Below are 144,179 nucleotides of genomic sequence, written 5' to 3'. Positions count from 1 at the left end.
CTGTCTACCACACCCAGGGTGCACCTTTTACCCCGGGAACTCGCCCGAAGCCAGTTCATATGGCAGCTGCCAATAGAGATTGGAAGCTGTACAGAAAGATGGTGCTGGCCCAAGCAGCAGCAGAAGGTTCTGGAACTTACTTCCCAACCATTGTCTCTTGTTACCTCGCCTGAATTTCCCAGTGCAATCTGGTGTGTGTCCCCAAAGGAAGTTTAACAGCGAAGATTATGGTGGAGGTTTACGGAAGCCTCCTAGCCCACTCGCTCCCTCGGGGGCTATCTTGCCTTATCTGCTCTGTCTTCTGAAGTAACAAGGGATAATTCTCATCTGCACATCACCTTCACCTTCGGGAATCTTTGCAAAATCTCCCTGATTGGCATAGGCTACATCCATAGGAGGATGGACCCTGCCTCCCCAACCTTAATCAATACAGACTTACTTCTATTCTTGAGCTGATGCTGAGGAACACATGAAGAGGAGGGACCACCATCACCTCTATTATCATGACACCTGTCCCAGTAAGTCCTGTTAAACTAGTCCAAACCCTATTCAAACTACCCAAGCCCAGCCTTGCGGTTCCTCAATCCTTCTCATCCGTCCGCCACAATTTGGAGACATCTTGCTACACCCCCTGAAGCACCTCTTGCTTCAAACTGGAAGCTTATAACACCCAAAATAGACCACGCTGCTATTTTTCTTTGTAGTCTGTTAAATATAGTTTTGGATGCAGGGACTGGCATTCCCGTCAGAGAACACAGTCAGGCCAGGTTTCCCGGCCTCCTCAGTGGAGAAAAAGACTGCTGAGCAAGCACAAGAGCTTTTCATGCTCCCTGTCCTCTGAAAGCATGACTCTCCTCGCCACTGAGCAAATATCCTTCCTTAGGATTCAGCCTGTGTGAACCTATTCCTAGCCTCTGTCTGTGATGTGGCTTATAGGCTCTCAGCATATCTTAATGAACTTACAAAGGCCTCTTTTGCTTGTGTCTCTTCTTACAAAGACATAAGCACTTTGGGAGCAGGAATCACACTGTTTCTTTTCTGCATCCTTGTGGTGGGATAAAGCAGACAATCTCAGAGCTCTGTGGATCCCCTTCAATATAGGGATTAATTATGATATACCTACTCTTCCTACTCTCTTGGAAACCCCCAAGATATCTATGGCAACTGCCTCCTGATCTCTTTGCTTGGAGTCTTGGTCTCCATCCTTTGTTCTACCTACACCATAATTCTAATCATATACCAGCAGTTCCTTATACTTAGAGGAAATTTCCAAGTCTCTAGCACAGCCCACAGAGCCCCAAGAACCTAGAGACCTCCATCCTCATGCTTGCTGTACCCCTTCATGGATCTGACCTTTTCTACCTCACCACTGTTCCTGCTATCTCCTCTGCCCAAGAATGTTGTTTCCCCAATCCTGAGGCCTCATCTCTCCCCTTGCTCATCTCTCTGCAAGCTTTCCTGACTGTCTCAGACATCTTCCATCACTCTACACCAACTACCCGGGCTTCATTGCTATTTCCCCAGCCTATTTATCATTGCTACAGCACTAACATTGTCAGGAATACTCACTGCCTTGCTCCATTCTCTGCCTCAGGGATCTCAGGCTACCCAGGGCTTATATGCAGTGAGAGCCCTCTAAAGAAGATTCTCCAAATGTTCCACTCACCTGCATTCTAGTTCCGTCCAAATTTCAAGCCTCAGTTCAGAACATTATCACTGGGTGGAAACCCAGTGCTCCCTACATCCCATCTTAGCAATCTCTCTCCTTGATATCCTCAAGCCGACCCTATCACAGGATTTGTGGCATTTTGTTTGACCTTCATAAATCTTATTTTTAGCAGAGTGAATGTCAATTACGGAAAAGTGAGGAGGAACTCCCGAGAATGGAAAGGGCTGTAAAGAAGAAATAATCTTCTAAATGTTTCTGGAACTTTCTCTTCCTTTGGGCTACCTACTTCTTAAGAACTGAGCCCTTGCTCCTCAGAATTACCACAGCAGATAGATAGATAGATAGATAGATAGATAGATAGATAGATAGATAGAGACAAGATAAGCTGCACATCATTCATTGTGATGCACATACCCTCATTCAAAGGCTTCCACAGTCTCTTAGATAGCAACATCAAAGGCAAAGCCTTGCCTTGACCCCTGAGACCTTTCAAACTCCTGCCAAACAACTGCTCTTTGCCTCTGCCTCTCAGTACCACTTCCTCAGCAGCCTCTTTGCTGTGAAATAAGCAAACATGGTTCAGTCTCACCTTGGGGCCTCTGCACATATATCCTAGAATGTGCTGTAACCTCAGTTATCTTGACCTTCCCCAGATCCAGGGCTTCTTGAGAATGCTGACACATCCCCCAGGGAGACCATCCCTGCCCCTGCTGTCACCTGCTGTGTCCCTTCTCCACTTCTCTTTTTCTCTGTAGACTTAGCACCACCTAACATGCTATGCCGTTTACGTATTTCCCTCATTGTCTGCTCCTGCAGCCCCAAGAGCAAGGCATTTGCATCCACATTGGTCTTTTTCATCAGTCCCATTGGACTGCACCTCTGGAGCAACATCTGCCCTTTAATTGTATATTTATTGGATGAATAAGCAGAGGGACAACCAAACGGATGGCAAAACAAGAAAAGGAAGGGCGAAAGGGGTTCAAAGGTATGAGAGAGGGGAGGAGAAAAGGAGGAAGGGGGACACAGAAAAGAAAAGAGATGAGCAGAGACGGTGATGTGGCATCCTTCCTTTCCCAATGTCCTCTGTGTGTGCAGTGGAACTCTGGAGCCTAGAATGACCTCTTGGGTGCCCCAGGAAATGTTGGCCTCCATTTTTCTCTTGCCAGCACAGACTTGACTAGAGAAGAAAAAGACAATGTTTAACTGGGGCACTTGGCCATGAGCTTATGACTCAACCTGACATATTCTAGACTCACACTGCCTGCTGGTGATGTCTGCGGCCCATCACAGCTGTGGTGTCTAGCTTTGGGTCTAGGGAGAGCTTTGCTGGTAAAGTTCTTGCTTTGTGAGCATGAGGGCATAAGGTCAGATCCCCTGGACACATATAAAATACCTAGGTGTATTGTCATGTGCTTGTATTTCTAGCCTTGAGGAGGTGAAAATACATGGATCTCTGGAGCTCACTGACCAGCCAATGAGAGACCAGGCTTTCAAAATGGAAAGCGGATGACTCCTGAGGAACTTCTGATTGTCTTTTGGCCATGTACAATCTATAGACCCAAAGCCGGGTGGTGGTGGTGCACACCTTTAATCCCAGCTCTCAGGAGGCGGAGGCGGGTGGATCTCTGTGAGTTTGAGCCCAGCCTGGTCTACAAGTTCCAGGGTATGCTCCAAAAGCTACAGAGAAACCCTGTCTCAAAAAAAAAAAAAAAATACCAATCTGTAGACCCAAAGATGCTAGATAACAAAGAAAGTTCACGAGGGACTCATGAATCTCACTGTGAAGGGGAAATATAATAGACATCACAGATAGACAGGGGAAGGGTCTAGATAGGAGGTGGGCATTGCAAACCTCAGAACCTAGACAACAAAAATAACAACGAAATGCCTTTTCTAGAATGAAGATGCATTTTCTTCATTTTCTGCAGTTCAAATAGGCCTTTCTTTCAAGCCTTGCTCAGGAACGGCTGCTTACTCCTAAAGCGTAAGAGCAGGAACTCAGGGTTAGAGTGGATGCATGGCATCCATGAAACCCTGCGTTACGTTCCCACCCTGATCACAAAAGAAAAACAAATGAAACTCATGTTGGGAAGCTGACGCAGGAGATTTGCTACAGCTGAGGCTAGCTCTGGCTACTTAAGATGGTGTCTAAAACCAAAGCTCTGGAGTTGGTGCACGAGCAAGCTAATCTGCAGCTGCACTACTGTGTTCCACATTGAATGCAACGTTGCAATTCCAAGCACATGGGACAATAAAATTATGGATGGTTTTTTGAACACTTTTTATTATCTTTATGTAGGGAAAACTCGGCAGTGAACATCTAATCCTGTTTGATGATGGGATCTCTGGCCCTTGCATTTACCAGCTTAGCCATCTGAGCCACAGATTTTGGACCTAGAACATTGTCTCTCTATTAGCAGAGAATCTCATTACATCTGGTCGCAATAGCTGGCATGAGCACTGTCAGAGTTCTCCTGCTGAGAACACCTTGGAAAGGTGTCAAGGAAGTATATCCTCCTATGCACCAGTTACCCTAAACCTGGCCTTCACCTTGGTGATGCAGAAGACAACCATATTTCTACATAAGAGAGGCAGGAAAATAACCACCTCTCTACAGGGATCCATGCCATGTTCAGTCACCACCAGCTGATCTTCCTGTTCTCCACCAAGGGAGTAGAAGTGTTGGCCCCCAACTTACATACCTCTTAGTGAATATCCTACTTTTATTTCTGTCACTGTGATAAAAGAGAAAAAACCTAAACTAGAAACCACCCTAAGATAAACAACTTTAAGGGAAGATGGATTATCCTGTTTAAAAGTCTGGGTCATGGTCCATCATTGCCAAAAAACTGAGGCAGGAGTATGGAGCAGTCAGTCACTTCCACAGTCAAGAGCAGAGGGAGAACAAATGTGTGTATGTGTTTCCTTATGTGCAGCCCTATTTATACACTGACACAGTCCAGTACCCCAGTGCAGGAGAAGATGCCGCCTGCATTGGTGGGTCTTCTCGCCTCAGTCAATGTAATCATCACAGTTCCTCCCAGATATGGCCGCAGACCAAACTGATCGAGAGTGTCCCTTGTTAAAACTCTCTTTCCTGGTGATGGATGGAGATAGAGACAGAGACCCACACTGGAGCAATGGACTGAGATCCCAAGGTCCCAATGAGGAGCAGAAGGAGGGAGAACATGAGCAAAGAAGTCGGGACCACGAGGGGTGCACCCACCCACTGAGACAGTGGAGCTGATCTATTGGGAGCTCATTAAGGCCAGCTGGACTGTGACTGAAAAAGCAGGGGATAAAACTGGACTCTCTGAACATGGCGAACAATGAGGGCTGATGAGACGCCAAGGACAATGGCACGGGGTTTTGATCCTACGTAATGTGCTGGCTTTGTGGGAGCTTAGCCAGTTTGGATGTTCACCTTCCTAGATATGGACGGAGGGGGGAGGACCTAGGACTTACCACAGGGCAGAGAACCCTGACTGCTCTTTGGACTGGAGAGGGAGGGGGAGAGGAGTGGGAGGAGGGGGAGAAGGGTGGGAGAAGGGGGAGGGAAATGGGAGGCTGGGAGGGGGTGGAAACTTGTTTTTTTTTCTTCCTTTTCTCAATAAAAAAGGTAAATTAAAAAAAAAAAAACTCTCTTTCCAGGAGACTCAAGATTGTGTCAAACTGGCAGCTAAACCTAACCATGGCAATCAGGGTGTCCCCTCTGCCAGAAGCTTTCTTCCTATCCCAGGCCAAAAGTGTCTGCTGCTACTTTTCCTGTTTCACCTCTGACCTGCACATGTGGGTGGCTAAAGCAGCTGGGGGTTGTTTGATTGTCTGATTCCTGGTAAACTGGCTAACAAAGAAGGCATTTTCTTCTGCTTACAGAAGACAGCCCTTTACCAGTTTAGCCAGAGATGGGGCGGGGCTATTTGGCAAGATCCTTTTGGGGTGGATCTCCTTCCAACGGGGAGATCGTAACGCCTATGCTTCAGAAAATGTCTAAGATCTTCCCATTGGATACACAGGAAATTGTGTGCCTTTGGGCATGACCCCCAAACATCTGTACTTGGGTAACTAGTAAGCCATGAGAAAGAAGGTTCCATATATCGCTCAGCTCTTGGTAGTCTCTTGATATTGCCCGTCCTTAAACCCTGCTCTCAGAATGTGTTTCTAGGGTAGCCATGATGACAACAAATGGTGGCTTTCCCTTTCTAGAGGAGAGGCTGCACTCTGTGTCCTGACCCCCAGGCCTGAAACCCTCTGTCCTCATGTCATCCTCTCTCATGCTCACTTCATGGTGGCTTCATAGCTATTTCTGGAATATTCTAAGCATGCCTGTCCATGACACACCTGTGTACCTGAGATTTTCTCATGCCCTAAAACTTGCTTTTGTCTAGACGTTGGATGATTACTTACTCCTGGCCACCACCTTCAAACCTTACCTTCCTTTTCAAAGCAGAAGAAATATTCAGAGAGCGGAACGACTGCTCTGCCATTCACTACACCACCTACAGGAATATGAACAGCTCTGGATGCGCCGAGAGCACTAGATAAAACTTGTTAAATTATTGAACCAATGACGACATGAGTGAAGCCCCCATAGGCTCAAAAAGAACTTTAAAAATACCTTCCACGCCAGAAGATGCTATTATTAGAGCACATTAGGTGAAACCTCTCCTTCCCCATCCATCATACCATCCCTTCACTTTCCAAAGGACAAAGACCAGAGACATGGGATGTTGCTAATATCAAACAAAACAGCCCCCAAGCTGCCGAGCATGAAGTAAATAAATGTGAGCTCTGGCTGAGTAGTGGGAAGGAGAAAGCTAGGAATGATCTCAGGTGAATCCCTATGAGGCCTGGATTGCCAGAGCCTGAACAACCAGTGCCTATCGCTTCACCTTTCAGAGGAACGGTTTTCTCATCAGTAGGAAGTAAACCTCAACCACTGTCTGAAGGGCACATAGGATGGTCGGGGATGAAGAGTGTGGCGGGTAATAAGCATTCAGCAGGTGCTCGCTGAGTCTGAGGGCTGGCTTGAAGGTGTTGAGCAATAGTGACGGCGCGTGGTTGATATGGCCATGCCCAGGCACTAGGCTAGGATGCTTCACAGGCCCTCATCATCCCCGCTGCTGTGCTTGCTTGTGAGGCTCACACTCCATTCCACGAAAGATGCTGAAGTCAGAGAGGTGTTCTAGAACTGCCATTGCTAAGACCCCCCAGAGCATGTCTTAACCAGTGGTCTGGATCTCTTCAAGAGTAGTGGCCATACATCCTTGGAGATCCAGTTAAAGACGATGAAATACCAAGAATCTGCCTCCTAGGAGAAGAGAACTCTGGACATCCCCAAGGTCTGATATCTGTTCTGCTCCATGAAATCTCGGTAGAAGGAGATGCCTGCAGCTGGAGTTTTCTCAGCCTCATGGTTTTAAAGCCTAGAACCCAGTTCCTTATCCCTGGAGCCCATCTCCATTCTAGGTAGAAAACCTCATTTCAGAAAGTGAAATCAGCACTGTGTTTACTTAGAGGATGCTCTCTACCTCCTTCCCGCTTTCCCTTCCTTCCTCCCCTCCTGCCCTCCTCATCCCTCTCTCTTACACACACATACCACACCATGCCTTACCACGCTCTCCATCACGGATTCCCCCACCCCATCGTGTCTCAGTGTGTTGTGAGGTCCCACACTATTGCACCACCAGCATCCCCTATGAACCCTTCAGAAGTACTCGATCTCAGATCTAGACAAGGTCTCCAAAATCAGATCCCCTGAAAGAGAGTTATACACTCAACTGTTTCCAAAAGCCTTCCAGGGTACCTGAGCTATACTAAAGTCTGGGGGAAATGTTTGTAAAAGCCTCCCTTCTCCTCATCTCTTCCTTCTCCCTTCTCCTCACCCCTTCCTTTAAAGAACTATAAAATATACCCCAGCTTCTGCTGGACTTTTTTAAAATTTGTTTTTTTGAGACAATGTCTCCCATAGTCCAGGCTGGCCTCCAGATCTCTATGTAGTTGAGGCTGGCTTTAAACTCCTAATCCTTCCGCTTCAACTTCTTCGGTGCAGGAATCACAGGTTGGTACCACATCCAGCTCTCTTCTGGGCCTTCAACTGAGCTCCGAGAACAAGGACCTCTGCCCGTGGCCCCATGCTCAGAAGAGGGTGGAAGCTCCGGTGCCCACCAAGCTTTTGCACCACACAGACAACTCGGCTTGAGAAAGGCACCTCCCTTTCCTTTAGAAACACAATAAAATTCACGTTCAAAATGAAAAAATAAAGAGACTGAGAAACAGGCCTAATAGGGAAGCATCAGCCTCCTTATGGGAAGAAGCTGGCTTGGGAGGTGGGGGAGAGCAGGGGCCTCTGTGAAGGGACTCTTGGGGCCTTGCTGCCTCGCCAAAGTTAGGCCATAAACACTCCCAGCGCACAGCGTCCGCGATGGCCTCATTTGGGGCTGCTCGCCCACTTCAGTCATATAAAGAGCGATAAAGGAAGACAAGGGCGAAATACCCTCTAAATAAAAGATGAGGTAATTTTGAAGGCACATTAGGGTTTTATGTGTATTGTGGCTTGTGTTTTTTTATTCAAACCCGGGGAGGGCCAGCAGTGCTCCTGCCAGGGACTGTGATCCTCCATAAAGCGTCCAGCGCAGTGGTGCAAACAGTCCCGGGCTGCGCTCCGCTATTTGGAGGCTTTGAACAAAACACAGGAGAGAAGCAAAGGCCGTTTTCATTGTCCCCTTGGCTTGGCTTTTATCGCATCAGTTGTTGGCATCCCAAGAATAAAAATGAAGCGTCCTGCCTCTGTCCTTCCTTTGCAGCTTATGTCCCCCAGAAAGGGAGGCTTTGCCAAAACCAGCAGTAGAACAAGAGAGACCAGTCCTGAAGCGAATTACTAACGGGGCAGCCTGGAAGCTGCCCTGGAGGATGAGAAGGGTAGCCCGTTACAGTGCAAATGTCAGTGCCTTATAGAATGGGAATGGCTGAATGATACAGGAGCCCAGAGAGCCCAAGAAACCTCATTTCCAAAGGGCAAAGAGGATCCAGGGCAATCTATGCTGAGACCTTAAGAGGAAGGGTAGCCCTCTGAAGACCCAACAGTCCCCCAACTACCACCAAGCCTTGTTGGGTCCCCTGTGTCTCATGCACCAAATGGAGGCTGCACCGTGGCATCGACAGAGCCCCTGGCGTTCCCTAGCACTGACCCCTTGCTTGTCTTAAACACGGAGCTTTTCTAGTACAGCTCTGGAATCCTACAGGCTGAAGAAATCAGCCTGCACTTCACAGTTGGGGAAGTTACAGCAGACACAGACGTAACACTCACCAGAGACTTCATAGAGAAATCAAAATTCAAAGCCAGGCTGCCTGCTTGCAGAACTCCTATGACATGTGCGTTATGTAAAGTGTTTGGAGTAAGCACCGCGAATGGCCTACCTGCTGTAGGCCCTGCCTGATTCTCACATCACTAGCCAGCATTAGCACCCCATTTGACAGATGAGGAAATTGAGGCCCACAGAGACTGACAGCCAAGGTCAAACTAACAGCTAACACCAAAGAAAGCAAGTACTGCAGAGATAAACCTCACAGAGGAATGTAGGAACACTATCACATTCTTATTGATACGCCCGCAGCACATCTCAGGAGTTAGTAGAAGCCGGAAGCCTGCAAAGGCGCTTGCCTGCCTTCAGCACCACCTTCAGCCCTCGAGGAAGATGGGTGCATGGAGGGAGGGGGACTTGATTGGGGGAGGGGGAGGAAATGGGAGGCAGTGGCAGGGAAGAGACAGAAATCTTTAATAAATTAATTAATTAAAAAAATAAATAAATGAATTTTTTAAAAAAAGGAAAGATGAGAGGATCATAGAAGCCTTTAAAATGGGCTCTTCAGTCAAGTGAGCTCTCTGTACACCTGTCTCCCAGGAAGTTCGCTGTGTTTTCCCCGTCCACAGAGACATAATGCACGAACAAAATCCAGGAGTCCTAATGCAGCCAGACTAATTCCTTAAGTCAGCGGAAGCAAATTAGAGCCATCTCCTCAATCCTTTCCAGGGCCGGCGGGCTCCACTGCTTTTCAAACCCAGGAAAGAAGATGCTAGATCTCTGCCCTGACCCGGAATGGACTGAGTTCTTCACGTTTGCCTTCATTATCTGTGAGAAGACCCTCCTACCCCATTGCAGAATAAGTCACCTCACCCTGGCAGAAAAAGGCATGGAAAAATGAAAACAAACACAGAACCAGGAAGCAATCCTTCAGGACTACAAAATGAGAAATAGCCAGCATCCGGGCTCTCTGAGACCCACTGTCTTTCTGCGTGACCTTGAGCAAACAGCTTGCAGTGGGATCAGGATCTATGCCCGGCGCATGAGCTGGCTTGTGGACCACATTCCCTATGGTGGGATGCCTTGCTTAGGCTTGATGCAGTGAGAAGGGGTTTGGTCCTGAAGTACCTGGCTTTGTAGACTGCTCATGGGAGAAGGCCTTACCCTTTCAGAGGAGTGGATGAGGGGAGGAGCAGGAGGAGGGATATGAGGGGGAATTGTGACTGGTACTAATATATATAAATTAAAAAATAAAGTGTAAATAAAAACGAAACTTACATGGTTTTGTTTCCTTCACCCACAAAACGGTACTAGTGAATGTTTGCTGCTATAGTGTAGCTGTGAGAGATACATAGGTTAATACAGCGTTCTTGAGATAGCTCCGAGCATCTGGCAAGCGCTCCACAGACTCTGCACACTGCTGCTCAGTTAAGCATTTATGGAGGAAGGACCAGCTAAGACCAAGATATTGACAAGAAGAGGGTCTATACAAAACATCCCAAAGATTCAGCAGTTTTGGGTTAAGCATCCTAGGATCTCTGTGGGGAAGCTTCTAGCATACCTTCTGCCTTCATGTCTGTTAAAAGTTCACCCCTCAGATGTGTTTCCACCTCCCTCCAGTAATTTATCACTTCTCACTTTACTTAAAAGTTTTTGTGTTCCTGTTTTGTCTACCCCACTGAACTATGAGTGTCTTCAGGGCAGAGACTTGGTCTATTTGTTACAGAATTCTCTGATTTTGTTGGCTGATTGATTTGAAGACAGGTTGACCTCTGTGGTATTTAGAATGAGAAGAACTCCCATAGGCTCATATATTTTAATCCTGCAGTCTCCAGTTGATAGGATCATTGGGGAAGGATTAGGAGGTGTGGACTTGTTGGAGGAGGTGTGTCACTGGGCTGGGCTTTGAGGTCTCAAAGGTGTCCTATGATTCCCAGTGTGATATGATCTCTGTCTGTGTGTCTCTGTGTTTCTCCCTCCCTCCCTCCCTTCCTTCCTCCCTCCCTCCCTCCCTCCCTCCCTCCCTCTCTCCCTCGTGATTGTGAATCAAAACATGAGGTCTCCACTCTCACTTTGCTCTGCCATCATGGGTTCTAATCCTCTGAAACCATAGCCAAATGTTTTGTTTTGTGAGTTGCCTTGGTCATGGTGTTTTAACACAGCAATAGAAAGAAACTAAAGCAGCTTCCGACCTGAAGTCCCCCTGATTCCTTATCACAAGCTCTGGGATTACAGGCTTATGTCACCATTACGCTACTGGCTTGTTTTGCTTTTGTCAAATACTATATTCCAGGAAATGCTATGAGGTTATCTGCCCCTGGGAGGTAGCTGTTATTAGCATTCTCGGGAGACTAGCAAAGCCAGGCAAAGCCATTCGCTGTGGGCACCAGCTGCAGCTTCTACTGTAGGAAGGAGACAGCTTTTCACTACTGTCTGAGCTCAGGTATAGCTCAAACCCGACCTTGGGCTGGGCTTCATACCCAGTCCCTCCTTCCCCATTCATCCCTGCCTCACTGCCAGCCTCAGAGTTCTCACCCCAGGTTTTTCCTTACAGTCTCATCCACACCACTCACAGATCCACTCCCTAAGAATGCCAGCGCTAGCACTCAGCTTCAGAATCAGGGGACAGGTTAGGAAACAGCAGATTTCAGGTTTCCAGATGAGTTGTGACAGCAAGACTACTACCTACACACCTGCTACCAGATGCCCCAGGTGTTTTTCGTTCAGTTATCTGGAATTCTGGAAATGAGGGCTCATTTCAGACTGGGGGGGGGGGTCCTTCTTGTTCAAGCTCCCTGCTCAGTAAACACCCCTGAGAGACAGACCAGACAGCAGAGGCTGGACAATCCTAGAGACCCCATCCCTACTGAAGGGTTCGATAGGATAGTCACAGCAAGTCACATTGTATCCTCTCCACCTTAGCCACACAGTCCACCAGTGTGCCCCACTCTAGTTGGCACTTTCTGTCCTCCCAGCCCCTTCCTGTGCCCGGCTGTTTGCCAGGGAAACTCACTTCTCCAAGGTGCGCATCAGCGGCAGCCTATTTATTTAGGTTTGATGTTAATTTGTCAGCAAGCAAATATTTGCGGAAGACTTCCAAAAGCCAAGGCCCCTGCTAGGCACGGGGGACAGTCCACCTTCTTGTTTGGCAAGTATTAGACCAGTGCTTACAAATAATTAATTCTTAGTGTGACAAGACCCAAGAAAGAAACAGAATAAAGAGAAATCAACATGTGTGTGTGAGGAACCACAGGGAACCGCTGGCTAAGCGATGCTGTACCCTAGAGCAGTCACAGATCCCTAGGGACCATGTGCTAACCAGGGGTGGGCAGAGAGCATGCCTCTTCTGACATCCTGAGCTTCTCCATGACCACATCTTTCAATTATTCATCAGAGGATGAAAACTGAGAGAGGCTACCGGAGTCAGTGCCGTTCAGCAAGCAATCCCTCTGAGACAGAGGATGAACTGAGATTCCTGGTAGCTAACACTATGCCTATTGGCGCTGCTGAAGGAATGTCCAGTCACTGAGAAAACAAGTGACTGGGAGCAAAATGAAGACAGAAAGAAGACTGGGAGCCAGTTGGTGAAATGGACAACTGCTAGGTGGTTTAACCCTATGTCTCCAGCTACCAGACTTGTCTCAGGGTGAGCATGCTGCTCTCATGTAGTTGTGATATCCACCCCATTTCCTGTCAGTGGTACCCCAATCTAGGTGCTGCAGGCAATGCTCATCATATAATGAATGTATTTAGCAAGGAAACCTACCTGTGAATTCCCTCACACAGAGAAGAATGCTGTGTGTTCCAAGTGGGCTTGCAGCTCATGAGGAGGAGCTGGGATAGGAACTTTCAGAAAACACACAGCATGCTGGAGAGTGAGAGAAAACAATACTCAGGATCTTGATCCAAGAAAGGCGTCTTCCAAACATAAAGTTCCTCCAGAGTATCGTTAACAATGGGTATTATAGATCTTAAACTTTTTGTTTTATTTCTCGTTCTCACCCTGGTTATCATTTGTATATAGGAGGGCTACTAATTTTTTTTTTAGTTAATCTTGTATCCCAACACATTAATGAAGGTGTTTATCAGCCGAAGGAGTTCCTTGGTAGAAATTTTGGGGTCACTTATGTGTGTTATCACATCATTTACCAATAGTGAAAGTTTGAATTCTGCCTTCCCAAGTTGTATCCCCTTGATCTGACGTGGAATTCCCCTCTGTGTGCTGTGATTACCATTAATGAGTAAAGAAAACTGTCTTGAGCCCATGATAGGGCAGAATTTAGGTAGGCAGGGAAAACTAAACTGAATGCTGGGAGAAAGAAGGGCAGAGTAAGAGAGAAGCCATGTAACCCCACCAGTCACAGATCCCAGAACTTTACCAAATAAGCCACTGCCATGTGGTGATACACAGATTAATGGAGATGGGTTAAATTAAGATGTAACTGTTAGCCAATAAGAAGCTAGAGCTAATGGGCCAAGCAGTGATTTAATTAATACAGTTTCTGTGTAATTATTTTGGTTCCCAGTGACCAGGAAATGAACAAGCAGCCTCTTCCAACATTGATCTCCTTTTGTTGCCTTATTACTTTAGTTAGAACTTTGAGTACTATAGTGAATAGATATGGAGAGAATGGACAGCCTTGTCTTGTTCTTGATTTTAGTGGAACTACTTTGAGTTTCTCTCCATTTAATTTTATGTTGGCTGCAGGCTTGCTGTATATTGCTTTTATTGTATTCAGGTATGTTCCTTGTATCCCTGATCTTTTCAAGACCTTTATCATGGAGGGATGTTGAATTTTGAGCTTTGATTTCACTGACTTAAAGGCGGGTGAGGGTTACAGATGTGGTTAAGTTGGTCGAGTGCTTGCCTGGCATACACACAGACCTGGCTTCTCTTTCCAGCACTCTGTAGAACAGACATGGAGCTATACACTTGTAATCTCAGTATCTGTGAGATGGAGGCAGGAGGAGCAGAAGTACAAAATCATCCTCAGCTACAAACAACAACAGCACTATTATACTTCCTTGACGGGCTGGTGTGCTATCCAACAAACCAATGTGTGTGCATTCTAGTCTGTTAGGTATATAGGATCCTAATAGTTACTAGCTGATCAGGTATCATAATTAAGTCTTTTTAATTATGATTATTAATGTATATTAATTACTTAAATTATTAGGTTCCGCTCTAGCACTGCATGTGTGCACATAAGTCTTAACCATTCAATTGTGCTAAGTTCTCAGATCCTCTCCGCATGCCCCTCCCCCACTGTGTTCTTGAGAACTAGGTCACATCCATTGTCGTTTCTGATGCCTGTGTCCCCTTTTCCACTGTGACTTCCTTCAGGATAGTGATCCTTTCTTGGTCCATCCTAGGTATGATTTGAATGCTAAATGTCTGCCGCAGATTCATGTGTTTGAACTCTTCATCCCCTAGCTGGTGGTGCAGCTTTAGGAGATGGTGGAACCTTTGGTATATACAGTCTGACTGGCAGATGGAAGTAACCAGGAGCAAGCCTTGGGGATTTTATTATCTCTGGTCCTGATCTGGTTCTCTGTGCTTCCTTATCCTCACCACGTGAAGAAGCACTGCTACCTGCTTCAGGTCACTCCTGGTATGTATTTTATCAGTGACAAGAAAAGTAGCTGATACAGAAATGCCTCCTGCTTGTCTCCTGGTGAGGCTACAATAATGAAAATAAAGGAAAAATCCAGTTTCTGTGTCACCTTGGGGGTCCTGCTGTAGCAACTCAAATAGAGCCATTCACCAGGGTCTGTGGACAAGTCTAGTTTCCTTCTCAGTGATTTAGCATCAATATTGATGTCAGAATCACCCAGTATGGGCTTCGTGTCATCTAGCTGACAGCCCTCCAGCACTTTGTTTTCCTGCTTTCTCTCCTCCCAGGACCGGACAGCCTTTCATTTGTTTTTATTTAATGGTTTTCATGGATGTCTTTCCCTTCCCCCCAATTCTTCCCAGATCCTTCCCACCCAACTTCATTCTCTCTCTCTTTCTCCTCCTCCCTCCCTCAAAACAGACAAACAAATAAAACACCAATAAGACAAAAAATAACAAATCAAAGCAAAAACGTGTGTGTGTGTGTATACACACATGCACAAATGTACAAATGGAGTCTGGTTGGATTGGCCAAGAACTGCTGAGAATGAGGCTTGCTCTGGAATGTGGTGGATATACCCAGAGACACTCCATTGGAGCAACTGATTTTCCCTTTCCCAGCAGGCGTCAATTGCAAACAGCTTCTTGGTTAGGAGAAGGATTTTGTATCCACCTCTCCTTCTCAGTACTAGGATTTTGTTGGGCTCGAACCTGTGTAGGCCCTGTGTATGCTGTCATAGTCTCCATGAGTTCCTATGTATAGCAGTCCTGTTGGGTCTGAATGATATTATTTTCTTGGAGTCAACCAGCATCTCTGGCTCTTGCAATTTTTCTGCCTCCTCTGCCACACAAACCCTGAACCTTGAGGAGAGTCATTTGATAAAGACATCCAATTTAAGATTGAGTACTTCAAAGTCTCTTGCTTTCTGCATATTTTCCAGTTGTGGATCTCTGGGTTAATTGCCATCTATGACAAGAAGAAGCTTCTCTGGTGAAGGGTGGGAGACACATGGATCTATGGATAAAATGCTTTGTCATTAAGAGTCACTCTATTGGGATTGGACAAAAATGTATAGCTCAACAAAAACAATTTTAAAAAAGAGTCACTCTATTGCTGTGCTCCTTTAGCAGAATATTAGTAGATTTTTCTCTAGGCCTATGACCTATGTAGTCTCAGATTATCGGCCAGGGTCAGGCACGGTCCCAGACTGGGCCCTTCCTGAAATCCGACAAAAAAGTGGTAGCCACTCACATAACATTGGTGTCATTGTCATACCAGTATATCCTGCTGGCAGGTCACTGTGATAGGCCATAGAGTTTGTAGCTGAATGATATTTATGATTATTACTCTTGAGGCATGGAAAGTACCTTCCAGCATCATAAATGCTAGTTGGTAGAGGTAAAACTTCTGTTTGGGCACCAGTTTGATTTTTCCATGTTTGATAACGTAAGTGCCATGTTCAGCAATAGCTATCAGGTTATTGAAGGTAAGCAACAGCCTTGGCAAGAGCCTGTTATATTTGGGGGATCTGTGGGAACCTTCTGATAACTCAGCACACTATAACCCATTCCCGGCACTAGATGTTTTACTTGGTAGCATATCTAGTTGGGGCATTCTCTCCCCCATTATACAGTGGATCCTGGGAATCCAGTTCAGGTCATCAGGCTTGCCTACAACTTGAGTGCTGGACTCAAACTTGGGTCCTCTGCAAGACATGCTCTTTACTGAACCATCACTTCAGCCCTTACTTATATTTTTCAATTAGCTAATAAAATAGTGGATTTTCATATGAGTCTTCACGTATCCTTAGTTTTGCTTTATCCACTTTGGCTTTTTATATCCTCCTTTTCCCACCCTACTCCCAACTCCAGCCCAACTTAAACTTCTAATGCCCCGGTATCCTCCCTTCCTCCCTATCACACATGTTTCTCCCCATGTCCACCCATTAGGACCTTTCCTTCTCCATTTGAATGAATCTTTCTACCTCTCTTTAGCTTGGGCTATTCCTGCCCTGATGCCCCATTTGTTGTTTATCTTCCATTCCTCTCTACCCACTCACTTTCTCTCACCCTCCCCATCCCAGCTAGAGTATCCCAAGGGAACCTTACCAACCTAGGGAAATCTCTTCTTTGGTGCATCTCAAGCATCACAGAACTGCTGTTTCTAGTGCTCACCTTAGCAGGAATGTTAGATGGCATTTTGGTGTGATTGTGTGATTTTTTTTTTATTATTTGATACTGGAGTCTTTATTTTTTATTGATTTTTATTGAGCTCTACAATTTTCTCTGCTCCCCTCCCTGCCTCTTCCCTTCAACCCTCTCCCATGGTCCCCATGCTCCCAATTTACTCAAGAGATCTTGTCTTTTTCTACTTCCCATGTAGATTAGATCCATGTATGTCTCTCTTGGGGTCCTCATTGTTGTCTAGGTTCTCTGGGATTGTGATTTGTAGGCTGGTTTTCTCTGCTTTATGTCTAAAAGCCACTTATAATGATTTTCAATATCATACTAACTTTTGGTTTCTTGTATATATGAGCAAAGAATCTAAGCTTTCTTTCTGCTTCCTCCTAAGACTGGCAATTCTGGGATAGGTTGGAAATTGGCACCCACCTGGGCACTGCCTTAGAAAACCATCTGATGTGTCTGGCTTTGCTCATCTGGAAAAGACAGATAGATGATATTTGTCTCAGTAGGAGTGAACAGGGTTAATTAACACTTGCCATGCTTTGAGATCTGAGGCTAAAGGAACTGATAAAAGGGTGTCAGCCCCCAGCAAGCCACTGGGCTCTGAGAAATCAGGACAAGGAAGTTACTGTGGCCCCCTGGACCTTCTCATCCTCCTGTCCTCTCTGTTGGTCTTTCCTTGTCCCCTGAGCCTGGAATCCTTGTCAGCATGTTGCTGTCTGTCCTCCTTTCCTCCTTTAAACATATTAAATCCTGCAGACACACGTGGGGAACCACATGCTCTGCAAAATCATTCTGCAATAGTTCCTCATTCATTTATGCACACAACAAGGCTTTACTGAGCATCTACCATGTCCCAGACTCTGCCCAGAGCACTAGTAACACTAAGTTTAGTATTTCTAAACTGAGATTGGTACCCAGACAGGCTATATAAAGCATCCATGGACATGAAGGTGAGATTGGTACCCTGGGCTATATAAGGCATCCATGGACATTTTTCAGGGACTAGGTCGGGATTGAAAACCACATTTTCCAGGCTCCAACACAAATAATTTCTCCTCTACTTTATGCTATTTCCCACCACACACCAAGGCACATGATCCAGTGGAAATAATTAATTGTTGGATAAGACATCACCTGAGTTGAAGTCAGCACATTTGATACACGGGTGGTCCATGAAATTCAGTTCAAATCTAAGTCGCTCTCAATAGTGTCAGAGGTATCTTTCCCAGAAGTGAGGAAGAAAACATTTTGTTCTGAAGAAAAAAACAGCACCCAAAGCTGTGCTTGCTCTCTAGACATTTCTTCCAAAACAGCTGTCACCTGCCCACCTGCCTGGATTGCCGGTGCTGGGGTTCTCCCCGAAACAAAACTCTGAGACCCCACTGCTTCCTCTCATTCACTTCTGCGACAGAATTCACCAGAAACGGGTAATAATATATGTTCTCAGCCAACCTGGGAAAGGTTTCTGCCCTGCCCCTTCCTGGCTGCAAGGCATTTGGCAAGGCAGTAAACTTCCCTAGAACTCAGAACCACAATAATCCCAAATGCTTAGAGTTGCTGTGGGGGCTTAAATGCACCACTGCCTGCAGCCTCCAGGCCCAATACATAGAAAAAGCCCCAGGAGGCCACTGGCATCTCTCTCCATGGCATGGTCGCTTCCACAGATATATATAGAGATACATATACGTGTATATATGTATGTGTGTGTATATATGTATATATATGTATGTATGTATGTATGTATATGTATATATACATACACACATACACCAGGTTCTTTTTTTTTTCTTTTTTTTAAATTGTGTTGGTGTTTCTGCCTGTATGTGTGACTATGTGAGGTTGGTGGATCCTGGAGTTACAAACAGATATGAGCTACCATGTGGGCCCTGAGGATTGAACCCAGGTCCTCTGGACAAGCCGTTGCGGTATTCTTAATCGCTGAGCCATCTCTCCAACCCCCTAAGCCATATTCTTAAAACAGGGCACGTAAGCACAAGCACCATGGCTTCGTGACTTCAAAAGGGCACGTGGGACTCGCTGTCCACACTGTCAGGTCCCTTACCTTCTGGCCCTCTGCTCTGACTCCTTTTCTGTGACAACCGTCAGCTGCAGGTGGCTTGGCTGAGTTCCTGTGGCATTCCTCATATGTCCTCAAAGTGAGTGTGGTTGAATGGGTGTACACCACCATTTGGAAAGCCTTTGGGTTAGTTAATCATTGTACCAATCCCACGGCGTCCAGGCTAACCAGATAGCAGGTTGGAGCAAAGGTCAGCGTGAACCAAGATGGAGAGTCAAAGCCTCTGCCAGCTGACTCATGGGGGAGGAAGGGGGGGCTTCAGAAGAGGCTGAGGAGCAGCGAAGGTTCTTACCAAGCAGTTTGGATTAGCCACCTTTTGAACACTGGCTTTTCTAATTAAGACAATTTCTGAATGCTCTCAACAAACTGAAAGATCAGGCGAACTGAGCCTTTACCTAGGCGTGGAACTCACGCAGTCAGAACTGAGGGGTGACAGACAGCCTGCTTCACAGGAACCTCCACTTCTCACTGACTGCTCTGTCGCCATGAACTGTGCCAAAGTCCTGGTGGAAGAAGAAACATTCCAAAGGAAGATGCTCTCTTCACCTGGTCAATGGGCCCCTTTCTTCACTTGCAGAGATCATGTGTGTAACAGATGTGTGGGAGCCATAGCAGAAGCTGATCTCCAAAGAGAGGGTCCCTGAGGCTTCGACCTCATGGGCCTAGGAACGAAGAACTCTATCTGGCCTGGGCTGCATAAGGAACTCATAACCACAAGAAGTTCAAGACTCCTCTCTTTCAGGAATGGGGAACTCTTGGGGCTGGAGAGATAGCTCTATGGTTAAAATGCTTCGTGCTCTTACAGGGGATCAGTGTTCACTTTCCAGCACCCGTGTCAGGTGGTTCACAACTGCCTCCAGAGCTGCTGACACCCTCTTCTGATATCAGTGGGTATCCTATACATGTGTGCACGTGCGCACACGCGCACACACACACACACACACACCAAAATAAATGATCATTAAGATATAGGGAATCTTTAATACTCTATTTCCTTCCTCTGGTCTTGAATGAAAAACTGCCTCTGCCACACGGAGTGGGGTTATCCTGGGCCTGGGTCTGCTTCACCCAAAGGAAAGGACCAATTAACTTGTCTCACAGTTAAATTCACACATGACATATGCCCTAGCCTTTGTAAGACGGCCACAGGCATGGGAGGGGACAAATTAGACTCCAACCCTTGCTTTCATTTGACTGAACTATAAATCAAACCATTTTCCTTCTCCAGTTTCTGTTTGCTCATTTCCAGGGTAGGAAAGGGAGTTTTCTTCTGGGCCCACATGTGTGGTCACAGCAGCGCTGACGTACAGCAGCCTCATTGTGAACCATCCGCCTCACTTACTTCATTGCTTCTCTGGCCCAGCAGGCCCTGAGTTTTCTATGCTAAGCTGAGTCTTCAAACCTTTGTACATATTGTTCCTTTAGCCTAAGAACTTCTACCACACAAACCTCTTTCTCTCATTCTCTGATATAGATCAGTCATCACCTCCTCCAGGAAGCCTTTCCTGATTGCCCTCTCCATCATCCCCATCCAGAATTCCAGCCTAAAGAGTCTCAGTTATATTTATCACTGCTTAAATAGATTAACTCAAAAGTGACCAAAAACATCAATGAGCACGAATCAACTCGGTGTCACAGAACCAGAAATTTGTGTACAGCCCTCCCGGGAAATTGTGGCTTGGGCAGTCCTGTGGCACAGAAACCTAGCACCAAAGACTTGGATGAGGCAATAGGATTCACTTCAACTGCTCAGTATACTTGTCTCTGCCTCAACTTTTTCCTCTATAAAATGGGAGTTGACTATATATCTTCCCATTTGTATAGAATAAAGACTGAATAAGAATAAATGCATTTCAGTACAGTGCCTATCCCAATCATAATAAGCATCTAACACATCCCAAATATTTTTATTATTCCCCTGAACAATGCCAGGCTACAGTGGAATATATTAAAAAATATCAAAAAGATGAATTTAGAAAAAAAACAGACAACTGTGTTTTTAATACCCCCATTAGTATAGATTAGAGGATTAATTCCATTCTAACTCTTGATGTCTGAATAACAACCAGCCAGGAATCCATAAATATAAAATCGCTCCATCTACCTTTCATTTGAGAAGAAAAAAAAAATCAATGCATTTTTGTTCTCCGCTCTTAGCCTTTGCTTATTCAGATGCCCAAATAAGGTTGCTGTACAAAACACAATTGTGCAGTCTATAAATAATGAGCAGTTCCTCCCCAGCACCAGAGTCTGCATGGGGAAGTTCTAAATGGATTTCTTTTGCCTGAGTCTTTTTCTGTCCCAGATCTGACCCTAGACATAAGTACGGGCAGCCTGGTTGGCATATAAAAGGCCCAATTGACCTGCTGACCCAGTTTGCAGAGGAGGCTCCAAGCAGAACCGTTTTAGCAGCCGCCTTAGAAAAACCATTCAGCCACAGGAGGCAGAAGCCCTCCGTTTGTCCCCTGAGATCCTGGAGCCATGCCTCATACCAGGTTCTGGACTTAGAGACCAAGGAGGGCTCTTCCACTTAGAAGCCATGTAGAGCCAACACCCACCCTGTTTAGTGCTGGCTTGACTCTTGGATCTGTTCTGAAAAAAAAGAAAAGAAAAGAAAAGAAAAGAAAAGAAAAGAAAAGAAAAGAAAGAGAAAAGAAAAAGTAGCGGGCTTTTCTGTCATTCCTAAAATGAGTCCCTGACAGCAAAACAAGCGTTAGTGAGAAAATTCACCTTACTCCCACCCAGGATCCGGCTCTTTCTAATTATATGAAACATCTTCTCTACCATAGCAAGCATCCATCTCCTTATTTTGTTCATTCCGTTGCCCTCAGTGGCCGCATTGTTCCTGATCTGTGTCACACAGAACAGAAAACCTAAGTGGTCCTGCCAGGTGTCCCATGACTCGTGGGTCCTGACCGCCCCCTCCAAAGCACGGCTCACACTGTCGGGAAACTGCATCTTTCCCTCCATCACCACTGAATCTAGAATGTAGTGACAGAAAGAAATTGCTACGGGTGTTATTTCTCCTGGTTTCTGGTTGATGTCGCGAGGGATGGATCACCTTTCCAGACAGAAGAGAAAGGTTCACAGTCTGGCTGAGAGTACTTAAGCAAAGTTCCTCAACTCTTTCAGGCCTTCAGCTGCGTGGCTTGCAAATCAGGAGGGCTCCTCAGAGGTTGGAGAAGAACCAGAAAGCCCTCAAGGCCACAGGCGTTGACAGTATCAACACTGTAGTTCTCCTGGCCTGTCTTAAGCCTAAAGCCCTCCACACAGAGCACCAGATAGGTACCTGTGGAAATGGTTATCAGGTTTGAAGGAGAAAGGAAGAGAAAGAATGGGGAGAAGAACTAAGGTCAGCCACGGTCCCAATTGATAAAGTCCTAGGCCGAAAAGTCACCTGAAAAGCTGTCAACCGTGAGACGAAGCACTGATGACTGGGTGTTAGCTGCGCATCCAAGGGGACACAGCCACCTAAGAGGACAGTATTTTGCATCTGTTTCCCCTGGGTTGAAATGCAGAAGCTTGAAGAGCAGGGCACCCACAAAGCTCACCAGGAACTTAGAAGACTCCGGATTTCTCTCTGCAAGATTATATAAGCAATAGACAGCTTCATGAGCTTCCTCCAAGTTGGGTGTGGAGCTCCAGAAATGCATCTGCCATGAGCCATCACCCCTTGCTAGGATGGGCTTTTCAATGACTCTGCTGTACAGGTCATACTCGCGTCTATGAGTGACCCCCAACTCACTGTTTCACTGAGACAGACCTGAATGGAATCGTGTTTTGTGGTCTATTATTAGTGTCCTGTCTGAGGTTCCTAGTGTTTGTTCACTTGCCCTCAGAAAGTCGTGTAGCAGATACTATCTCCAGGCATCTGGAGGAGAGGAACGTGCATTGGCACAGGTCGCATCTCTAGAAAAGAGATACCTGCTGGAGTATGAGTCTAACCACTGGGGCCAAGTGCCAGGAATTAGGCAAGCCACCAAAAGCACAGCTGCAGGAATGCAAGCCATCAAAGGCCTCCTCCTCACATCCGTGCACCCTCCCAGCTACAGTCTATCTCCAAATTGCGACAATATTTGGTCTGTATTACATCATTTTCCTTACCTTCTTAGGTCTATAACCTAAAGATGATAAACCTTGAAGATTCTCCAGTCGCAACAGCAACCCTTCAAGACCTCTAAGAAAGCCAAGATGGGGCTGAGATAAATGTGTCCATAGTACGTGTCTCTGTGTCTCCAGCACCTAGCTCAGTGCATGGGTGCTTGGCGTGTGACAGACAGAAGCTTTGCACACCAGGAGCAATGAATAACAATACTGTGGTCTTGGAGAGTCAAGGCTCTAGACAATGCCATGCCAGTTCCTGGAAATAGTGTGAGCGAAAAGTATTGCTATTCAAAGTTGAAGCCCAGTGGCCAATAAAAACCATCTTAGGCAATGTATGTAGACGGAGTGTCAAATGGCTTCAGTAACTGGGTGTCTAACAAGGTTGTAGATGAGTGTCTCTTCAGATTCTACACCCTAAGCACACCACCCAGCTCTCCCTGGTCTTCACATTGACGCACAAGATCTTTAAACTGGCAGCCAGTCTATTTACCTGTGGCGATATAAGTTTGTTAAATCACCACCTGCTTACCCCTGGCAGAAGAAACCCACCATGACTATGGAGATCCCAGATGGGTTTTCAAGAGGCCACATGTGTGTACACAATTTCAGATGAAATGCAAAGACAGAAAGGGTTGTGAGAAACCATCTCTTTCCTTAGATTTTTTTTTCCTTATGATACTCAGAAAAATGAGCCCATGTATGCTGAAAAACATATGCATACATCATACAGAAACTCTCTTTCTCCCGCATGCACATTCACATACACGTACAAAGAGGGGGAGGAGAGATAACATCTGTACTAGCCTATGCTAAACATCTGCAAGGGCAGGAAAAATACTGAAAATTGTATAGACCCTGCCTGGCTGAGTACCAATACCTGTGGATAAGAGTCACCTCACTGCTCTAGGGCCCTACTGTTTCAGCATCACCAGGGAGCCTGCTGAAAAACTCATCTCAGCACCCCATCCCCTGCCAAGAGCTGCTGACCTAGAGACTCTGGGGTCAAGGGGCTTTCCCTAGGTGATTCTGATACTGCTACGGTTTGAATCATTGTCTTAGATGTGAGACAAAGATGAGAATTCCCCTTCTACAGGAGTTTGAATTCAAGTAGATAAACTTCAGGTATAGGACGGTGGGCCAACTATTTAACGTCTCAGAGCCTTCATTTTATTATCCATTTTTGAAGATGAGTGGCATTTCTTTCAAAAAGAAAAAAGCAGCTAGGAGTTTCCCGCTATAACCTGGGTATGCCGCCACAGGAGCGACACTGTCAACCAGTTGGACAGCCAGGAGCGCACCCATCATCTCTCCCTCTGTCCGCTCTTCCTCTGCGGAAGATGATCTTCCTCTGCAGGCAACTGCTCATCAGGATCCGACACACAGAAGTTGCAGTGTTCTGGGATTTCAGGTGGATGCCAGTTAGCCCATGAGACTTGAAACAGTTCCTGGGAGGGCTCCTCAGATAACGTAGGATGCCCTCTGAGAGAAGGATGGGAGGTGAGAGCGAGAGAAATTTTGAGATCCACTGGGTCTGCCCACAGGCGAGAAAAGCTGGCTGCCGTCCCTGACCTCCTTCAGCTATCTCCAAAAGCTGTACATGGCCGTAATTCTTTGGATACATCTATTGTTTGTTGTTTTGCATGGTAGCAAATGCCTACAATGTTAGTGCTTCGAAGGCTGCAGTAGGAGGATCAAAGCAAAGACAACCTGGACCTGAGAGGAGGGTCAAGTCCAGGCTGAGCTATATAGGGCAAAAGCCTATCTCAAAACCAAATAAATAGATAACCAGTAATAAATAAACAGACCATGTCGGAATCTCTAGAATCCACGCCGTAGCTGGTAGTCTCCCAGTAGACCGTGATTTTGCGAATCTACTCCCCTCCTTTATTCAGAGAATCTGCCTCCCACAACAAAAAGAAAGATTCTAATTCCTCCAAGTCTGATTGGAGGCCCTGGTACCCAAGCCTCTCCCTTCAGAACCCAGTGTACCCACTGTCAGGTTTCTTACTCACCTATGACCCATTGGGGTTCTAAATGACTACTCGAAGACACTCGGCACTTCTCAGTGTGATTTTTGCTTTGCTGTGAGCCACCTGCCCCCATGGAAACCAATCATCATTTTTTATGCAAATCAATGGGGAAAATGATTCAATTAACAGAAAACTACTTAACAGTCATCGTGCATTGGCTTGTTTTTTATTTGAATTTTAATGTTTCTATAATGTCATATAAGCCGTTTTTCTCCTCTCTTCTAGAAAATGACTAAATAGAGAAACGAAGATAATAATGAAACCTCAGACAGGCAAAGCATTTACTGTGCTTCAAAGTCCTCTGATATTTTATCTCAGGTCAACAGATCTCAGACTCATTCCGAGTAGAGGGAGGCAGAGCAAGCTCACACACGTACAGGGTCACACAAACCATTAGAGAAAAGCAGTAACTGGTGCTAGATGCCTCCAAATGCACCCACCAATTTTTTTTTTCTTTTTTAGATAGAAGTCTGTGATTAAATATTTAATAAATTATCTAATCCTCACAAGTAAATTCATTATTAGCAGAATTAGATCACTGTTAAAAATGTGGGTCCTCCCCCTTTTCTGTTTCCATGTCTTCCTCTCCCCACCCTCTCTCTTTTTCCGTCTGAATTAGAGAAACTGGTTTTGGAATTTTACCTACTCAGTTCTGAACAGGGACTTGAATTATTTGGTGAGAACATTTTCTAAGAGCACGGGCAGCTTTCCAGACTTCTGTTTTATGATGAATATTCCTACTATTTTTGATTTCTCTTTTTGTTTTTTTCCCAAGACCATAACTACCCAATCTGGCTTGGATATCATTTCACTAAGTCAACTGAGCTTTGCAATGCTGCTTTCTCAGAAGCAATGCATGGAGATAGTCCCATTGACTTCCAGGTTGGGTAAAGAAAATACATCACATAAGGAGTGATGGCCAGCACTCATTCTAATGAAGTCTTAGAATACAGCACAAAAATTAAAAATTGAAAAAGGTGGCAAAGATCTGTATCACCTTTTTAAGTCTTTCATGCCAATTTTTGTTTTTTCTTTTTTCATTTTTGAGACAAAGTCTCAAATAGCTCAGGGTGGCCTTTAACTTGCTATGTAGCCTAGAACTCCTGTCCTCCTGAATTCTTTCATGCTTGGCTCATGGTGTGTGTGTGTGTCTGTCTGTCTGTCAGTCTGTCTGTGTGACCCTGGTGAACACAGATGTATGTAGGGGTGTAGGAATGTTAGATAATCGTCTCCTCTCCGATTAAAGTATTCCATTTTGCACAGACATTCCTTAAGCAGGGAGATAAACAATAAAGTAACAACAACAAAAAAAAAAAAGCTTCGAGAACTCCCTAAAACTGACCAGATTCACTAGGCCCTTCCCTGTCAGAGTAAGCAGAGGCCAGAGGCAAAGAAGACTCAGAGTAGGCCAGCTACCTGGAAGAACAGAAACCAGCTGAGCTGCCTACCAATTTAGGCTACCTGGGGCACCTAAAGGAAAGGCCGATCTCCAACCTGTTGAGCTGTCTGAAGGCTGTGTACTCCAGGCTTTCGAGCTTCTGTGAGCTGTCAGCCATGCTGGGGTGGCCTTGGTGATGTAGCTGTGTTTGAGTCATCTCTGCTGCTGTAAATAATCCCTTTCCCACATTCTTATAAGGAACCCCATCACCCATACTCCTGTAAGTAACCCCAATAAAACTTATTAGTTCACTAAGTTGGATTTGGGTGGTAGCCATAGGTTGGCCTGTCATGGGCTCCTTATTTGGTGTTTCATTTACCGAGGAAAAGTTTTGTCACATAATAACAGGGTGCACTTTCATTCAGAAACCAGAGGAGCATTTCAGGTGTCACGCCGCAGAAGACAACTACCTTGTATTTTGGAAATAAAGGTTTCTCATTGGATTAGCACACACTGACTTGTCTAGGCCCTGTGGCCAATGAGTCCCAAAGATTCTCCTGATCTCAACCCTTCTGACGCTAGGATGACAAATGGAAACCATCATACTGGGCCTATGTAGCTCCTGGGGATGGCAGGTCCTTTTGTTTGCAGGGCAAGCACCTTATCACCAGAGCTATCTCCCCAGCTCCCTCATACTGATTTCCTCTGTGGAGCAGTTAGAGCAGAGTGCAGACTTTAAAAAGATATTAAGACTTGCTCTGGACACCCATGTTGACTATTTATTGTGCCTGGTCACATCATTGTGAGCTTGGGTAATGAACTGCTTTCAAAATAAAAATCCCATTAGTGCCCATATTAAGGTAGCAGCCAAGGAAAGAGCCACTTTCTTGAGGTTGGCATCGTCTTTAGGTTGTGTAGTCATGCCCAACACAAATTAAGGAGGGATGATGTGGCCGCAGCAGTGTCTGATCTCATCCTGCAATAGTCGTTAACCCAAGCCCGGTGTGCTGGAAACAGAAGGCAAAACAGCAAATAAGATATACGCCTTCTCTCCAAAAAGCTGCCGTCTAATTGAAATTGCTTTTGCTGAGCTTGGGTTTATTTGAATTCTAGTTATTTCTCTTATTTAAAAAAAAAAAAAGTGGCTCAGCAGGTAAAAGCCAGACACCCAACCCTGACACCCCAAGTCTGATCCTGGAAATCCCATAAAAAGCCTGATATGACAGCATGCTTCTGAAATTTGCTTTTGAAATCCCAGTCCTCCTGATGTGAGGAGCAAGGCAGGATGGGAGAATCAGCTAGAGGCATACAGGACAAGCTAACCTAGGGTACACAGCCTAGCATCAGAAATGAGAAGACAGACTCTACCTCATAATACGATAGGTGAGAACCAACTCCCAAAAGTTATCCTCTTACTTACACACACATGCACATACACACATATACACACATAGAGATACACAAGTGCACACACATGTACACACAGGCATGCACACGCAAACACACACATACACACGTGCATGCACATACATACACACTGCAATACATATACATATGTACACGCATACACGTGCACACATATGAACACACACACACTTAGCTGGTATATACCCAAGTCAAAGTTAACATCGAGATCTATCACACTGTGCCCTTTGCCAAGGAGATGTGTTTAAGGGGAAACTAATGGTGGCATGAATTCCCAGGAGAAAGAGGCGAGGCTTCCTAAAGCTGTATTCACTGCAGTCGGCATAGGAAGCTCTGCCCGAGGTCTTCAATAGCTTTATCACACAAGTGTTTAGTTCTTCTCTGGGAGGATTGTATTCAGGGGGATTCCTGAGATAAAGAATGGAAAAAAATGGATGGCAAGTTACAACAGATTCCCCACACTTGACTTTAAAGAAAGTCACACAAATCTCTTGCCCTGCTCACTCAACCAGGACAAGCCTTTCCATGGTGTGGCTATGTTTTCTCTCTCCCTGCCGTGAGTTTTAAAGCTGACGTGCATGTTTCCAAAGACTAAGCTGGCAATGCGCCCATCTCAATATAAATATGTTTTATTAAGTATAAACTATACAGGCTCCCAAATACATCTAAATGTGCTCCTACAGATACTAGACCAGTTTTCAGAAATCACCAAAGCAAAGCAGCTTCCCGTTTCTGGAAAGCCAGGGAGAGGACGATCAGACAAGCGTTCTGTTCCCCAGCCAGTCTCTGAACAGGGCATCTTAGTGTGTGCGCTGGCATAAGCCAAGGAGAGTAGTGGTCTTCTGATTTTTATTTCTGCTTCGTTCAAAAGGAAAACATTCCTTTCAGCCTTAAATTTCTCTGCCCTGGTCTCTAGTCTGAAGACCACATCCTCTTTGGGAACTTGGACAGTTTCTGTGGAGCCATGTTTAAATTGAGTGAAAAGTTAACTGCCCTTCATAAAAGTGGCATTGTTTTTGCAGTCAGGTAGTTCCAAGCCGGTTCAGCTTTTACTTTCCATGGGAATAGTCAGAAAGGGGAAAAAGCACCTTTGTTGAATTTTGTTTTGTTTTGAGACTAGTCAATTGGTTCTTTCTACCATTCATTTTGGGGGCACCAATCCTTCTAAAAACAACCACAAAATTCAGACAGAAGTACTGAAGAAGGGAAGAAGGAAGGAACCTCTACACAAATCCAATTTGTCATTATCTGGAACTAAGTTGTGTTCCCTGTCCCAAAACCTAGTACCTAGTGGGATCCTGCCCAAGACTGCTTATTTTATACATTCTCAGTGTCTAAGTTCAGAGGGGCACTGGGAGAGCCCTGGTGCCAAAGTCCTCTTTCCCAGGGGACCCAGGGAACTCAGGTCCCTGGATTTCCTCTCAGGTGACTTCTTACCTACAGACTTTCTGTGCCGATACTTGTTTGGTTTCAGATAAGCTGCTGAGATGGCGATTACTCTCAATTGGTCTGTTTATCAGCACAACTGCTGCAGCTTTCTTTCAGGACACAGGGTAGGTTCTCCGTTTATCTGTATATTAGAGTGTGTTCTTCAGGTGTGGACTTAACTTTGCCCTCCACTTCCGGCAGCAGTTCACCTTCCTTAACTAGGGTGCACATTGTTTGAGCATGCACACACACTCACACATACACACACACACACACACACACATACAGAGAGAGAGGGGAGGGAGAGGTGCTCAGAGCTCAGCTTCAAAGTTTCTTCTTTACCAGCTCACAAGCTCAAGCACAGAAAGAGTCTAGGTTCCCCTAAAAGGAAAGGCATCCTAGACCAAGTACAGTCCGGGAAAAGAAAAGGAAAGGAATAAAGCAGAGAGAGACAGTGAGAAAAGAATTCTTGGTGAATTCGAGAGACAAACAAGAAACAGCGTGAATGACTACAGTGGTCCAGCCTAAGGCTCTGCTCTTTTCTTTGCCATTTACCTTCAGAGGTAAATGACACTTGAGATCAATGGTTGCTGGTATATCTGCCTTAAAAGAAAATCTCTAGTTTTCCTTCATCCTGCAGTGCAAGGATTGTGGAAGGCAGCTTGGTACCACATGACTAAAATACCACGCACTGTAAATAAATAGCATTGCTATTAGTGAATGAAAAGCTACCATTACAAAGTGAACAACATAGACAACAATGAGGACCCAAAGAGAGACATACATGGATCTAATCTACGTGGGAAGTAGAAGAAGACAAGATCTCCTGAGTAAACTGGGGGCGTGGGGACCATGGGAGAAGATTGAAGGGGAGGGGAGAGAAAGGGAGGGGAGCAGAAATAAATGGATAGCTTGATAAAATCAATTAAAGAAAAACCCAAAGTGAACAAATATTGATACAGAATCTTTACAGGGATCTCAAGATATTTAGGATAAAGACATGAGATCTGGACATGAATTGTCAGAGGGGTAGTTTCTATGTTTAGGAATCGACTTTCATTATCCTAAGAGACTCTTAATTAAAGCAAAAGACAGAAATACAAAAAGGGAAAAATGAAATATTAACAAAGGAAATGTATAAATAAAGAAGGAGTATATGTTGCAAAATAAATTCTATTTGCCCAACTGTGAGACCCAAGGAACATTATTTTCTGTCCCTAACCACAAAGGAGATTGGAGTTGGGACAACAAAGAGTTTGCTTGGAGTTATGACTAGTAGTACACTTTCTTGTGACACCCACTCGCTTTTCAATGTAAAAAAAAAAAACTGTTTATTGTTGCCATGGTGAGCATTGAAGGGCAGCTTTGTAGAATCAGTTCTTTCCGTCTACCTTTACACCGCTTCCCAGAACCAAACTCAGACTGTCTTTCTCACCCAGCAAGCATCTTTTCCCACTGAGCCATCTTCCTGGCCCCATTTGCCAGTTTTTACAAATGACTGGGAATTCGGCACCGCAAAGCAATTCCCTCAAGGTTAGTGAGAGAACTAGGGGCCAAGCTCTCTGACTCAAGCCGTGTCCACTGTGTCAAGTGATTTCAAGGCAACACTGAAAATTCAGATGTCAAAAGTAAATAAACACATAGAACAAGATGCTCATGGCTTCATTTAAACACATCTAGGCCAACAGCCACGCAAGTACTCTAGTGCAAAGGGAAGACACGTTATTTCTATTAGACAAGGTAAGCTAAGCTTGGCAGCAGCTGTAAAGAAACTGAGGTCTCGGTGATACTTGGTTCTTATTGACAAAACATGAATTGGAGGCCAAGCGACCCTAAACAATAGTTTTCTTTAGTAACTAAAGAGCACTATGCTCTTCATTACCTGGACTTGGAAATGGCTCACTGGCCAAAGCTAATCACTGGCCCCTGCCTTTCTGTGAGGGAAACTGGTGGACATGCAAAGCCCCGAATACTAGCTGAGAAGTAATATTCTATGTGTTGCACTCTGACTTCCTTTGCATCACTGTTATACTTTTAATATCCATGGCAATGGTACACTGTGGAATTCCCTTGCAGCCATTGGGAGAGGCCACCATGAAGCCAGTTGCAAAACACTTTCCACCACTCAGCACCAGCAAGGTGAGTCACGTAGGAATCTTCAGAGGCTGCTAGGTCACCACTACAAGTCGATAAGGACATGCAGGGCTGCCCGTTCCAGTTTGGTTTGGTTTTCAAGACAAGGCTTCTCTCCCTACTGTTCTGGAATTCACTTTGTATCCCTAGCTGTGTTCAAACTCACAGAGCTCTACCTGCCTCTGCCTCCTTAGTGCTGGGATTACAGGCATGGGTCACCATGCCCCAGCTTCCCTTTCTACTCAGAAAAACTGTTCACGTCTGCCTTTTCAAACCATTGTACCTGATGATCCCAAGACAGAAAAATTCTTATTTAAATTGTTTTAAAACTGTTTACTACTAGTATTTTCAATTTTCAGTCGCCTTCCTTTGTCAAGTCAGACGTGCCCAGGAAGGGTCTTTAAGAACGTTTTTTATAACTGGGCAGTGAGGGCACACCCCTTTAATCCCAGCACTTGGAAGGCAGAGACAGGAGGATCTCTGTGAATTCAAGGCCAGCCTGGTCTTCAAGAGCTAGTTCCAGGACAGGCTCCAAAGCTACAGAAAAACCTGTCTTGAAAAACTCAAAAAAAAAAAAAACAACAACAACAACAACAACCATGTTTTATGTTTTCGTTGATAATTTGATATGTGTGTGCAACGTATCTCAATAATATCTGAGACAAGGTACCCACTCTTATTCTTCCATTTTCTTCAATTCCTCCTCCTTCCAGAGAGGGAATCTCAGTAAGGCTTTGGGAAGGTGTACATCCAGTTTCAAAGGTCAAGCCGCTGTAGAGGGTAGGGCTTCTCTGCCTTTCGAACTTGATGCTCCGGAGACTCACAAGGGACTGTGAAGATACACCTCTGGAAACCATGGCAGATGAGCACAGGTTGCTACCACAGATAACACATCCACCTCATCTGCGTGTCATGAAAAGGTGTGAAGAAGAGGTCTTAGAAAAAAAATGATTTCAGGAGTAACCACTTGAAGTTGTTCAATCAAGCATTAAAAAAGATTAACCCCAAGACTGGAGATGTACCTCTGTGTTTAAAGTACTTGTTGTATATGAGTGCAGCAGAGTTCAGATTCCCAGAATCCATGTAAAATATGCCTGAGAGGTATGGTAACCCACCTGTCCTTCTAGCCCAGATGACAGAGACAGAGGTTCACAGAACAAGCTGACTAGGGGGACGAGCCCTACAGGTGAGCTCTGGGTTAAATTAAGAGACATGTCTCAATGAATAAGATGGAACCAACCGAGGATGATTCCAAACATCAACCTCTGGTCTCCCCAAGCACACTCCCAAGCCTGCCTGTGGACCTATGTATGCATGTGTCTATGTTCCTGCAAACATACACAGAGAGAGGGGGGAGGGGGAATGAATAATAAGGCACCCCTCCCAAACAAAACATAAAACAAACAGAAAGAAGGAAGAATACTTAAGTGTACGTAGGAATGGATTCATGGACTACCTAAGACAGAATTCACAGATGGCTCCCCTTGGGAAGATGATAGCAACAGACAGTCAGGAAATAAGGAAAAGAAACTGTATTTGCTTTAGAGAATGTCGGTTCAGAGCTGGAGAGATGGATTAGTGGTTAAGAGCACTGGTGGCTCTTCCAGAGGTCCTGAGTTCAATTCCCAGCAACCACAAGGTGGTTCACAACCATCTCTAAAAAAGTCAGTTGGAAGGAGATGATTAAATATGAAGTCAAAAAGAAAACTGCAATGGTAGGTTTCCATTGCCGAAACCTGGCAATGGAATTGATGATTAACCAGCTGCTCTTGAAAATCAGGATACAGCACTGGAGAGTGTCATCTACCAGTCTGGGTCCACTGAGCAAGAGACAACCAAGTACAGAGGTAAGGAAGACCCAGCTCTTGGAAGATTTCCTTTTATAAAATGCTTTGTTTGTGGGAGATGGGGCATGATTCCACATTCTATCTTGATAACCCCGAAAGAGTCTATGCTGGTGGTGGTGGCTCTGTGGAACATTATAAGATGGATTACCCTGGAGATAGAATTTAGATCCAGTGGTCACAGCTGGCCACTTGCCAAAGGAGAAGTGATAAGAATATGAAAAAATTCTGGATTTTTTGCAGAATCCCAATGCAAAAGATCCCCAAAGATGCTCACTGTTTATAATGGGAATTCTGTTGCTAACTACAAACTCATTGTTCCTTTCCAAAGTAGACCATCTCTACAAGCTGGAGCTGAGCTCTTTGGAGAGAAGACTATGGGTTATATTCTGTTCTGATGGTGGCAGAAAAAAAAATCAGTACCTTGAATTCTATCAAGAATTTCTACCATTGTTTGCAGAAAAGTATGGGATGGTTCAACTCCATTCTCTAAAACACATTTTGTTTTATGGCATTCTCTATACACAGCTCAGCCTGATTTCTAACTAGCAGTCCTTCTGCCTCGAGCTCCTGGATGCTGAGATTATAGACAGGTATTTCTGTTCTCATTTCCTTTCTGATATTGTAGTACACTGGTCTGACCAAAACCTCCTTGGGAAGAAAAAAGTTTATTTTGGTTCTCAATTCCAAGTCATTGAGGGAAATCATGGCAGGAACCTGGAAGAAAAACCCACAAAGAAATTCTGATTGCTGGATCACTCTTTGGCTCCGTTACAGGCTCATGTTTAGCTAGAGTTCTAATACAGCTAGGATTTCCCTACCTAGGGATGGTGCTGCCCACAGTGGGCTGAGCCCTCCTGGTATATTAATAAGCAGCACAATCCTACACAGACAAGCCCATACCTCAAACTGATCTAGGCAGTTTCTTCATCAAATGCTTCCCACCAAATGACTCCAGGCTATTTTAGTCTTTCAAAACTAACCAGGACAACCTCCATGCTTGTCTAAATACATAATTTAGGAGTGGCAAGCTATCTCATGAATAAAAGACCCTTACCTTCAAGCCTGACAGCTTAATTTCGATTCCTTGAACCCACACTGTGGAAAGTGAGAACCAGCTCTTCAAGCGGAGAACCACCTCCACTTGTACACTATGACGCATGCCCACAAACACACGTGCGCGCGCGCGCACACACACATGCACACACCAAATAAATAAGTGTGATCCTTTTGAAAACCATTTTTTTTTCAAGGCAGGGTTTCTCTGTAGCTTTGAAGCCTGTCCTGAAACTAGCTCCTGTAGACTAGGCTGACCTCGAACTCACTGATACGCCTGCCTCTGCCTCCACAGTGGTGGGATTAAAGGCGTACGCCACCACTGCCCAGCGAAAACCAATTATGTGTTGAAATGTACCATCCCAAACAAAGCATGCAGTCTTTCATTTACAGGTATAAATTTGCATTTATAATTTTATTATTAAAGTGTATTTTGTTATAGTGCTTTCTTAATCAGAGTATCAATTTAGTAAAATAGAAATATATTTACAAGTTGCCACATAATCTGCAATTTTTAAATTATGTTTGCTATTTTTTTATTTTTCCAGAAAAGATGAAGTCCTTAGACTTGGGCTTCAGGTTCCAGTGGTCAGTGATCACGACCAAGTAGAAAAAGAAGAATTCTGTTCCTCCTCCTGAAGCTTCGCCATTTTCATTCATCCACACAGCCAGGCTCTGATTAAGAGAGAGACTTCTGGTACTTTTGAAAGTTTTGCAGAAAACAAAAAGCTCAAACTGGCTTCAAATGTTTTGGCTCAAGTAACCAGAAACAACCACATAAGAAGAGTCTGTGTAGGGAGGAGGCCAACTCACAGGTCTGGGAGGAGGGGCGGAGTTCTGATGAGCTGACCACACACCTTGATCCATCTGCGCCTGAAGGAAATATATGATTGTGTAAGCAATAAATCAGAAGGCTTTTTAGTGCACTGTATAATGTGCTGTTTGCTTAGACAAACTGGATGTTAGTTTTTATTGTTTACAGCTAAAAAGAACCCTGGCCAGCAACAGGCTGAAGTGTTCCTGCTTGCCTTACAGACCAGGAGAAGACATGAGAAAAAGACTTTGAACCAAAGAAGAACAAAATCAAATTTTCCCATTAAAAGCATCAGTGGTCTTGGTTTCTTGGTCCTTCTGAAATGGCATTCATTCATTTACTCCACTAATACCTGCCATCCACTGCATCGGTGGGGTCAGGTGTAGACACTTGAGGAGCAATGATGATGGAAGGTCTCTGTTGTGAGGCTTATGTTCTAGGAGAGGAAAAAGACAATAGGGTTGGGGAGGGGGCTCAGTGGGTAAGAGTGCTTGCTGCTGCGTAAGCACAAAGACCCCTAAAATCTACATAAAATAAAAGGTCAGGCAGAATCGTGCGCGTGCTTGCAACTTCAGTGCCGTGGGAGACAGAGACAAGAGGATCTCTGGGACTTGGTTGACCATTAGACCAACTTCGAATTCAATGAGAGACCCTGCCTCAAGGGAATAAGGGAGACGGTGACAGAACAGCACACCTGATATCCTCCTCTGGCCTCGACGTCCGTATGCAGACATGAGCATCCACATATATGCATGCTCATACAGCACACATACACAATACCCTACATACATACACACACACGTACATAGACAGCAGTCAAACTATCAGAAGTCTGGTCGTTGACCAGATGAGAAAGTTTAGTGAGTAATGTCCAACTTTCCAGATCAAACCAGTGAGCTTCATAGTCATCAACCCTGAAAGAGAATCAGGGTCTTCCCGGAAGCCACGTGTTCTACTCTCACCAGGTCTGCTGTAGAGAATTTCCACTTGGTATTGAGGTGGGTGAGCCATTGGTTTTCATTGGCTAAGACAGGAGTAGATGAAAAGAGATGAAGGAGGGAGTATAACCCCTCCAGTGCTTATAGGTCATAATACTTCAACAACCTGATGGGTTAGACGAGCAACAGTTGTTTTCAGTGTCTCCAAGAGCAACCAGGAGCATCATCCATCACCCAAGTCTCCACTGTAGACACTGACCACAACAGCTGACTCAAAGCACATGGTGGATGTGTCTGTGCATGCGTGGGCGTGTGTGTGTGTGTGTGTGTGTGTGTTGAATTTGTTCTTAACTAATTTCATAGCTAAAGTTCATGGCACGATTACTAGTTCTATCACTAGTATTCACTAGTTCTATCACATGAATGTACTCATCAAAGAAGAAAGTATTTCTTTTTTACTGTTGGGTTATTCATTTCCCCAGGGCTAGATTCTGGAGAACCGGTACACCTCCTGGCCCAGGGTCCGGAAAATATTCAGGCTCTTAGATAGTGCTCAGTAAAATGAGGGATGAGTAAAGGGATTTCCAACGTGTGTAGAGGGTAATCAAGGCACACTTAATGAAAACAGAGACATCCAACCGGAACTCAGGAAGGTTCTAAGAATTTCAAAAGTGGCATTAAAACACCACAGTCTGGAAGGAGTGACGATGGATTATCACGGTAAGAGACTACAGTTGGAAGAAAAACCAAGGATAGTCTGAGAGCTGGATTTAGGTTGGCACACACAGGATTTGGGAACACAATAGACTAACCACCAGCAGGATGGCTCAGTGGGAAAAGATGCTTGCCGCCAAGCCTGAAGATGGAATCTCAATCCTTAGAACCCACACAGTGGAAGGAAAGAGCTGACTCTTGCAAGTTGTCCTCTGACAAGCAGCCAAGCAACCAGTCTAAAAAAAATAGTAATTAAAATCATCTACTGTACACAGCATCCCACCCCCAAACCCATGCTGGAGAGTAGTACAACGCTGGACAAACTAGACAAACTCCTCTCTAAGCAAGGGTTCAAACTCAGCATGATCGGATACAAGTGCAATCAGGTGTATGAGAGCAGAACTTCGTATCTGCAGTATATTTCCACAACCTCAGTAGAATGGCGGGAAAAAATGAGACATAAAAGTGGAGGGAAAGTCTACAAAGTACTCCTTGAAACTAAAGTTCATATAAACATGGAAGACTGTCACAGATTCAAAGAAAGATGGAGACATGGCAACCGAAGGCATTGTAGTATTTTGACCTCAACCCTGGAAAAGCAAGTATACCAACGGAAGGTCATTAGCTCCTAAACCTCACGTGTAGTTTAGTTTTTAAGTGAGGTGCTAAGGCTGTTCTCTTAGATTTGGCAAATAGACTACAACGGGATAGCAGCCTCCCAGAGAATTAAAACAGTGTGGGAAGTATGTTGCTTTCCTACTTTTCCATAAATTTTAATTATTCCAAAAACTTTGAAATTTGTTTTAATTAATTTCCTTAGAAAGCCAGGTGTAATTGTACACATCTGTCACCCCAGCTCCAGCAGCCCCCCCCCCCCGAGGCAAGGTGGAGGGGCCTACACTCCCTTGTACTACAACCAGTGAGGGGCAGAACCAGTTCTCCTATTCTCAAGATCCTGGGACCAGCAGGTCTCAAGGGGAGGGGGCAGGGCATCTTTCTCTTATTCATACCACCTCAAGGCCGATGAAAGGGAACACGATCAGCTCTCCTGCCCTCTACCCTCCTGGCTGGCTCACCTGCACCCCTGCCAAGAGAATCAGCTCTGCGCGTGCTGCTTGGGTGAAGTGCAATGCCAATTCTGCCACTCTCATGACCTCAAGGCCAGGTCTCCCATCCACCGTAGGCTACGAGGGGCAGGGAACTGGAGAGGTCTTCTCTTCCTAGCCCACTCCACAGCGTGGCAAATGAGAATGGGGCCAGATCTCCGATACTTTCGTGGGTACAGATCACCTGTGCCCTGTCAATAAGGTCAGCTCTACTCTGCTGCCAGGGCAAGGTACAGGGACCTCTCTTCAGAGTGGTGCAGCCAGTGAGGGGCAGAGTCGCCTTTCCTGCTTTTGTGACCCCCATGACCAACTTCAGCAAGGGACGAGGAACAAGGGTGTAGCATCTCTCCCTTGCTCACGCCACTGAAGGACAGACGACAGTGGGGTTCACTCTCCCACTCTCACACCTTCAGGGCCGGCTCCCCTGTACCCAGGCAACAGGGCGCAGGCCTACTGTCCTGAAGGAGCAATTCTTACGCGGCAAGTTTCGGGCTCTCGCCAGCATCGCAAACCTGCTGGCAAGGTCAGCCAAGAGAGCTTCAGTCCCAGTGGGGCGAAAGGCAAAGTCATTTGTTCCCTGAACAGTCTGAATGGGACCATATTTCTAGTGTCATCCTTTCTCTTCTTAAAATGCTCATTAGAAGTCTGTTGTCTTGCAGACTTCACAAAGAACTAGGCTAGAGAGCCACGGACCACAAGGTACCCAGGTGAGCAGACAGTACTGAGAACCTGACCGCTGGATCTTGATACGATCTTTTTAAGTTGAAAAATAAAAAATATGTGTGAGTAAATCACTTCGTTGGAGATCAGCTTTCTCATCTATACAATGGGGGGACCAGCAATACACCATCCTGTCTTTTACGATGCCATCTCTGTCACCCAGGTCCCCACTTAATAACAGTCTCAGCTCTGAAATATTGCATCCTTGACATGGACCTGGTGCCCCAGGGACAAATTCTGCTGCTTTGGTCACTAAGGTTCTGAATTTAAAACCCCAGGTAGCTCTCACTCTCCCCAGTGGAACTATTCTGGCACTGTTGTTCACACCACCCGCCTCCCTCAAGAACTATAGTTGTTTAGAACCAAATCACTAGGGAGCGAGATAATGAGGCTTTGAAATTACCAACATTACTCAAGCCCAAAGCTCAGATGGCTGCATTCAGAGCTTCCCACTATGGAATGAGAATGGCGTGAAGATGCCAAACGCTACGTTTCCAAAACTGGAAGGAGGAGGGAAGGGAAGCTGGACCATTGCTGTCACTGCTCAAATAGAAGCAAAGACAGCAGGGAAAGGGGGCGTGTCTACAGGGCCATCCAGAAAAAGAAGAAACCCCCACCCTGCTTGTCTTCCTCACTTACCTGCACCCTAATGAGGGCTCTGTGAGGCCATAGAACACAGGTTATTATTTCAGAGAAAGACGCTGAGGCCATAGATTGTGGGCACCCAGAGTGTGGATAGATACCAAAGAGCCTGGTGTAGCACCCAAAAGGAAAAGTCCTGTGTCACCCAGCTCTCGACTGGATGTCTAGAGACAAATTAGAACCTTTCTCCACTTCAGTTTTCTCCTCTACAAAATGGCTGTAAGGGGCTGGAGAGATGGCTCAGTGGTTAAGAGCATTGCCTGCTCTTCCAAAGGTCCTAAGTTCAATTCCCAGCATCCACATGGTGGCTCACAACCATCTGTAATGAGGTCTGGTGCCCTCTTCAGGCATGCAAGCAGACAGAATACTGTATACATAATAAATAAATATTAAAAACTCACTTTAAAAATGGCTGTAAGGCAATATAGAAAAACGATGTTCACAAAGGAATAACAAATGCAATGATAGTGATACTAAGTACCCTACTTTGAGAGTGTATGTATGTGTACATGTTTGAGAGTGCAAGTGTATGTTCATGTATCTGTGTATATGTGTGTTTGTATATATATATGTGTGTGTGTGTATGTATAGTTTGTTGGGGTTTTTTTTTCTCTGTGTTATAGCTCGGGCTGTCCTGAAACTAACTCTGCAGACTAAACTGACAGACATCTACCTGCCTCTGCCTCCCAAGTACTGGGATTAAATGTATGCGCCACCACCGTGCAGCTCCCATTTTATTATCCTAAGAAAAAATCTCTCACTAGAACAGAAGCTCACCATTTTTGGCTAAGCTAGTTGGCCACAGTTCACCTATCTCTACCCCTAGATGCTTTGGGCGATTTGGAATGCTGGAGATTTGAACTCAGGTCCTCACACTTGCAGAACAAGTCCTTCTTCCTCACTGTGCCACTTCCCCTGCCCATAACTACCTGCAATTTGACTAATATACAGTGTATACTTGTAGATGGGCATGGTGGTCCATGCCTTTAATTCCAGCACTGGGGAGGCAGAGTCAGGTGGATCTCTGAGTTCCAGGCCAGCCTGGTCTACAGACAGAGAGTTGCAGGACAGCCATAGCTACACAGAGGCATCCGTTCTCAAAAAGAAACAAAAAACAAAAATAAAAATAAAAAGTATACTTGTATCATCAAAACATCAGACTGAGCCGGGCGATGGTGGCGCACGCCTTTAATCCCAGCACTCGGGAGGCAGAGGCAGGCGGATCTCTGTGAGTTCGAGACCAGCCTGGTCTACAGAGCTAGTTCCGGGACAGGCTCCAAAGCCACAGAGAAACCCTGTCTCGAAAAACCAAAAAAAAAAAAAAAATCAGACTGGATCTCCAAAACCTATACACAGCAAAGCATCAAGCAAGTAAATAAGAACAGTGGTATAGACATGGTGGCTGGATCATGACACAGAGCAGCCTACAAGTAAAATGAAAGAAGGCATCAGGCTCTTGACCATCCCATTGAGCACATGTACACCGGAAGCTGTGTCAGGGACTGACGCACCACCACTGTCCAGCTCTTATTTTATTATCCTAAGACAGGATCCCTCTCTAGACCAGAAGCTCATTCCACTCCAGTATTTGACTTAAAGATGTCTCACTAGCAACCATGGAGCACTAAGAGCTCTTTTTTTAATTTTTTTTTTATTTTTATTTTTTATTGAGAAAAGGAGAAAAAAAAACAAGTTTCCACCTCCTCCCAGCCTCCCATTTCCCTCCCCCTCCTCCCACCCTTCTCCCCCTCCTCCCACCCTTCTCCCCCTCCTCCCACCCTTCTCCCCCTTCCCCCACTCCTTTCCCCCTCCCTCTCCAGTCCAAAGAGCACTCAGGGTTTTCTGCCCTGTGGTAAGTCCTAGGTCCTCCCCCCTCCGTCCATATCTAGGAAGGTGAACATCCAAACTGGCTAAGCTCCCACAAAGCCAGCACATTACGTAGGATCAAAACCCCGTGCCATTGTCCTTGGCGTCTCATCAGCCCTCATTGTTCGCCATGTTCAGAGAGTCCAGTTTTATCCCCTGCTTTTTCAGTCACAGTCCAGCTGGCCTTGGTGAGCTCCCAATAGATCAGCTCCACTGTCTCAGTGGGTGGGTGCACCCCTCGTGGTCCCGACTTCTTTGCTCATGTTCTCCCTCCTTCTGCTCCTCATTGGGACCTTGGGAGCTCAGTCCAGTGCTTCAGTGTGGGTCTCTGTCTCTATCTCCATCCATCACCAGATGAAGGTTCTATGATGATATGCAAGATATTTGTCAGTATTGCTCTAGGATAGGGTCATTTCCGGTTCCCTATCCTCAGCTGCCCAAGGTGGGCTCCCTGGTTTCCGGGCAACTCCCTTTCTTTCATTTTCTCCTTTCTTTCCTTCCTTCTTTTTTCATCCCAGGAAAAAGTGTCAGGGTGTCACTTCAGACACACAACACTTCTGTGTGAGCAGCAAAGAAATCCACGGATGATTTGCTCACAGAAGGTGACCTGCTAACTCAGGCACCTTGCTTTATGGCCCATTCTTTACAGCCCCTTCAGCTCAGCTTTACCCAGTCCCCTGAGACAAGACCCAAATGCTGAGGGCGGGTGCGGCTGTTGTTTCCTTTAAGACAGAGACCCTCCTGCTGATCTGAAACAGTAACGTCTTGGTATGAGATAGCAGGACCACAGCAGAGCTCTGGTTCTCCTGGGCTTTCCTTATGATGGACAAGACTAAAGAACATGATTCATTTTCCCAGCCAGAAAGACGTCATTCTGTTTTTCAAATTTTTATTACATTTATTGATTGTGTGTGTGTGTGTGTGTGTGTGTGTGTGTGTGTGTGTGTGTGTCCATTTACACACATGAATGTATGCCCCGGTGTCAAGGTCAAAGGGCAGTGTGTGGAGTTGGTTCCCTCCTTCCACAATAGGGTCTTGGGGACCAATGCAACACTATTTCGGATACTTTCATTTTGTCTTCCTGGTGAATGCCTTTCCCCTAAGCTAAGTCCAATAAGCCACATAGTCACACTCTTCCGTCTCTCAAAAGACTTTTGTTTTTGAGGGCATGGGTGGTTTCACTGTATACATCGAGCTGCATCCAGCTCACAGATCTCTGCCTCTTTGCCCCACCAGACCTGGCTTCTCTAGCATTCTTATCCATAGATGTATTTGATGGCAAAAAGGCTTTCTACCTACCAACTCTGGCTCCGCATTTCATTTTATCCCTTTGCTGGGTCATTCAAAGATATGTCTACAGAACTATTAAAGTACAGATGGGATTAAGGAGACAGCTGTTGAAAGAAACATGGCAGCATGCAAGGAGTAAGAAGAAATGGCATTTACTGAGCACTTACTAAGGAGCAAAGCTTAAAGAATATTATGAGAGTTATTCTCTCGGTCAGTTCTCTCAAGAGTTCTACAAGCTGGTGATGGTGCACACCTTTAATCTCAGCACCCAAAAGGCAGAGGCAGGTGACTAGCTATTCAGACCAGGCTGGCCTTGAACTCACAGAGATCCACCTGCCTCTCCTTCCCAAGTCCTGGGATTAAAGGTATGTGCCACCATACCTGGCCACTAGGTGAGTTCTTAAACATGCCCAAACTGTGCTTAACTCCTTGGAAACACATAAAGAAGAATGAGAGCTTTCTGCTTTAACACATGTGAGTGTGTGGACAGAGAGAAAATACTGGGAATCTCTCTGTCCTCACAGCATGTTCTTGGGTTTGAATCTACGATGCCACTTGAACACCACGATCAGTATCTTAAGCCCCTTTGCACATGAAAGAGTAGATCAGGCTGGGCAGTGGTAGTACAGTGGGGGTCTTTAATCCCAGCACTCAGGAAGCAGAGGCAGGCAAATCTCTATGAGTTCAAGGCCAGCCTAGTCTACAGAGCTAGTTCCAGGACAGGCTCCAAAGCTACAGAGAAGCCCTACCTTGAAAAACCCAGATAGATAGATAGATAGATAGATAGATAGATAGATAGATAGATAGATAGATAGATAGATAGACAGACAGACAGACCAAGCACTCTCCTGCTCCTCCTGATAGTCCCCACAGCAGGTTCTAACTTAAGGTTTTCACAGGGAAGAAATTCTGCCTGTAAACTTAGCTGAAATAAACATCTGGAACAACCCTCCCCCACTCCAGCACACCCCAAGGCTTCTCCAATGGTAGCTTTCATTAGCTTAGGTCTTATGTTACATGGACCAGGAAGGAGCTGTCTCCAGCAGCCCTTTTGATTATATTGCTAGCTCTCACCATCATTTACAGGAGGGTGGGTCCCTAGTCTAAGAATGCAGGGGGCCGGGGAGCAGGGGGGCTAAGAATTGATAGTCTTAGCATATGTCCTTCTCTCCTATCTGCAAATCCCATTGTCAACAGTTTTATTGAGGACATTGCAACTGCACCGGTTTTTTTTTTTAATCCTCACCAGTAAATGCTTTTATTCTGCCTTTTTTGAGATCCTTTAGAAAAATACACTCATGCTGCAACATCTATTTTTAACGGGTGAATCTATTAGGTTTCTGCTGTTTCTGTAATTATTATTGTTGTACTCACCACCAGTCAAAGAAATACCTTAGTAAAGCAAAGTGTATATTTTGGAATGAGAGCAAGCCCAGTGTGGAGAGGAGTCTGGCTAACTTAGCACTCTTCCGTGTGCCAGAGACAAAGCATACACGGTCATCTTCCTTGCTTCCAACTTAACACTGTGCATCAGAGCCTTAGTGATCTTTTTGACGTGGTGATTCAACTTTGACTCTACTCTATGATTCAAACAGAATCCCCGCATACTGAAAAAAAATTGTTCTTAAAGGTATTCACGTCGGTATTATTTACCAAAGCAAATCTGTGAAGCAATTACACACTACTTTTTTGATCAACTTGAGCGTACGTGCTTCTGAAATGAGCACCAAATGATACTTTTTAAAATAAAGTGGTTACGTGAGCTATTTTACAATTACCATTAAACGATTTCATAATCATTTAAAATTTTGCCTTCAATTATACCAGCAAATTTTATAATGTAGTATTATTAAATAGAGGGAGGAAAGGATATAAATGTGTATTGTGGGGTGATTATCACTACATTAGAATGACAACGTAAGAGAAAATTTAAAAATCACTAATTAATGCTACTTTGGAAGGTATGGAGTTGTTCTGAGATAAATAGGCAGGTCTGGGAAGCCTCTCACAAAATCCAGAAAATGAAAAAAAGTGTGTCACTGTGGGGTTGGCTTTGAGGTCTTCTATGCTCAAGCTACACCCAGTGTCACAGTTCATTTCCTGTTGCCTGTGAATCAAGATGTATAACTCTCAGATTCTTCCCCAGAACTATACCTGCCTACATCCCACCATGTTTCCCACCATAAAGGACTAACCTCTGACACTGTAAGCTACCCCCAAGTAAATAAAATTGGCAGGTAAATTGGATAGAACTAGAAAAAAAATGAGGTAACTCAGACCCAGAAAGACAAATAAGGTATGTATTTGCTCATATGTAGAGATAAAAATTTAAGTCATTGATAACCAAGCTACAATCTGTAGAGCCTATAAAGGATGCATATAGAGTAAGGGATGGGGTAGGGGCAGATAAATATCCATAGGAAAGGGAAATAGGATAGGTATAGGTGGATGGTTGGGAAACTAGAATAAGAGGATCAAATGAGAAGGTGGAGGCGGAGGGACAAAAGGGGAAATACAGAGAAACAGTTAAAATTAAGGGTCATTTGAAGGGCAGTATGGGAAACTAATACATACAAGCTTCCTAAATCAAACAGATAAACATGAAAGCGATCTAATGAAATTGCCAAATAATTCAGGAGACAGAACCCCAGCTGGTCATCTCTTGTCACCAAATAAATCTTCCATTACTGAGACTGGATTACATCTAAATGAGATGTCAGCCAAAGCTGGTTCCAAACAACTGAGGTTATTGCTAAGACTATAGATTGCTCCCCACAGTCTATGAGTAATGTTCAATTGCTGAAGAAAACACCTACACAACTCATTGAGTGTGGAGAAGTCACACAGGTGTCTACATAGAGACCTTACCCCTATGTGCTAGCATCTTTGGTACAGGAACTCTGCATGGTACCAAAGGAGAAACACAAACACCAACCTAGCCACAAACCCTTTGATCTACAATGGTGTCCTGCCTGCAAGATAAACTACAACAAAATCACCCCATGTCTGGTTTGATTTCAAGCCCACTCTACAAGACAGAACCCATATGCAACAGTGCTTGGGTGACCAAAAACATAAAACTAGACAGCCCAGGGACCTAGGGACGAACCAAATATTACTGTTCGAGAGCAAATAAACAAACAGAGCAATAAAATGACTCCTAATGACTTTCTACTATATTTACATATGAGTGCTTTGTTCAGCCATCATCAGAAAAACATCCCCCTGCAGCAAATGGGAACAAATACCTATAGCCAGACATTATGCAGGGAGTGAGACGGGGATAATAGGTAATTTAGTGTGAACTTATTCACACCAATAATAATAATAATAATAATGGTGAGTAATAGAGTGAATACTTGTGAGCTATTACTTATGGACAATTTACACTGGTATAATTTCTTGTATATTGATACAAGTTCAAATTGTATTGGTTATTGTTATTTCTGTTTACAATATTTGTATACCTATGCAAAGTTATTTTGTAATATTGTCTGCATGCATGTTTAAGACATTTTAAATACTGAAACAATTTTAAGATATATTTATCTTGCCGGCCGGTGGTGGCGCACGCCTTTAATCCCAGCACTCAGGAGGCAGAGGCAGGCAGATCTCTGGGAGTTCGAGACCAAGCCTGGTCTACAGAGCTAGTTCCAGGACAGGCTCCAAAGCCACAGAGAAACCCTGTCTCGAAAATAAAATAAAAAAAAAGATATATTTATCTTATTGAATTATATATTTCTACCTCTGTTTAAGATATTTATACATTGTTTATATTTTGATGTCATTGTCCTCCTTTATTGCACAGTTGTTTAAAGATTGTTTAATTTTCTGATATGAAGTCTTAATCTTTAAGTTATATAGGTATTAAGTATTATAGGTCAGTAGTCATTCATGTTTGTTATACTTTTAGTCAGACTAATTAGGTTCTTTAGATACATAGAGATTGTATGCTGCATAGATAGGTAACCTTCAACCACTTCAAAGATCTGTAGAACATGGCATTTAAATAACTTAGGATTCTGTTGATGAGAGACACGATTGCTCCTGGCAGCACCAATCTATTCCTGAGGGAGTGTTGAGCACTAAAGACACTCTACTTGGAGTCTGTCTTCTTCTTGGTACAATGGCCTTTGGGCAAGAAACTGCCCATGCCTTAACCCCTGACAAAGTGCATGATATCCAGACTGGACAAGCAGGATACAAGAAAAAAAAGCTGTCAAATCTTGCCAAGACAGGGTAAGGTGGTTTTGAAAAATTCCCTGCCTCTGAAAATGGTCTGTAAGTTACTCTACGCCTTAGCCAAATTGGTTGCTCCAACACTGTAAATGAGACTTTTGGTGATTGCTCAAGTAGCCAGTTGTCTCTGTCATCTACTGCACATTTTGGAAGCTGCTTGATTGCACTTCCTGCCTACTCAAGTAATATTATCTCCCTTCTCAGGCCTTCAATGGGGTTGAAGATTAGATAATTATAGTTACCATCCTCTTATGATATAGCCAAGCCATTTCAAATACAAGACTTAGACTCCTTAGGATAGAATGTTTATCAAAACATTTAGCATACGTTCCTTGCTAATATTGTTTATACTGGTTGTAATTCCAATCTTATACTTGATATCTGTTCCTAGTGTATATAGGGTTTGGAACTCTCTTATTTAAACAAAAGGGGGGGGGGTGTTGTGGGAGCTCCTTCTGCTCCTTCAGCCAATAGCCTTTAACATACCAGCCCACTTGAGCATCTTTTTTATACTATAAATTCAGCTGTAATGCCTATGTTGGCTCTCTTGCTTCCAGCTCTCACTTCCAGCTGCTAGACTCTGTTCCTGTTCCCCATTAGTACAGAGGGCTGTGATCTAGAACAGTGATCTATAAGTCTCCCCTAAATAAATAACACTTTATCATACATAATTCTGAACTAGTTTGGGATTATTTTATATCTTCCGCCATCACTTTTCCTTTTCTCTTTTTACGCTGCAAGTCTTTTGCATATGTACTATGAATTCCAGATTAGTGTTTTTGTGGGATTCCTGAGTTTTTGAACAATTGGGTTTTTTTTTTCTTGTGCCTTTTCTTGGGCTTTTTTTCCTTCTGTTTGCTTGTTTTGTCCAATCCCAATGTGTTAGTGTTTATCATATTATATTATATGATAATTATCCCTTAAAAGCCTATTGTTGTTGTTGGTTTTTCGAGATGGGTTTCATTGCATCTTTAGAGCCTGTCCTGGAATTCACTCTGTAGACCAGGCAGTCCTCAAACTCACAGAAATCCTCCTACCTCTGCCTCCTGAGTGCTGGGATTAAGGTGTGTGCCACCGTTGCTTGGCTGTGTGTTGTTTTTTTAAAGAGACAGAAAGGGGTATATCTGATTGGAAGGGGAGCTGGAGAGAACCTAGGAAGAGCAGACAGAGAAGAAACTATAATCAGGATATATTGTGTGAGGGAAAAAACTCTACTTTCAATAAAAAGAAAAAAATATTCAAAAAAACAGATTTTTTTTCTTTAAAAACAAATTTAATTTACAGTTTTATATCTCTAGTGAAGTTAGTTTTTCATCATTTCCAGCACAACATGTGGATCTACTGGCCAGAACTCCAATATGTTCTTATTTAGTGTTTAATCCTCTAACAGAGTCCAATTAATTACTTCAGCTTTATGGCAAACTGTCTTCGGCCAGCATCCAAGCCTGGACACTCTATCCCCCTCCTCTGCCCAGTCAGCTCCTGAGCTCGGGTGGTGTCAATGTAATTACTGAAGGAACTGGAGGGGTGAGAGCCAAGGAGGGGGAGGGAAATGGCCTCGGCAATTATGTGCTGTGCTTCACCAGAGAGGCTGATGCCATTCTTTGCATAAATTATTATTTATCCTGGAATGGAATTCCCCTATGCTTATTACTAAATCAACCCCTTTTAAAAAATTCTTTGTTGGGCCTGTAAAGTCCCCTGGCCACTTTCTAACCTCTACTGCCTCAGCCCAGAGCCCAGCCAGCAGAACATCAGTGAGAATTCCACTTCTTGTGCTGACTGGAGGCTGAATGCAATGACACAGGTAACTAGGTACACAGGTACCTAGTCACACTGGTAACTAGCATCCTAGTCTTATATGTACCCTCAAATATAGGACCCTACAGGCTGGCAAAATTCAGTCAAGTCATGTGATCTGGGTTTGGTGGTGAAGGCCTTTAATCCCAGCACTTGGCTGAATGTATTTTGTTTTTGTTTTTGTTTGTTTGTTTTTGTTTTTTTGAGAAAGGGTTTCTCTGTGTTGCTTTGGAACCAGTCCTGTAACTAGCTCTTGTAGACCAGGCTGGCCTCGAACTCACAGAGATCCACCTGCCTCTGCCTCCCAAATGCTGGCATTAAAGACACGCGCCACCACCTGCTATAATCCCAGCACTTGGGAGGCAGAGGCAGGTGAATCAGTGTGAGTTCAAGGCCAGCCAGGACAAGTTCCAAAGCTACAGAGAAACCCTATCTTAAAAAAAAGAAAGGAAGGGAGGGAGGGAGGGAAGGAGAAAGGAAGGAAGGAAGGAAGGAAGGAAGGAAGGAAGGAAGGAAGGAAGGAAGGAAGGAAGGAAGGAGAGAAAAGTAATTAAAAATAGGTAACCTACTTTCCTATTTTTCATGTCAGTCCATCTATGAAGATGCTGACTGCAGGCTATAACATTGATTTCATGACCTTCTCCAGGGAAACTGACAGTGTGAATTGAAGTTCAGCCTAGCTTTTCCTACTGCATTCCCAAAGCCCTTTCCCTCTTTGACTCCACTAGAATTTTCTTCTGGAGACGTGCAGTGGGCCGTGTTCTCAGATATCACTGAATGTGGAGTGGTATCTCCTTTGTTTCATTTGCTTTCAGGTGAACGAGTCCAACTCCATCCATCTAGCGCAATGGTTATCAACCTTCGGGGCTGCATGTCAAGCATCATGAACATCAGATATCTACATTATGAGTCGTAACAGTAGCAAAATTACAGTTATGAAGTAGCAACAAAATAATTTTATCGTTGGGGGTCACCACACTATGAGGAACTGTATTAAAGGGTCGAAGCATTAGGAAGGCTGAGAACCACTGATCCAGAGACTGGCTCTCACCTGCATCCCTTTTACATCAAGTGTTTTGGTACCCTGCTTTGTTATCCGACACTTATGAATAAGGTCGGGCAGCAACAGCAGATGTGTATTTTAGCACATTCCTTGACAAAAGCAAGGAGTCTTTCTGAGAACTTCCTTTTCTCTCGACAGAAACTGAGCTGGCATTTGTATTCCTGAGGTGGGGGAGTCCCCACCTCGTGTCACCCACTCTGAGATGACAGTAGGTTGAATATTCTACAAGGATCCAGACCAGGCACTCTGCAAATCACACCCTGGGGTTATCTGACAGAGGGACTCTCCTTGCAGGTAAAAACAGAAATTATATCAGAAGCTGCTGAAGGCATTGGAGCTAAAATCCACAAAGGCAACACGCTATTAACACTGAAAGGATGCTCAATCTTTTCAAGAGCAATGAAGCAGCCGGGAAGACTACAGGAACACACATCGCCTGAGCTGCGGATGGAGGCTTGGAAGTGGGGCTCTCAAGCTACATCTGCTGCTGACTCCCTTGACTTCCCCAAGGGAATTATTTTTATTAGTCAGCAACATTTAAAAACTATATTTCCCTGAAAAACCCAAACATGCTGTTAATAATGGGCCTATATTGCAGGGCCACCAACAACCCAGTCATGAGCCACAGGTACCACCTATGGCCAAGCAAATGGTCCCCTGTACTATAGCCCCCTGTACTTCGAAGAGAGTCCCTCAGCTGCATTCCTTTCCAAACGTCTGTGTGTATCTGAGTATGCAATCATCGATCTATAATGGTAATGGAACTGTGGGTTAGAAGCTAGAGACAGTTCCTGAACATGGGTGTTTATCTAGACTAGAGTGGAAGAGATTTCCCAATGTATATATCATTTTATCCTTCCCAGGGTGAAAAAAACAGAGACTGGCAAGTACTAGGGAAAACTGGTGAAACCTGTGGCCAAGAGACTAGTTAGACATCTGCTATGTGTCAGATTTGATTTCTGGCCTTGTGGCATTGATTTTGTTCATTCAGAAAAAGGACGCCCTTCTCCGGCAGCTTGCAAAGGCCAGGAAGTTCATATGTCAGCTACTAGCCTCATCACTGTGACCAATTAGATGGCCAGAAAAGGGTGGCAACATTTCTTTTGCTCGTGGATTCAGAGGATTCAGGCTGTTGTCAGTTAACTCCTTCCTTCTAGGTCTGTGGTGGGGCAGAGTACCATGGCAGCAGGAGCATGTGGACCAGGCTGTTTACATCATGGTAGATCAGCGGAGAGAAGAAAATACAGGGCGAGGCCAGAGGAAGAGATGTCTCTAAAAATGCCATCAGTAACTGACTACTTCCCTTAACTAGACCCCCATCTCCTCCTCCCAAAATGATACCATCAGCAGCTGAGGACCAAGTTTATGATACGTGAGCCTGTCTGGGACATTTCATCATAAAGTCTACTTTAGTCAAACATTCTCTGGGTCCTGCACTGATAACATCCATTTTTATTTCAGAATGCTTTAGTCAGGAATTTCTTCAAACTTCCTCAGCCTCCACACTTTTATATTATCTTAAAAAAAAAAAAGCCTCCCCAGATCCCCAGAGAAAAGGAAGGCTTAGGTTTGGTCTCGCAGAGAAGCAAGGCTGAGATTAATCAGAGAGAGGTGGAGAGCTGGGAAGCTGAACTGAAATGCTAAGACGGGAACCGGCAGGGCCCTCAGAGTCACTGAAAATAGACCTGAGTCCCTAAGTGTAGAGTTGCTGTAGGGAAAGATAAGGTGGGAACCAGATGCACTGGGGCTGGAGCCACTGGGAGCAAGAGAGCAACTTTAAAGGAAGGGGCAAGTATATCTGTAGCCAAAGGAGCCTGACAAACAGCTAGCCAAGAGTTCATAACACAGCAGCCAACAAGGTGGACAGAGAGAAGCAACTCCTGAATACCGTCATCTGCTGTCCACATCTGCACACTGGCACATGTGCGCGCGCACACACACACACACACACACACACACACACAAAACTAAATAAAAAAATATTCTAAAGAAATAAATACGACATGATGATTGCAGCAACTAAAGGTCATGGGAAAAAAGGAAAGAAACAATAGAGCAGAGAGGAAAATAAGCTGCACACACAGGAGGAACATCCGGAAAAATGTGTTGTCACTCAAGCGTTCTCAGCCTCTACCTGTTGGCATCCAGGGCCCAACTCCCTCAGGGTATTGGCAGCATCCCTGACCTCAACTCACTAGGTGCCAGAAGTAAGCCCCACCACTTACAACAACCCCAAATGTCTCCTCCGCACCTTGCCAACTATCACGTGGAAGCGAAATTACCTCTGGTCGAGAGTTACTAGATAACTAGAATGCAAAAGCTTGATCGTTCCCAGGAACATGACAGCAAGCAGCAAAGGCAAAAGAGGAATGGTCCCAGAGCCGTCGGTTATGATGAAATCAGTCTCTGAGTATCTCAGGAAAGCTCATTCAATAATCAAGTCCAGGTCACAGGAGTCATGAAGGGAACAGGCAATGTCAAAATAAGAGCAAGTAAGGAAGAGCTGCGCTCAAAAGTCTGACTGCAGAAGTACAGTCCTGTGCCATGACTTGGAGTCTGTGTTGGCCAAGAAAAGGCAAAGGCTTCTAAATGGAAATGAGAGTTTAAGAAGCAAAACTGTCCCTTCCTGTGTCTCCTCTTCAGTCACCTTTACCCCCTACTCAGCAAGGGTCCATGGTGGAGACAGATGCTGCCCAAAAGGACCATAACAAAGACAGGGCCAGTGAAGGAAAGTGTGAGATCGACTTGGGTTTGGCATTTACAGAACAATGAATGGAGCCTTTGAAGCTCCGTTAAACAAAAGCGCCATTTGTCTACACTGGTAGCTACAAAGAAAAACAGGATTGCAGCAGAGGACTAAAAAAAGAGAGAGAGAGAAATACCAAACTGAAGTGTGCGTGGGTTTTCCAGGGTCCTCCCTGAGACCTTATGCCAAAATCTAAGGTCTAAAAGTCCTTAAGACTTAAGAAACAATCAAAATGTATTTAATGCAACACAGGAAATGTAGGCTCTTGGGTATTATGTTTAAAATAATTACTAACTTTTTTTTCCTTGTCAGCTCTTTTAATTTATGCAGTATGGGAAGGAACACGTTAACAACGACAACAAAAGTTTGCGCATTTTTGAACACACAAAGATTTCATTTGCCGCCTTCTCTGTCTCTGTGCCTATGAATTAGCGATGCTAAATTTTATTTCTCTTACTTCTTTCTTGTTTGTGGGGGAGAAGGACTAATACTCCTCTCTGCAGTGGCCCGCCTGCCATTAACATGCTTGTGAGATCTCCGATTCCTTTCGCATTCCGTGGCCAGCTTGGTTTTTAATCTAACAGCCCTTCTTTCAAAATGATCTCTCTGCTACAGACAGGTATTTATCATTCCCCTTGCTCTCCTGGCTCCCTGACAGCACTCACGTCAACTGAAGCCATTTTGAAGTTCCCTGCCCATCCTTAGGGCCTTCTGCTTCTCTGCCAGATTGGAGCCAGATTTGGGATCACATAGATCCCTTTCTTTGGATTTTAGTGACTGTTCTTGGACGGGGAGGGTTAGCTCAGAAGGGGGCTTTTAGAAGGGTGAAGGAGGAGAGATTCCAGAAAGTTAAGAGGTGTAGTTGGTGTTTTTCTCCTTGCTGTAACAAGAGCAACTTGAGGGAAAAGGTTTATTTCTGCTCACAATTTGAAGGGAGAGGCTGTCCTGGTAGAAGTGACTGTGGGAGCAGCTGGAGGCTTTGGTGTCTGGAGCCTGCAGGGCTTGGTCACACTGTAGCCACCGTTAGGATGCAGAGGGAGAGAATACTGACATTTAGCTCAAAATTAATAATCACACCAAGGCCCACACTTTAATCCCAGCATTCAGGTGGCAGAAGCAGTGGTTCTCTGAGTTCAAGGCCAGCCTGGTCTAAGAGAGAGTTAAAGGATGGCCAGGAGCCTGGCGATAGTGGTATACACTTTAATCCCAGCACTCATACACGTAAAATATGTATATCAAGAGCCAGGCGGTGGCGGTGCACGCCTTTAATCCCAGCACTCGAGGGGCAGAGGCAGGCGGTGGTGGCGCACGCCTTTAATCCCAGCACTCGAGAGGCAGAGGCAGGCGGATCTCTGGGAGTTTGAAGCCAGCCTGGTCTACAAGAGCTAGTTCCAGGACAGGCTCCAAAAATACAGAGAAACCCTGTCCAAAAAAAAAAAAAAAAAAGATGGCCAGGGCTACACAGAGAAACCTATCTCAAAAACAACAACAACAACAACAAAAAGAAAAAACAAAATTAACCATCACAAGGAGACAGCTCTTGGTATTTCATTCAAGTCTTTTATTTGGAACTCCTTCCTGCACCTTTGCACAGAAAGGGAGAAGTTGAGTCAACTTATTCTTTCTAATTGGGGGTGTACAGCTCAGTGGTGTTAACCATGAGTGAGGCACCTTCCTTCCCTCCCAAGAACTGCCCATTCTCTCTGAAGGTCCTTCTTCCTTTTCAAGTGTGAGGCCGTGTACTGATGGGAACTATAGCTCTTAGTGTGTTGGAGTCTCACCTCCAATAATCAGGTCTTCTGGAGACCTGCCTGTTTTTGACATCCAGCTCACACCCAGCAACATCTCTCATAAGAGAACTTTAAAGTCACAATGGTCCAGAGAGCCAAACCAGTGCACCATTTTCCAATATGTTCCAGAAGGATACTTCAGAACAGGACCAGCCGTCATTTCACTAGCCACGAAGACTGATGCAAATGTGTCATCCCAGCACTTGGGAGGTGGAGGCAAGAGGATGGCAAGTTCAAAATTAACTCAAGCTGCTCAGCGAGGCACTACATCAAAACACCAGGGGCTAAGGATGCAACTCACTGATAAAAAAAAGCAGTTAGCTAGCCTCTGAAAGGCCCTGGGTTTGAGTCCCAAGAATAATGACAACAATAACCCACCACACACACACACACACACACACACAACTCCTTAAAAGCTAAAGTTCCATCTAAGTAGCGTGGTACATGAAACTCTAAATCCCAGCACTCGGGAGCCTGAAGCAGGAGGATCTTTTAGTTAGAAGCCATCCTAAGTTACCTTTCAATAAGACTTTCCAACGACTTACGCTTCATTGACAAGACTAGACACTTGTGGTTTTCTAGTCCCTTTTTTATTTTTAAAATTTTATTTTACAATGAACATGGCACCTATTTATTTCCTAATATGTAAAATGGGGGGTGGCCCCTACCTTCCTGTTACTTGAAAGTGACACCAGAAGTGATGTCACCAGGCTCGGATTCGGTGTGGGTAAGTCCCCAAACCACACAGGCTATTCCGCTACCTGGGTTCCCACACCTACACTACACTAGTATGATTTGGGAGTAAAATCTTAAAATATGCCCTAATTGTTCATTTTCAAAAAGCAGCTTCTGAGCTATATCCACTCTCGTATTTGTTGGCACCATCTTGTGTTTTGAGAGAAGAGGGTCCTTAGTTCTTTTAAGTTCTTTACTCTTTAGATAGTAGCTATTGACCAGATGTGCGGTTGTTAAAAGTCTTTTCCCATTCTGTAGCCTGCCACTTTGTTTGAATGATGCTGCCCTTTGCCGTTCAGAAGCTTTTGTGTTTCTGAATGTCCCATTTATTAACCTGCTTGCCTCTTCCTCTTTAGCACTGGGATTAAAGGCATGGGCCACCACACCTCACCTGGCCTGGAACTTCCATACAAGAGACTAACCTAGACTTCAGAGATTCTCTTGCCTCTGCCTCCCAGGGCTGGGATTAAAAGCACTCATCACTACAACTGGCTAAAATTTCAAATTTTTAATAAATGGACCCTCTAAAACATTTTGGCAGTCACTGGGCAGGGTGGTGCACACCTTTAATCCTAGCACTTGGATCTCTGTGAGTTCAAGGCCAGCCTGGTGTATAAAAGGAGTTCCAGTTCAGTTGCTAGAGAGTTTACCTGACATGCCCGGGCTTGGATTCTGTCCTTATTCTTCAAGCCATACAAACCAGGTGTGAAGGAATATATCCTGGGATACTGAAGACTGTGAAGAAGGAGGAAGAAGAGGAAGGAGAAACGGAGAAAAACTGGGTAAGTTTCAGGCTAGCAAAGATAGTGAGACCCTGTCTCAAAAACAAACAAAATGATAATGAAACAATTACTGCCCCTCACCTTGTACTCTGCCTTCCCTTTCAAATAGAATCCAGGGTCCTGCTTTCACACTTCCAATTTAGGACATGACAAAGTTGTGAGACGGGGGGGGGGGGGGGGGGGGGGCTAAAGCTTGTTCTGTTTGTTTGTTTTTTTTTCAAGTGTTTACCTGTGAATTTTTCACTTTTCTCATCCACAACTAGGGCCCTCCCTCAGGTGACTGTCAGAAAGTCGTGATGGGTTAATTGCATAGCTACCTCTGAACCACTTTATTCTTCGTAATTTCTCTTCCTTTGGCTCTTTTTGCAGTCTGAAAGAGTCATAAAAAGGTGGCTGGAGATTTAGGCAGCGGGGCTTTGAGCCTGGAAACCCTGTAGGCAAAAGCCCTGCCCCCACTCGACCTCCGCCCTTGTTGGCTCCGCCACGCTGCGATCTCTGTGGCCAGTAGAGGGCACACTTACTTTACTTTCGCAGACCAGAAAGCCCGTGCAGCCCGGGGGAGGGGGCGGGGAAAGAGTCTCTGCAGCAAAACGCAGCCTAGGGATTGGCAGCTCTTGGAGTTTGAGGCAAAATCCTAGAGGCTGTAGTCATTTTGCTATCCTTAAAGCTGAATTGTGCAATGAGCTTGATCTGGAGGAAGATACAATCGTTTAGCAGCTGAACCCTGAGTTGCAAACTCAATACATAATAACTACCTTGAAAAATATTCGCTCTATGCACTCTATACCCTACTTTTTCTTTTATTTTTTTAAGGGAGTAGCAGTGGGGGTGGGGGTTCTTTTTGTTTGTCTGTTTTGAGACTATTTCTCTGCGTAGCTTTGGAGCCTGTCCTGGAACTCGCTCTGTAGACCAGGCTGGCCTCGAACTCAGATTCACCTGCCTCTGTTTTTGGAATGTTGGTATTAAAGGTGTGTGGCCATCACCGCCCGGTGGGAGGCTTAAAATGCCCTGGAGTGCGGTGTCATGAATGAGATTACTTTGGGGTTTGATGCTGTGGGATAAGCAAATCCCACGGGAACATGCATTATATAATAAACCTAGAGCAGAGGAAAAGACTGCTGTTGAATTGGTTAATAAACTAGGTTATCATATATTTACATATGTGTGTGTGTGTGTGTGTGTAGTTAGGTTTGAGGACTGTACATAATTCACAACAAGGTATTCAGGAAAATAAGCTGGGAAATTAATGTATAAATTAAGTCAGCTTTTAATTAGCTAAAGTCAAACACAGACACAAATAAAAAGCCAAAAAATGCAACATTTCCTAGATCAGATAGGACCTAGCTTTTTGTTTTTAAGTACATAATTACAACTCCAGGAATAAAGAGAAAAAACGACTTGGGTTTTTCCGGTAAGGAAGGGGTTAACGGTTTCCTTTCTACTAGGGTCTTCGCAGGCTCCCCAGACCCAAGTTGGCAAGTTCTACTCCTCCCCCTTTTGGGGAAGTCCGGGTGTCGTGCCCTCCCACTCCCAGCCACCCACACTGCGTATTCTCGAGTCTAGCGCCTTGATTCTCCCTCAACCCCTAAGCCAAGTCTGGTGCAAACTGGCTCCACGGGGGCAAAGAGGATTTACCTCTTGTGAAAGCTGGTTATGGAATAGGAACTCTGAGTGAGCGGGGGTTGGATAGGGTGCAGTCTGTCTGGCAGAGATTCGACCGGGAGGATCCGGGTGGAGCGCACCCACCAGAACTCCCCTACTGTACTCCAGCTCTGGAGGGGGCCGGGAGACCTACAGGGTTAGATTGTGGGGGTGGGGAGGACAGTCGTCTCCCATCCCCACTGCCTGATGGATGTCTGAGCCGCAGGAGCTGGAGTGTGTGTGCGTGTGCGCGCGCGAGCGAGCGTGTGTGTGTGTGTGTGTGTGTGTGTGTGTGTGTGTGTGTGTGTGTGTGTTTGCTTTTTAACAGCAAATTGGGGGATCCATTCTGGAAAGAATGTACCCAGTAAGCATAGCTGTACATCCAAAATGCATAATGCCCTCCGCAAGAGATGCAGTGGGTGCTTATTTATAAGTGGCTCTCCAAGCATACGTGGCAGTGCGTTGCTGAGCAATTTTAATAATTCCAGGCGTCGTTTTCCTCTGTAGACCTCGTCTGTCATTGACCCCCAACTAACACCCCACACACTGGACGCGGGCTCATAGATAACCCATTCTTTTCGTCCTTCCCCTTCTAAATTCTGCCTTCCCAACCTTAGAGAGACGCCTGGCCGCCCGGGACGTGCGTGACGCGGCCCAGGGTACATGGCGTATTGTGCGAACTAGGCAGCTGTTCCACCTGCCATGACTGAAACACGCAAGACAAGAACACAGTTTGCCCGATCGCTGCGCCCAAAGAACAGTACGGAAAGGGAAAGGACGTGCACGCCAGCAAGAGAAAATGATCGGGCTCGCAGTTAATTCATGAAGCGCTCTGACTGTTTACACCCCAGGAACTGGAGTACTGAGCTGCGGGGCTAAGGCTCCTCCTCTCTCCCTGGCTCCCCACTAGCGCCCCTCCCGGGTTCCCAAAGCGGGGGAGGGGGATACAGAGAGGGAGGGAGAGGGGGCGGGAGAAAGATTCTTTGGCGAATCTCCGCCCACCAGCCCTTTATAACCCCAGGGTCTTAGGGGCCGAGGACCCCAGGGCTGCTCTGCTCACGGCCACCGCCACCTCCACTCGGTTCCCCTCCTGCCGCCAGAAGGGCAGGGCTTCGCCGAGCCTTGGCGGGAAAAAGAACCGAGGGGTGGGATCCCAGTGCAGTATAAAAGAAGCTTTTCGGGGCGTTCTTTCTGACTCGTTGTAGTAATTCCAGCGAGAGACAGAGGGAGTGAGCGGGCGGGTTGGAAGAGCACAGTGTGCGGAGCCGCGCTCCGGGCGTCCTGGGAAGGCAGCTTAGGAGTGAGAGGGGCTTTACCTTCGGGCCTGCCGCCCCCCGCCCCAGATCTCCGGCTGACCTTGCACCAGCGGTCGCAACCCTCGCCCCCTCTGGGAAACTTTGCCCATTGCAGCGGGCGGACACTTTTGCACTGGAACTTACAATCTCCGAGTGAGGACAGGACTCCCCAAGCGCCGGGGAGAAAATTTTTGTCTATTTGGGGACAGTTTTCTCTGCCTCTGCCCGCGATCCGCTTCCCTGAAAGGAGCTCCTAGCGCTCTTTGAAGGCTGGATATCCTTTGGGCGGTGGAAAATCCGGTAAGCACAGAACTGCTGGTCTTGTAATGCTTTTTCTCTGCGTCTTGAATGCAGCGGCCGGTCAGGGTAGTCTTTTCTTCCATTCCTGTGCCTTTGACACTTTTCGCAGAGCAGTTGGGGGTAGGCTGGGGTGGAGCTGGGGTGAATCGGAGTCGGGGTAGAGACTTGTCAAGATGACAGAGGAGAAGGGAAAGGAAAAACCGGGGTGCATTTTGAAATTGGGTTCCAGAGATTACTCTGGGTTGACGCTGATCCCGTCCTGTTGGACATTCTTGCTTTACTACATTAATTGCTATTTGTGTCCTTTGGGGGACTGGATCCTGAGGTCGCTTCTTTTTGGTCAGAAATCCTTCGTATTCTGAGGTCTTTGGAGAAAGGATTACCTTTTGCGTGTGGGATCAAGGTTTCGGAGCCTCTGACTTTTCTAGTCTCCGGGAGGGCATTTAAATTTCGGCTTAGTGCATTGCTGACAGCCGGAGACCTACTCAGAGGTGCGTCCCGTCCGCCAATCCCCGGCGGCGATTCCAACTTGCCCCTGGTTCTTTTAAGAAGTTGCCATTTGGCTTTAAAAATAGTGGCAATAGTAAAATTTAAACCTGACCTCCTCGGTATTAGGACTTAGTGCTGAGCTAGGCGCAGTGACAGAAGGCAAAATTGGGACAGTGATGTGACCGATTCGTTGGGGGAAACCAGGGGGGAATCCTCACATTCCGGCTTGGGATCCGCGGGTATCCCCGCACCCCTGAATTGCTAGGAAGACTGCGGTCAATTGCGATCTGAGCTGTTCGGTAACAGCTGCTACTCTCGGCGGGAGAGGGAAGACGCCCGCTCAGGGTGGTGAATCGCGGCGGGGTCTTTGGTGCAGTGGTGTCTTGAAATAGAGTGTGGAAGGGAGGTGTCCCTGTTATTGAGACCCCCCCTCCCCTTTTATTTAACGAGGCTTGTTAAAGCCGGAGGCTGAGCTCGCCCCTCCAAGCCAGCAATCGGAAAGAAAAGCCGGCAGAGGAAGGAAGGGGGGCGCGCTGGGGGTGGAGAAAGGGGAGGGCGGAGAGGGGCGGCGGCGCCGGCTGGGTAGGAGCGCGGCGACGGCGAGAGGGGACCCGGACCGGGTTGGCGGCGCAGAGAGCTGGAGCGGGAGGGGGGCCTAGCACCGCGGCGCCTCTCGCCTTTCTCCTTCAGGTGGCGCAAAACTTTGCGCCTTGGCTTTTGGCAGACTGTATTCCCTATAGTCGCCTCCCTCAGCCTCTGAAGGAGGCCAAGGCCGATGGCAATTCCTGGGCGTCTGCAGGGCTAAGTCCCTGCTCCAAGGAGGTGGGGACTCCGGAGCAGCTGCTGGTCCGAATGTGCGTGGCGATAGTAGGGAGTGAAAGAGTGCATTCCCCCTCCCCAATACACTTACACCCGAGCGAGCGAGCACCAGCGCGCGCGCGCGCGCGCACACACACACACACACACACACACACACACACTTGGAAGGACAGCAGCACACAGAAAGGGGAGTGGTTCAGGATTGGGGTACGCGCTGCCCCAGGTTTCCGCATCAACCAGAGCTGAGTAACTCTAGCCTTGCTTCCCTTGCTGTGCCCCCTCTAGCAGACAACCACAACGATGCCCCTCAACGTGAGCTTCGCCAACAGGAACTATGACCTCGACTACGACTCGGTGCAGCCCTATTTCATCTGCGACGAGGAAGAGAATTTCTACCACCAGCAACAGCAGAGCGAGCTGCAGCCGCCCGCGCCCAGTGAGGATATCTGGAAGAAATTCGAGCTGCTGCCCACCCCGCCCCTGTCGCCCAGCCGCCGCTCGGGGCTCTGCTCTCCCTCCTATGTTGCGGTCGCTGCGTCCTTCTCCCCAAGGGAGGACGATGACGGTGGCGGCGGCAACTTCTCCACCGCCGATCAGCTGGAGATGGTGACCGAGCTACTTGGAGGAGACATGGTGAACCAGAGCTTCATCTGCGATCCTGACGACGAGACCTTCATCAAGAACATCATCATCCAGGACTGTATGTGGAGCGGCTTTTCGGCCGCCGCCAAGCTGGTCTCGGAGAAGCTGGCTTCCTACCAGGCTGCGCGCAAAGACAGCGCCAGCCCGAGTCCCGCCCGCGGGCACAGCGGCTGCTCCACCTCTAGCCTGTACCTGCAGGATCTCACCGCCGCCGCGTCCGAGTGCATTGACCCCTCGGTGGTCTTCCCGTACCCGCTCAACGACAGCAGCTCGCCTAAGTCCTGTACCTCGTCCGATTCCACAGCCTTCTCTCCTTCCTCTGACTCGCTGCTGTCCTCCGAGCCCTCCCCACGGGCCAGCCCCGAGCCCCTAGTGCTGCATGAGGAGACACCGCCCACCACCAGCAGCGACTCTGGTAAGCCGCCCCGATTCCCAGCAGGATGGGATGGAGGTTGGATGAATCTTCTCTGTTCATTGGCATTAATTCTATTGACCTCTGGTCTCACCCCTTCTTTCCCTTCTCTGCGGAAGGGCTCTTCATCCAGTGCTTCAGAGATCCCTCCCTCCCCTTCTCCCAGACCGCCCTGGTTGTCAGCCCACCTCGCCCTTCCCAACCCTCAGGAATTTCATTTGGGTTTTTAAATCTTCTGGCTTATCTTTCAACTCAATCCACTCCCTTTTACCTCTCCTAGGCAGTTTAATTACCCTGGAAAGGGTGTGAATGAGGGTGAGAGAGCTGAAATCAGGGAGAGTGAATGAATTACCTGCTTCTTTTGACTTCAGGAAAGAGATTTGAATTTTAATGGCTAAGTTTGTACGAGACCCAAGAGAAGCCTTGAAGCAGGGCACCCTTTAGCCTCAGTTCCAGGCAGTAGTGAAAGTTTTTTAAAGAGTTGAGGGGCTGGGTTGGGTTTTTTTTGTTGTTGTTGTTGTTGTTGTTTTTTTTTTTTGGTTTGTTTTTTCATCCTGTTTTGAACACTTCAAAGTTAGTCCTGTCCAATCTGGATTTCTTCAACCCCCCTCCACCCCCCACCCAACCAGGACGTTTGGCAAAGCTGCAAGATGTTTTTATTATTGCACTCCCCGTAAAATAGGGAGTTGCTAAGGTCAGAGCCAGAGGTTTGCAGCTATCACTCACAGCACCTGAAGGGTTCTCGGTAAAGTCCCTTAAAAATAGGAGGGGCTTGGGAATATGCTTTGCTTTGGGTGTGTCTGAAGCCTCATTAAGTCTTAGGTAAGAATTGGCATGCATGCCATATCCAGGTACATGGTAATTTTCTCACCTGTGCCCTAACCCTGTTCTTCTGCCTTTCTGGGGAGAAGGGAAGATGGTGTCTAGATCTGGTTCTTTTATTTCCTTCAGAATCCTTGGTGACATCCATCCTTGGTATTTGCATAGCATTGGTCAAATCCTATGTAAGGAGGCATTCATTACTAACAGTGAACTTTCAATTCTTTCCTTTAGAAGAAGAACAAGAAGATGAGGAAATTGATGTGGTGTCTGTGGAAAAGAGGCAACCCTCTGCCAAAAGGTCCGAATCAGGGTCCTCCCCCTCAGGGGGCCACGGCAAACCTCCACACAGCCCACTGGTCCTCAAGAGGTGCCACGTCTCCACTCATCAGCACAATTATGCAGCGCCCCCCTCCACGAGGAAGGACTATCCAGCCGCCAAGAGGGCCAAGTTGGACAGTGGCAGGGTCCTGAAACAGATCAGCAACAACCGCAAATGTGTCAGCCCCAGGTCCTCAGACACAGAGGAGAACGACAAGAGGAGGACGCACAACGTCTTGGAACGTCAGAGGAGAAACGAGCTGAAGCGCAGCTTTTTTGCCCTGCGTGACCAGATCCCAGAGTTGGAAAACAACGAAAAGGCCCCCAAGGTAGTTATCCTCAAAAAAGCCACCGCCTACATCCTGTCCATCCAAGCAGAAGAACACAAGCTGATCTCAGAAAAGGACTTACTGAGGAAGCGGAGAGAACAGTTGAAACACAAACTCGAACAGCTTCGGAACTCTGGTGCATGAATTGACTTCTCAGCGAAAAGGAGCCTGAATCGCTCGTGACTTCTCACTCCTTATTCAGGGAGAGTAGGGAGAATGGTTCCTTCTTAGAACTGATATCGGCGCTGGACTTCAAATGCATGCTCAAAGCCTAACCTCACAACCTTGGCTGGGGCTTTGGGACTGTAAGCTTCAGCCATAAATGTTAACTGCCTCAAACTTTAGGCATAAAAAGAACTTTTTTTTATGCTTCCCATCTTTTTTTCTTTTCCTTTAACAGATTTGTATTTAAATTGTTTTTAAAAAAAATCTTAAAAGTTTACCCACTTTACCCATGTAAATAGGACCTTAAATGTAAATAACTTTAATAAAACGTTTATAACAGTTATACAAGATTTTAAGACATGTATTATAAACCATAATTTTTTTTTATTTAAATACATTTTCATTTTTAAAGTTGATTTTTTTCTATTGTTTTTAGAAAAAAATAAAATAATTGGAAAAAATACAATTGAGTCAACCCTTGTGCTTTCTTTCCTCTCTCGATTTTCTCTTCCTCAATTACAGATGAACAGAATTCAACCATTTTCCCAAGGTGTACTTAAAAAGCTGGGAAGAGCTAGTGAAGGAAAGGCAAGGGGGTTTCTTTGTTAAAATGGGGCTGGGGGCCTCAAGGCCTTTAAGTTCCTGGGGTTAGAGACACTTCCTGCAAATGGTGATAAGAACCAGAGTTGATAGTTAGGAAAGGGCAAAAGGCGGGTGAGAAGGTTAGAGGCAGGAGGAGAAGCAAGAGAGGTTAAAGATAACAGTTAAATATACTGAGAGGGAAGGGATGGCAAAATCCCCTGCAGTTAACCAACGACGCCAGTCCTCTGTTCACTTCAAGCCAGGGAGAGACTCTGCCCTGCAGAGGAGCTGATTGGGGGAAGGGAGGGAGCCACCTTTTGTTCTTAGCCTGCTGCTCCCAGGTGGCTGGCTGTCCCTGACCCCACAGTTATCTCCTAAGCCTCAGAAGAACCCGAGGAAGGACTGCTACCACTGCCAGGTCTAACCTGGTTTCCAAAATGAGCTGTAAAAGTTCAGAGAGGACTGCAGCACTCAGTGCGTGAAGACATCTTGAAAACAAGTCATGCTGCCATGCCTTTGCTCATTGGTGTGTCCTCAGCTGGGGAAAGCTGCTGGGGAGAAGCCTGAGAATGAACTTGTTCCCGGCACCCTTTTGAGCTTTGACTTCTAGAAGTCTACGGTAGGTAGGTAGAGCCCTCGTAAAAGAGGGACTGTGGATTTCCTCCTACTACACAGATAGAAACAGGCATAAAATGACACATCTGTGCACCCAAGGGATTCAGCATCAATTTAACACTTAGTTCATCCAGTAAGAATAACCCTGCTACCTATGAGAACAAGAGTCATTTAAGTTTCAGTCTTCAGACCTGCTTGGGCATCAGTTCCCCTCTTTTTGTTGGTGGGTTTTCTGGGGTTTTGGGGGAGTTTTTGGGGGGTGGGGTCGGGAGTTAGGCCGTTGACTGCTGCTTAGCCTTTTACTCTGAGAAGCACATAGCTCATTTACCTCTGCCTTACCCATTACTTATTTATTTTACATCAGATCCCTGCTTGCCCCTGGGAAGGAACCAGTTTGGAAATGCTACTGTTCAGATCATAAAATAAAACATACTTAGGCTTTGTCATGTGAGTCATGAAACTCTCCTTCCACCGAAGCACTTTCACACACTCATGACACACGCTCATCATTAGTCCATGGGAAGGCATTTTGGAATGGGTGTCTTTATTAATTATACGTCTCTGAAAACCCGCAGACAAAGCCAGAAACTGGGACGTGTCCGTAGAGGCCAAGGAAGGGACCCTAAATGTTCTAAATGACTCAGTTGTCTCAGAGAAGGTCTCTGGCATCCTGGAGTGGCTTTGGGACTTCAACTTCCATCACTCAGAAGCCAATAACTGTGCCTTTGACCTCCTAAGAGATTCTATTCAAGCATCTAACATTTGGTTTTTCATCTTTCTTTTGGGCTCTTTGAAACCCATCCTGCGCTTCAAACTGTCACACCCCCTCTCCTGAATACAAAGGAAAACACAAAACCCAGACGTTGAGTAGTTAGTTCAAAGGGTAACAAAAGCGGGGTGCTCTTAAACTGTTCTGTCTATGCCCCTTTGTGGCCCTAGGCTGGAGTGCAGCCCTGGAATGACTCACTGGAGAACTGGGAAGAGGTTAGGCTGAATCACTAAGTCCGGGCAAGCCCAGGGAGTAGGGAAGCAGTCCTCGTTAGGAAAACAACTCCTGCTTCCAAATGATCAGGAAACAGGTTTAAAGATCCAGAGTTTGGCTGCAGGGGATGTAAGGGAAGTATCCCAGGTGCCATCAGGGCACCTTTCAAGCTTTACCAAGTCAGGGAATGATGATCTGAGAACAGGACATCAGCCAACTTCCTTCCAGAAAGTCAGGAAGGCTCTTGTAGCCAGTCTGGACTCCAAGGGGTCTGGGACATTGTGCAATCAAATTTGTATGTAACAATCAAGATGGGGGTGGGGCTTTCAGCTCTGTCTGGACTATACAAAATTTAGCTAATCTCTGTCGTTTAGCCATAACATTGGAATTGAGGTCTCCCCCAGAGGATTCTGGGGTGGTGATGCTCAGGGATAGAATGAGGAAGGAAGTGTTATTTCACAATGCTATTTGGGAGCAACAATGGTGACCAACATTATAGAGCAATCAATCAAACTTTAAGATAAATGAAATTTTCATAATCCTAGCATAGTACTTGGATCATTCATTCCAAGCTTGGACGCGTAAGTAGAGTCGTCTGCTGGTCTTTAAGACAATCTTTGGCCGGGCGGTGGTGGCGCACGCCTTTAATCCCAGCACTCGGGAGGCAGAGGCAGGCGGATCTCTGTGAGTTCGAGGCCAGCCTGCTCTACAAGAGCTAGCTCCAGGACAGGCTCCAAAGCTACAGAGACACCCTGTCTCGGAAAAAAAAAAAAAAAAGACAAACTTTGGAACTAAACTTGGGAAAGAGGACAGAAAAAAAAGTGGGGGATTTTCTGTGGTTTATTTACAATAACTGATGATTCATTCAATTAATAATTTAATTTTTTGATATGACTGTTAAAGGACCAACCAAAACTCATCCTTAGGTTATAACACGCTGGAAGATGGTCCTCAAGCCTGTCTGTAAATACACAACTAGGCACCTTCTGGGAACAAACATTTCATTTAAGGTTAGAGAGTAGTTGAGGTCTCTTCCAAAGGATGTAGAGTGTAGAAACAAAATCAACAGTACAAGGACAGGGGCTTCTTTTAAACAAAGAAGCCTGGACTGCGGTTGTATTTCAGTGGCAGGACACTTGCCTGGCAGGTAGAAGGACCCGTGCTTGATTGCCAACACTACACAAATAAGTGAAAAAACTAGACCAAAAGGGTGCCCCTACTCACTATCAAAGCTTTAACAAGTTTCTGTTGTTGCTGTTGTTCAATCTCTTTCCGGAGAAGTCCAACGAACCGACAATTTAGGGAAAATAACCTGGTAATAGTGGCTTTGCCAAACTGGTGTGAGCTGACTAAATGACTGCGTGGACTTCCCTTTTGAGTTTGGTTTCACTCAGTATTAGGCTACTCTAAGCTCTTTAGGAAGACAGGGCTGAGGGGAACAAGTGTTAATGGGATGTAGATCTTCTGAGGCTGAAAAGAATGTCCTTTGTCTCGAAACAATGCCTAGGGGCTCCACCACAATCCACAAGACTCTGCCAGTTGTCACCCCATCTCCTCCTGAATGAACTCGCTAGTGCAGCCAAAGCTCTGTAGGGTTTGGGGACCGGGATCTTTGGGGAAAGCTGTGTTAGAATACACCTGTCACCTGTTTTCTACGCAACCTCCACAACCAACCACCTCAGCTGAAGGACAATGGTTAAATGTGACGATACTGAAGCTTTTATACGGACATGTTTAATTGCTGGCCCAAAGACACATAACACTAACAATAATAGCAGTTAATGTTTACTGTGTGCTGAAAAATTGACATACATTATCTCATTTTATTCTCAAAGCAAGTCCTTTTTTGTTTGTTTGTTTGTTTTGTGTATCCATCGCTGTCCTGGAACTCGCTCTAAAGACCAGGCTGGCCTCCAACTCGAATTTAAACACAGCGAATTTCTGCCTCCCAAGTGCTGGGGTAAGAGGCAAGCGCAACCATCCCCAGTTTGTCCCAAAGCAACACTTAGGAAGTAAATTCTATTTCTTTTTTTTTCTTTTATGGGGGGCGGTAATCTCACTATGTAGCCCTGACTAGTCTAGAACTCAGAGAGCTGCCTGCCCCTCCCTGCTGAGTACTGAGTTTAAAGACATGTTCTACTTTTAAAGTCCGTTTTGTATGCAAGACTGAGACTGGGAGCTGTTGATTTGTTTGCGTTCACGAAAGTGAAACATAGTGAAAGCAGAAATTTAGATTATTTATTCAGTCACACATAGTTGAGTCCCTACTATGCACTAAGCATGTATGTGTGTTGAGGGGTGGGGGGATAATAATAAATAAGACGTAGCAGCAGATCCTGCCCCAGGCACTTGTAGTCTGGCAGAGAACAAAGAAAGCACCAAACGCTGAGGTTCTTTTTAAAGGTGCTATTCTTAATTTATTGCAATGGGAATAGACTCTAGGGCCTCATGCATGCTAGGGAAGTGTTCTATGATGAGCAACAACCCACACAGACTGTGGGTTCTTTTATTAAAAATTTCAGAACTGGAGAGATGGCTCAGTGGTTAAAAAGCACTGGCTGTTCTTCTAGGAGACCCGGGTTCAATTCCCAGCACCCACATGGCAGCTCCCAGCTGTCTGTAACTCCAGTTTCAGGAGATCTGATACCTTCACACCAATGCACATAAAATAAAGTTAAGTAAATTTTAAAACAAGTTTCAAGGCACTTCCAACACAGTAGGTGGGAGTTCAATTCCTGGGAATGAGGAATGAGAACAGATTGAGGAAGTCCTGAGAAAGAAGCTAAAGGAAAAGTCCGAACAGCTGATAACAGCGAAGCCCAAATGAAGGAGAGCTAATGCCTAAAAGGATGCTTTGCCATTCAAACTGTGTCTTAGAGCAGCAAGAAGTACAGCAAGGATCGACTGAGTTAGGAGAGAGGCTGCTTCTCCAAGCCACTCCTTCTATCTCCACCCACCCACCCAGTATCCACCAGGATACTTCATCTGCTTGAGACAATGACTATAGTTAGCTAATTAGCTCTCTGAGCATCCAGCCCTCCTACAGTACTTTGGTTTTTGTTTGCTTTTGAAACAAGATCTCACTATGCAGGCCAAGCTGGCCTCAAACTCTCAAACCTCCTGCCTCAGCCCCTTGGGTGTTGGGAATATCAGCAGCCTAGGATACCATGCCCCAAGCTTCATGCAGTATTTTCTTTTTCTTTTTTTTTCTTTTCTTTTTTTTTTTTTTTTTTTTTTTTGGTTTTTCGATACGGGGTTTCTCTGTGGCTTTGGAGCCTGTCCTGGAACTAGCTCTGTAGACCAGGCTGGCCTCGAACTCACAGAGATCCGCCTGCCTCTGCCTCCCGAGTGCTGGGATTAAAGGCGTGCGCCACCATCGCCCGGCTCATGCAGTATTTTCTCCAGGAATTTCCACAGTGTGACTCTCGGATACAATTAGATTTATATTCTCAGTTAGGATTCTATTTTTGTTTTGTTTTGATTTATTTTGGTACATGGTTTTGTTTTTGTTTTGAGATAGAGTCTCATATTGCCCAGAATGGACTTGAACTGTACGACTGGGGATAAATTCAAACCTCAGGACCTTCTACCATCTCCCAAAATGCTAGGATTACAGGCTTGAACCATCGCCTCTCCCAGAAAATGTTCTAACGAGTCCTGGAACTTGATGAAGTCTGAGAACAACTGTCTCCTTCACCATAGCAAACCGAGCCATCATTTCAAATCACAGACATGCTGGGCACTTGCTTATTGTAAACCTCTTCAGTGGATTCCTGCTACCTACTGGATGAAGTCTAAAGCTATCCTCCCATCCTCTCTGATACAAACACTCACCACCCACCTATCCACACACACAGCAGCCAGTTAGCCTCACTCAACCTTCTGTGTTCACCATTAGTAACATTGAGACAAGGCCAGTTCGGGGATTCTACCTCCATCCTTCTAGATCACATGTCCTGCTGATCAGATCAACATCTGGAAGGATGGAACCTCCTTGGTCTTGCTCAATTAGTGCCTGGCATGAAAGCGCAGTTCAGCACTTCTTTAAACGGCTGTGGGAAGGGTTTTTGGATGATGCCTCTGGACCTGAGCAGGAGGTGAAGTCGAAGCAAAGTTGCTTTAGGCTGCACAGCTAGAAAGGCAAGGAAAGAGACAGGTACGTGGAGTGAAGAAAAGGGTTCTGACTGGGCGTGCTTGGCATGATTTGATTTGGAGCTGATAAGACAGGTGTAATGGATTTCCATGATGGTAGGCTAGACTCGAGAGGGAAAGAATTGCAGACCGAAGAGAAAAAGAAATCCAAGCGGCCAGTCATAGGTGGGTAATCCTAGCAGGATGGCTTTGTTTCGTATGCTCAGTGTCTGGAGCCCTCTCTGTGCTGTTCGTAGAATATGACTGAGTGTGGAGAGGAACGTTTCCTCCCCTCCAGGTAAGGATTGCTGGTGGTGCCCTCAACTGACCAGGCAATTCCCATTCTTGGGCCCCCACAGGTCTCTACCACCACAAGTTTTTACGTCTGTCTTTGGAGAAATCCGTGTTTAAATCCCCACCCTGCCCCCAGCCACCTCTGCTAGGCTATTGAGACAGGGTCTCTATATTGTGATGCTCTGGCTGTCCTGGAGCTCCCTGGGCAGATCAGGATTCCTTTGAACTCACAGAGATCTGCCTACCTCTGTCTCAGGAATGCTGGGATTAAAGTCGTGCACCACCACATCTAGTTCTGCTAACATTCTTAGGCACAGGGAGTATGTCTTCTTCTTCTCTCTTTGCATCCTAAAGACCAGACACATTGTCGTTCAAATCTGGCTTCAGCTAACTGTGGTAAGGCACGTCTTTAATCCCAGAGGCAAGGCAGGCAGGCAGACTTTTGTGTAGGCATACACTACTATTCCTGACTTCTCACCAATTCTTTTCCTTTTTTTAATTAAATTAATTTTTTTTTACATCCTGACCACAGTTTCCCCTCCCTCCTCTCTTTCCATCCCCCAACCCCCACCTCTGCTCTGTCCCCCATTCCCAATCCTCTCTTCTATTTCCATTTAGAAAGGGGCAGGTCTCCCATGGCTATCAACAAAGCATAGCAAATCAAGTTGTAATAGGACTAAGCTCCTCCCTTTGTGTTAAGGCTTGGTAAGGCAATCCAGTATGAGGAATAGGTTCCCAAAAGCCAGTCAAAGAATTAGAGCCAACCCCTGCTCCCACTGTTAAGAGACCCATAAGTAGACCAAGCTACACAACTGTCACATATATACAGAGGGCCTAGGTCAGTTCCATGCAGGCTCCCTGGTTGTCGGTTCAAACTCCGTGAGCTCCTATGAGCCCAGGTTAGCTGTTTCTGTCTCACCAATTCTTGATGACAGCATTTGAATAGTTGTGCCAGTTAGCAAAGGAGAAAGATCCAGAGGAGTGAAATAATTTGCTGTAGCACTTTGGGGCAAAGAAAGGCAAGAAATGGAATTCAAGCCCAGATCAGCCCCATCACTTCAACCTGCCATCTCACACAGGTGGCCTTCCATGGTCATCTTGGGGCCTTTGCTTCCAGTATGGCACCTTAGAGAGTGGTTTGTCCTCCATGGGTGGTGGCAGGTCTGGGAAGCCAAACACACGGAAATGGGTCAGAGACCTGGAAGCTTCTGTGAGACAAGGGCACTCTGGTTGGGAAGGTAACAAATTTATCTTATAGATAAAAGGACAGATAGGGTATGGGTTATATACACAGAGGAAACATCTTCAGAGCAGATTGGGACTCTACTTGTGTCCCTCAGGTACACTTGTGATAGCCTACAGGCACTCTGTCCTCTTGTTGATGCTTCCACCTCCTTTTGGCTTTCTCCTCCTTGTCTATTCTTTTTGTTTTGTTTATTTCTGTTTTTTGTTTGTTTGTTTGTTTTTCAAGACAGGGTTTCTCTGTAGCTTTGGGACCTGTCCTGGAACTAACTATTGTAGACCAGGCTGTCCTCAAACTCACAGATATTCACCTGCCTCTGCATCCCAAGTACTGGGATTAAAGGCATGTGCCACCACCATCCTGCCCTATTTTGTTCTCTCTCTCTCTCTCTTCCTCTCTCCCTCTCCAAAGATTTCTGCATCCTAAGCTATTTTCAAATTTTCCACATAATCAAGGATGACCTTGAACTCCTGCTCCTCCTCCCTTCACCTCCTGAGCACTACACGGTTGCAAGTCGGTGCTGGCCTTATAGGCACGTACTACCACACCCAAACCTTTTTGTAGTCCCGAACTTTGAGCTAGGCAAGTTGAGCTCTGAGCCCATCCCTCCTTTTGGCATTTTCTCTTGCCAAAATGGGAGTGGGCCGGGGCAGTCTGAGAAAGCACCTTGCCCTCCTTTAACCAGAAGTTGCCCGGAACAGCAAACCAACTTGAGTCTTCCCTAGTGTCCCTCAGTGATAAAGTCTGTGCTTAGCAAGTTTTCGGTCCTGGATTCAAACCCCAACACACAAAAAAGCAAAAGCTCCGCAAGACAAAGACACGCCTCCCTAAAATGACCCAGGAGCAGAGCTCAACAGCCCAAACACTCCCTTGCTGAATAGATCCCTGGAGACCAAACTGTGTGGCTCTCTTAACACCTGGCAGTGCCCATTCCAAGCCTGCGCCTCACGCTCTCCGCTCTGACTTCCCAGTTCTCTAAGTCTCCAGTCAGAGCCTTTGAACAAACTTCTTCCAGTACTGAATGAACCAGGGGGGACTTTCTGTTCATTCCAACTAAAAAGCCCCGAGGGAGGTGGAACATTCCTCACATTCTCTCTGCACTATCTCTCTTGCTCTCTTGCTTTGAGAAAGGCAGGAATATTAAGGATTAGAACAAAGCAATACACACACACACATACACACACACACACACACACACACACACACACTCCTGGTCCAAGGCTCGTTTTCAGCCAGTGTTGTTCCTTAGCTTGCACATTTTGTTCTTGCACTATCTTCAGCTAGGGTTCGTGTGTCCTGAAGGTTCTCCCACAGACACAGCTGATGGTGGGTGGTCTGGGCCTGATAGGGTCTTGACTTCTGCTTCAGTTTTTGCTCCCACTGTCTAGAAGTTTACTTCAAACCCAAATAAGCTTTTAACAGTTCAAACACAGTTCTTGTTCAAGCTTTTTAGACTCCTGCTTGAGAAATCCGTATTTTGTGGCCAAGATTGCACTAAGGTACTTTCTGTATGTTGGTTTGTTTGGTTTGGGGGGTTGGGGGGAGTTTGCATGAATCATCATCATCTTAGCAATTCTATGGATTGCACAATTTGATTAGTTTAATCGCATTCGTGAGGGGAAAAAATGGTCTTCAGAATTAGAGTGGTTGTTCTTCAAATGCCAAGGTCACATTGCTAATGACCTCATATAATCCCAGCTTTGGCTGACACCAGAAACCTGCTTTCAGATCCCAGGCCTGCACTGCCTGGAAAAGTCTCAGTGACATCCAATTCCAAGGGTTCTCAAATAACAGAACACCCCTGAGATGGGAAGGCTGAAAAAACAGAATCATGGGAAAAATTTTTCCTTGAAATATATGTTATAATTTCAACACCATAAAGTAACAAGTAAAAAACAGCCTCACCTCTTTTGACCACAAAGAAGGACATCATTGAAAGTAAAAGGGGTTGTTTTAAACAACTAGGTCTTGTCTTCCTAGATAAACCAGGGTGTAGGTTCACCATTTCACAGGGAAAGGGACCCCGGCTCAGGAATATGCAAACCACAGGGCAAGCACTGGGAAGGGTACTGAAACTCTCGCAACACTAGAGAGACCTGAGAATTCCATGGATCTTCCTGTTTATGCCTCCCAGTACTGAGTTGGACATTAAGGGCAACACATCCAACACCTTTACATGTCTTGGACATAAGGCTCAAGTCCTTATGGCGTAAAGCTTCAAGCACTTTACTTTACTTACCGGCTGAGCTATTTCCCCAGCTGAGACCCCTCTTTTATTGCGAGGCTCTATCCATCAGACCTAGGATCCACCATCATCTAGTATGACCCCATTTTAACAAATGACATCTGCAAAGATGTGGTTTCTAATAACATAGTGTTCTGAAGTTCCTGGTGGACATGATTCGGGGAGGACAGCTCCGTCCTGGGCAGATGGAAGAGCCTGCATTCATGCAATATAAACCTGCATTGGGGCTCGTGTTGGAACTCAGAACAATTCTACGATCAACTTCTAATGGGAAAGTGCAACATAGCAGTAATCCATATTGGAAGCTCACACATACACACACACACACACACACACACACACACACACACACACACACAAACCCCTGAAATTCACCCATTTAGAAACTGGAGGTAGGAGGATCTTGGGAGCTCAAGGTCAGTCCAGATTATATAGTGAGTACCAGGCCAGTGGGGACTCTGCAGCAAGACTCTGACTCCAAAGCAAATAATCGTCACCACTGCTGCCCCCCCCCACCATCATCATCATCATTATCCTCATCTAGGTTAAACTTCTTCACGAGGGTAAAATGAGCTCAGATTGTTGGAAGAAATTTCTTTCCTGCATGAGGTCCTTTGCACATCCAACCACACCCCTTCCTTCCCTTTTTGACTTCACTTTCTCTTCCCACTCTCTGCCCACCAACACCTCCTCTCTTCTTTGGCTCCTCCTAGCAGCCTTGAATGTCTGGCTCGACAGCAGCTCAGAGGCCTGCCCAATATCTCTCTCCCTCGTGTGTGTGTGTGTGTGTGTGTGTGTGTGTGTGTGTGTGTGTGTACGTACTTCCCACCAGCTGAGAGCACTCTCTTTTCCTTGTCCCATAACTCTGTGCCTTCAAGGTCCCCAGAAAGCTGAACTAAATCTGCAACCCTTGTCAAATATCTTAGCCACATGCCCTTCAGACTGTTTTCTCCGCAAGTCTCGAGCTTCCTCATCTCAACTCCTCGCTCTTGGGCCTTCCTCTTTTTTGGTTTTGGATGTCAACTTATTTCGGGTGAAAAACTGGCTGCCATCAGATTGGCTCTCCTATTTGCCAGGCATCTGTGTGCCATACCCTTCTCATGCGAATGTCACCCACGTTCTCTAGGGTTCTCTTCATGGTTTGTCGAAAGTCATGCAGCTAATTCATGGAGTCACACATCAAAGCTGGGTCCATCAGATCCCAGCACACATTTTCTTCTTCCCTCTGCTGCAGTATTAGGAAAATGGCCCTCAGAACTTTTGATTCAACAGGCTCCCCAGTTAATCTTTCCCAAAATACACAGGGCCACTCACTGGGTATGTTCTGTTTTTTTCTCTTTTCCTTTTGAAAATGCTGTTTTAAATTTATTTTGCTTTGGTTTTGTTTGTTTTTCAAGACAGGGTCTCTGTGTAACAGTCCTAGCTGTCCTGGAACTAGCTCATATAGACTAGGCTGGCCTCGAACTCATAGAGATCTACCTGCCTCTGCCTCCCAAGTGCTGGGATTAAAGGCATGCACCACTACCGCCCAGCTTTAAATCTTATTCTGTATCAGGATTACATTGTTGGCTATATGCTGGCTTTGAACTCAGGGCATTTCTCTTGCCTCAGTCTCCCAAATACTGGAATTACCTGGGTAGGCCATTCCACTTGGCTTACTCTGCTATTTTCTTGATGCTCAATAGACTCCCTGAATTTCCCCTAAAATCGCTGGGGTGGCTATTGGTAAGGACTGCTGGTAAAGAGGAACGCATTATCAACCTGTCAATCACTTCCAAGTCATTTTTTTCTCATGATAGCTGCTTTGAGTTTCTAGACGTGACCATTTAAGTCTGAAAGTGCAAACTTTTCAAAATTGAAAACTACTCTTGGTTGGCAGATTTCCACGAGGCTTGATTCAGCACGTTCTGCATGCTGAGGACAAGCTGCAAAACACCCTCAAACCAGAGTCGCTAAAGAGCCTCACATACTGACCCCCCACACACACATATTCATGAAAACTTCTTGAATTTTCATGAACAAACCTTTTCTTTTCTGCTTCTTTGTACCCGCTGCTCCTTCTGCCAGACACCTCTTAAATGCACCTATTGACCTGTTAGCTCATTCTCCAAAATAGCCGAGCTTCAAGGAAGGCACTCTATCCTCCTCTGTTCGAGGGCGGGGTGGGGGGGGACATCTGAACCCTAAAGTAGCCCTGGTTATCTCACATAAAAAGCGAGGGGAAGATGTTAAAACCTGGGCCTTGCCCCAAATCTACTAGGTTGGATTCTCTAGGGTGGAGCCTGGAAAGGCTCACCTTAACAAGTTCCCCGGGTGCTTGGGAAGATCCTGGGCTGAGTTTCCCAGAATTGAGTCATCGCTTCTTCATCTTCACAACTTCTATCCTGCCCTGAAAGCCAAGTGAACAAATATTTCAGAGATGCTTGCTATGCGCTCAGCCCCAAGTGCATAACACAGAGTCAGCTCACGTAATGGTTACCGTAACTCAGACTATATGGAGACTCTTCCTAGCACTATGTTGTTAAAGGGGAAACCGAGGCACGGAAAGATTAAGAAACTGGTTCAAAGTCACCCATCAAATAAGAGCTGAACTCCCGATTACCGCCAGTATTTTCTGACTTGGTGATGTTTGTGGATTTCTTTCCTTAAATCACCTTGCTTTAGCATGTATATATTTCAAATATAGTGCAAAAATCTGTGAAAATGGAGACTTTGGGATGTTTGCACACTGTTGGCTACCCAGGAACTGGGCAATGTGAGAAAGGATCACAGTGAGTTCGTATCTGTGAAATGAATGAATGAACCCAATATAGAGGTTGGGTGCTGGTTCCACTTATCCCTCATACTCACTAAAATGATACTGACATTAACATTTAAAAGTGTGTGTGCCGCCGGGCGATGGTGGCGCACGCCTTTAATCCCAGCACTCGGGAGGCAGAGGCAGGTGGATCTCTGTGAGTTCGAGACCAGCCTGGTCTACAGAGCTAGTTCCAGGACAGGTTCCAAAGCCACAGGGAAACCCTGTCTCGAAAAACCAAAAAAAAAAAAAAAAAAGTGTGTGTGCCACTTGGTACCTGTATATCCCAGGTATGAAAACCTCTGAGCTGGAATTGACATCTCATTGTGCTGACTATAATTAACTGGAAATTTTCTATCAAGGGTATTAAGTTCCTGTGCACAGGGACTAGAATGATTCCTCTTGTTATTGGATCAAAGCCAGCTGAGTAGCATTCTCGCCTCTTGCCAGAGAGCAGGCTACAGGGTTCATTCCAATGCAAGCTATAGATTGTTCTTTCAAAACCTTTGAGATCTAAAAGGTAGTGGCTAGATTTAATGGATGGTAAATAATAATAATAATAATGGTAAGGGACCTGGATTAGTGCAAAAGGAGGAGTTCTTGGCTTGCCTCTTAGACTGGGGAGATCTCAGTCTCCCCTTTACCCGGCACTGTGCACAGGTGACCTTTCTCAAGCTGAACAGAGAAAGATTATGTCATCATTGTTCACCAATGTATCTTTAGAATTTTTCTGGTGCCCAGAAGAAAGAAGATACTCAATAAAAGAAACCATAGGTTGCTGGGAGTTGTAGCACATGTGTATAGTCTCAGCCATTCTGGAGACAGAGGCATGAGGCTACTGCAAATTTATGAATTTGAGGAAAGCTTGAGCAATATAGCAAAATCACAGTTTCAGTAAGTTTATGCACATGTTTTCTAGAATGCAGACTGAGATGGGAGTGGGCTGTCGAGCTGGGAAAAGGCAGCCACACAAATTCCTAGTGTTTTGAAGCTGTTGTTTTGTAGCCAAAGCTGACCTCAAGCTCATGATCCTCTTGCCTTGACCTCCAGAGTAGCTGAAATTATAGTCATGTGACCATACCCTACCCCCCCCCCTCTCTCTCTCACACACACACACACACACACACACACACACACACACACACTTGAAATGTTGTATCATGTAGTCCAGGCTAATCTCATACTTAGTGTGTAGGTAAAGCTGGCCTTGAACTCCTACCTCCACCTTCAACAATTTTAGACGATAAGTACTCACCATCATACTTAGTCTCCTGCTCAAGAATTTTTAAAATATGTTCACCTATTCACTATTTAAACACTTTCACTTACTCCTAAAGGGGGAAATTTGCATAGCAATAGACAACTGATATACCCATTTAAACAAATTGTTCAATCGAGGTAGGAGGTTCTGTGCTATTGGACATGCCTAGCTTGCTTAGGCCCTGGGCTTGATTCACCAGCACTATGTTAGATCATAAAGGATAGGTTGATAGGTAGCTAAGTAGATAATAGGGAAATAGAAAGATGATGGATAGACAGTGAGATGGGGGAGAATAGACAGATAGTTCCCTAAGTATAGTCATACGGTGTGTATTTTAAAGACTTGTATCTCATCACACTGTTGGAATATGGTAGGGTTACCTCTCCTATCCCCCTTAGTTAGGTTTGCCCTCTGAGCTGCTTTGGCCAAAACAAGGTGAGTAGACCTGAGATTTGATGTTTGGAGGCAAATATTTTCAGATGCAGTACATGTACCACCATGAATGTACCACTTATTTCCTGTCTGATAATCCTGGAAATCTTGCAGCAGCATCATTGTGTTCCTGGCTCAAGAGGACATAAAACAGACACCGAGTTAGCCCAAGGGAAATAGACATTACAAGAAAGAAATGAAACTTTTTGTGTGTCAAGAAGATTTCAGAGTTGTTTGTTACGGTAACATTGCTTTCCTTTCTTTTTTTTTTTTCCTTCAAGACAGGGGTTCTCTGTAGCTTTGGAGCCTGTGTCCTGGAACTCTGTAGACCATGCTGGCCTTGAACTCACAGAGATGCACCCATCTCTGCCTCCTGAGTGCTGGGATTAAAGGTGTGCACCACCATTGCCCAGCAGCTTTCCTTGTCTTCACTGATACAAACCACTAAGTCTCTTTGACTGCTAATAATGCTGATTTTGTTGTTATCATAGTTCTTGTGTTCAAATCCATGACCTTGTACATGCTAGGTAAGTGCTCTACTGCTGAGTTACATTCCCAACCCTCATAACTGCAGTTAAACTCAAATCACAATTAATCTCAGCCTTTAGCTATCAGCTATTAACTATCGTCATTGTTTTCCTACATGATTAGTAATTTTTACATATAGTCTAAAATAAACCTTTCGATATATGCTACTGCATACTAAGGATATTCATCAAGGACCATCAATTCTTTAAAGTTAGCTTTACGGCAGTTCATGACAAAAACTTCTGTCTCATCGCCAAATAGCTCTGTCTTAGAGCACAGAGGCTGCAATTATTGTATTATTCTTAATACACTGATTTTATTTTAAGCTACAGAGGTGTTAAGAATAAATAACTGAAAATGTTTTTTTCTTTCCCTGGCAGCTGGAAAGCTCGGAGGCAAGTTTCATCCCATCTACAGCAGGCACTCAAGACTTCATGACTCCTTTTTCAGTATTAATTTTGTCCTTGGCTTTGTGGTATTTTCCTTACCCCCTTTTCTCTTCTTTCCTTACCATTGCTTCTGATTTTAAATAAGTTCTTTTACATGTATTTTTTTATTCAGTAGATGGGTGTGTACCTGTGCCACAGCATGGTGAAAAGATCACAGGAAAACTTCTGGAGTCAGTTCTTTCCTTCTGCTACATCTGTCCCAGGAATCACATTCAGATGGTTGGGTTTGATAGTATGCTCCTTCAGCGCCAGAGCCATTTCATCGGCCCCATAGGCTCATGTGCTTGAATGCTTGAACCCTATAGGTGGAACTATTTTGGGAAGGATTAGGAGGTGTGGCCTTGTGGGAGGAGGTGTGGCCTTGTGGGAGGAGGTGTGGCCTTCTGGAGGTCTGTTACTAGAGGTGGGCTTTGAGGTTTTAAAAGCCCTGCCAAAGGCGCGATAGTTCTGCTCTCTGAGGCAGACGCAATCAAGCTCCAGCTCAGGATGGACTTAGGCTAGAATCTTCCCCGTAAGCGCACCTCAGTACTACACACTTTATTAGAAATGGGCTAGTCCAGGTGCAAGAGTTAGCCGAGTAGGGGCTAGATATAATGAGCCAAGCAGTGTTTAAAAGAAAAAAATAAATAAAAAATAAAATAAAAAAATAAAAGCCCTGCCAACTCCAGTCTTTCCCCCTCTGCTTACTGCCTGCAGATTGGGATGTAAAGCTCTCAGTTACAGCTCCAGGGCCCCTCTAAACAGTCAGCAAGCCTCCAATTAAATGCTTTCTTTATAAGATTTAATTTGGTTATGGTGTCTCTTCACAGCAGAACAGTAAACAAGATACCCCTTCATTGTGATTTCTTAACTTAAAAGTGAGCACCTCACAGCCATTTTAATAAGAGGAAAAAAGTAAGGAGATTCTAGATAGACATAATGTCAAAGTGCCTTCCAGTATATTATGTTAAGGCCAGCAAAATGGCTCATTCTAGTAAGGGCATTTGCTGTAGAGCCCGAGGACCTGAGTCTTGGCCCTACCGCACCATAAATAAATAAATTTCATGAAATAAAAATATTTGCTAATGCCATAGATTAGTGCTCATCTTAGTCCTAACTAGAGACACCGCTGTATGTAGTGGATGATGATCAATACAGAAACTCATAACTAATCAAAGCTCTGGAAAAAATGAGTGCTGGGTGCTCAGATTTAAAAATGGGACATCTGTGTCACTCCCTTCAAGGTTCAGAGAACATTAGAGTGGAAGCAGAAGGGAAATAAGAGCCAGAGAAAGCAGGGAAGGGTGCCATGAAATGCTGTCTTCTTCCGGACATGACATATTCATTGTTCTCGTGAACTCCCAGGAGCAGTGCCTACCTGCGCAGGCATGCCTACCAATATCCCGTCATGGATCAGGGAGAAGCTCAGCCCTTTCACCTCCTTGAGACATTTAATGATTGCTGGCAAGAAGAGGTGCAGTTATATTCCTCAGTGATGTGGCCATTGCTTAAGGAAATACCCACACACATGCTCGCACACCTTTTGATAATGAATGAAACTAGAGAATAGGAAGATAAAGAGGAAGAAGGCAGCAAAGGGAATAGGCCTTAATCCCTCAGACCAATAAGGTTGGAGAGAACTCTTTGCAAAGGACAGAGGGGTCAAAAGGATGAGCTATATAATTCACAGGGCCCAGTACAAAACGGAAACAACCTATTGCTTGTTCATACAGTAATAATCTTCAGGTGTCTACCTCAGAGCATTAAGCCAGATGACAGTCTTTCTGTGTGGGGATCCTACCTATGTGTGACCACCTCCTGAGGACAAGTGATATGCTGTCATAGACCAGGGGAATGAAGTCTTTCTCAGCCCACATGCTGGATCATGATGGCTAGCAGGAGCCAGGTATTTTCTAGTAGCTGAAGCCTGTTTCCTGGAAGTAAACAGAGCCCAATTGTGTACAGTTTTCAGGACTGCATTAAGAGTAAGCAGCTGTGCAAGCTAAGGTAGCTCAGCCTAAGTTCTCAGAGGAAAGCGCCTCATGGCTTCAGCAAGCCTCAAAGAAAGCATAGCCCACTCTCAGAAGGCAGAGAGGCCTCAGATCCTCTAATGGGTTTGTTCTGAGTCTGGTCAAGGCGGCTTCCGCTGTGTACCTGGGAACGTAGCAATTTGTTATCAGCCCGTAAATGCTTCCTGATCCTAGCTCTAGGTAAACCCTACAATTTCCAGGCTATCTTAGGGGATAAGCTTAATTAGGATGTACATGTTTTGTATCCTGCCGCTGTGATGATCTCAGCCATCAGCTCAACTATATCAACTATATTTAATTTTTTTTAAAACATTTGATTTATTTGTTTGTATGTTTAGTGTGTGTGAATATGTGCAGGCAGACACACTGGCATGTGTGTGGTCAGAGGACAACTCAAGGCAGTTGCCTCTCTTCTTGCATCTTGTGGGTCCTGGGAATCCAACGTAGATCATCGGGTTGGCAGAAGGCGCCTTTACTCACTGAGCCGTCTCATTGGTCCAGCTCAATTACATGTAAATGGCACCTGTTCATGGACAGTTTACTGGGGAAAACCCTTGCTGGTTGTAATTTTACATGTGACGGAAAGGTATGAGCATGTGTGTATGTACGTGTATGCATGTGTGTGTACATGTGCATGTTTGCATGCATTTGTGTATGTGTATGTGCCTGTGTGTATGCATGTGAGTGTATGTGTGTGAGCATGCGTATTTACTCATGCTCACATACTAGCCCTTTTATGAGAATTGTCCATGTGTGGATATGAAAAGGAAAATCCCTCTTTTCATCGTCTCTTGTACATACCTGTTAATTGCACACACCCCCCTTTGGAAGTTACTTTCCCCCAGTGGAAACCAGCCTGTTCTAAAGGATCGTCTTCCAGAAAAGAGAGGAGAGGAAGAAACATCTCTTTGCCTGGGCATTGCCTTATCATGTCAGGCTCTGTGATGTCCATGTGAACTCCTCCTGAGAACCTGGGCGCAAGTCGGGGACTGTGATAGGGAGACAGCGAAGGCTGTGAGTCACCTGCTGCCATCACAGGCTGCTTGCAGAGTTGACCATACTGTAACTTCTGGGTGGACTGAGGCTGCCTCAGGAAGGCAGGAGCTCCAGCAGCTCCATCCCCTTCTGTTGATTTTCAAATGCCAAGAGAAAAGGCCAGGCTGCTCTCTTGCCCGCCTGCAGCTCAAGAAGGGCAGCAGGAAACCCAGGAGAGTCCTTGACCTTCCTGGATTACCTCTCTGGGCAGACATCCTGTAGCTTGTCCTGACACTTGGTACAGCTGAGCAAGCAATAACAGTCTTGTCGGAAGATGAATTCTGCCACGTAGCAGCTGTGTGGCTTGGAGAAGTCATTTAACTACTCAGAGTCTTACTTTGTAAATCGAAGACAGTTGTAACCAAAGCATTTCCCATGCTGGGGCTGAGAGAATTTTTAAATGCATGAACTTTGTCTTAACAATTAGATGTCGAGATGTTTATCTACAGGAAGTACAGACACAAGGACAGAAGGACAGAAGATGAAAATACGGATCCAGGGAAACTCTCTGATGGCCCTGTTATACTATCCCAATTATTATAATGCTAAAATAACTTAGTGTCTGAGTGTATGGAATTTGTTAGATATTCGTTTGTCCCTTGTGTAATAATGTGCACAGGCATTTAAAATGGATCCGAAGATCTCTGCTTGTTGAGTTAACTCTGTGATACTTTACCTTCTATATGATACTAATGGGCCATCTCTGGTGAACTGTATTTCAGGGGCTATAATGACACTGGTTATCTTTGGTATCTTTTGAGATTTTTTATCCAGGAATATTTGTAATCCCAACACTTGATAGTCTGAGGTAAGAGGATCAGGGTTTTGAAGCCAGACCAAACTATTTCAAAGCTAAACTATCTCACACATACAAAAAAGACAAACAAAAGTCAAGTTTTTACCTTGTGCTTGGTTTGACTAAGTAATGCTTGTTTCCTATGAATCACAACAAAATGACCAGCATGGCATAAGATCCTAAAAGGGCAATAGTGGCTCTCATTCATGGTGGTAACCAACAGCTCCCTAATTAATCTTAGGGTCCACTTAACAGGTGGGAAATCATGCCTGGTGCTGGAAACCCAGCCGACTCCCTAGGGCTAATGAGGTTATGGGCCTTAGGGGCAAACCTACTACTGCCACTTTACTAAACCAGCAGAATTCCTAACTGCATTCTCAACCTTTTCCTAATAGCCATAGATACATGGAGCTCTCACCCTTCATCAAAGAAGCTTTGCTCTGCAGTGGATGGAAACCATTGTAGAACTCTACAGCTAGTTAAAATCAGATACCAACTGATCACGGACTATGCAGCCCCAGTGGATATATCTACAATGCAACTCCCACACATAAGGCTCAGGGAACACGACAGAAGAGAGGGTGAAAAGATTTTAACGGCTAGAGGTGTTGTATGGAGGAGCGGCGGGCTGTGTCCCGCTGCCTGGCTAGCTCATACCTGAAATATCCACACAGAAATTGTATTAATTAAATTACTGCCTGACCCATTATCTCTAGCCTCTTATTGGCTAACTCTCACATCTTGATTTAACCGATTTCTAATAATCTGTATCGCCACTTGACTGTGGCTTACCAGCATGAGTCTAGCCAGCATCCGTCTGGGGCAAGAGAACATGGCGTCTGCCTGTCTCTGCTTTCTTCCTCCAAGAATTCTGTTCTGTCTTCCCCGCCTACCTGAGTTCTGCCCTATCAACTAGGCCAAGGCAGTTTGTTTAATAACCAATGAAAGCAACACAAATACAGAAGGGCCTCCTACACCATAGAGGACTGGGAAGTCGTTTGTGAGATTGGATCTCTTAGAAATGACAGGAAAACTACACCCTGCAACATCCCAACAACGTGGCTATCTAAACAATGACAGCACCAAAAGACATGCCCATGTGGAAGAGGGACAGCTCACAGGATCCCAGCCTTCGACCATAAACCGCAGGCGGCTAATGGCTCCTGAGAGAGGAGAATCGGTCTTCCATAGGAATAAACTCTGACTGGTTATCTAATACAAAATGGTCAGTACTGAAATCATACACACAAGCAACTCTAAATGGACTCAGCGGGTTGTATTTATATACTTATGCATATATGTATACATAAAAATAACCAAATAAAAAGAGACCATGAATTTGAAAGGGAGTGAGGGGAGGGATATTGGAGGGGCTAGAAAGAAGGGACATTGGAGCAGCTGGAGGGAGGAAGAGGATAGAGGAAATGATGCAATTGTATTTTAATTCATTTTTTTATTTAAAGTGTAAAAAAGTTTCTTGGTTACTGAAAATCTACAAATACACAAACTGTGCATTATTATATGGTTGAAGACATGGCACGTGATGGTCTTCCTAAAACAACACCTGACCTCTACCACAGCAAGTAATCCAAGAGGTGGTAAGGCAGAAACCACAATACTTTTCTGATCAAACCCCCAGAAGCCACACTCATCACTTCTGCCATAGGTTGTTGATACATACACCTTTCTCATCTTGCATCAGAGAGAATACAGAAATGAATGAGGACATGAAAGCAGCCATCTTTGGGGCTGGATATTCCATATTTCATGTATATGCCATAACCATACACATGAAAAGTCTTCTGAAAACCATTGATTGTTGTCCAAATGAGAGGGACCTTAAATTTTGCCCTTCATCTTCCTCAGGAAGCTGCATTCTGAGAGTAATGCCTTCAATGACTTGGCCACTCATTGTTTTAGCCTGTGTTATCAAAGAGTCTATGTCCAGCAATTGCTACTTGGACTGACCCATACTGTATCTGATATCAGAGCACCGCTTACTGGGGCTAGTTAGTGTTGTTAGCTTGCCAGGATGTAGACTCACTTAGGAGCTGGGCATGGCTGTGAAGAACCATCTTGATTACTTTAATTGAGGTGGAAAGACCCAACCACTATGGATGATGTCATTTCCTGACTGGGTCCTGGATGGTGCAAAAGGAGAGGCAGAACTGAGCAGCAGCAAGCATTGATTTTCTCTGCTACCTGAATGTGGATACAGTATGTGACTGGCTGCTTTACGTTCTTTGTGGTTGACTTTCCTCCATGATAGACTGTGAATTAAAATAAACACTTTCTCTAAATTGCTTCTGTTGGAGTATTTTATCACAGTAATAGGAAATAAACTCACACCTTTATTATTGATTTATTATTATTGCTTGTTATTTATTATTATTTATTGTTGACCTTCACTCCTTTTGCTTCTGTCCTTTGACGTCTTGAAGTGCTCCCAGAGAAAAGGACAGAGGGCTTACCACACTCACCAATCCAGGAAGTCCCTTAGGCTAGAATCTCTGAGTGTTCATCTTTGTATCCCAAGGGCTTAGCACTGACCTGCTTAGCAGCTGTTAAATACTTGCTTGCTGTCTTCACTGAAGACAGGGAAACCCATGACATGGAGTTGAATCTAAGTCCACACCACGAAATGGAAACTATACCTGACCCTTGCTAAAGAGCCAAGAACCTGAGATTAGAAAGATCATGGTTCTAGAGGAAACCCTACTGCTGTTATTCTGAGAAAGGAACGGGCTAATCAAATGGCTCCTGATTATACTGAGAGTTCGGTGTGTTGTGCAATCCTCATCAGAGAAGAGTGATTTCAGTGGATGGTAATTATCACAGAGACATGCATGATGGGCAGAGAGTGAGACTTTGGAGCACTCGGCTCTTAATGGGATATCTCCCTCCAACCCCTCCCCTCAAGGATCAGACGGGGATAGAGGTAGGGGGCAAGTGGAAAGATTGTAAGAGCCAGAAGCGGTAGGTGATTGCTGTCCAGGCACGGCAGGCCTGATGCATATATGAACTCACTGAGACTCTAACAGCATACACAGGTGCAAGCCAGACACCATCCCACCACCGGGAAGGAGGAGTAGACCCAGAGTCCCATCCCCAGCCTCAGAGCTATTTGCAGTTGATGTCTGCTGGGAAAGAGAAACTAGTTTCTCCAATGGAGTGTCACTGGGTCTATCAACCACATTCTAGAACAGGCCCCATGCCCGGGAGTAGTTGACCAACACAAAATGAACTCCCTGATTTCCTGTTTATTTGTTTGTTTCTTTGTGGGCTTTGTGTTTCATTTTGTTTTATTTTGGCATTTCTTGTGTTACTGTTTTGTTGTTTTGATTTTTTTTTCTTTGTTTTGAGAGAGAGAGAGAGAGAGAGAGAGAGAGAGAACATGCAATTGGATAGGTAGGGAGGTAAGGAGGATCTGTGGGAAAGGAAAACATGATTAAAATATATTAAATATATTAAAAATATATTAAAAGAATTTTTAAATTAAAAAAGGTAAACCTGCTTCTGCTTAAAGAGGTGAAAGTGACCAATGGCCAAAGTCATCTCCCAACCTCATCAGAGCTTGTAGTACAATTAATAAAAACCCAGAGGCAGAAATTGGGGTTCAATCTGAAGACCAGAAAAGCAAAACAGCCAGCCACTGGCTCTTATCTCTACCTCAGCCTAAAATGGCAATCCTGCCTCCAGGAATCTCAGAATGAGACTGTGTCTGAGAGCTGTCTCCTCCTGTTTTATATTCCTCTCTAGGTCTGGGATTAAATGTGTGCACCACAACCACCCAGTTTCTACGGCAAACTAGTGTGGCTACAGAGATTAAAAGTGTATGCCACTACTGCCTGGTCCGTAAAATAGATCAGTGCAGCTGTTTTAGTCTCTGAACTTCAGGCAAGTTTATCTATTAAAATACAAATGAAAAAAAAAATAAAAAATAAAAAAACCAAAAAAAATAAAATAAAATAAAATACAAATGAAATATCACGACAAGAGCTTATGTCCTTTGTTCTGTCTGCTGTCAGTCCTGCCTGAATTTGCTTCTTGCCAGTTCCTCTGGAATTTTTCTTCTTGGTTTCCTGGAGCAGATATGCTTGAACTATTTGATTTGGGACAAGTCCCTTAATATTTCTGGACCTCAATTCTCCTACGTCAAACAGATAGCAATACTTCCTTCTAGCATTAGTAAAAGCTGAAATTAAGGCTGTCAAGATGATGCACCTGCTCCCAAGCCTACTAACTAGTGCTCAATCTCCAGGCCGTACGTAGTGGAAGGTAAGAAATTATCCCTGGACCTCAAGTATGCCATGCAAGCAGTCTGCCAACTGAGCTTTCGGCCCCAGCTTCCTGTTCAAAGGCTTTGATGTTACATATTGTACTTTTCCCATGAAGCAGCTTCCAGGATTAATGTTGTTGTTGTCGATGACCAATAGGAATTCTGAATCTGAATTTCATTTTGTTTTATTGATGTATAAAGTTTAGGGGTCTACTTTCCCCCACCTCAGCTTAATTTTTCTTATTGTGAAGGCTCACACAGTCTACTCAGTAGGCAGTGGTGTATGGAGGTTAAGGATACAAGTTTTGGAACCAGAAAGACTGGAGTTTGAATGGTTTTGCCAATGAAATTCAAAGTTTTCAAGTATAAACTGAGTATAGAAATATGCACACATTGACAGCAATATCAGTTACATAGTGTTCCGTTACAAATCATCCCAGAACTGGAGGATGCCATGGCAACTGTTATTTGTGTCGCTCATGTGTCTACAGTCTGTGCTCCTCATGGATGGCTCTGCCGTGGAGCGGGGAGGCCACCTGGAACTGGGTGCCGATGTCTTTGGCCTTCTCTGTTGGGTTCCTGGGTTTCTCAGGACCTGATGACTTGGTTCCAGAGCTCCAGGTGGACACTGAGCTGGTTTTTGTGACCTTGCCTAAGAGCATGCAGTGCTGCTGCTCTTGGGATTATAGGTACATCTAGATTTCAGAAGTGCCCACTAGTCTGGGTGTTTGGGGGTTTTAGACAGGGGATCTCTATGGAGTTTGGGCTGGGCTCAGACTTAGAGGGTTCAGCCTGTTTTAGCTTCATGCATACTAGGCTTAGAGGGTTATATCATACTCAGCAAAAGAGCCTTCTGATTTCTATCATTCCTTTAGTTTTATTTTGTTAATTCTTTCTTTCTTCCTTTTCCGCTTCCTTTCTTGCTGATTTATCTTATGTCTCTCTGTGTGTACGCCTTTTTGCTATGTGTGTGTGTGTGTGTACGTGTGTGTGTGTCTGTGTGTGTAAGGGAAACACTACTTGACAGAAGAAATTGTATGCCAGATACAGCTAATTTCTGTGACCAGTTTGGAGAAGGGCAGTTTGCCACAGAGTTACAAGAATTTAAAAACTAAATGAATTCTAAGTGTTTATGTGCATAGTCGAGCATCTGATTACTTGTAGGTTGGTTGCCATGGGCACATAAAACCAACATTCTCAGGGACTGTGTATTGTTGTTCCTCTCTCTCTCTCTCTCTCTCTCTCTCTCTCTCTCTCTCTCTCTCTCTCTCCCTTCTCCCTCTCTCCTTTCCCTAATTTCAGTACTGAGAGTTGAACCCAAGACATCAGTCATGCTAGACATGATGTCTACCACTGATTTATAGTCTCCCCAATCAGAAGGATTCTGATGACCTATTCTGCTGGTATCTGAACCACCCCTTTGTTCACTTCCCAAGAATAATAAGAGTGTGTCTGTGCTGACATTTTCCTTTCCCAACCTTTCTCCTCTTTCACTACTTTTTAACCAATCATGAAAGTTGCCAGTGACAGGCAATATTGGGTGGCATTGTTTAACCACACACCATTTGTCTCATCGCTGAGATAAAAAAACTCCCCTGTATGGTTTGGCCCAACAAAGGTTATCTATATCAAGTGAAAGAGGATGTTAAAGATAAAACAGATAAGGCCTGCTGCTCAAGCTCAAGGTTTGGCAAGGCACCTTCCTAAGTCAGTCTGTCCCCACTGCAGAGAGGCCAAGCAACGAGTAGAGTTTACTTTTTTTCTACTTGGTTATAGCTAGAAATAATCCTCCAGAAAGTCTCAGAGGCAACATGGCACTCACCGAGGTCACTGAGCAAGCTGGATGCCAGATCCTACATGAAAAGGTACTCAGTGTCCACACTCTTGTCATTTGGGACCAAACACATCTATCTTATGAGTATCTGACTTCTGCAGTGTAGCAATACCTTGACCAGCACCCACCAGATTCTAAAGCATCACCATTGTGAGTTTATGGCTCCTAAAATGCCTCCAGTCTTGGCAAATGTAGAGACACAAATCCCCAGCAAAGAATTACTAGACTTAGATACAGGTCCTCTAGTTATCTACAAATTTATCCAGCATTTTGGCAGGGGCTAAGATAATTTATAAACATTAAGTTTAAGTTTAGCAGTTGAACTAGTAGGTCTTTAGTCATATTTTTTTGTTTGTTTGTTTTAAAGTCAGTAAAGCCAGGCAGTGGTGGTAAACACGTTTAGTCCCAGCACTCAGAAGGCAGAGACAGACAGATTAATGTGAGTTCGAGGCCAGCCTGGTCTAAAGAGTTCCAGGACAGCTTCCAAAGCTACAGAGAAACCCTGTCTTGAAAACCAACACACACACACACAAGTGCCAGTAAAAAGACAAGTGTAGAATGTAGAACATTTTTTTAATGCAACAGGTCTGAGTCATTAAAGTCAAAGTCATTAAAGAAAAGACATAGAGGTGAGTTTATAATTTCAAAAAAGAAGCTGGGCGGTGGTGGCGCACGCCTTTAATCCCAACACTTGGGAGGCAGAGGCAGGTGGATCTCTGTGAGTTCGAGACCAGCCTGGTCTACAAGAGCTAGTTCCAGGACAGGCTCCAAAACCACAGAGAAACCCTGTCTCGAAAAACCAAAAAAAAAAAAAAAAAAAAAAAAAAAAAAAACCACTTCCAGTGTTGCCTCTGACTGGGCCTATCAGAGAAAAGCATGATTATGGAAGATATTTGAAGAATTATTCAGAAAATCGAACTACTCCATGATGGTTCTAATTTATGTATGAATATAATGCTGGGGTAAAAGAATGTCCTAGGGTTCTTTGTGTGGTTGTGGTGGCTTGATTGTTAGTTGGTTGGCTTGCTCATCTTTTTTAAAAAAGTATTTTTATGAGAGAGGGTCTCACGTAAGCCAGGCTGGAATCAAACTTTCTATGCAGCCAAGGATATGCATAATTCTCTAGCAGCTTAGTCAGGAAAAGCTAGCAGAAAGAGCAAGTGTTCTTTAATGATGACTCTGCACAATACATTTGTGTGTGTGTGTGTTTATATGCGTGTGTCTGTGGTGCACATGTCTGTGTTTAGATGCAAAAACATGCTCATGTGCGTATGTGGAGGACAGAGGTCAATATCCAGTGTCTCCCTCGTCATTCTCCACCTTATTTATTATTATTATTATTATTATTATTATTATTATTATTATTATTATTATTATTATTGGTTTAGACAGAGTTTCTCTGCAGCTTTGGAGCCTGTCCTGGAACTAGCTCTTGTAGTCCAGGCTGGCCTCGAACTCACAAAGATCCACCTGCCTCTGCCTCCTGAGTGCTGGGCTTAAAGGCATGCACCACCACGGCCCAGCTAAAATTTTATTATTATTAATTATACACATGTCTATGTGTAGATGTGTGCACATGAGCACCCATGGAGGGTAGAAGGATGGGATCCTTCTGGAATGCAGGCACTTGGGAGTTGACTGATGTGGGTTCTGGAAACTGGACTTGGTCCTTTGTAAGAACAATTTGAGCTCTTACCGCTGAGCCAGCTCTCTAGCTCTAGTCCTTCCACTGAATGCTTGCTTGCTTTTTTTTCTTCTTCCTTTTTTATCTTTTTATTTTAAAGTGGTTTTTTGAGACACAGTTTCTCTGTGTAGCCCTGGCTGTACTGAACTGTGTAGATCAGGCTGGCCTTGAACCCACAGAGATTGGCCTGCCTCTTCCTCTAATAGAGTGCTGGAGTTAAAGGTGTGTGCCCGCCACCACCCAGCCTCACCTAATGCTTTTAGAGATAGGATCGCTCACTGAATTTGAAACTCCTTGATTCAGTCAGGCTGGCTAGTAAGTCTCTCATGCCTCCTCTCTCTGGCTCACAGGTGTCTGCCACCACACTCAGCTGCTTACTCGGGTGCTGAAGATCTAAGCGCCACTCCTCCTGTTTGTATGGCAAGCATTTTGCCAGCTGAGCTGTCCCCCCTTCCTCGAATCTGTACTCTCTTTTTTTCTTGCTCTTCTCTGCATTTGAGGATGGTATTAATTAAATTGATGTGGAAAAGAAAATGATTGGAAAGTTTCCTGGAATGCGTACATGAACCTCACAGCATTTTGTCCACTAGGAAAAAACATTAGCACCAACTCAATTATCTGGCCCTAAGCAAAAGCCATGTGTGGCGATCATTTAACACATACACACACACACACACACACACACACACACACACACACACACACAGCTTCTAGCCAACCTTCTGCTGACAACCCCAAATCTGCACACTGGATTGAAAATATCCTCAGTCAATCAAGAACAAAGGCATGGTGGCACATGCCTTTGTTATATCAGCTCTTGAGAGACTGAAACAGGTGGATTGTGAGCTTGGAAACAGCTTGGGAAACCTAGTGAGACTCTGTCTCTAAAAATGAGGAACAATGGCTGGAGAGTTGTCTCAGAGGTTACCCCATAGGATCCAAGTTTGAGTCTCGACACCCACATGACAGATCACAGTTACCTATAGCTCCAGTTTTAGGGATTTCAGTGCCTTCTCCTAAACTCCGTGAGCTCCAGGCACACATGTGATGCAGGCACAGGCACAATAATCACTAACTTAAAACAAGTAAACAATCTTTAAAGTTTAAAAAGAATGCTGATGGAGGAGGAGGATGGTGATACTGTTGAGCATCACCAACATCCTGCAGTCACAGTTTCCATAAACCACCAGGTGACTCCAAATCTCAGATGTCTCTCTTCTCGTGTTTAGCCTAAAGCCCTGAACCATGTGATCATGCTCATTTAAATGGAGAGGGAAGAATCAGACAGACTTTCCAGCCTGCATTCATTGCTGAGTCAGTATGGATGTATACGTACACCGCTGCAAACATGAGCCACAGGCCAGGGCACGTATGGACCGTTATGAGAAAAGCGCACACAGAAAGAACAAATCTATATGCTTTTGTGAAAGCCTGCATTGTTTTAAATGATAGGAAATGAGCTTGGCCTACTACAGTCGCTAGCACCTGTAATCACAGGAGGCAGAGAACGGAGACGAGAAGATTGCTTAAAAAGTTCAAAGCCAGTTGGGCGGTGGTGGCACATGCCTTTAATCCCAGCACTCGGGAGGCAGAAGCAGGCAGATCTTGGTCTACAAGAGCTAGTTCCAGGATAGGCTCCAAAGCTACAGAGAAACCCTGTCTCAGAAACAAACAAACAAAAACAACAACAACAAAAAGAAGTTCGAAGCCAGTCTGTTGTATATAGTGAGATCCAGGCCAGGCAAGGCTATCAATACGACCCTGAACTTAAAAAAAATAAAAGGTACAACCCAAGTGGATGTATCAGCCACCTGCCTTTGTGGATACAGGAACTGTAGTAAATGTCAAGATCCACTGATCCTATTGGCCTTTCTGACCACAACATCCATTGCCCTGGCTGCCAGAGATGCCTGCTGCCTCCCTTTCTGAGCTCCCTCCTCCAGGGTCACGGCCCCTCTCCCAGAGTTGCCCACATCTAAGAATGGCAAGACACAGCCTGTTGGCCTGAGCTCATCTTCTCTGACGAATGGCCATCTTACAGAGCGTTCCTTTATCCCTATCTTCCCTTATCCCCAAGATTCAGCCTAATGAGCCCGAGAACGTGCACCAGGGAGTCTGCTTCCCGGAACCTGAAAGCAGCAAGGGTACTCTAGTGAAGGCTGCTCAGCCGACCTGCAGCCTGAACCGCACAGGTACCTTCAGTGTTCTGAGACAGGCTGACTTTGAACTTCGGATTCCGTCCTCAACCCTTGAGTCCTGAGACTAGAGGAGTGTGCCCCACACTCAGCCTCCCTTCCACTTCTTTTTTAACTAAAAGAACAGCTTTCTGAATCATTCATGATAATTACAGTCACTATCTACAAGTGAATGCTTTTGATAAAAGACCCACCTCAATGTGGGAGTTCAAAGTTGTGTAACCACTAAGGATGTCGGTATGGCGAGCCTCAGAAAAATGTAAATCAGTTTCCCTCAAAACCCAGCTATACCATTCTTGGGCCTATACCCAAGCTCACTCTGACTCATTTGCCTGCCCTTGGGACCCTTTTCTCTTATTGGGTTGCCTTGCCCAGCCCTGATATGAGGGTATGTGCCTACTCTTATTATGGTGTGTTTGGTTGATATCCCCAAAAGGTCCTGCTCTTTTCTAAAGGGAACCAGAGGAAGAGTGGACTGGGGGAGAGGGGAGGGCTGGGGATGGGAGGATTGGGAGGAGTGGAGGAAGGGGAAACTTCTGTGGAGATGTATGGGAGAAGAGCAAAAACAAGAAGCAGAAAGATGCCCAGCAATGCTCCATAACTTGATCCTTTCTTCCAGCCTCCACTGACATCTTCTCTGGACGATGTTAAAATGACTGAATCACTGCTTCTGTTTTTTACTTCTGGCATCCCATTCATCTAGCAGCTGAATTATCCCTTTAGAAGCTAGCATAGCCTACTTACAATTACTTAATGGCCTGCATCTTAATTATTACTGTCTGCATCTTACATCTCTAACTACACTCTGGGAGGCTTAAGCAATGTAAAAATATTGCTGCAGAAGAAAAATGTTATAGCTGGGTGGTGGCAGTGCACACCTTTAATCCCAGAACTTGGGAGGCAGAGGCAAGAGGATCTCAGTGAGTTCAAGGCCAGCCTGGTCTATGAAGAGAGTTTCAGGACAGCCAGGGCCATCACACAGAGAAACTCTGTCTCAAAAAACCAAAAAGTGAAAATTAAAATATTAAAAAAAAACATTGCTGCCTTTTGAAGGCTACGAGTCCAAGTTGAAGGGGCTAGCACAGCAGTTCTCTCTAAGTCCCTGAAGTCCCGTCATTTTCTCTCAGCTCTTGGGGTCTTTAACATGTCCTGATTTGCAGATGCACCCACCTGGTCTCCACCTGCATGTTCAAGCAGCATTCTTTTAAAAAATATTTTAGCATTAATTATGTGTATCTGTGTAAGTGTCTGTGGGGGGGTTGCACAAGCATGGGTACAATGCTCTTGAGGGCAGAAGAGGGAGTTATAGGCAACTGTGAGTCTACAGATGTGGGTGCTACGGGTTGATATGCACCGTGCGATGATGGTGCACACCTTTAATCCCAGCCCTCGAGAGGAAGAGACAGACAGATCTATGTGAGTTCGAGGCCAGCCTGGTCTACATGAGCTAGTTCCAGGACAGCTAGGACTGTTACACAAAGAAAACCTGTCTCAAAAAAATTAAAAAATAAAAAATAATATGCTTGCTCGCTTAATATCTGATGTCTCTCTCCAGCACAAGCCTCCAGTGGCATTCTTCCTCTGCTTCTCTCATGTCTGTACCCCTACCCTCTGTGTGTGTGACCAGCTTCCCTCTTTTTATGAGGACACCAATCATACTGGAGTAGGACCTACCTTTTACCACCATGACCTCAGCTCAGGTAATTACATCTGCAGTGACTCCTACCAAATAAGGTCTCCTTCTGAGGTACCGAGGGTGAGGACTTCAATACTTCAATATATGAACGGGGTGTGGGGGGCATGATTCAACCCAATAAATCCTCATCTCTGCTTTATTTTCTCCACAGCCGTCACCGCCTTCTAATGGATGGCGTGGCTCCTTTGCTTACTAAAGTATCTAACCTTCTCCATGAAAGGTATGCATCAAGACAGCAGAAATGTTTTTTGGGGGTTGTGCCCATTTGTCTAGTTTTGAGAACGTATTATACAGTCCAGGTTGGCCTCTAACTCATTGTGGATCCCGAGGATGACCTTAATCATCTGCTCCTCCCATCAGCAACCACCCAAGTGCTGGGGCTGGGGCTGCAGCTTGTATGTCATGACGCTGTGTGGTGCTCGGTATCGACTCCAGTACCGCATAGATGGTAGGAAAGCCCTTCAGCAAGTGAAGCACATTGCCAGGCCTGTTGGTTGGTTTTGCTCATGATTGTATCCTCCGTGCCTAAAGTTAACCCCAGCAAAAGACAGTTCAGAGAGACATATTTGCAGACCAAATACCAAGAAAGAAAGAAAATGTGCATTTCTTACCTCCTCCGTCGCAGCTCTGTCCTGTGGCAGGAGCTCCAGGCTAAATAAATCCGTGGACTCTGAGACCTTTTGAGCTTTTGCGAACATCAAGGACAACCACGTGCAGTCCTTTTCCTATCGCTGATGGAAACTGAGACCCAAGGGGCCAGGGTCTAATTCAAGTACATGGGAGGAGCAGCAATCAGTTCTCTTTCCTGTCCCCGCTCTGCACAACTGCTGACTTTAGTATATGTAATTTTCTCAGGAGTCCAAAAGGGCTGCAATGACAATTTGAAAGCAATCAGGTTCTTTGTGTTTGACCAGTGACAGATGGGCACAGGCTATTTGCTCTAGATAAACCGAGTTAATCAAGACATCAAAGACTTGCCACTTGATGGGCTAGTCCAACCAGATTATGATATTCGGGGCTGATGGGAATGCATTATAAAGGCAACAAACCAACCCCATGGGTCTTAGCTATTTATAAGGAAATGATCCTGCTTGGGAGAACCTGCACTTCTGGTTTAGGACCAAGAATTGCTCAATATAGACCTTACCGTGGGGCGAGAACTCAGAACATCTTCCACCTGGCTCAGGTTACTGGAAAGGTAGTGAAAAAAAAAGTCCCACTACTCTCCAGTAACAGCTCGAAACAACACAGTGCCCATACCAAAGAAGCCCCAAAGACATCATCTGAAGAAAAAAAAAAACAGCTTCCAAAACATTTTACCTCCTTTTCTTCCTATAGAGTGACTTTAATTATAGACTCTGCAGCTGACTGAGTGACCTTGAGCTAACCGCTGAAGCTTTTGGTGTCTCACTACCCCTTCTATAAAAATAGGGTTAATGATAGTGTTTACTTTATCATTTGTTGTGAGATTTCAGTGTGGTTACACACAAAAAGCACTTGGAAATGTGCTCAACCAGTAATAAGCTCAGTTCGTGTTGCTATAGTGTCTTCATCTAATCATTTACTCGGCCAACCTAGGCTAAGGATTTACTTTGAGTTCTAAGCTCTGTGCTGGCTAACGCGGATACAAAAAGGCAAAGAAATGGTTCTTACATCGGGCATGCAACAGCCGAAAGAAGATATTGGCAACCAGAGACTTACAGATCACTGAAATGACAGGCGTGTGCAGGTGTAGGTAATTTCAGTGCAAAGGGTCCATGGTGATTGTCATTCCCTGAAGGGAATGAAAGACTCACCTCTCTCTCTCTCTCTCTCTCTCTCTCTCTCTCTCTCTCTCTCTCTCTCTCTCTCTCTCTCTCAAACAGCAGGGAAAAGAATGCTTATTTTAGTGTTCAACAGACCTGGGATGGAACTTTGACTCTGACTGATAACTGCTGAGACTATGAGGGTCAGATTTTAAACATCTCTGAAATTTAATATTGTCATATATAACTTGGTATTTATGAAAACTGCTTATTGTGTATTTCATATAGGGTCTGACGAGGCAAACATGGTAAGCAGTATTGGTTTTTTTTCAATATCATATATTTTCTCTAGCCGGGCGGTGGTGGCGCACGCCTTTAATCCCAGCACTTGGGAGGCAGAGGCAGGCGGATCTCTGTGAGTTCGAGACCAGCCTGGTCTACAAGAGCTAGTTCCAGGACAGGCTCCAAAACCACAGAGAAACCCTGTCTCGAAAAACCAAAAAAAAAAAAAAAACAAAAAAACAAAAACAAACAAAAAAAAAACAACCATGTATTTTCTCTATATTTAGCTTCTCTGTGGGTAGAATCTATTTTTAGGTCTACGGACTTTGAACTTAGGGGTGACCACTGTTTTGATCAATTGTGAATATGTGTGAGCAGCACCCAAGTGTGAAGCACACAGGAGCACCATTTTTTAAATACATGGGTGGGTGTTCTCATACCCTGCTGTGAGAGCTTGTCCTCAAAATGGGCGTGTCCATCAAACCAGATCTGGCAATAGGAAGGCATAGCTGAACAGAGACTCAGCTGAAATGTACATCTGCAAAAAAAGAAACAAATCAGCCAGGCGGTGGTGGTACATGCCTGTAATCCCAGCACTTAGGAGGCAGAGGCAGACGGATCTCTGTGAGGTCGAGGCCAGCCTGATCTACAAGGGCTAGTTAGTTCCAGGACAGGCTCCAAAGCTACAGACAAACCCTGTCTCGATAAACCAAAAAGAAAAAAGAAAAGAAAAGAAACAAATCACTAATGACTCTCTGGGATATTTTTTTTTTTGCAGAGGACTTTCTAGTACATTCATATATAACTTGTGTTCAATGACATATTTCCCCTATCTCTTACTCATCACAGACAAAAGGAAAAAAGCAGGAGAGCCACTTGAAGATGTTGAGGTTGTAACATTTAAACTGTTAGAAAATTCTTCAAGTGTAAAGACAAGAGAGTTAGATAGGATGCAGGTTAATTGGAATATGCAGCCATCTGAACAACAGATTCATTCACATTGCACACGCAAGTATTCCCTGAGTTCTGGTGAAAGGCATGTGGATGAATGAATTCGAACCTCCCAGAGCTGGCCAGTAACCTTCACCCTGTACTCAGGCTTACTCTTTTGTGATTAGATTGATGACCTCCAGGTTAACTTGGGCGTCACATCCTGAAGATTCTGAGAAGTCCTCAGCCTTGTTCACGCCAGAATGACTGTCTGAAAGAGCTGTCCTACCTCATGAGCTTCACTATGTAGCAATGGTTGGCCTTGCATATCTGATCATTTTGTCTCTACCTTTCGAGTGTTAGGGTCACAAGTGTGTACTACCATGCCAGCCTTGCTGAAATTTTCATTCCTCAGATATATAGCAGTAAGTTCAATCTTAGCATGGGCAACAGAAGACCCTTCTCAAGTGGTCTGGGCAGGAGTAGGAGGAATCAACTTCCTCCTTCCCAGAATTCTCCTGTTCTCATTACATCATTTCTATTTCCTGTCTGGTTTTTCTGCCTATACTTCCTGCCTGGTTTTCCCGCCTATGCTTCCTGCCTGGCCAATCAGTGTTTATTTAAAACATGATTGACAGAATACAGACAATTCTCCCGCACCACAGATATATAACAGTGAGTTCAATCTTAGCATGGGCAACAGAAGACCCATCTCAAAAAGGAAAGAAAGAAAAATGTCAAAAAAAAAAAAAAAGAATTGGAAGAGGGCTGGCCCATATGACTAAAACTGGTTTATAGAGGTCATGTCGTTAGGTGTTGGCTAGAATAATAGTACTTTTGGCAGCATTTAACGGGGCTTAGGATCATCCTGGGGTTATATCCTTTTGCTACTAGACACAGTGGTGTGTGTTCAACTCCTTTTAGACTGAGGCTGAGGCCTAGCATGAGGGCCCAGAAAGGCCTGACTGGACTTGAAGCCAGAAGAGGTTCTGTTATCATCTCTGTTAGGTTTACAAATCAAACTCAGGACATACTGTTGCAGATGGACACAAGCCAAGGGGTTAAGTACTGACAGTTCCAATCAAATGTTTACTAGACAGTTACTGTGTACCAAACACCACACACACACATCTCTAACTACAGAGCCTGTAATGCAAGAACTCAGTGAAAGATATCCTTGGTCCCGTATTTGAAGCACATAGCTATGAGCAAGCTGAGGGTCTGTGTGCTCAGTAACTCAATTGTAATAATGTGTGCGGAGAAGCAGAAACAGATTGCAAGCCGGTGATTTTTGGATTCCAAACTGGTGCTGTGACCACAAAAGCATTGATTTCTTGTGTTAGCAAAATTTCAAAGATATGTAGGTGGTAGCTAATGTGCTTTAACCTGAGATTCAGAACCTTAAGGGACAGATTCTGTCTCTTCATGGGGTTCTAGAAACTTTGGGGAATAGAAATGGAGTGGTGTTCTAATTTAATTTGTTGCTGCTATGACAAAACACTGACCAAAACCACCTTGGGCAAGGACAGGGTTCCTTTAACTTATGCTATTGTGTTTTAGGCCTTCACTAAAGGAGTCAGGGCAGGAACTGGGTGGTCAGAATGGGAGCAGAGGCAAAACTCCTCTGGCTTGTTCAGCTGGGAAAGCCAGGTCTACCTGCCCAGGGCTAACACCACCTACAGTGGGCTAGGCCCTCCTGCATTAATTGTAAGTCAAGAAAAGATCTCACAACCCGGCGGTGGGGGTGCACGCCTTTAATCCCAGCACTCGGGAGGCAGAGGCAGGCAGATCTCTGGGAGTTCGAGGCCAGCCTGGTCTACAAGAGCTAGTTCCGGGACAAACACCAAAGCTACAGAGAAACCCTGTCTCAAAAAAAAAAAAAAAAAAAAGAAAGAAAAAAGAAAAACAAAAAAAGAAAAAAAAAGAAAAGATCTCACAGACTTGCCCATAGGCCAGCTTAATGGAGGCAGGTCTTTACCTGTGGCTCCCTCTTCTTAGGCATGTCACATTGACAACCAAGCTTAGCCACTATCAGTGGGTAGAGTGACAACCAAGCTTAGTCACTCATTGGTGACTAAGAAAAGCCAAGAAAGACAGGAAGGTGGTGATCATCAGAGCTAATCAAACAGCCAAGGAAGTTTGGTGGGAACAGGGAGCACGTGTCTAGAAGGGCCTGGTTAATAGTTAATCATGAATAAGCGGTAAGATTCATCAAGAACATTTACCAAACTTTCCATGGCTGTGTACAGGTGGAACACCCGTCGGTTTCCCAAAAATACAGAAGGAATGAGAGTGCTGAGTCTACTGTCTGGTAAAAGGGCATGTATGCATTCAGAAAGTGGAGAAAGGTCCTTCTAGACGTCCACCATGCAACAAAAAGACAGCGTGGGCAGGAAACCTAGATCCAGTCCTGACTAAGCCTGTAATTAATATGTGGTATTGGATAGATCAGTTTTGCTCCCAGAGACCATGTGCAAAGAAAGGCCTCATCTGGTCAGAATCGGAGGCCTTGTTTAGCTCTATCCGTCTGGTCATTGGGAATAGTTCATCCGAGCCAGGCCTCCAGGAGGTAGATATTACAGTCTGTTTCTTTGTTGCTGTGATAAGACACTGAAAACAAGTCGTGGGCAGAAAGAGTCTATTGGCTTGTATTCCCCATTAGGATCCATCGCTGAGCGAGGGTCAGGCAGGAAAGTGGAAGCAAAGACTGAAGCAGAAAATCGTGGAGGGGTGTTGCTTACTGACTCCCTCCCTCCTGCTCAGCCAGCTCCTTCTACAACCCAGGGGTGGCACGGCCCACAGTAGTGGGTAGTGGGAGGCCCTCTTCCATTGATTAGCAATTCAGAAAATGCCCCCAGACGTGCTCACAGGCCAATCTGATGGAGGTGGTTTGTCAACTGAGGTTCCCTCTCCCCAGGTATGTCCACATTTCTGTCTAATTGACAAAACCTAAGACAGTAGATCTCCATATTAAGTATGGAGATCTTGACACTCTTGGAACTGTGATGGACCTCCTCTCTCTTCTTTCTCCCTCCCTCCCTCCCTTCTTCCCTCCCTCCCTTCCTCCCTCCCTCCTTCTTTTCATCTGTTTGTTTATTTAAGACAAGGACTCGTTTCCACAGCACCAGGAGAGCTTAGGTACAAACCCTTTTGGTGACGAGGGAAGTGCATATGTCCCTTACTTCACATCAGCCCACTGTGTTGCTGCTAAGGGAAGGGTCGGTAACACTGAAAATCGACTGTTTACTAGGTGTCAGACCCCTCCTTAGGGTCTGCACTCAACCCATAAACACTTATCAGTTTAATTGAGAACCTACTATATGCCAGGCTCTGGAGATGCAGAATGAACAGGACAGTCAGATCTCTTCTGAATATGGAGCCCCAGCTGGCTGCTAACTTTCAGAAGACTCAGGCTCCCTGAGTTTATCTCATCTCACGCTCTCAAACAAGGTGCTAAGTGGATGGTATCATTTTCTTTGCTCAGAGGAAGAAACTGAGACTTCTGTGACTGGCGGAAGGTACTAGGCCATCCCAGCTCAAAGCTTTCTGGCATGGAGCCCATGCTGACTTCATCCTATCCTGCAGTTTCTCAAAGTGAAAGCCTACATCCACAGAGAAGATGCCCAGGGAACTGTAGCTGATGGAGATATTGTCTGCGATCCCCAGTCACTACCTTTTTCCTCACAGCTGTCTCTGTCTTTTGATGTCTTCGGTATCTCGGGAGTCAGGTGTTCTTTGAAGTGCCTCTCTGATGTGGAAGACACCTGCCTTGGTGTGGGTGGAGACAGCAGCCAGGTGACAGTCTTCCCAGGAGTGAGCACCTGGACACTTACTAAGGTCAGGGTTGTGGGGTGGAACCTCCAACTGAGGTCTCAGGAGCATAGAGCTCAGATCTAAATCATATGGTCCTAGTTCCAGTCAGTCATGGGTCCTTCTCATTACTCCTGCGCTGGCCAGTGAGACCAGAGATATAGAATTCAGCACTGGTGTCCCAACACCAGCATTTGGGCTGCTTCATAGGATCTGCTAACACAACTGTGCATTCCATCTTCATAGTGCTGAGGACATACTTACAATCTCCCAGGAGAAACACGGCAGCATTTTATAGCCCAATAAAGCTAATCTTCAGGTTTTATTTTCAGAGGGGAAACAGGGAACTATGAAAAACAACTTATGAAAAGAAAAAGAAAAAAAAATCAAATCTTGTTTGGAGGTTATTCTTCAAATGACAGAAAGCTCAACTTCAGCTGACCAAACAGATGCTGGTCGCTAATTGGTACTTCCTCAGTCCCTTTGCTACGGAGAGTGTGAAGTCCCAGCTTCCCTTGCAGCTAGCAGATGCTTCTGGAAATTTAATCTTGAGACTGCTGTGCTGTAGGTTGGCTTTGAACTCCTAAACCACTTGCCTCTGTCCCCGAACTGCTACATCGTAGGTGCCAACAGGGCAGGTGACCAAAGCTCCAGACATGGCTGAGGTTTTTCCTCTTCCTTAAGCCATGAGTGTGATGCCTATGCCCATAGCAGATACCTTCTAGCTGCAAGGAATCTGCTGCTCTGATCATAAGAAACCACTGAACCCAGAAGCCTCCGTACTTCCAAGTAATGAGAATATAAACCGTTATTTGCTGAAGCCACCTAGGAAAGATTTCACGCTATCTAGATGCAAGAGCATTCCTAAGGGTAACCACTATCTCGAATAACAAAATCATTACTTTTTCTCTTTTGAAGGGGAGACATGATCCTTCTCTGTTCAGGATCCTGTACATTTTCCCTGGACCAGTTCAATTGCTTTCCTCTGATAAGTACTGGTCAAAATAAACCAGTCCATTCCTGAACTGATACCTAACAAAGGAAATGGGATTCTATGCTACTCTTAGTCTAATCTCTAGCTAGAACAGATACGGGGGCATTGAGTTAGTCACATGGTTATTAACACCTTTCTGAATGTAAAAACAACAGGAATAAATCACTAATGAAAGGGCTGTTAGAGGTGAGCGTACCAAAATTAAGCATAATTTTTAAAACTTTCATCATAAGTGCAGGGAAAACACAAATAAGACATGGGGGAATAATAACTGCATACCATACACAATTTATATGGCAAATGAAGTGTTAATATTCCATAAACCACTTCTGAGAATTTACCCTAAGGACATCACTAAGGACATCTGCAAAGATGGGGTCTCAAAGATGTGTGTGACAGTGCTGAATTTAATAATAAAATTTGCAAGCAAAATGAATTTCCAGCCATAGGGACTGCTGAAGTAAAAATGTATTATGAACTTAAGGAGGAACGCTGTAGGCCTGCTAAAGACCAGTGATGCCACAGTGTAGCTGTTGTCATGGAAACATGATCACCATGTATTATTAAGTGACAAAGCCGAGTGTAAATAATGTATATGACTTGCTTCCACTTTCCCCGAAGGAAAGAAAAGCAGGTGTGTGGGGTCTGTGTGCATATGCAAGAGTCTAGGAGGGTGAACTAAGTACTCAGAGTAAACATGGTCTCTTCTTAGCAGAGGGCATATTTTTAAAGTTTCTTTAAAATTCTTTCTGCTTTGCTTTTGTATTTTAAAAAAAAACAAACAATAAATAAAGGCGCTTTTATCTGGGAACAGATACCAAAAAGTAAAGGAAAACTTAAACCAAAAATAATGAGCAAAATATGTTCATTAAAAATGTCTAATCAGGCCGGGCGGTGGTGGCTCTCACCTGTAATCCCAGTGCTCAGAAGGCAGAGGCAGAGGCAGGTGGATCTCTGTGAGTTTGAGGCCAGCCTGGTCTATGGAGTGAATTCCAGAACAGCTAGGACTGTTACACAGAGAAACCATGTCTCGAAAAACAAAACAAAAATTATGTATATGGATAATCAGCTATTTGTACTAGCTCATGCAGGGCATTCTAGCATTTGGGAGGCTAAAGCAGAAAAATCAGGCATTCAAGACAAACCTGGGCTTTATATCTAGTCATAGGTCCACCTGATCTACACAGGAAAACCTTGTTTTAGCCAAAAGTAAATAAATGTTATAATGAACCAATGCACAAATATATGAATGTCCCTTTTTTGTTATAAGTCAACATGCAATGCTAGATATGGTAGAACAGGTCTATAATGCCAGGATTTAGGAGGCAGAGGCAGGGAGTTTACGCAGTTGTGAGGTCAATCTAGTCTGTGTAGAAAATTCCAGGCTGATCAGGGTACTGTGTGATAGCCTGTCTCAAAAAGCAAAATGAGGTGCACCACACACGCATACACACATTATATTGGAGGACCTCCAAGTCCATTAAAAAAAAAAAGATACCATCATTGGGAACCTTGAGAGAGCCTTTATGAAGACAGGTCACCCATGGGCGGAATTTTAAAAGGCCTGTTTTCATTAGTCAGGGGAATAAATTCTTTAATATCATTCCAAAATATAGGTAACAAAAGTAAATTTAGACACATGGAATTAAGTCAAAGGTATAGCATAGTGGGAAACAGGGTCAAAAGATGGGGGATACATATGGATGAGAGAAAATAAAAAAAAATTATGTATGCCACCCCTTCAGTAAGACCTGTGTGTAAAATATGTGAGAAAGTCTCGATAGCAAGAAGATAGCTCAATGCAAAATGGGCAAAGAACCTACCGTTCCAACCACAGTTTCCAAAAGAAGATTCCAACAGCTGTATGAAAAGGCATTCAGGGTCACTGCTCATCAAGGACTACAAATTAAAACCACAAATTAAAATTAAGACTTATGTTAAATGATCACTAATCCAAAAGATAAAAGATACTAAGAAAGTTGAGGTGGGAGGTGGTGATGCACGCCTTTAATCCCAGCACTCAGGTGGCAGGGCCAAGTGGATCTCTGTGAGTTCGAGGCCAGCCTGGACTACAGAGCTAGTTCTAGGACAGTCAAGTCTACACAGAGAAAAAAATGTGAAGACAGACTTTCTCATGCTGCTTGGAATGATAAGTAGGACAGCTTTTTATGAAAAATAACAGGGGCGTGCCTACAAAATTAAAAATAAAAAAATTTTAAAATTAAAAACAGAACTTTCCTATGATTGAGCAATTCCACTTCTAGGTATGCATTTAAAAGCACTAAATCAGGAGGAGCTTACTAATTTGACATAGCTGGTTGGTAAGTGAGCTCCAGGGGTCCTCCTGTCTCTGCACCCCGCCCCACACTGAGGCCAACAGACAGGCAGGCACTACCATCTCTAATTTTTATGTAGGTGCTGGGACTCTAAACTCAGGTTTCCAGGCTTGTGCGGCAGGCACTCTGCTGACTGAACCGGTTCGGTAGTCCCCGGTTCCAGTTTGATAAAATGAAGAGTTTTGCAAATGGATCATGATGAATTCCCAACAGTGTGAAAAGGCTTCATGTACGGAGCTCACATGACATGTAACAGACACCAAATAATAAATTTTATGTTACATGTACCTGACTACAGCGAAACAAATAAATGAAGAAAAAAAAGCGAGACTTGGTGCAATTCATCCAGAGCCATACGGTAGCAACAGGGTATAATGATTTTGCCTGACATCTGCCCGGGACATTATGTCCCTCCGAATTGGAGGCTAGAATGGCAAGTGCTCCCTGTAAGAGTCATTTTGGAGAGCTGGCTCTCTGACTGGCCTGGCCTTGCTTCATCAGCAGGCAGTTGTGTTATCACTGAGCACAGGGGTAGCAAGACAGGTGATAACACTCTGTAGGTGTTTGACCTTCGCCAATACCAGTGATTTCTGGGAGCTGCAGCTGGCCTCTTTGATGTGAAGACTGAGAACTGAATGAATCTCAGCCCGAGGGCCCTTCAGGAACCAGAGAACCAAAGAGGAAGTGGAGCTTAGTCAGAAAAGAGCTGTAGGTTGCCAAGCAGCACTGGGGCAAACATGACTACGGGTCATTCAAGGAGAAGATGGCCTAATAAGAGGGTGGGGGAAGAACCACCGGAGAGAGTAGAGTTTGGCCTTAAATTGGACATTCTGGGTGAAAAGAAGCACGTGTTTTGTGTAGACCACAGTGTCTATAGCACCTCCTCCACAGATATCAACTACTTAGAAGCCGTTACTGGGAAGAGGATTGAATTTGGAGGTCTGCTGCAGAATCCAGAAGGAAGAGAGGCAAGGCTTTTGTTCTAGAGTCGTGACTGTTAGTATAAGAAGGACAAGGGGTGACTCCACCAGACATTGGTCAGAAGGCTGTGCCATAAACACTCCTGAGATGTTCTAGAACAAAGATAGAAAACTAAACCCCAGAATTTTGCTGAGTATTTTCTATTTATTTATAGTGTCTTGCTGGACAGCATATGCCTTTAATCCCAGAACTCGGGAGGACAGGCTCCAAAGCGATAGAGAAACCCTGTCTCTAAAAACCAAAAAAAGAATTTTTCCTCCTTTCACTTCAAACACTCTTCTGAGCTGGGTGTGCTAACTACTGCTCAACATGTAAACTACTACTGAATGAGTATCTTGCTTTAAATGGTGTCGCATGACTATAACCCCAGCACTGTGGAGGCTGAGGCAGGAGCATGAAGAGTTCAATGACAGTTTATGGTCACACAACCCCGAACACACCAACCTCATCTGATGTTGGAACCTTAGCAGGGTGGTATCTCGTTAGTACCTGGAAAGGGGAGTTCTAGGCTAACCTGTGCTAGATAACGAGATTGTCCAAACTAGAAAGATTATATTTTCTCCTGAGACTCCTCCCATGCACTAGGAACACTGAGGCTAGCTACCTGATGATATGCTATCAACTATTAATAGCTCACAGGCAAGGACTCCCACTGTCTACTCACAGATGCATTTTCCTCTCTTGTTTCACCTCTAAATGGCCAGTCCCAATCCCTGCTTGCTGAGATGCAGAACCTGGCTCTAATCCCTGTTCCTCCCTTCACTTCCTTATCCTTGTTTATCTGGTAATTTTGTTCTCCACGTCCAGTCCTCTGTATCCGCAAGGTGCCCTTTCTAGTCCAGCCATCTACCGCAACCTCCTGGCTGGACTCTTCTGATCAGACTGTATTGAAATTCATTCATTCCTTGCAGGACAAGCTGGACAATGTCTCTAATGGGCAGGATACCTCCCGTCCCAAGACTTCTCACAAGAGCTACAAGGCAAAGGTGAAACACTGAGCATGGAATACAAGGCCTCTTGGATCCAGCTTAACCTTCTCTCCTCTGACCTTTCCTAGGGACTCTGTACTCTAGTTTACAATTCTTGACAAGCTGTTCTCTTTGCTCAAATGCCTCTCTGGCAAACAGACAAACTCAATTTCATTTTCCAGGTTTCAGCACAGGCTCTTCCCCTCTTTTCAGCTTTTGCCAAGCGCAGGCCTCCCTGACTGCTTCCACATCTGGTCCCAAGCCGTTCCTTTCTGCTCTCTCATGAGTCATTCACCCGCTCATGGAGCCACCCATGTTCATGGAGCTGGTGCTGGAGACGGGTGGGCAGCTCACGAAGCATGGTTCTCGGCCTAGCAGAAAATTGCCTGCAACTGTTGGCCTGTCTTGTTCAGTGAGCCTTGACTGAATGCTGGATCACCTTGTTTTATGCACCTGCATCGCCAGGCCTTTCCCCTGCTCTTCTCTTGGCTTCTCCTCACTGAGTCAGATTAACTGAAGTCTAATCCCTTCTGGCTCCATCCCCCTCTATCTCTTGACCTGGATTTGCTGTCTTGTAAGAGAGGAGGAGCTCAGTCTTGTTTGATGGCGGAGCATAGGTTTTACACAGAGAAGAGGATGTAGAAAAAGGAAGGACTGGTCCCGAGCAGGGATATCTTTCACTGTAGGCCCAATCATTACAGCCACAGAAGTTATAGTATGGAATGGAGAGGGGGCAACTTGGAGACAGCATTACAGCTCACAGGCAGCTGAGGAGCAAAGCAGAAAGGAGCTAACGCCATGGGGGAGACTGCCTGTTCTCTCCATGGGAAAGGGGGCTCCAGTCTCCCCTTCTGCACATTTCTGAACTCCTGGAAGATTATTTAAGAAACTAATCTTCATGTCATGAAGAGATATTTAAGATGTAGCCATTCCTTTGGCTTCACATTAGTGTACTTACCTTCTAAAAAGATTTTAACTGATAGAGCCCCTCTCCAGCCTGCATGAAGTCCTGACTTTAAACCCTAATAAACACTAAGGAAGGAAGGGAGGGAGGGAGGGAGAGAGGGAGGAAGGAAGGAAGGAAGGAAAGAGAATGGCTGAGGTGGCTCAGCAGGTTAAGTATGCGCTACCAAGTCTAATGACTCAAGTTCAATCACAGGGACCCACATGCTGGAACGAGAGCTCCAACTCCTACAAGCTGCCCTCTCACCTTCACATATGTTCTGTGGCCTGTGTACATAAATAAATATATAAATATAATCAAAAATTTTCTTCTTCATTTTTTGTTTGTTTGTTTTCTTCAAGACAGAGTTTCCCTGTGTAGCCCTGTCCTGGAACTCACTCTGTAGATCAGGCTGGCCTGAAACTCAGAGATCTACCTGATTAAAGGTGTGCGCCACCACACCCAGTTTTAAAACCTTCATTTTGTAGCTAAATGTAATTCTACGGTGGTGCACACCTTTAATCCCAGCACTCGGGAGGATCTCCTATGAGTGTGAAGTCAACCTGGTCTACACAGAGAAACCCTGTCTCAAAAACAAATAAATGATGATGCTATTTAAAAAAAAGAAAGAAAGAAAAAAATCGATAGGCTGATTCAGAACATGAAAGGCAATTCTTCTTCAGTCTGAAACCAGGGACCTACCCACATGAAGGGATGAGAGAACATTCCCTCCGCAAAGTTGTTCTCTCACCTCCAGACCAGAACATCTGCACGCATCAACACACACACACACACACACACACACACAAATATGTGTTTAAAAATTCAATTTGAGCCAGGCGGTGGTGGTGCACGCCTTTAATCCCAGCACTTGTGAGGCAGAGGCAGGCGGATCTTTGCAAATCCAAGGCCAGCCTGATCTACTACAAGAGCTAGTTCCAGGACAAGCTCCAAAGCAACACAGAAACCCTGTCTCAAAAAAATCAAAAAAAAGTCAAATAATCTAAACACTGCATTTAAAAATAGTTTGAGAGAATGACATGAAAGAGAAAGATAAAGTTATTTTTGCCTTATCTGCCTCATCCATGCATCAGTTCATATGTCTACATTGTCTATCTGTGCCTGAACTAATTTCTAGAATTTGTTAAATGTTCTGAAAGCTACCCCCAGCTAATAGTTTACTTTTTCTGTATTTTTGTGTAATTTAAATATTTTAGTATATATATAGCATCACTATTGTAAGAAGAAAATTTCCTTTAAAATTTTTATTTATTCATTCGTTTGTTTTAGAGACAGGACCTGATGTATACAAGCCTGGCCTCCAAGTCCACGTAGCTAAAGACAACCTTGAACTCCTGATCTTCCTGTCTCCACAGGGTCTTCAGGTCTGTGCCACCACACCTGGCTTTATATGGTGCTTGGGATCAAACTCAGGGTTGGTTTTGTTTTTTTTTTTTTTTTTTTGTGGTTTTTCGAGACAGGGTTTCTCTGTGGCTTTGGAGCCTGTCCTGGAACTAGCTCTTGTAGACCAGGCTGGTCTCGAACTCACAGAGATGCGCCTGACTCTGCCTCCCTAGTGCTGGGATTAAAGGCATGTGCCACCACCGCCCGGCTGTTTTGTTTTGTTTTGTTTTGTTTTTTTTGAGACAGGGTTTCTCTGTGGCTTTGGAGCCTGTCCTGGAACTAGCTCTTGTAGACCAGGCTGGTCTCGAACTCACAGAGATCCGCCTGCCTCTGCCTCCCAAGTGCTGGGACAAACTCAGGGTTTGAGCATGCTATGGCTCCATCTCTGTCCTGAAAGTGACTTTAGAACAAAATTAGAAGCAGATACATTACAGCATTTTTTCTGGATAGTAGTGCTATTAAAAATACTTTCTTCTGTGAAATTCTACTAGGAAAAAAAATTTAAGCTTTCCATAAAAGGAACTTTATAAAAGACAAAAAATAGGAGTCTAAGATTAGCACAGCAGAATTCAGTCTAGAGAAGAGCAAATGGGTTCAAGGTCAAAGGTGAATCAGCCTGGGTGAAGGTCTTCAGTCCTGAGGGTCTCTGGTGTACAGGACTAACCGAAGGTCCAGGCAGCATCTACAGGATTTGGTACTGACATCGCCTTTGAAAACTGGGCCTCAGAGCCTGTGGTTACAGCTTCCCAACGTCGCAGCAGGTGGCTTGGTAAATGCTGGAAGCATTGAAAGTGCCTACAGCAAGCACCCTGTGTAGACACTGAATTTCAGGACCATCTTCGTTCTCTAGCGGAAGTAGTGGATAACCTTAACCCAGGGATCTGTTCAGCCGCGCACAGAGTGGAAATGAAGCCGTCCCAGCGCGATTATTCGCGCATATTGCGCTGGCGCACGCGAGAACGATGAATTTTCTTTTCAACGGACAAATGTTCGTGTGGCTAAGAAGCCACGAAAAGAGAGGAGGTTGAAGGCATCCTAGAGAAGCAGAGGAGACAAAGACTCTCTAAGAGGTTGGAGTAATGTGAAATGTTCTGTACTGGGTGGAGAGTGGGCCCTTATTCCTTTCCACAGCTAATGGTATCATCTAGGCATGCTTACCGCTTTTCACCGGACTCAGGTTTCCGTCTACGGTCTGCATCTATCTCATGTGTCATTCCCCTCCCCGGTTGTAGCAGGGTACCACTCTGGGCTGAATGGTAGTAGTATCTTACACCCGTTCAGTCCCAGATTTAATAAAGAGAAAACAAAGTACACGCGTGCCACCTACACCAGCCTTCTTTCTTTGGAGAGGCGTTTGGGCATCCCAGAGGTTAATTTAATGCCCTGTGTGGGCAAAGAGTGGAGGATGCTGCATAGACAAGTGGTCCTCTCTCAGCTCAGGTTCGCTTAGTGCGTGAGTGCGTTCTTCTCGACAGACCTGCGGATGGTGGTTCCCAGGGTTGCTCGCAGGTTATGGGATAGAACAGATTCAGGGGTCTTCTATTGGAACTGGTAACTTCATTTCCAAGCAACTTGGTCCTTTTAATTAACAGGAATTTCCTTTTCTATCTGAAAAGTAGGAAGACTGCTAGCGGTCAAGGTGAAGGGGGATGGGGTGTCTGCTCTAGAGAGGAACAGTGGGAGGGAAGCCACCTGACATCGCCTGAAAGTACCCGCTGGCTGCGTGAGACCAGGGTATGAGTGTGGCCAGAACCCCCAGAACCCCCAGCCCAGGGCGGACAGAGTGTGTTCTCTATTAGAGCCATCTGGGCACTAGGCAGCCTTAGTGGCATGCCGCCTCGGTTGGGTCCTCCTTTCAGGCGTGGTGCCTTCGTTTTCTGGGATAGCAAGCAGAGGGGTGAGCAGGACCCCTCAGGCCGGGGACCTTCAGGCACCAGGAGACCCAGGACACACGCGGCTCGCCCGCTGGCGGTGGCGCGCGCTTCTCTCCCTCCCCCGCGGTCGGGAGCGAGCCGCCGTGACGTCACGGGCCACCCGCCAGCCCCGCGCTCCACCGGGCAGAGCGCGTGCAGACGCCGAGCACATGGACCCGCTGGTCGAGCGGGCTCGGCAAGGCCGGGATGAAGAGGAGCTGCGAACCAGGATCCGACCCAGTACCCCCAAAGCCCCTCGAGTGGATATCCACGCGGAAAGGATGTTGGCAGTCCGGGTGACCTGGGAGTCATGGCTGAATCCACCCTCCGTAAGTTCCAAGTTTATCACCAGGAAACTCTCTAGCCTAGGGATGTACAGTCTGGATAGAGGAAAAGGGCTTTTGGATTCACTTTTCCTCATCACTAGACTCGAGACCGCCAGAGAGTTTGGGTTGGGGTGTGGGGTGTGGGTGCGGGGGAGGTTACACAGAATGGCCCTTGCATAGAGATAGTTCTAGATTTATGCACTTGATCAAAAGCCCATTTCCTCATGGCTAAAAAGAGACGCCCCCTGCAATCAGCGCTGATTTGGGGCCGCTGATGTGGTTTGGAGGCCTCATTTGCGAAACTGGAAGTCTGAGTGATGCTCCCTCCATCCTTGGCCAGCCCTCCTCCGAGACAGCCCCTCAGGGCAGAAAGAAGGTGATCTAAAACTCCCAAACTGCGTCAGGAAACTTTCCCTGTGTTTGTACTTCATTCCTGTGTCTGTTCAAGGCCCCTACACCCTCAGCATGCTAATTCTCTCTGGATGGGCAGCTGATTTAACTAGATGGGCCCTTCCTTGGCTACTATTTTATGCTCTGCACCCACAGTGTGGTGTGGGAGAGCGGCGCAGACTTCCAGGAAGCGCAGCCATGAAGCTACATGTGCCCTTGTGTGGACATATCATGGATTTTTTTTTCTAGGTTTCAAGCCTGCCTTAGTCTATTCTTTTAAGCTCTTGACTTCAGGATATTCTAGAAGATTAAGGAGAGAAAAATCACTTAAGAGGGTGTAGGGACAAGAGAGTGAGGTTTCTGCTTTCTTTCTGCTCTTGTGTTTTTGAGGGGCTGTTGTCAATTGGCCTAGAGAAAGCCATGGCAGAGTGTGTGTCTGTGTTGGGAAGGGCCAAGGATCCAGTCTTCTGTGTGTTGCCCTGCATGTGGTAGGATGTTGCACGCCTGTTTTGCATATGGGCAGTGACAAGTTGGGGCTTGTTCACTTGCCACGGTCCTGTGGTCATAGCTAGTCCTTCTACAGCTCTAGCCAGTCGGTGGGAACGGGTTTGTGTTCCATCCTTGGAACTCGGAACTCCGAGTGGGATTTCCTCCAAGATTTATCAGGAGCCAAACTGTCATGAAAGCAGAAGGACAAATGGAATCCATGACTGGGGAAAACCTCGTGGCCTGCTCTCCAAGGTTGGAAATATGGTGGTTACATCTTGGAGGTGAGGATGTTGCTTGTGCCTTCCAGGCTCTACTGGGTTCATGGTGGATTTGGTGAGACGTCAGGACTGGGTTAGGGCATTGTGGGCTATCATGCTGGGGACCACCCTCCTCCCCCAACTGTCTGGGAATAACGGGTAATGGGACTGCCTTGTTCTGCCTGGTTCAGGGTGGTTGCATTCTCCTGCTGTCCCTGCCTTGAGTGCAGAATTTTGCATAAACCAGTTGCTCTTGAAAAGTAGAAAAAAAGGAATCGATTTTATTCTTTCTTTGGTTTATTTTCTTCTCTTTTTAACAACCACCACTCCACTGACTCATCTTGCTCCACTCCTGTGGCAGCAGCTTTCAGAGCTGGAAGGGTCCTCTCTTGTTTCTGACGTTTCTGGGGATTTGTGGGACTGGTCCTCTGAAAGTCTGCAGAATTCTGAGCATCTCCATGGATTCTGGTCTTGTCTTCTTTTAACGTGGACGGCTGGCAGGCAGCCTGTCTGGTTTCTGAGGCCTATGCTTGCCATGCCTGGGACCTGTAGTCTGCCTGATCTAGGTGCTGTCCTTAGGTACCTCAGTTGTTGACTCTCTTGGAACACAATTCCCTTCCCTTCCATGTGAGTAGCCCTGAATTTGCTCATATCAGGGCCAGGCCAGGCTTTTTCTGGGGATATTGAGGGCTTGTACACGCTCTCTCGCTTTTTCTCTCTCTATATATATACATCCCTAGCTCCCTCTTAAATGCATAAATTTTAACAATTATCTATCTATCTATCTATCTATCTATCTATCTATCTATCTATGTACACACACATATAAATATAGCCTGCAGAGTCCATATAATATTGCTTGTATGCACGTGTGTTTAGAGCTGACTTCGTGGGATTGGGTAACCTAGTAGGGACTCATCCATGGAGAAAACCAATTCTTCCTCCCTCAGCAGCCATTAACTCCCCATCTCAGGGTAAGGCTTTGTGATGTTTGCCCCATTCACATGGGCATGCAAATGGGCAGTGTGGTCCCTGTTCCTTAGACTGCTAACTGAAAGCCAGCAAATGGCTATACTTGGATGTGTTTTAATACCACATGGCCTTTTCCTTCTCTAGTTAAGTGAAGATATAACATTCTCCACCCTGCTGAGCCCCCAACCCCTGCCCCATCTTCCTTCCTAATGTCAGTTTGGGAGGTCACGAAGAGACTGGGATTTATCTTCCATGGTATGTCTCACATCTGTGTTGGCATATTGACTCACAAATGGGAGCAGAACAATCTGAAATAAGAGTAGCCAGGCAGTGGAACCAGCTCTATGGGTACAAGTGCTTTCCTGGCAAGTTGGATGACCTACTGAAACCCAACGTGGAAGAAGAGAACAGACTTCCCGGCCTTGTCTTTTGATTTTTCCAGGCATGCTTTGGCATATTCTCTAAATCATGCGGTCTCTCTACATACATACACACACATACATTTTTAAAAGACTAGCCTTTGAAGCCAGGTGTGGTGACTCGTGCCTATAATCCTAGCATATGAGAAACTGAAGCAGGAGGATTACTATGAGTTCAAAGCCAGCTTTGGCTATAGGCCTGCTTGAATTCCAGTGTGAAGCTTGTCCGGGAATTTAAGTATCAGAAAATGAAAACAAAATAAAAACAGATTAGTGTCCGTGAAGTCCTGGTGACAAATCATGCTGGCATCTTTCTAGAAAGTATCCGAAGCTCCATGTCTTGTAGAAGGCTGCTACAGAGTTCTTTGTTCTGCTAGCAGGGTACTACTCATACCTAGCCACGTGGAACAACTTTGGAGATCAGGTCGTAGGTGGGTGGGATTTGGGGCTGTATGGCTGGAGAGCACATGAGTTCTTTGGTAGTGACCTGGATGTCTGATTTGCTTTTCTGACACCAAGTGATCTCAGGAACAATATGTAGTCATAGTAACGAATAGGAACAAGGACAATAGTGTGGCAGTGACTTTCAGTTTCTTTAGTATGCTAAGCTTATTTTTTGACTTTGTGTTGTCCACAACTTTGCAAAGTACTGATGAGAGTGTCCAGCCCTCGTGGAGTTCTTTTTATGGGTAAGGTTGTGTGTGTGTTTGTGTTAGCCTAAGCTGGCCTTGAACTAGCATCTTGTCTGCCTCGGCCTCCTACTCACTGAAATCATACCAATGTGTATCTCACCATATTCAGGCTGGTTTTAAATGCAATCATGTTAAATAGGATTATTACCATCATCAGTTTTTAGAATAGGAACACAGCTGGGGGCTAACAGTGTCACTCTAGACCTTGCAGCTAGGCGATAGCAAAGCAAATGGGATTTAGATCAGGGCCATTTGGCTCCTTTCAGGAAGTCAGAAAATAGTGATGTGAAGAGTAATCTAAAAGCTGGCCCTTGGCCTTGAGCGGGAAGCCCAGTGTGCCCTGCCTGCACACCCGGCTCGGGTACCTGTAGAAGCAGTTGCTTTTGAGGAGATACCTCTGTTCAGCTGCCTGTCTTTGCTGTCACGCACAGCCGGCTGAGATAAGAAAAAGGGTTCAATGCCAGAAGAGTTCTCTTGGAAGGGGTTCATTGGGGCCTCTCCCTTGGATGGGGAGAGGTTGGAAGGGGCGAGGTGGGAAGAAGAGAGGAGGGAAGGTGCAGGCAGAGTCTATGATCATTAGCAAACCGGCTCTATCCTGCTTGGCTTTGTGACCAGAATCATTCTAGCACTGTGTCCTGAATTGAATTACTGTTGACTTTACAGCAGGAGGAAGCTGGAGCTCCCTTCATATCCCTAATGTGTCTCTCGGTATCACTAATGCTTCTCTCTTCTAGGTGCTCTCGCTCTGAGCACCAGCCTCTCCGTTAGGGGTGTTCAGGGCAGGAGCTTCAGCAGGACAAAGATGGTGATGGGCCTTCCCTGCACCTATTTTTAAGAGAAAAAACACTGGCTTGGAGCCCACGTGTCCCTTCCTTCTAGCCCGCTCTCCCTCCTTCCTCCCCTCTTTCCATCCTTTTCTTTTTTTCTTTCCCTACTGTTCTGGGGAATCCAGCCCAGGGAATCAGGTGTGCTAGCCAAACGCTCTCCCCTGCCCGATCTACACTCTTAGCCTATGGCCTTATTAAGTCTTTTACTTTTCTGTTTATTTTATTTTATTTTGTTAGACAGTGTCTTTCTGTAGCCCTGGCTGTCCTCGGTCTCTGTGTATAATTGATTGGCTTCACGCTGGCAAAAATCTACCTGTCTCTTCCTCCCAAGTGCTAGATTCAGGGCCTGGGTTACCACACCCAGACTTTTTTTTTTCTTTTTTCTTTCTTTTTTTTTTGTTTTTGTTTTTGAACCAGGGTTTCCTATATTCCCCATCCTTCTTTCTCTTTCCAGAGTGCTGGAATAACCAATGTTTGTCACCACATTCAACTCATTCTTTTTCCATGCTAGAATTCTGTTACTTTGGTTTGTTGCATATTATAGGCTGTTCTTTTTTTTAAAATGATTTATGATTTTTATGTGTATGAGTGTTTTGTCCTCAGGTGTGTGTGTGCAACATGTGTACCAGGTGCTTGAAGAGTTGCAGACAATTGTCAGTTGTCATAGGGTTGCTGGGAATCGAACCCCGGTCCTCTGGAAGAACAGGCCTTACTCTTAACGACCAAGTTGTCTCTCCAGTGCCAGTTTGTTTATGTGAAGCCAGGGCTCTGCATATACCAGGCAAGCGAGCTGTAGCACCGGCGATTGACCGCCTCCTGTTTTGATTGATGGGGAAGCTGTTTCATTTGCCTGCCTCTCTTCCATCACTGACCTTAAACTTCTCATGAGTAGGCTGCCTGGTGCTTACACAGCCCTGGGCCTTTCGGGAGTCAGGTTGCACTTAAGAACTGTCAAGGAAAAGGGCACCTGCTGCCTCTACTGATACTGCCTTTTAGGTGTGAAATGATTTGACAGGGTGCCAAGGGAAGCCTTTTCTCCAAGGAAAGGACACTTCAAAAAAGAGGAAGACAGACAGAGCTGCAAGAGGCAGCCTGGGCTATATAAAGGAGTAGAGTGTAGGACAAGTATGTCACCTTGGTTTCCGTGTTTGTAAAATGGGGTGACGAAGCATTGAGCTGCTGGGAGGCAGAAATAATAATCAGAAAGAGGCCTTAAAAAGGGCAGAGGACCTGGGGTCAGCACCCTCTCCAATCAAAGCTAGCAAATGATATTACTCTCACGGGGATGACGTCATGACTATGAGTGCGTTTGAATGTTCAACCGGACCATTCTGGGTCTGAGTCCAGATCATGATGTCGGTGGCTGCACCCATCGGCATTGGAAACACGTTCTGGCTGGAATAACATAGGAGAAGAAGCCAGCTGCACGAGTGCTAGTTCAGAGATTGGAGGGTACACCCTCAGAGACTCGATTGCCTTGCGCACAGCCGAAGAAAGCTCGCTGTGCCACCGTTTATTCCAATGCGGCACAGGGTGGTTATGCCCACGAGGAATGGTGCCCAGCACTCAGTGCAGATGTAAGCCCTTGAGTAAAGGCCATCCCTATTGTTTATTATTCTTCAGGGCTGTTTGCCTGGTGATTCACCCCTGCTGTTTGCTGCTCTTTCTTGCATGGCTGGAGTGACTCATTCATTTACTGAGCACTTACTTGCTGGGTGCCAGGCACTAGTCAAGCTGCTGGAGAACCAGCAAGTGTAAATAAGACAAAAGTACGTACCATCCTATGGCTTCCATTTTCATAAAGGTCACACAAGAGAACACGGGGGAGGGAGGGAACGAGGGAGGGGGAAGGCATGACGTCAGTGCCACGTCGGCCTAGTACCCTCTACTAAGAGCTGGTGGGTGCTCAGCGTGTGTCCTCTCGGGCCTGGCACACAGAGGGTATCACGTAAGCACTACCTGCTGTGTTTATCATCATTATCCTGCCCCTTTGGAGGCTGCCTTGTAAAATGTCAGTTTTCCTTTCTCCCAGTTCCTCTGAGTTTTCCTTCCCTTCATAACGGTTGCCTGCCCCCCCCCCCCCCCCGTGGACTGCTTATGTGTCTGTCTTTTCCCAGTAAATGGTTAAACCCTTTGAGGCCGAAGACTCACACCCACTCAATCTCAGGCACTTGGGATATGTTCACTGCAGGCCTGTTCCATTCCAGCATGTTTCTGTGCTAGCCAAATGTTACAGCAAGATGAGGCAGTCGGAATTTTGCACACGATAGTGACACTTGATGTGTTCCACGGAGCCTAGCAGAGGAACGTTAGCATCTGGAGGACTATCGGGGTGGGCTGCGGAAGGATGCTGTCTGGATAGAGCGGTTCCATGGAGAAGCTGATGCTGCTGAGCTGTCCTGCAGGCTGAGGAGCTAGGGTGCTAGTGGGGGTCTGTGTGCTTTAGGCTCCAGGAGAGAAGCCAGACAGGCCAAGGCCAGGATGGAAAGTGAGACCTGGGTGCAGCAAGAAGAAAAAAGAAGGGCCCAAGGAGAGCCAGGTGACAGTAACAGAAACAGAAACCAGAGCCACGTGCTACAGCGCTTTTCAGAAACTTCTGTAAAAGGTCTTATTGTTTGTTTGTGTATGTTGGGGTGGCTGAATATAAGTGTGTTTCTGCGCATGTGTGTGCACGGTACGTGTGCAAGCCAGGGGACATTCCTCAGCTGAAATTCACCTTTTTTATTTGTCGGTGGGTTTTAAGGCAGGATCTCTCATTGGCCTGGAGTTCATTGAATGGGCTAGGCTGTGAACATGTCTTTTTAATATGGGTTCTGAGGATTTAACTCAAGTTATGATTGCAAGGCAAGCGCCTTATTGGTTGAACTCTCTCTGTAATTGTCTTAGTTGGGGTTTTATAGCTGTGAAGAGACACCATGATCATGGCATCTTTTAAAAAGGAAAGCTTTTAATTGGGGCTGGCTCACAGCTTCGGAGGTTTAGCCTATTATTGTCATGGCGAGAAACATGGCGGCACCCAAGCAGACCTGGTGCTGGAGAAGGAGTTGAGAGTTCTACCTCTGGATCCTCAGGCAGCAGGAGACTGTGAGCCACATTGAACGTAGCTAGTGTCACTCCCTATGAGCTAAGCCCTCAAACATGAGTCTATGGGGGCCATTTCTATTCAAACCACCATGCTAATGCTCTTTTTTTTTTTTTCTGAGACCAAGTCTCTGTGTATAGTTGAGGCTATAGATCACTGTGTTACCCAAGGTGGCTCCGACCTTGTAGGAAGCCTCCTTCCTCAACGTACCAAGCGCTGGGATTACACACATGCACCAGGGTTTGTAACTGAATGCTCTTACTTTTTACCCAGTGAAAGAGGGATTCACTGAACAATGCTCCTAGGCAGCAAAGCGATTTTGTCCAATTTAGCTTTTTAAATCAATGCGCTGGCTTTGGTGGAAGAAAGGAAATCGAGGTTGGAAGTGGAGTGTGCGGAGCCAGTAGACAAGCATTGTGAATACTTCTCTAGGCTGTGAACTATTAACGAGGCTGCAGGAATGGGCTGCTGGGGAAGACCTCAGCATGTGTAAAATTCCACCGTCCAGTCCGGGAGCCTTATGTGTCCTGAATGTTTGACATGAGTTTGAGATGTGCTCTCTGTTAAATACATAGAAGGTTTTTGAAAGCACAACCAAAACGGATGTAAAATCTGACCAGTACAGTTGGAAATGTTGATTGGATACCGATAGGTAACAAATGTAGATGTCTTGGGTTAAATGTAATATGTTAGTAAAGTTCATTTAATCTGTTTCTTAACTTACTTTTTGTGGCTACTGGGAAGACTGAAATTATACTTGGCTTGGGTGGTATTTCCATGAGACAGGTTTGAGGTCTGGGAAGCATTCAGTGAATGGTATGAATGGCAGACATGGGATTCTGCAAAAGGAAAAAGCCTTACCTTACTACAAGATGCTCTCAGGAGGCTTGATGTAGCTCCATTACAGATTGTTTATTAGGCAGGCAGGAGGTCCTGGGCTTGATTCCTAACACTGTATACAGAGCCAAGCACACCTCTAATCCCAGAACCCAGGAAGTAGAGGCAGGAAGGTTACTGTCATGCTCAAGTAGTTCATTGAATAAGAGTTCATTGACCGGGCGATGGTGGCTCATGCCTTTAATCCCAGCACTCGGGAGTTCGAGACCAGCCTGGTCTACATACAGAGCTAGTTCCAGGACAGGCTTCAAAACCACAGAGAAACCCTGTCTCGAAAAACCAAAAAAAAAAAAAAAAAAAAAAAAAAAAAAAAAAAGAGTTCATTGACCAGGCCAGGCTCTGAACACCAGAAAGCAGAAGCAGAAGGATCTACTGTCCTGCTCACAGTCATACTCAGCTGCATACTAGATTTTGGCCAGTCTGGGATACTCCAAAAATAAAATAAATCATCCAGGGAAGAGAAGGAGGACAAAGGTAACTGCCAATGCGTTCGAGGGGAGAAGGCAGGCAGGTGAATGAGATCATCACCATGGATCTGCTGAAGCAGAGAAGCCTGGCCCGGGGCAGGAAGGGATGGGATGTCTTGAGTCTTAGCTGGATCCTTTCCGGCAGGAAGCAGTGGTCTGACCGCTAAGCAGCCTGGGTCATGATGTACTAAATGGAGATAGGAAGTGAGATGTCTGGAGAGAGGTAAGAAAGTGGAGCACGATCTAGGTCAGCAGTGGTCAGGCCGATTGCGGTGAGGCCATCGAAACGGGATCTTTAAAAAACAGTGTCTTGGCAAGGGACAGTTTCCCAGGTTCACATTCAGAAAGGTGCTTGGGAACATGTGGAAGGTGGGCTTCAGGAACAAACACCAGACTTGGGGATTCCGGACTCTTGGTGGACACAGCTGTGATTATTGGAATTAAAATTCTCTTCCTCAAAGAAATATGAATTGACCTGTAAAACCCTGAAGGAGGGCTGGGATTCGCTCAGTGGAAGAACATTCTCCTAACATTCCTAAGACCCCAAGTTTGAGCTCCAAGAAACACCCACTCCCACCCCCACCCATGGAGGGCAGGGAGGGAAAGAGGAAAACTCTCTTTTAAAAAATCATTTCTGGAGTTAGGAGTTTGGCGTAGCAGGAGAGCACTTGTTTGTCATGGTCAAGGCTCCGTATGGATTCGATTACCAGCACTCACGTGCACACGTGCGCATGCACAGAGATAGATACACACACACACACACACACACACACACAGCACACACACACTCACAAAAGAAGTAAAACTGAAGATTTCTTCAGTTGCGTACGATCAATATTATCACGGTTTTGTCTTCTTGCTGTTGCTTCTTTCTTAGATAGCTGCAGTTACCCCTTGCGTGCTTAGCTGCTGACTTCTGCTCTTCATATGCATGGCTGAATATTATTTATGTACTGTTCATTTGACATTATCGGTTGAATAACATCTCTGTTCAGTGACTGCCGCGTTGCTTATTCTCTTTGATTTGGTTCCTTTTGCTTGGACACTAAGCTTTATAAACACCGTTACGCAGATGGATTTTTTTTTTTTCTGTCTTTGACCAATCACTTGACTAGGGTTTTTGTATTCGAACATCTTAAGTATGTTTAGAATTTTAGGTAACTTTGCTGTGTTCTGGGGACATATTGCTCCTATTGGTGGTCCACTAACTTGTCTTAAACATGTTTTGTGAGCTATGTACTAGAAACATGCTTATCTTTAGCTCATGAATCTATAAATCTCTCTTTCAGATAAGTTTTTCTTACGAATCCCAAACTCATTATGAATTCTAGACTAGCCATACACTCCCAGTCTTCCTGCCTCATCCTCCCAGCTGCAGACACTGTAGATTGCACCATCGTTCACCTAGTCTCCGGGATTTTCTTCACCTCTCTTCGGCAACGGATGTTTATGGACACCTGTTGTACGCTGGCTGAGTGCTGGGCTCCACCTTGGGTGTTCAGGAGTCCCCAAAGACAGTATGGTACTGATACCGAAGGGACTTATTGCACGTGAGGGAGACAGGCAAGAAAGCACAGACACGAAGGTAACGTTGTAAAGAACATATAATAATGTAATATAAGCAGGAGGGCTGTTGGCAAATAAAGGCACTGATACTGAAGTGCTGTTTGAGGAATTGGTGGGGGGAAGGCACAGAACTTACAGTTCTCAAAGAGACAGAACACAGGAGACAAGCCTGATAAAAAGTCGCAAACTATGATAATATAAAAGTTAGTAAAGGCTCGGAAGATGGCCATCCTGATGACCTGACTTTAATCCTTGACCCCAGAGGCCACGAGAGGGAAAGCAAGAAGTGATTCCTGCTAGATGTCCTCTGACCTCTACAAAAATGCCATGGTCCATGATCTCGTCCCGTTAATAACTAAATGTGAATAAAATGTAACAAAGGCTTGAAAGATATTTGAAGTGTCTGCAATATATTACAAAGTATTGGGATCTAGTATGTATATATAGTTATATAGTATGTATATGTATACATAACACCCCTAAAGAAAATAATGAAAGGCAGACAGTCTCTACAGCCAAGTGAGCAATAGATTTTAAAGCTAGTCTCAAAAGTAGGAAGCAAAAGGATGATTAATATGAAGAGATTCTGCAATTCACTTCTAAAATCAGGTTTATGGAAGGGAGGGTGTTAAGAGGAGAGTTCTCCGTGTGTGTGTGTGTGTGTGTGTGTGTGTGTGTGTGTATACACTACCCTGTGTTTTGGCAAATGTAGACAGTTCTGTAACACTGTCGAGTCCTATGTGACTATCAAGACCTTGGCCACATCTGTCATCCTCAAAACCCCTTCCTATTTCTTCACTGTGACTCTCCTTTGCTCCAGCTCCGGCTCCGACAAGCACGACTGTACTCATGACCTTTTCATGTTGCCCTTTTCAGAATAGCATGCTAATGGAGCTGCATAGGCTGCGGTCTGCTCAGATTGGCTCCTTTCACCCAGGCACCGTGCATCTGGGGAGCTTCCATGTGATTCCCTACCTAGCGGTTTGGCAGTTTGAACTCGGAGGAGCAGCATAGTGCTGCGTGGATGTCCCATATTGTGTGAACCCCTCCTCTAGGGGTACGTACTTGCAAGAGCTATGTATTATGTATTTCACGTTTTAAAATCAAGCATTGCTGTGCCTGTGTGGCCCAGGATCCTGGAGCCCAGCTAGTGAGTGTATGAGGTCACTTCAGAGATCAGTTTAGCTGCGTGTCATGAAATTGGAAGCACATGTACAGCCCCACTCAGAGGTAACTAAGGATTCCCAGTGTGGATTGCAGTACTATTTAGAGATACGTGGAAAAGGATGTGAATGTGGGATGGAAGGGTCTAGAATCCAGAACAAGTTGCTGTCAAGATCTAGGGTGAGAGGGTGGGGCTGGGAGTGAGCACCAAAGCCTCCTTGAATGTATTTTAAATGTGCTCTTTTCTTTTCCTTGTTCCTTCCCCCAAATCCCTTCCTTGTTTTCTTGCTCTCTTTTGGGGAAGATTTTTAAATTTTTCTTATAATTTTCTGATTATAATCATTTCTTCCTTCCTGTCTCTCTTTCTAAGAATCCCTTGTACACCATGCTTTGCTCTCTTTCAAATTCGTGGACTCTTTTTTTTTTTATTAATTTTTGTTACATGCTTATGGGTATATGTATGGTTTGTGTGTGTGTGTATTCCTAAATATAAAAAAGATCTCTGTTTGACCTGTATATGTTTTCAGGGCTGACCTCTTGGTATTGGATAACCAGATGGTGTGTTATGGAAAACAGATATAGAAAAGACTGTTTCTCCCACTCAGCATTCCTTAGTTACCTGTATTTCTTTTATGTAGGGTTGGGGCCTCTGCGCTTTCTCCCATCCATGTTAATCTGTCTATTGTCCTTATTCAGCCCATGCTTGGGTAGTCCTGTCAGTGAATGGACATTCCTAGGAGATACATCTCACAGGAAACTTCTTTCTCCAGCTCTTATTATATTTTTTCCTACCCTCTCTTCCACAGTGAACCCTATTTTTAGTTTTTTTGAGACAAGGTTTCTCTGTAGCTTTGGAGCCCGTCCTGGAACTCACTCTATAGACCAGGCTGGCCTCAAACTCACAGAGATCTGCCTGCCTCTGCCTCCCGATTGCTGAGATTAAAGGCATGTGCTTCCACTGCCTAGTTTATAGCTTTGTATTTTGACTGTGTTTTTCTTTTATTTTGGCTCTTTGAGATAGGGTTCCTTTGTGTAGCCTTAACTGACCTAGAACCAATTCTGTAGATCATGCTGGCCTTGAACTCACAGAAATCCACCTGTCTCCGCCTCCCAAGTGCTCAGATTAAAGGCAAGCACCATCACCGCTGTGCAGTGGTTGTGGAAGTTCCCTTGACGGAGGTGTGGACTATATTATAATCTGTGGATATAGGGACAAATGATTAAGGATTATGATGGTTTAGTAAAGTGGCAGTTATAGGTCCTCTTACAGGGTCGATGATGTCACTAACCCTGGGTAGTTGGCTAGTTTTCGGGTATCAGGCACGAGTTCCTCTTGTCAAGCAGGTCTTAAGTCTGATTAAAGTGGTTACCACTATGGTATGTATTCCACTATTGCCTCTTTAGGGTTATTGGGCCATGCCAGTTGCTGTTGTGGTTCAGAGGGGTCATAGCTGGATAGGACTGTTGGTTGCTTTCTCCTTTGGAAGCTTCCATAATGCTGTCTGCTACCATGAAAGCTTGTCTTCAGGGAGGAGGGTTTCAGGTCAATTCCAGCTAAGAGGCATCTAGACCTAAGTCTGACATATATGGTATCCTCACTTGGGACATAATCTTGCGCTATGGCTCTCTGACTCTCTTGAAATTCCCTCTGTAGGCTTTGAACTAGCAGAAATCTCCCCACCTCAGCCTTTCAAGTGCTGGGATTATCGGTGTGCTTTTCCAGTGTGTCAACTTGACACAAACTAGAGATACCTCAGAAAAGGGAACCTTAATGGAGAAATTGCCTTTAGCATATTGGCTTGTAAAAATATCTGTGGAGTATTTTCACAACTATTAATTGGTGGAGGAGAGCCCAGCCCACTATTGTCTGTACCATCCCTAGGTCCTGGTTTGTATCAGAAAGGTAGCTGAGCAAGACATGGATGATAAGCCAGAAATCACTCTTCCCTATGGACTCTGCTTCGGTTCCTGCCTCTTCCTATCTTGCAGGGGCTCTAGCTTCTTCCAAGATCCCTGGCTTCCCTTGAAGATAGGCTGAAATCTGGAAGCCAAATTAGTCTTCTTCATTTTAGTCAGGTTTCTGTCACAGAAACAGAAATCAAACTAGAACAGGTGCATGTCTTAAAAAGCTGTGTCTTGCCGGGCGATGGTGGCGCACGCCTTTAATCCCAGCACTCAGGAGGCAGAGGCAGGCGGATCTCTGTGAGTACGAGACCAGCCTGGTCTACAGAGCTAGTTCCAGGACAGGCTCCAAAAGCCACAGAGAAACCCTGTCTCGAAAAACCAAAAAAAAAAAAAAAAAAAAAAGCTGTGTCTTTAGCTGGGTGGTGCACACCTGCAATCCCAGCACTTGGGGAGAGGCAGGCGAATCTCAGTGAATTCAAGGTCAGTCTGCTTTACAAAGTGAGTCCCAGGATAGCCAGAACTGTTACATAGAGAAACTCCATCTTGAAAAGCCAAAATAAAATAATATAAAATAAAAAATATATATATATTTTTAATTGACACAAAAATTATGCTTATTTATTGTGCACCATATGGTATTTCAGCAGGGATCGACATGTTTGACTCTAAACAGGTGTTTCTCCTTAGAGATTGATCCATTCTTTGTGGGAAAACATTTTTCTTCTAACTGTTCTGAAATACATCGTACATTGTTGTTACCTATAGTTCCCCTCCGAGCCACAGCACACAGAACACATTTCTTCGATCTACTGTGGTACCCACAGACTTGGCTACCCTCTCTCCCCAATGCTCCCCAGCCTCAAGAGACCACCACTCAAACTCAAGGACATTGGCAGAAGAGTAAGGTCATTCAGTATCTGCCTGTGCCTGTCTTATTTTACGTAACACCTTGTTTCCTTCAGTTCTGTTGAATGGAAGATTGTAAATGGGTATGAGGGCATATACCTGGAATTTCAGCACTTGGGAAATGGAGACAGGAGCTTCAGGGTTGCAAACTCAGCTTCGACTACGCTTCCACTACGTGGAGAGTTCAAGGCCAATCTGAGCTAGGTGAAACTTTATCTTAATTTAAGAATAAAAATATAGCCAGGCAGTGGTGGCTCACGCCTTTAATCCTAGCACTTGGGAGGCAGGGCAGGTGAACTGTGAGTTCGAGGTCCGCCTGGTCTACAGAGCAAGTTTCAGGACGGGCTCCAAAAAAGAGAAACAAACAAAAATACAAACAAACAAACAAACCAAAATGAAGAGTATAGACACATACATACATATATGCACAGACAGGCTCCTTTCTCATTGCTGGATTGGGAACAGACTGGCCAGTCAACAGTAGAAACCAGACAATTTGAGGGTTGTGAAGAAGCACCCAGCATGGGGGTGCGGGCGTGTGGGGGAGCAGTGTGCTGTGTAGTGAAAGAAGGGAAGAAGATGAATTCAGCGTTCATTCTGGAGTCAAGAAGAACTTCTGCTTGCATGGTGACATTTGAGAGATTCTAGATGGGCCTGGACCGGAACCAGAGAGAGGCCCTCTAAAACGACCTGTGGTGCTCCAGTCTTGTCCTGAGGACACTGGGCGGGAGTGAGATTAGAATGGATTGTCAAATCCCGTCTGCCTACTGGGCCAGCCCAAGGTGCATATTCTTGTTTCTGTGCCTGGGAGAGCATTGGTTACTCTCTGGCTGGATGTTTTGACTTTTCCCAGTTCCAAAAGGAAATAGGAAAAGGAAAAGGCCGGTGTGTGGAAAGTCCCCTGGAGTTTATGGAGAGCACTGAAGAGCGCTGGTGGAGAGCGTGGCTTTTGTTGCCACCGGTTTTGTTCCACAGCCCTGTCCTACTTAAATTGTGACTCCGGGTTTGGCCCTTGCCCATTGGGATCCCTGCAGTCAGTCTTGAGATTTTAAAGAGACCAATCACTCCTGCCTTTAGAGAAGCCCCTGAGGCTGAGGCCAGACTTCCTTACCTAGCCTGACTGGTAGCTGGAGGACATAGCCCAAGGGCACCCAGGCTTCCTCCCAGCTGCTGTCTCTCCCTCAAGGGCTGCCTTCCCTTATCCTTCTTGGGGCGGTCAGCTTTTCAGAAGTGTGCACTGGGGTGGGGTTGGGGGGCCAGGAGGAGGCTGCAGGCCTTGATTGCTGTTGCCTGATCTGAGCTCTGTATGCGCTTAGCTGGCTGAGTCTGGCTTTGGCTTCTGTCCTTCCGGTAGGGGCCAAAGGCTATATTTCTTCCCTGTCGGGACTCCAAACATTCCTTACGTGTTTGCTCTGTTACAAAGACATTCCCTGCATGCTTATTCCTTTTAAAAGGAAAACCAAAGATTTTTTTTTTCAACTAAAGTCTGTGAGTGCGAAGAAGAGAGATGTGTTTTAGTATTTGTGCCGTATGGATGTGTGGCGCCATGTGAGGGGGTTTTGAAGAGAGCATTTGAAACCTTCCGAACACCTATGACTTTGACAGCGCATTGATGGCACACACACACACACACACACACACACACACACACACGAAAGCTCTAGCTAGACTCTAAAGCCCCTACTCTGCTCCCCAGCTGCCTCAGGGAGGGGCGTCTTCCTGTGTCCCTGCTTGCTTCCCACCCTTCCCCTTGCAGCAAACTGCACCCTGAGATCGCGCACTTAAAGGTTTTTAATGACTTCTTGCTGTTAGTTGGGTGCCTGCTCACACTGACTATTTATTGAACCCCTGAATGAATGGTTTATAACCCAGGCCACCTCAGTTGAACTTTGGAGGCCGAGTACTTTTGTCCTGAGCATGTCCTTGGCTGAGGTCACAGCAGAAGCAGCCAGACAGTGTAGGTTTGAACCATTAGGAAGTTTTGGAATGATGGGATTCTTCCTGAAGATTTATCTCTGTGCATACTTCCGAGTTTCACTTCTCACAATTGCACAAGAAGTAGCCAGTCTGGGACTTGGGGGCTAGGACTCGGTCCTTTTCCCACTTCTGCAACAGGGGAACTCCTGGTTTCGCTTTATGACCCTGTTTAAGGGTCACCTCCTCCAGGAAGCGTGCAGCCTCTCTTTAACCTTAGCAGCTTCTAAGTGCAGCCCTTCCTAAGGCCTTAGTATGAGCTGCAGAAGCATCACGTCCCTGCAGGGATTCAAGTCCACTCAGGAAAGCGAGCAGATTAGATACAGATGTCCCAGGTGAGCCCGTAGCGTACGGTGCAATGGGAGACACTGACGGTGGAGCCTACTCCAGAAAGAGCAGCTGCCCACTGACTAGAACTCCTTCTACCTGCCCTTGCCAACCAAGAGGTCAAAGTAGAGCTTCTGCTTCTCAGGGCTGGGAGATAGCACCGGGGTGCAGTGCTTGCTGAGAGTAGTGATGATTTGGGTTTACTCTTCAACAACCCCACCCCACCAAGGAAAACAATGAGATGGAAGGGGGCTTTAAAGTATGAGAACCTCTTGGGTTCAGCTGGGTGTGGTATACTGGGGAGGCAGAAGCAGGGAGCATGTGGGCACAGTCCACCACGAAGAGCATGTGGCATTTGCAGTCACGAAGCAGACAGGGGTAGTAAATACTGGTCCTCAGTGCACTGTCTCCATCTTACTCAGTTCAAGACTTCAGCCCATTGGAAGTCTTCCCAATCTCCCATCCAGTCTAGAGTCTCCTTCATAGACTTTTTCAGAGGCCTGTCTCCTGGACGTTTCTCTATGTTGTCAAGGTGACGATCAACATTAACTGTCACACTAAATGAGCTACAACAAACCCCTCCTGATTTCAAGTATGTTCAACTGAGACTTTAAGGGAAATCATAGACCAAGCGAACAGCTGTTGTGGGCCAGAAGGTTTGCATCCTTTCAGGCAATGGCTGTCCCCTTAGGTTGGCTGAGCCCCTTCTGATTGTAGGCCATGATTCTACTGTCTGCACCCCCAGACCGCTTCAGCCAACAACCCTCCTGGTGGGTGCGCCCTACTTTGGGGACTGTGTACTTGAATGTTAACTCCGGTCTGGCACCTCTTGACGCAGAATTAACATGTCTTCCTTTAGAGTTATTTACCTGAGTGGGGCCACTCCTTCCATTCCTTCCACACTTCCAGGCCAGGTAGAGATAGCCGGGAAGGCCACCACTTCCTACACTCTAGATAGCTCTGTTCATTTCTCTTCCATCACCACCTCCTCAACCCGTGCTGGGCTCTCTGTTTTTGCTGTGTGGGGTGTGGGTTGCTGTGAGTTTCCTGATGGCTCGGTGACCTTTCCCTTGCTGTCTGCTTAGCTACTGCGGATTTGACCTGCGGACCAGAATGATTTCATTTCTCTTCCCCCCGACAGGAAGAGATGACAGCAGGATCTCTTGAAGATGCAAACCAACCCCATGTCCTGAGGAAAACAGCCCTATGCCATTTTATGTGAGTTTTTATCATCTGCCATTTTATGGAGCTTTTTATCATCTTCCTGTGAGTTGTAAGAGGAAATTGGACAGGGAGACAGGAGGGAGCTTGACGCGCCTGCATCTGGAGATATTTGAGATTGTCAGGGGGATAGTGAAGAAGAATCTGGATTGTTCCTGGAAGGTCTAGCCCTGGTCTTTAAGAAAGGTGGAGTGATAGAAAGGGCCAAGAGGAGGAAATTGTGTCATTAAGATAGTCACAAGTTGGGGGATGCAGAGGTAGCTCAGCGGTTAAGAATGTTTGGCATGCTTGCAGAAGACCAAAGTTCTGTCTCCCAACACCTACATCCGGCAGATCAGAACTGCCAGTAACCCCACCTTCGGTGGCATCCAACACCTTCTGGCCACACAGACACACAAGTACACGTGGTTTAAAAAGTAAAAATATATCTTAGTTAAGACAATAATAATCTGTTGTTAACTAGTATTGCTAACAACTTGAATACAATGGCATGTAGATGTTAGCCATGTTTGCCAGCACTATTGCATTCTCACAAATGGTTGAGACTAGGGTCCCTACGCGGTGGTGGCAGTTTTCAATCTGAGCTGTTTGGGAGGTGAGGAAAGAAAATTTTGAGGCTAACCTCAGGTACAAAGTGAGCACAAGGCCACGTTGGGTATCATAGCAAAAGTCTGTTGTCTATTGTTCCCCCTCTTCACTCACTTCCCCTCTCTTCCTTTTGTTCCTCCTTCCTGTAGAGTACAATTCAATGGCTTTAGGTATACTCATTGCATAACCGTCCCTACTAAATATTACTATAACCTTCTTCATTATCTGAAACTGAAGCTCTCTATCTATTAAACACTTTCACTTCCCCACCAGCCCTGAAAACTGCTCTTCAGCTTTGTTTGAGTCCATGACTCTGACTGCTCTCCTACATCATCTGTGTCAATCACCATTTGTCCGTGACTGGCTTTGTTCACTTAGTGCAGTGTGCACCGTGCACCTGTAGTGTGTACATCACATTGGTTCTTTGTGGAGACTGCCCAAGTATTTTGTGTGTATGTAGCACGCTTATTTGTTCAACTGTTGATGTGTCTTTAGCTTGCTTCTACCTTTCAAATATTGTGAATGATAGTGCCTTGAGCATGGATGTGTATACGAATTTTATGATCAACTATTAGGGGAATGATATTGTTTTCAATGATGATTACACTGCGCTACATTCCCACCGCCAATACTCACGAGTTTATATTTTCCTTCCTGTCTCTATGCTTGGTACTTTTCTTTTATTTATTCTTTCACTAATAGTCATCCTAATAAGTATAACCAGTGTCTTTTATCCATTTATAGTTTTGAGACTGGGCCTCACTATGTAGCCCAGGCTGGTCCCTGCCATTGCTGTCCTCCTACCCCATCATCCTGAGTGCTGAGATTATAGATGGAAACTATAATCTCACTGTGGTTTTGATTTGTATTTTTCTAATGACCACTGAATGTCTTTTCCTGAGTCTGCTGGGTACCAGAAGAGCTTCTGAGAAACTTTTCTTGCTATTGTGGTTGTTGTTTTTGGTGTCAGTTCCTTCCCAGATGCATGATTCTTGATAGTTCTATCCCATTTTTGGGCTGTCCTTCCACTCTCTTGAGAGTATCCCACAGTGCAAAATCATTTCTGTCTTTTTTGTTTTTTTCTAGGGCGTCGTACATCCTAAACTGGCCTCAAATTTACTATGTAACCAAGGAAAAGCATGAACTTCTGATCCTCCTACCTCTACCTCTAAGTGCTGAGATAATAGGTACACGTCGTCATCCCTGGTTTCATATAGTGCTGGGGATCAAACCCAGGGTTTTGAAAATACTAAATAGGCATATGAACTATATCTTCAGCCCTTCATTTCTAGTTTTGATAATCTTGCCTAATTTTGGTTGATTTTGATGTTAGGAACCTAGTTAAGGCTGTCTGTCTAACTTAGGGTGAGGGTCCAGATCTTGACCATTTAGCTGTGCTATCCTCTAAGGTTTTAGCCTCCTGTCTTTTATGTCAGGTATTCTCACTAAACTAAGTACTATGTAGTTGTGCAGTCCAGGCTGGCCTTGAATTTAACTCTCCTGGCTTCAGCTGCTTCATTGTTGATGTGGGCTACCAAACCTAGTTTGGCCTGTGTATATTGTCCATCCTCCAAGCACCTCTTTACTGGATGCTCTTGGTCCATTTTGCATATTTACAGGAGAGATTCGATTTGAGCAGCTGTTACCCTGGACACTTACTCAGCCGAAGGCCTTTCCAGGATTGTATTGGAGTTCTTGGATTCACAGATTCCCTAAGTTGGAAGGAATTTTTTTGGCTCAGGTGTTCACCCTCATAGATAACCTACAGGAACACCCCTGGTGGGATGGTTTAGACTACAGTTCTTTGGTTGAGAGCCACAGAACCTCTCGTATTTACCTTATTGCCTGTGTCTCAGTATCTACCACCAAACTGAAGATAATATTAGGTCCTTTTGGTTTTAGGGTGTTTTGTTTGTTTGTTTTTTAAGATTTTGTTTGTCTGTTTTTTTTTTAAGATCTTGAAGTCACAGATCCTTGGGCCTCTGCCAACTGAGGGCTAGGATTAAAGGCCTGCACCACCGCACCCAGCTAGTTTTAGATTTAAATGTGTGGAGCCTACAAAGCCTTTAACTTCGAGACCAGCAGAGTAGTCTGCTACTGTCTCAAGGTCACTTTCAGATTCCCTTTAAAGACACAGTAAAGACCCAAGGTTCACAGTAGGGCCAGGGGATCCTAGAGGCTTGGCCCTGGCAGTTTCTCCTCAAGGTAGGCTCAAGATGGCCGGCAGATTCCCAGTTCATCTAGACTCTGCTCTCTGCTGACCTGGATGGCATTTTTCCCTCCTCTGAGATTCTCCCATTTTAGGCAGGGATTTGGAGCTGTTAGTTGTCTCTCTCCCGCTCCCCACCCTCCAGGAAGATTACTTTGCTGAGCTCTGAGCTTGGCTCACTCCCCTAAGGATAACAGATCAATTGAGAAACAGATGTCTACTTGTGCCATAATGGAGTTGCTTCAGGAATCCCTACCCTTTCCCCCATCCCCTTGATGGCCCTGCTCAGGTCCTGTGCTACCACCTGCCTGACATTCCACACTGGGGGCCCAAATTACCACCCACCTATCTTCCAGAGAGGGACCCAGTTTGTCCCCCGGGGACTTAATCATTTGGCTATTGCTTCAGGTCTGGAGCCTGGATTTCTTACACCTGGGGTCCTGCCTGGAGATCTGCATCTTCAGCCAGATGTCAGTAATTGCCCCCATGTGTTTAAGGCCAGAGAGCATCATGGGTGAGGCGCTGACTCCCGTTCACTCAGGCTTGCTCCGAGTGTTCCTAATATCCCTTCAAATTTCAGCTATAGTTACTTGTCTTTTACAGGCTCAGTTTGCCCGTCAGTAAAACTAGGAAATGAAGACGAGCCTTGCAGTGAGCTGCATGAGATTCCAAGCCCTTGGCACTTGTCTGTTGCCACCCAGAACTGAAATGTTCAATGAGCACTGACCATTGTCACCCTTCTTGTCTCCGCTTACTAGGTCCGTGCTGGTGGTAAATAGAATTTACTTTATCTTTGTTGGATAAGGAAGTACATTCAAAACTTAATACCCTGCAAATCCCACTCTTTAACTTCCGGTTTCCCCTTCTTGGCCCGGGAGTCCAGTTCCAGGAAGTCGAGATTTGTGTGTAGAATGAGATCAAGCACTTTCTTCCCCTTTGACCTCTATGTCCTCACTATCAACTCTGGTCAGTCTTGGCTGTTGGAAGGTTCTGCTCTTAGCACTTCATTAAATCTGTAGGTCCATCCTTACAGCCATTAAACGGGTCGGTGTTGATTCCCCTGTTTCCCATTCTAAAGGCAGGGAAATGGAGGCAGGGCAGCTAGATAACATCCCAGCATGAGAAGCAAATAAATCACCAGCAGTGCCAGAGCCCGCATTTGCAGCCAGCTGCCTCTTGTTAGAGCTTCTGTGTCTCCACCGGTGGTCTGCCCTTCCTCCTAGAGGCCATCTCTATCTCTGGGGCTCGAGTACTTAGTCGCCAGCACTGAAGACCTCTGGGCATCGGAGTCTTTATCAGGGCGCCTTCGGCAGGTGTGCTGTGCAATCAAGAAGGCCTCTCTGAGGGGAGCTGAGACCTGGAGACTCAATTGGAAGGCTGCAGATCCTATCAGGCATCCTCTGGCAGCTCCCAGTGCCTGTTCTTCATTCTTGTGGAGAGACACAGGACGATCATAGTGCAAAGAGCAGAGCTTGTTTGGGATTTGGGACTGTTGGCCTTTATAGAGGTTTCGGTGGCTCCAATGGATTCTGCTCTCCTCCTTTTCAGATTCTGGGGCATGGGTCTACCTTTAGAAGGGAAGTGCAGGTGAACCACTCACACCCAACTTTGTCCTGGTCCGAAATGACAAACAGATGCCTTTTTGCTGGTTGGGCCTTTAGGTAGAGAGAGTGGACTGGCGGGAGACTCATTCCAGTAACTCCTGTAGGCCATGCACAAGGGAAACTTCTATGCAATACTTCTGATAGCAAAATTACATCCTTCTGTCCCCACATACGCAGTAGAGTTTTTGTGGAAAGTTGCTTACAAGCGCAAAGCCTGGAACAAATCCCATTAAGAAGTGTTTGTAATCTTGGTCTAGAAATCCCACAGCCCTAGCTCCCTAGGACCCGAGCCTACGACTAAGACCAAATTGTGACCAACCAGGACAGTACAGGGTTGCATGGACCTTATTTACACGACGGGGCTTCACACTAACCTCACAGAACTGCACCCTGGTGAATTTTCAGTACTCCGGTCATTGTCCAGTGCCCTGCCCTGTTGCCGGGCTTGATACACTGATAAAGGGTTCTTCCTGTTCTCTTTGAAGGATTAATTAACTAACCCACCACCTGCCATCCACCCTTCCTTTCTACCCTGGTGGGCATGACTGTTCCCCTACAAGTTCCCACTGCTGAGATCATAAATCAGGCTTTTTAAGGATAAGCAGCCTGCCCAGCTGTGAGGAGTAGAAGCTTCCAGATGTTCCAGTGCTGGGCAGCAGAGAAAGGTACACGATAGAGTCTCCTGGAAAGCTACTCTACAAGATGGGCAATTAAGTTTCAGTGGCTTGCCAGTCTTTCCCAGGAGGCCTAGCTCTTGGATCTCCCTGCAGGCAAAGAGGCAATATTTCAAATAGAGGCTTTTTGGAGAACTTGAAGAAGCATAGTCCGAGGTATTCTGAAGGGGCTGAGCAAATGTTAGGTCTGTTGGTTTCTTGATGCAGGTTGACTTGAACCCAACGGTAGACAGACCAAGTTCACTGTCATGCCAGTGTCCAGAGACACAAGGACCAGGGAAGTTGGGTTAATTTAACTGTAGGTAAAATTGTGCTGCCCAACAAGGTAAAACACAGTCTTGTGTGGCTGTGGATGATCTAAGATATTTCCTAGTTTAGGTCTGGATTGGACAATACTATGCATATAAACTAACTATATTTTGTAGACTTAGAAAAAGATAGACGGGCGTTGGGGGTGCAGGCCTTTAATCCCAGCACTCGGGAGGCAAAGACAGGCAGATCTCTGTGAGTTTGAAGCCAGCCTGGTCTACAGGAGTTAGTTCCAGGACAAGCACCAAAGCTACAAAGAAACCCTGTCTTGGAAAACAGAGAGAGAGAGAGAGAGAGAGAGAGAGAGAGAGAGAGAGAGAGAGAGAGAGAGAGAGAGAGAAACGGCTGCCTTGATGGTTTGTTTTTCATATTGATTACATGTTGAAATGAGATGTTAGTGTGTTCCGGCAAAGGGGAAATAAATATATTGATACTGTGGATTTCACCTGTATATTTATTGATATTTTTAGTGTGACCGTTAGAACAAATTTAAATTACATATGTGGCATGCATTATCTTTTCACAAGCAAGTCGGATACCCACGCAAATGTCAGTTTTGCTGGCTACACCCTGCACAACCCTATCTAGCTGACCTCCTAGTTCCACATCAAATTGCCTGGGTTTGAGTCATGGCTCTGACGGTATTCAGGTGTGGTATTGGTTCAGATGTTTCCATTTCACTTGTCCACCTGCAAAGTTAGTACGGCACTAGTACCTGCTGCATAGACATAGGAAGGTTAAATGGCACAGTTCAGGTAAAGTACTTAGAGTTGGGCCAGCCTGTGAGCTCCGTGGGTCTTAGCTGACACAGCTGTTTTTGTGCCGGTTGATTTAGAAGCTGAAGACACCTAGGTGGGAAGATCTAATATATGGGAACCAGACAAGGGAAGAAACAAGAAACCAATGTAGTGGCGAACGAGGTAGCTCATACTCAGAGTACTAGCTCTTGGAAGGTGGAGGCTGGAAGATTAGGAGTTCAAAACCAGCGGCAGGCACATAGTAAGTGCAGAGCTATGCGGGTCAAGAGAAACTGTCTCAAAGAATGAAACAAAACAAACAAAACTCAAAAACAGCAAAGCAATGCGGCCACTTCTCCAGGGATATTGGTTGTTAGAAGGAGGAATGCTGAGCCTATCGGGCCAAGTAGGGAATTTGGATAGCATCTTCAGGGTTCATTTGGGTGGTGTCTGGCCCACTCTCCTATTGCAACGCCGTGTGCCAGGAACCTTTGATTTACTTAATAATGGCCCTGAAGTAGAACCATGGTGTTGCAATTTGGATGTGCCACAGATAGCTGGGAAGGGCTTATTTTTAGAGCAAAGGTGAAAAGACAATGGCACCCCTTGGTCTCTGAGATCTGGTGTGGTTCTTGTTGATCTCCCATCAGGCCTGATGGATGTATTTATTAGCCCTTATCACGCGGTATGAATGTAAACACAGCACGCATAGTGCTCTGCACCGTCTGAGATGTCATGTATGCACTGGGGTGTGTGTGGATCCCTCGGGGCTTGCTTGCCTGCTCCTTTCATTAAGGTTTCCTCATCTCGTTCTCCTTTTTCAGAGTTCCCGCTGCTTGCCTGTCCTGCGGACCTGCCCCAGTATACAGAGATTCTAGGGTTTGCTTCCTTGTTCCCTGTATTCTGCCAGGTCAGGATGCTTTTTTTTTTTTGGTTGTTGTTGCTCTTTTGCTTTTCAAGTCAGGGTTTCTCTGTGAAGCTTTAGTTGCTCTTAGCTGTCCTGAACTTGCTCTGTAGCCCAGGGCTGCCTCTGCCTCCTAAGCGCTGGGATTAAAGACAGTATGCCACCACCACCCACCCTGCCTTCTTGTGTCATTCTGATTTTTGTTTTGTAGGATCATAATCTGAAAATGTAGAGCAAATGATTAAATTCTTCGGTCGATGTCCTATGTACCTGTTGCTTGTTTTATCCAGGGTTGGGTCATTGGGATTTTGTTTGTTTATTTTGTTTTTCCAAATAGTGCTTATATTTACTGCATCTTTTTTTCTTTAATCTTGTTTTTGGTAGAAACATGGGAAATGTTAAACACTTAAGGAAAAAAAGAATGACTTTACGCACACTTTGTTGCATTTTGTGTTTTTGTGCATAGTTCTTGTGAGCTTGCTCACACTGACAGTGACCAGTTGTCTTGGGTTGTTCTCCTAGTGCAATGTACAGGGCTTCTGGTGTCCTTTGAATGCAATGCGATGTTGCACGAAGCCACAGCGCTTTGTGTAGCCCAGGCTGCTCGCAATCTCCTGATACCCTCCTGTTTCGGCTGTTTTAGGCCTAGGATGACAAGCGTGAGCCACCAAGTCCAGCTCTGGGTTTAGACATTTTTGGAGGGTCTGCCTGAGATGAAGCTGATGACTCCTTGGAGCTGGCCACTGCTTCTAATATTCAGTATTTTGAGAGTAGTTCCGGGGAGCCAGAGAAGTTTTCTATCCTAAGTCAGTGGTGCTGAGTGGGAAGACCCCCTGGCCCGGACCCAATGTGTCTCCAAGTGAATTTCGGAAAGCCACTTAGCTTCTGTTAGCCTTGTTTGCTCATGGGGAGGAAAGGAGGTGACACCATTTCCTTCAGGATGACTGGGCGAGGGGAAGGTGAGACCGTGCACATCTGAGTTCCGGGTTGGGTTCTACCATAAAAAATTCGATTTCAAATGTGTTAATAGACACAGTAGCATAGGTCATAGACGCCAAGCCAAAGAGAAAGTTAGATTTTTTTGACCCTTTCTAAAGGGTCAGTCGGTTTCCCATTAGTGTGACGAAACACCAGAAATAATCTACTTGAGAAAGAGAAACAGCTTAAAAGCTTGGCAAAGTGGTGTGCACCTGTACAGGGTTGCTCCGGCAACTGAGGTAGGAGGGTCGTGTTTTTGAGGCTACCCTCAGCTGTGTAATGAGACTTTTATTTTTAAAAGAAAGACGTGGTGGGGGAGGGGTTGCTGGTATCTCAGGATTATTTCTTCAAGCGAATCCCTCCTTTCAAGGGCTTGCTGCTCCCTAGGAGAAAACTTCTGAGTAGGCCCTGCCCACTATCTAATGGTTACCCTGCCTTGTAGTAATGCCTTCCTGGGTTGTGTGGAGCTGAGGGCCTAGGCCCTTCGGAGGGCAGGGCCACATGCAAAGTGCCTACTAGTATTTCCCGCAGCTTCCCAGCCTTGCTGGCGTGAAGACTAATGTCTCTTCTCCCGCTCTGCCCGCACCTAAAATGATGAGTGCTGGAGAGATGTACCCAGGTCCCCTCGGGCCGCTCCTTCTAGTGAATTGACCTGGGACTAATTGCTTTGCTGAGACTTTGAGAAAACAAAAGCTTTCCATGGAACACATATTACTACAACTCCCAGACACCTGGTGAGCGCATGTGTTGATCAGGATGCTGCCTGTGACTTGCGTGGCCCAGTGCGCAGCCCTGGAGACTCTTGGTTGAGGTCGGTCACCTCCCATGGACCCAGAAGCCTCTACTTCCCCTTACCGAGTACACCTGGGCTGCATTTTAACTTCTCAAGCTGCCTCGTGCCTGGTTTCTGGCTTGGATTTTTTGATAGTTAGGAATCGTCCAACGTCAGAAGGGACCCATCCAGGCTTGTCATTAGACAGACAACAAAGTGAGGGTCCGGATAAGGAGGGACTATTTTGGAAGCTCTTAACCGTTCCCATGTGTATGCAAAGGACAAGCGCGCACACACATGCACATGCACACAAATTTATACCCAAACATGCATATATACATGTACATGGCAATCTGGAAGGATGTATATGGAGGTGATTGTGATCGTGGTGGCTTGCAGTAGGAGACTTCAGAGACAGCAAGGATATTTCTGCTCTACTGTGTAACTTTGCATGTCTTCCTCCTGTTGGAAAACGTTGCCATTTGTATTTTTTTTTAGTTTTTCAGTGTGAGGAAACATGCCTTTTTTAGGGGTGTGGGGATGGGGAGTCTCACATAGCCAGCCCTATGTAGCCAACGACGCTTCTGTCTCCACCTCCTTCATGCTGGAATAAAAGGCAGGAACCACATCCCTGGGTTTGTGCATTTCCGGGCATCAAATCAAGGGCCTAATACATGCCGAGCAAGCCCTGTACTGCACTCCATTCCCAGACATGGGACACAAGTTTTTAGAAGTTCACCAGGTAATAAAGACCTTAGGATAACATCTTACTAATTCAGGTTTTTATGGAAGTCCTAAGAATTAAAAAAAAAATGTATCTATTCTAAAACTGCCTCTCTGAACCCAGGTCACCTGGCTTCTTGGTCTGAAGGCTTGGTAGCACTAATTTACACAACCTTTGACCCTTTGCTGACTGCTCATCTTCTCCCCAAAGCTGCAGGCCTACACTGCAGTCCTTTGGTATTGCTGGACGGTCTGAGTTCAGACCTCCTTCCCAGCCTGGCTCCCTTGCATGGCAATAGTGCTAAAGGAAGCTGCTCAGTATGCTCCCTTTCCTCCGTGGAACCCAGATCTGTTCCAAAAATCCAGGGCTTCTCTGCCAGCACGCCGGTGCTCAGCTGCTTCCAGAGGCCCCATGCAGTATCGGAAGCTTCTTGGAAGTATTTTCCTGTTTAATTCTGGCACCTAGCATAACCCCCCTTTTTAACCTCCGACACTGAATGTCAGGGCCCATTTGAGTTCAACCCTTGGTGGCCCTTTCAGGGACAGGAACAGAAAGCCTGAGCCCCCTACCCCCTTCCTTCCTCCTGAAAACCTTTGATCTTCATCTTGGCACAAAACTCCATCCCTCTCCCACACCCCCAGCTCCATTGTTGCATTTGGTAGGCCAGGCTGTTAGGGAACCTGTTACTGCGCTGTGGAAGCCATCTAGTTCAATAGCGAGCAATATTTCACTGCCCAATAGCCAATTCAGGAAGCATAAATGGGTTTATGGGCTCCCTTTCCACTTCTCCATTTAACATAGAAAGACCATATTGATCCGCAGTGGGGGAAGGGATGGGGCGGTGGGTTCCACCCTTTCTTGGCCGAAACCATCCCTGTTGTACTGAAGGCCGTTTTGAAGCCTGCCCATTCTTTTCACGCTCAAAGAGAACCGACGCACAGCGTGGCAACGGCGTTTGAGGGGCTCTGCGAAGCTCAAAACAGTCTTGTCTGAGAATAACAATGGCGAAGAGAACAAGAGTAAGCAAAGGTTATGGCAGCAACCACGGACAAGAGTCGCCGCTGTAAAGTGGGGTCCTCTGCCGCCTGGGCTGGGGAGCCTGGAGGCCTCTCTTTCTTCCTCCTCTTCATGGCACCAGCCTTGGTGGTGGTTGTGTTTCGACTTGGCCAGAGGTCTATTTTGAAATCGAAACAAGAAAACAGCAAGCCTTGCTTTTATAATTGCATCAGAAAGCTTACGTTTATCCTCTGCGCAGTGTTTTGAGAGCCCAGACAGGCCGAGTTTTTCTTTAGACAAGGGGGTATGGGGGACGGACACTCGCGCACGCGCACAGAGAGAATGACTACAATCATGTGGATAGAACTGGCAAACCAGCGATGGGGTGATGTGTCCCGCACCCTGTGTTTTACCCGCGCTCTTGTGACCAGTGTGTGATCCTTGGAAATGAAAAACAAACCGAGAAGATGGGTTGTTTATTCCTGTTAAAAATAATGGCCTACCAGATGCCGTTCCAGGATCTGCACCTCCATCAGCCGCTCAAAGCTTTTGGATCTTCTGCCCAGAATGCCGCTTCACAAGTGGAACTTGTTGGCATTGGAGCCAAGTATAATAATAATGAGTCAGGTCCGGACTACAAAGGGCCCTGTGATGAGCAGAAAGTAATTATTGCACATTGCAGATAATAAAACCTTTAATAGATACTTAGAAATAGATACACATACATACATATTTTAATGGGTGGTCTCAACAAACAAAAAAACCCCACATATCACCAATGTAGAATCCAGCCTCCATTGCCTGGAGGTTGTTCGGAGAGGATTGGAAGCCTGTTGGAGGAACTCCCTGGTAAGCGGTACTTCCCAGACACCTATCCCACAGGAGCTGCCAGAGGTCTTGCAAGCACGCAGGCTTCCAGGCGCTACCTCTCAAGACTCTTCACTCTGCGTCTGGTCTCCTAAGAGAGTGGCTTCTCACCCAGCATAGACTTGGCTTTCTTGGAGCTAAATGAGGTCTGTATCTCAGCTCACCATTTACCAGCTTTGAGAACGTGAGAAAGGACTAGCTCCTCTCCTGCCCCCACCTGTAACCTGAGAGCGAGAATGCTGCCTTAGCTGGGCTAGGACCTCAGCCTCTAAGGAGGTACCCTGGGTCTTAGGGCTGCCACCTCCAACGGCCCCAGACTGCTCAGTGATGCTCAGTGCATATATTTTTCTTTTCCACAGTAGTAGACCCCACTCTAACTAATTGCATAGGGACTCTATTTTCTGAATGTGACCATAGCCTAAATTCTGTTTACATAAGGAAATTAATGGGACTGGCCTTAAACACCCCCCCCCCCCCCACTTATCTTTTGGTTTTTTCTAATCAGGGTTTCTCTGTGAAATAGTCCTGACTTTCCTGGAACTCACTCTGTAGACCAGGTTGGCCTTGAATTTACAGAGATCCGCTGCCTGTCTCTGCCTCCTCAGTGCTGGGATTAAAGGTGTGAGATACCACCTGCCTACTTGGCCTTGAGCTCTTAATCTTCCCACCTCAGCTTGGTGAGTTCTGAGATTACGGACAGGTATTCCTAAACCTGACTTGTTTTCTTCTTTATGCTTTTATTTCTTTATAGTTTGGATTGTGAGCCTCATAAAGAGAGGTATTGGATGATATCTGTGTTCCCAAGGAGCACTCCACACTGGTCATCTCCCTGCACTCAGTGCAGACATCACTAGTTGATCATGACCTCCTTTGCCTTCGATTCTGGGCCCAACCCCAGGATTGCATTTTAGGAAGCCCACAAGCCAGTTGACATGAATTCATTCTAGCTGCAGGGTTAAGTAGGTTCCTGGACCATGATCCGGGTTCAGCAAGGGATATCCGGAATGATCCAGTCACTTGTAGTCCCTGAAAACACTTGAGTGAAGGCCTGTTCACTGTAGTCAGTCTTGATTTGACTTACACTTGAATGCGGTGAGTAGAGTCCCTACATTAGCTAGACTAAGTCTAGGGCGGTTTAATATTCATGGAGTGAGCGGAGAGTGTTTGGGGTACAAAAATATGGTACTATGCTGGGTGGTGGTGGCACACCCCTTTAATTCCAGCACTCAGGAGGCAGAGGCAGGTAGATCTCTGAGTTTGAGGCCAGCCTGGTCTGCAGAGTGAGCTTCAGGACAGCCAGAGCTACACGGAGAAAGAAACAACCCAGGAACAACAACTATAGCAAACAGCACTGCTCACCAGAACCTGGCAGGAGGTGCAGAGCAACAACCAAGTTGCCCCCTTCATCTTTTTGTCGGCTGTGGGGCCAAGCTCTTCCTTCCTGGGTTGGAATGATGGCTCCTTTAGCAGGGAATGACAGGGAGTGGTCGCAGCCTCTAGGGAAGGCGCAGTCCTTCCCAGCATCCTGCTTAAGTGGCCTTTGCGCGTGGAATCCTGCTATCGCGGGCGCCCAAGGGCATGGATGAGACAGCTCAGGTAAGGGCTGATTTACTGAGATTGTGCCTGCAGTTTTGCTCAACAAGCAAAGCCTTCCATCATCTTCTCTACCTCCCTCGGCCCTGCCCTGGGGATCTTTAGAAGCTGCCTGCTTTTCTCTTGTGGAATGTGACAGGCTCCAGGGACCAGCCAGCCGTTCCTACCTCTGCTGTTCAGTCCACAGTCCAGCCCAGTGATGAAGTAATATCAATTCCCCTCTTTTTCCTCCCTTTTCTTCCTTTGCCTCGTTAGAGCTCAAATCCAAAGCCTTGGACATCCTAGACAGTGCCTTACTGCTGAGCTTATGCCCCAGGCTCGGATCTTTCAGGTTTAGCATGGTCCTTCCCATCTTAATCCTTGCCTGACAAGCTCCAGTGCAGGAAGTGGAGTGGATCCTGCAGACATACCCTTTTCTAGAAGCTATCTTGCAGCTCTCTCCATGTTGACTGGGCCTGGCCCTGGGCAGAGGTGAAGTCTTACCTGGGGGACACACCTGGGTGTTAGTAATGCAGGTAGTCACCCAGTCCAATGATTCTCAAATGAAGTGGCCATCGCTGTGACCTGGAGGGCTCATGCAACCTTGGAGCCTCATCCTTTGGATGAGAGGACTGGTCTCCTACAAGCTTATGGGTGACCATGGAACCAAGAACCTCTTACTTCACTGCAAGTGTGATCTAGAATATTCTCCCTCTAAATAAGCCCCCCTCCTGCCTCCACCATGCTTAAATCTCACTGCCCAGGTGCAACTGCCTACCTGGAATACTTCCACTTTGGCCTCCTCACGACCTAACCACTCGAAAATTGCTACCAAGCCCCTTCCAGTCTCTTCAAACTATCTGTTTCCTTGGAGTACAATTCAGTGATGGACCCTTGCCTAGCTTGTGTAAGGCCTGGGACTCTATCTCAAGAACTGAAAAAAACAAAACAAAACTCCGGGTATGAGTTTTATCCTTAGCACTAAAAAAGAAACGATTCCTGAAACCGTCAAAGCTAAGCCCTCTCCAGAAGTCGTCTTGCCAGCTGTCCACTCTTGAAACGCAGAGCTGAGTGGTTCTGTGGGTCTCCAGTCTCATGTCATTGTCCCTTTTCTTGTGACTCAGCACTTTGGACTTTGGTTAGCTCACCTGCCCATTTCTACCTATTCCAGGACCTTTGCACTTACTAAAAACACACTTCCCCTCGCTCTGCAGAAGGCTAACTTTTCTCCTTCCTCTCCTTATCTTCCTCCTCCTAGAGGAATTATTACCTCCTCATCATCCCCATAGGCCTATTCACTAACCTCCATCATTTTCGGCCATCTGACGCTGTTGATGTTGATTTCAAACGGACAGCGTGGCGGCTCTAACCAGTGGAAAGAGAAAGCCTGTGCAGCTTACTTTGCCTGTTGTTTTGAACTGGATTCCTCCCCCACAAGGCTGAAAGCTGACTGTCCCTCCTTCTCTAAGGTGCGGGGTGGGCATTTACGGGGTGATTTGTAAATCACTGAATGAGTGGAGCTTGAAAGGGCCCCACGTTAGTGAACATAGCTTCTCTCAGCCAGAAGTAAGGCCTTCTGAGGGCTGGTTGCTTGCAGGGCTAATGCCAGGGCTCTTGGGGATCTTGCGCCCTTTCACCACCAACTGACAGCCCTGCTTCCCTCCAGCCATCACCTGAATGAATGCCTGGGCTTCTGGGTGGGGGCAGCTAGTGAGCACAAAGAAGCCTCAGGCTGTCTTCCAGCTGTGCCTGAGATTCCACAACTGCTGCTTGCTTCCTCACCAGCTGCTCACAGGCTTGCTTGATCCCTCCCCGCCCCCCCCTCCCACCTCCTTTCTTTGCTTCTGTTTTTTTCTTTTTGAGACAAAGTCCAGGCTGGCCTTGAAGGCAGGGTGATTCTTCTGCCTCCGCCTCCTAACTGGTGGAATTGCAAGTGTGGGCTAGAATGCTTTAGTAAAAATGAGTTTTGATCTTTAAAGGGAAAAAGAAAGTCTTCAAGATAGACCTCAGCTGCTGCTGTCACTTATATGGGGACTTTAGTTTTCTTCTCTTGTTGGGAACTGATCCTGCATTCTCATGTATGCTAATCGTGAGTTCTGCTGAGCTCGTTAAAAACTGCTTTAAAGTTTTCTGGGTTGATATTTTGGAGAGGTTGTGATATAGTGTATATTGTTCCCTATTGGTTCCTGGGATCCCTACACCGATTCTTATTATATTATTTCTTTAAACAATTATTTTAGTTTAAAGAGAAGGGAAATCCAGCCCTGGTGGAACATACCTGTAACCCCAGAACTTGAAAGGCAAAGGCGACAGGAGGATTGCCATCCTGGACCACAGTGTGAGACTCTGTCTCCAGAAGCCAAAGACAAAGGAAAGATAAGGGAAGGAAGGAAGGGGGGGGAAGGATATGGAGAGAGAGAGAGAGAGAGAGAGAGAGAGAGAGAGAGAGAGAGAGAGAGAGAGAGAGAATGATTGTGAACATGAGCTTTCACTAAAACCTTGAATGTCAGGTGGAAGATCTTCCTTCCTTTTTTTTTTTTTTTGAGGTGAGGTCACGTGTAGCCCAGTTAGCTCACATAGCCAAGAATGGCTTTGAATTTCTGATCCTTTACCCTGCAGCCAAACCTTTCCCTGGCTTCCTTTCGTTTTTTTCTGTTCTCTGCTGGGCTGATCCTGAGGTGGGAGGCCGAATCCAGTTAGAGGAGGATCTCTTCGCAGGCCATTGTTGGGATTCTCACTGTGTTCGAGCCCTCATTCCCGACCTTCCGTGGGCCTTCTTGGCTCTGCTTTGTGCTGGGTTGTGAACATGTGATGCAGTTCTAAAGGGCTCTGGCTGAGTGTGGAGACATGGCGCATGCACATGCGTTCCTTAGGAATTTTGGGCAAACTCTGGTTGCCTTTTCCAAAGCACTCGTCTGGGGAGGCTGAGCAGGCGAGCAGCACCGTGATTCTGGCACACGTCCTTTGAAGGCCTGTCACCGGGGACTGCTGGGAGGTAAAGTGATTGGTCCAGCCGATGACACGTGGAACAAAGCCATGTTGTGAGCCCAGTGACAGCGATAAAGGTAGCTTCTGCTTTCCCTGCATCATGTGCTAGGTTCTGCTTTCTGTCAGCTAAGTCATCTTACAGTCACCCTATCCATCTAGCTATGCTCCATTCTAAATATTATCATTTCATTCTACAGATGGAAAAAAAAAGAAACCAAAACACCAAACCCATCCAGCCCAGAGAGATTGAGTAACTC

At 45.5% G+C, this 144,179-nt stretch overlaps 1 protein-coding gene and 1 long non-coding RNA gene across 5 annotated transcripts; one reads left to right on the top strand and one right to left on the bottom strand.

Annotated features, from left to right (window-relative positions):
• Nucleotides 1-34,685: 34,685 nt before the first annotated feature.
• LOC142844803 (uncharacterized) lies at nt 34,686-94,509 on the bottom strand. Of its 2 annotated transcripts, none has more exons than XR_012909775.1 (3): nt 94,425-94,509; nt 55,363-55,447; nt 34,686-35,122 (listed from the first exon to the last, which is right to left on the bottom strand). It is a non-coding gene; the product is annotated as an uncharacterized LOC142844803 (long non-coding RNA). The 2 variants fall into 2 exon arrangements; XR_012909774.1 differs by lacking the exon at nt 34,686-35,122 and adding an exon at nt 41,008-41,412.
• Nucleotides 58,177-63,180, top strand: Myc (MYC proto-oncogene, bHLH transcription factor). 3 transcript variants are annotated; one of them, XM_075960923.1, is made up of 3 exons: nt 58,177-58,730; nt 60,327-61,095; nt 62,146-63,180. In XM_075960923.1, exons 2-3 carry the CDS (start codon nt 60,339-60,341, stop codon nt 62,703-62,705), a joined length of 1,317 nt encoding a protein of 438 aa, XP_075817038.1. In that variant the 5' UTR covers nt 58,177-58,730; nt 60,327-60,338; the 3' UTR covers nt 62,706-63,180. The 3 variants fall into 3 exon arrangements, with proteins under 3 accessions (XP_075817038.1, XP_075817041.1, XP_075817039.1); XM_075960926.1 differs by having other exon boundaries at nt 58,707-58,730; nt 60,324-61,095; XM_075960924.1 differs by lacking the exon at nt 58,177-58,730 and adding an exon at nt 59,826-60,073.
• Nucleotides 94,510-144,179: the final 49,670 nt, after the last annotated feature.

Source organism: Microtus pennsylvanicus, chromosome 2, assembly GCF_037038515.1.
Source record: "Microtus pennsylvanicus isolate mMicPen1 chromosome 2, mMicPen1.hap1, whole genome shotgun sequence".
In the NCBI taxonomy this organism is placed as follows: Eukaryota; Metazoa; Chordata; class Mammalia; order Rodentia; family Cricetidae; genus Microtus; species Microtus pennsylvanicus.
This window is presented reverse-complemented; position numbering and strand designations above follow the sequence as displayed.

Bases quoted from the DNA above. Each gene is read 5' to 3' on its own strand.
- Myc (XM_075960923.1), top strand. From the start codon at position 60,339: ATGCCCCTCAACGTGAGCTTCGCCAACAGGAACTATGACCTCGACTAC. The intron at 61,096-62,145 runs GTAAGCCGCCCC...TCTTTCCTTTAG, and splicing joins CACCACCAGCAGCGACTCTG to AAGAAGAACAAGAAGATGAG.